Below are 144179 nucleotides of genomic sequence, written 5' to 3' on the forward strand. Positions count from 1 at the left end.
TAAGTGTAATGCTGGGTTTTCTTTCTTACCTCAGAGTCCTCACGCATGCCATTTCCTTTGTTTGGAGTCACTTTCCTACTTCTTCTGCACATATCATCATTCCTATGCACCCTTCAGGCCTTTGCTTAGATGCTATTTACTTAGCTATGACTTTGCTGATCTTCTATCTCACAATATGGTAAAACCTATTGAACTTTCTTTTTCATGACACTCAGCTCGCCAGTAGTTTCTTGTTCTATGTATGACTTGCTCACAAGACAAACATGTTCTCTGCACTCACAGTGCCTTCTTAACTGCTATAACTCCAGGCCTAGCATAGCACCTGGCACATTAAATATTTATTGCTGAATGAAATAATTAAATGCTTGTAAATGTCTTCTTTTTCTTCATGTAATTTAATTTTTTAATTCTAATAGCTATTTCAGTCTTTTCCAGGATTATGTTAAAAAAGGAGGACACTAACATTTTATTCTTATAATTTCTTATAATTCTGTTCTTAAATTTTAAATAAATGTCCTGTACATAGGAGATTCTCCACAAGAGAATAAAAATCTTATGCTATGGAAAGTTCCTTAGAGATCCTATATTTCAATTTCCTCAGGAAGAAAACCTAAGTACTGTACTATTTTTATGACTGAATTATTATTGCATTCTTATTATCTCTTTACTCAGATGGGGGTATCTTATGGCTAGAAACCACTAGTGGGGAGACAGTCTAAAAATTCAGAGTTCTTTCTGAGTGAAAATTGTGAGGGAGGATGATCATCTGTTAGTTTACATAACTACATCTTATAAATAGCTTAGTTTTCCTGAGCAAACCTAAGTTCATTCAGTATTCATTGATAGACACGAGGGACCTAACATTACATGAACTGTTCATGTGTGTAACAGTCATACATGCATGTGCCATTTAAATACATAAATATGTATACACACATACATGGATAATTTGAAGAGGCATAAGAGTTAATAAAACTAAGAAAGGAGAGAGAGAGACCTCCTTACAAAGGGTTTTACTGCCAGCCTTGATTTAAGTCTTTTTCTAATAATTTTTTTAATTGATTTTTAGAGAGAGAGGAGGGGAACCCACAACCTATCAAAAGGATGCACCAGATGACACCCAACCAACTGAGCCACACTGGCCAGAGCATTGGTATAACTCTTTTTAACTCAATATAGCATCTGTCACCAGGTCAAAATACATGATCAGCTGAAGTACAGTTAGAGGCTTCACAGACCAGCCTCTTCATGGAGTCCTATCCAAATAAAACTAGACTGACAACCTAGACTAGCTGAAAAGGCAATTCAGGTCTCTACCCATGTTCCCCGAAGCATGACACAGCAAACTTCCTAAAAACTCTTTCTTCCAGCTCAAATCTCCACATCCATCAGTCCCGCAAACAGGAGTAACCGCTGCTCTCTTCTTTCATTTCTGTATAATTTAGCTTATGTAGCTGTTTATTTTTCTTCCTCACCCTGGAGCTGACCGGCAAGCAAGAACTCTTCTGGGAAGGGGTGTTTGCGGGACGTTGCGCCTGGGGAGATGCCCAGGGGGAGTCTGCCAGGCTGAAGTGTCCAGTTTCAAGGCAGTCTCTTCCCCAAGGAGCTAATGAGCTGGAGATGAAAGGAACGAGTGATCAATAAGTGCAGTGGAAACAGTAACATCCCAGAGGATACATAATTACCTGTTGGGCGGTATGTTCTATGGTATTTCCCTTTACAGTCATGACTCCCTTTACCTGGTAACATAGGAAAGGATCATATGTCCAGCGGGCAGATCAAAAACACAACTTCCCTAAGAGGTGTTCTGGGTTAATGACGTGGTCTCTGGGGTCCCTGAAGACTTGTCCTGAGTCCCAGGTGGCCGCTACGCCTCCAGTTTAACAGTCCAGAGGGGCAGTTATGTCCAATACGAAGCGCAGAGCGGCTGGGCACCTGTTCCTAGGACCGCCGCCAGGACAGCCTGCAGGTGAGCCAGCGGGTTTCCCGCCCGCCCGCTCCAGGCGGCGCCCTGGCCCCGCCCACTGCCCTTCTCGGCCCCGCCCCCGCCCCGCCCTCCCGCGCGCCACCATTTCCGACTACGCTTCGGCTTATTTCGGCTCGTCTCGGCTTCCGTCCCAGATGATCCCTCCCCGAAGGTGCCACCGCCTCCTCCACCTCCCGTCGCTGGGTCCACCTCCGCCGCCTGTGGCGTAGCCGGACTGTGCGTCGGGGCCAGCCAGAGAGGGGCGGAGGTCCGGAGCCCGGTCTAAGCCCGAGCGGGGGGCCATGGAGAAAGCGGCCCGAGGCGCTCTCCACACCGATTAAGCGGGCCCGTTGCGGCTGCAGGCGCCATGGACCGAGCCCCAGCAGAGCAGGTACGCGGGCTGGGGCTGGGGCTGGGGCTGGGCCAGCCGGGCCGGGGGGCTGGGGTGGCCGCCTCCTCCCGGCGGGCCCCGGGCTCGGAGCCTGGGCCCTGACGGCCGGGGTCCCCGGGTTCCCGGATCCCCTGGCGCAGGAGCCCCGCGGCGCCCCGCTTCGCTGCATTGTTCCCGATGCTGCCTCGGGCAGGGGCACTTCTTGAGCCTTGTTTACCGCCCGCCGCCCGGGCTGGGGCTTCGCTTGTGCCCCTCCTCCCCGGCTGGGGAAAGGGCCAGAGGACTCCAAGACGCTCGTGCTCCCCGGGTGGAGGGCTTGTAACTTCCACCGCAACTGCCCCCCGCTCCCCTCCCGTCAGCTCTGGAATGTGTTTTCAAGGTGGAAAGGCTTGGGAGGGCTCCTCACCCAGAGGCTGTCAAGAGCGAGTGATGGCTGCGGAGGGGGGGCAGGTAGGGGTTTTTTTAGATCTGCGTTCCATCGAGCGGAGCAGTGTTTCTACAGTGGCTTAAGGGAGGGGTTCCCTTTAAGATATGAACTACGACGGCTTCCCCTTGCCCTTCTGCCTCATTATTTTGCAAAAGTTAGTGTTTTGGTTTTTTGTTTTGTTTTTTTAAATCAAGCTTACATCTTAAGGGTATAGGACCCGAAGCATGCATTCATGGAATCGATCCACAAAGAAGTCTCATAGTGTCTGTCTTGTTTTTAATTGCACCAAGTTCTGGATTATCCTTGCAAAGTAGGTGCTAGGAGGCAGGGATTTTTACGTTGTCATCACAACTAAATATATATATATATTAATGTTTTATCCCCCCCCCCCAAAAAAAAAGTTTCAGTATTTTCCAGTCTTGAGACCTCTATGAAATGACGGAAATTTGATGAAGTCAAAGTTTATTCCCCCTCCGTTCCCCTCCTCAGTCGCAGGCCTTGCCCAGTGATGAACTAGTCTAACAGATGAAGCAAAAGGAGAGATTAGTGATTTGCCTAATTATTTTACAAGTGGATGATTAACACCTTAATAAATGAGACAGGATTTCCCAAACTCCTCTGTATAATTGATTGTATGTTGCTAGCCAAAGCCAGTTTTGATTTAGAAATTGGGCTCTTTCAGCAGGCAGAGCAGTTTCCTAGTTGTGTATATTTGTTTCTAGAAAAGCTTTAGTTATTTAAAAAAAAAAAGCTTTCTGTGACTATGACTCTGAAGACACAAATGTGTTTATGAAACAATACGTGGGTTTACCAAAGCAAAATTGATTGGAGCGTCTTGGCAAATACATATGGGCTTTCCCTTCACCCAGAGTATTCTATAGAAGGCCTATATCCAGTTTAGTGAAAAACAAGATTTTAAGGTATCTATTAAAAATGCCTGAGATTTCAAAGCCTGACAAATTAATAGGAAATTTTCTTGAATGATTTTCTTGTATGCGTGTCACTAATGAAAGGGTTAAACATTGTGGTCCTCTACCATGATGCCAGAACTATTACCAGAATGCTACCGCATGTATACTTAGGGTTCCTTTCATCCTAGAGGAGATGTAATTAACTATTTAGATGATCACTTGTGTGTGATTACCTTAACAGCAAGTGCTGTGAGCAAATTATTTCAACTAGAGAGCCTCTTCCTCTTTCATCCTACATTTTTTTCAAAGTCCACAACCTATTTAAAATTTCATAGAAATTTAAGAAATAGAAGAAAACATGTTTTCCCATTCTTTTTCCTCCAGTGCCTCCTGCCTCTTCCCCAGCCTGATCCAAAGTAAGAGAAAAATTTCAACCACTCCCTTGTAATTACCCCCACACATGGAAACCAAGATCCAAAAAAGTGGCCCTGTTTTCCCCAGTTCATGCTGTAGGCGGTTGGTTCAGGGGTCCCTGGATGGCAGGTGCTTCATTTTATATTAGCATATTTCTGGGGTAAGATTCCATTATTTTCATGATATTTTCAAAGGGATCCATCATTGAAAAAAAGCTGCCATTAACTTAATGGTAAATTGGGTCTAGAACAGATTTCTCAACTTTGTGGAGTTCTTGATTGTTTCTACTATACCAGAGTAATGCAAAGGCTTTTCTAGATTATTAGGAATATACTTTTATATTTTTACTAACGAAGTGAATTTAGATAGGTAAAAATTATGAAAAATATATGTGATAATGTGCTGAATTTCCATTTTTCCTCATAAAATGATTTTGTGGTTTTTGTTTGTTTTTTTTTCATTTTAAACCAGTGTTGGTTTATATTCTGGGAATGTTTACAGCATTTATAACTTATTATAATATTGGAGTGGTTAGCAATTAATAGAAGGTAAATTTTCTTTTAAAGTACTTAATATAAACTTCCTTCATTTCATCTTAACCTAATTGAAATCCCTGGAGTATTACCCAGTGTAACTTTTAAAAATATATCTTTGATTAAAAAGATAAATTGTATATATTTGGTCAAGATTATAAAAATTTGATCAAGATTATAAAAAGTTATTAGGAATATGTGCTAGATAATAGTCTTAATTGCAATAATGACTATATGAAAGAATCTTATAACCAGAAGAGAATTTCAGGAATATTATCTTTTAGCAAGACTATTTTAAATCAAAGCAAGTAGCTTAATTTTAACTGCCAGATTTAGATGTTCTAAGAACAGATATGGCTTGATATAATGCATTTTTTTATCCTTAAAAAAACAAAAAGAAAAGCTGGTGTAAAGGGATGTGAAGAATAAATCATGAAGTTTATTTTATTTATAAAGGCTTTAGTGTTTCTATTTTTAGAAAATTTAGAACAGTGTTTTGAGATTTAAAAAAATAAACAATGGCCTTAGAAGTGACAGAACACTTGAGGTTTACAGTCTCCTTTGAATTGTTAAATAATTTAAATATTAGCTTAGATTTTTAGTATATTAACATTAGATAGGGGATTTTTGTTTGTTTTTTAAGAATTGACAATGTTCTTGATCACTATTGTCTTTAATTCTTAGACGAGCAAATGTGTAACAAATAGACATGACTTCATACAAAGTGCTGTTCACCAGTAAACATACAAAATTATCTGGCTTATAATTCTTTCCTTTAAATAATGTATAAACTTCAAATAATATCAACACTGCAATTAAACATATTTTAAGTAAATTACTATAAAATGTAATACATAATATTTATAGTTTGCCTTTATGAATATAAGCTAGTAATCTGTTTTAACAATTTTTTAAAATAAAAAAATAAAAGTAAATAATGCTCATTTAGTGAAAATGCCATTTGGAAATTTTAAAAGGCAGCCTATTTAATAAAAGGCTAATATGCAAATTGACTGAATGCCTACTGACCAGTTGTTATGATGCACACTGACCACCAGGGGGCAGACACTCAACGGAGGAGCTTCCCCCTGATGGTCAGTACGATCCCATAAGGGTAGCGCCGCTCAGCCAGAAGCCGGGCTCACAGCTGGCGAGTGCAGCGGCAGTGGCGGGAGCCTCTCCTGCCTCCACGGCAGCACTAAGGATGTCTGACTGCCAGCTTAGGCATGCTCCTCATGAGTTAGACATCCCCCAAGGGCTCTCAGACTGTGAGAGGGCACAGGCCAGGCTGAGGGGCACCCTCCCTTCCCCCTGTGCACAAATTTTGTGCACCAAGCCTCTAATTTCCCATAAGCCCTTAAATCGAAGAGGAAGCAAAATAGAATTTTATGTTACTGAAAAAGTAACATGCTGTAGTGAAAACCTATGAATGTGTCTGAGGCAAATATGTAGTATAAATACTTTCATTGTTAAACATTTTAAAAGGAAAATAAAAATTAAGCATCCAAGGCAAGGAGTTAGGGGAGAAAACCCACAAAAGCAAGGGAGAAAATGTAAAAACGTGAATAAAATAGATAATCCAAAAACTAGTATTAAATTTAGAAAACTGGTTTTTAGAAAAGCACTATCAGATTTTAACAGGATTAGATGCAGTCTGTTTTAAGAAAATGGGGAAATATCTGGATAGCAAAGCAAATGGGCAGTGTAAGTTAAATACTTTGATTTTTTTTTTTTATGTATAACTACTGCAGTTTATTTTGGCAAGTGGTTTACTTTCATTGTAAGCCATTCCAATCAGAAAACAATACAGCTAGCAGGTATCTCTTAAGCATTAAAATGTTTTTCATTTAGAAGACATTTATTTTATCTTTTGCCATAACATATAAAATATCTTAATATTTGATATATCAGATTTCTACCTTAACACAGTAAGAATGTGGAGGCTTTCCATGATCATATTTTTTTCTGTAGGTGTGTGGTACATACTGAAATTTCACTGTGGGAGAGTGCCTTACTGTGTTCCAGTTCAGTCTTGATATTAAGGGGGTGACATTTTTCTGTTGCTTAATCTGGGAAAATTATTCGCACTCTTCTGGAAGTTCTATTTTGGAGGGGTTTAATATACATTTCCTGCTGATGTGTGCTTAGTAATGTTTGCCCATTTTCCCTAAACCTGTCTATACTGTGCTCTTTCCTGAATATGTGCTCAATGCATATTTATTGAATTATGAAGACTTTTAGTGATATGAATGCATTTGTTTAATAAAAACCTCATTTTAAAGAGCGCTTAATGAGGTTTTTCTAGTTTGATGTTTTGAGAAATTCTTGGGTTTTCTAGATTACTCACATTAATGAGGTTTTATTATTGACATTTGTTTTAATATATGCAGATTTTAAAATGTGGAACTGTTTTTTCCCAATACATGTTTTTGGGATTATTATGATTTTTCATTAGTTTGGAAAATTCTGAAATAATTTCTAAAAGAGAAAGGTAATTTTATTATGTAGTGTTGTATTTTTAAGCATATAATACAGGAATTTGTTCTTTGTAGTTAGACTTATACCATACTTATATTTACTTTAAGGAGACAACTCCTTACTATAAAATTTCTGACTTCTAAAAAATAGATTTTGGCAAAGGTAGAGAGAGTAAAACCAAAATTCAAACTGAAGAATATTGCATGAAGTAACTATTCTAATTTTCTCAAAATGTTTTTGTTCTCCACTGTGGTAAGACATTTTTCTTTAATTTCTATACTAGTATAATTGAAATATTGCCAGAATCTGTTGCTTACTTAATATATTATCTATACAGGGTTTATTATATGGAATTTTAAGAATAGTTCACTGTCTTAACATTGCATTTCAGGTCTGAAAACAACAGATGCTGCATTTTGATGTATTATAATGAAGGCCCCAAAGTCACAATAAACAACTTCTAAAAACATACAGAATTGTAACTACAGGGAAAAGTTAGCCAGTCTGTTCCTACTAGTGACATCTTCTGTTTGTACAGCTGTTGACTACAGCAGATTCTCTTTTTTGCTGAACACAAAGGATCATTTTAGTGTTTGTGAATTGTATTGTTGAACTCTGATATCTAGAATTGCACTTAGAAACCAGTACAAACTTTAATGTTTAAGGGTATATGGGGAGGGGGGGGGCAAAAGTAGGTTTACTGTTGTGAGTACTCGAAACAGAGCTTATTTTTCTATTGTTTATATTATTAATTATTGTATTATTTATTATTAACCTATTTTTGCCCACTCCTGTGTACTGTGTATGTGAAGACATTAGTTATAATTTATGCATGACACCTTTTAAACAGCGACTTCACTAAATTCATGAGACCCTTAAATAAAAGTATAGATGAAACTAGTATAAAAAACTTGCAACTTTTTACTTGAGCAAGAATTTAAATTTGTTGTTACAAAAGTAATTTATGACATTATTTTTTTAGGGGGGGGGGTGTCCAGAAAAATGTTCTTAAATTTTTTTTGTTTCTTTATAATTATATTAATAGCACTCCTTTTTTCATGTTAGACTGAGAATTTGATGTAATCATATTCCTTGTTTTAAAACAAATCCTAATGTCTTCTCGTCCAGATTTATAAAACTTTTCAGAAAATTCATATAAGTTCAGAAGGACTTTTTGATTTTTAAAAATACTAAAAGTTATTTTTTAGTATAGTTTAAATGTGATTTATTTGCCTTCTTATGCATATGTATAAACTATATAAAGCAAGCTTCCATTATCTGTGTATTATTGTTGAAACTCAGCTTTTTTCCATAATTAGGGAAACATTTATTAGGTTGATTATTTTATGCCTTATATAAATAAGTTTGAAGTTCTAGTGACTGTTACAGGGAATAGAACTGGCTTATTTTATTAGCATTTGAAGGGGTTTTTACCTCCTGTGTTAAAATTCAAGAAACTGAGTTTAGTTCTCAGATATTTGTAAGTTCAATGACCTATCTACTTCAGATTTGGTTAGTGGTATAAACGTAGACTTCAAAGTTAAATCAGATTTGAGGAAGGATATTGAATTAATACTGCTATATAGTTCAGATTATCTTCTTTCTCCTTTTTAAAAAGTACTTCTGAATTTCCAGTGGAATCTTTTTAGAGAAATTTTTTTCTGAATAAGGCTATATATTGAGCATATCAAGTCTTATCTTTAGTGTTTCTTGGATTTGTTACTGATTACTTTTCTGAGAAACAGGCCTGAAATTTATTCTGAGAACTCTGCCTTGGTGAGAGCTTCTAATAAATGCTATCCTAGTGTGTTTGTTGGGGAAAAATTCTGGTTAAGATTGTTGATTTGAGGTGATTGATTTAAGTGGTTGAAATATTGGACTGCATTTCACTTACTGGTTTATATTTATGTGTTTTTTTTACATTCTGCTTTTGCAGAATGTGCCTATAGGTTTTTTCTTTTATAATTAAATTTTTAAAATTTGTTGTTAAATATGACAGATGCAAAAAGAAAACTGCCTAACACCAATGTACAGCTAAATGAATTATATAAGGTGAATACCTCCTAAGTATCACCCAAATTAGGACACAGAACGTTGCCAGGCACCCCAGAATTTCTTCCCAATCACAGCTCCTTCTTTCTAACAGTAATTCCTATTCTGACTTTTATGGATCGTACTTACTTTTCTTTATAGTAAATAAATGTCACCCATAGGTGCATTCTTAAATACTTTAGTTTTTAAAGTGTCTTTTGAATCTCTAGATTTATTATAAGAAAAGATATAAAATAAACTAAAATGTAGTATATATTCTGAATTACTTTAGTTTTTTCAGCTTACCTTCTGGGAAACTGAAGTACTTATTTTTTCCCCAGTTTAAGTGTGAACCAGAAGTTTTCTCCCCCTTATATATGTATATTTTAAATTCATCTTAGACATTTTCCTTCCATGCTAGTCTAATTTCCTGAAAAGGACAGAAATAGACTATTTAAACAAATATAATTATCCTTCAGAATGCTGCTTAATGATCTCCCCACCCTCCCCCCCCAAACAAAATTAGTTAAAAACACATTGTTATGGAAAAGAAAACCCAAACAAAACAAAACACATTGTTAGTCTGCAGAGCTAGATTTCTTACTACCAGCCTTATTTGGGGACTCGGAGGTTTGACTGACTTCCTTCTACTCTTGATTGTTAAGACATGATTTCATAGGATGTAGTAACCTTTGATAAGTTTTCCCCATTTTCATTTAATGACTTTTTCTGTATAACTTAATCATATTTAATTATTTTAATTTGTCATTGTGTTCCTTTGGATGTTTTGTGAATAATGAAAAGAGACCTAATTACTGTTTGTAAAAACTGACTTGTTAAATTGTGAATTAATATTACTTAAATTTTTTTTTGTTCATTTGTTAATAATGTGTTTCACTTTCTCTTTGAAGAATGTCAAGCTGTCAGCTGAGGTAGAGCCATTTATTCCCCAGAAGAAGAATCCTGATACATTTATGATCCCTATGGCACTCCCAAATGAGAATGGAAATGTTTCTGGTATAGAACCAACTCCAATTCCCAGCTACTTGATTACTTGTTATCCATTTGTGCAGGAAAACCAATCCAATAGGTAATTTGTTTATTATTTTCTTTTTTAGTTGGGGTGGGGAAGAGAGGGGTAGAAAACAGAAGTTGACAAAGCACACCACTTAATTTTTTCCTTTTATAACTTGTAAACATGAATCATTTTTCTATTCATTAAGAGGAGTAAAATAAAGCCAAGTGATGTAGAAATTTGAAAACTGTTAACATGGATTATTTTCTCATTCTTTCTAAAAGGTTATGGAGTTCTTTGGATATATTTTCTATAATAAGTAAAATTTGTCTGAAGTAAATTGACTTAAAGGGAGGAATGAATTACTCAGAAAGAGATAAGCAGAAACCCTTTTTTGAGATTAGGTATCTAATAATAATTGCCAAGATAATCTGGCATAAGAAGAAAACATCAAGGGATTGTCCTTAACTTTGAAGCTTTTATGGTTAGTTAGCACATAACTCTAGATCTAGACTCTGATTCTAGTTCCAAAATTTAGCTTCAGTGCTATAGCCTACAGCAATGGTTCTCAACCTTCTTAATGCCACGACTCTTTAATATATAGTTCCTTGTGTTGTGGTGACCCCCAATTTCATTGTTACAAATTGAACATAATTAAAGCATAGTGATTAATCACAAAAACAATATGTAATTATATATGTGTTTTCCGATGGTCTTAGGGGACTCCTGTGAAAGGGTCATTCTACCCCCAAAGGGGTCGCGACCCACAGGTTGAGAACCACTGGTCTACAGGATGATTTAACAAATTGCTTGCAATTCAGATAATGTGTAACCTAGTTACCACTAGGTTTCTAACTCTGCTTATGTTTTCTGGATGATTAGCACTTCATTGGTGTAGTTTATTTTATTGCTGTGTAAAAGTAACTTTAGATTTTTTCAAGTTATATCACACACAGAAAATTGTTACTTCTCTAGCATTGTGGGATAAATGGATGAGGTAGCTAGGCTCTAGACCAGCCGTGAGCAAACTACGGCCCGCGGGCCGGATCCGGCTCGTTTGAAATGAATAAAACTAAAAAAAAAAGACCGTACCCTTTTCTGTAATGATGTTTACTTTGAATTTATATTAGTTCACACAAACACTCCATCCATGCTTTTGTTCCGGCCCTCCGGTCCAGTTTAAGAACCCATTGTGGCCCTCGAGTCAAAAAGTTTGCCCACCCCTGCTCTAGACTCTGCCCAGCCACCCCTGAAGGCTAAGGCAGTCAATATTTCTACACATCTATAATCCATTGTGATACACTAATGTACCAAGGCACATTCTTTGAGAAATTACGGATATATGAGATATGAGATCACTAAACAACTTTCTCAAGTTAAATATTCAAGTTAATAATCTGAAACTCTTAATAGTTTAGGAGATTGGACAAATAGTAGAAACTAAGGGATCCTTCTCAAGTAAGTTAGCATTATACTTAAAAAATCTTTGACCTATATGGACTATGTCCATAGTGATTTGTAAACTAAAATTAATAATAGTATTTTTTGTATTTAACAAAATGATCAAGTGTATAGTATGGTAAATTTAATTTTTCTTACCTTACCAAATAATTTTTTGTTGTTCTTTTTAAATTTATTTTTGTTAATCCTCATCTGAGGATATTTTTCCATTGATTTTAGGGAGAGTGTAAGGGAGAAGGAGAGACACAGGGAGAGAAACATCAATGTGTCTGTATACATCGTTTGGTTGCTTCCATTACAGCCTGACCAGGGCCGGCAGGGGTCAAGCCTGCAACTGAGGAACGTGCCCTTGACCAAAATCAAACCCAGGACCCTTCAGTCCACAGGCCAATTCTTTATCCACTGAGCCAAACTGGCTAGAGCACCAAATAATCTTTTGAGAATTCATGAGTAAGCCAGTTAGCAGATTATGTAAAAATATTTTCAGAATTATGGCAGTGAACATTTTTGCATTTTGCTTTGTCATAGGAGTAGTGAGGAAAAGCTATATGATCCAGCTCTCCTTGACCCCTCATTCGTCAGCAACAACCTTCTGTGAGAAGGACTGCTGAGACAAGAAAAATCTTGCTGGTGCTTTATAGGAACTGCACTAGAAAAAGCTCTAAAACTAGGAATAGTAGATGGCAGTGGACAGGCTTGCCCTTTCTTCTCTTCTTTTCCTTGGATCTGAAGCCTGCTTCCATTGCCAAGAAGGGAAGCCAGGAAAAGAGCTGGACTTGGCCAAGTATTTAAGGGAGTATGGGAGAGGAGTAGGAGGCCCTTGGGTCTGAGCTAAAGAATGAGATGTGGAGGAATCAAATCACCTATTATAGTGATCATTTTACACAATGATCACCTTACGCTGGTCTTTGCAGAAGGCTATCACAGTTATTAGCATTGGGTGGGAACGTAGGACTGCTGGCAGATCCAGCAGCTAGGTGTTTAACTTTTAGGCAGAAATATGAGGATGTTAAGGAGAGAGTTACAAATAAGAATATGTATTTTTAGCCGAAACCGGTTTGGCTCAGTGGATAGAGCGTCGGCCTGCGGACTGAAGGGTCCCAGGTTCGATTCCGGTCAAGGGCATGTACCTGGGTTGCGGGCATATCCCCAGTGGGAGATGTGCAGGAGGCAGCTGATCAATGTTTCTCTCTCATCGATGTTTCTAACTCTCTATCTCTTTCCCTTTCTCTCTGTAAAAAATCAATAAAATATATTAAAAAAAAAAGAATATGTATTTTTAAAATATTGGAAAGCAATAAAACTAAAACTATCAGTTTTAATCCTTTATACTGTCATTTAAATTGTTATATATATATAGCCGTAACCGGTTTGGCTCAGTGGATAGAACATCGGCCTGCGGACTGAAAGGTCCCAGGTTCGATTCCGGTCAAGGGCATGTACCTTGGTTGCAGGCACATCTCCAATAGGGAGTGTGCAGGAGGCAGCTGATCGATGTTTCTCTCTCATCGATGTTTCTAACTACCTCTCTCCCTTCCTCTCTGTAAAAAATCAATAAAATATATTTTAAAAAAAATAAAATAAATTGTTATATATACACTAGAGGCCTGTTGCACAAAAAGATTCGTGCAATAGGCCTTCCCTTCCCCTGGCTGCCAGCACCGGTTTTCCTCCGGCGCCCCGGACCCAGGCTTTCGCTCCGGCCGGAGGCGCCTCCAAGCCTCTCGTGGCTCCGGTGGCCGGAGCCACCTTCAGTCTTCGCTCCACCACTTCGCACCTACATATGCAAATTAACCGCCATCTTTGTTTAGTGGTTAATTTGCATATCTCACTGATTAGCCAATGGGAGGCGTAGTTAAGGTACAGTCAATTTCAATCTTTGTCTATTATTAGATAGAATGATTTCTATAGCAAGGAAACATATAAGATAATTTTACCTCATTTTTCAGAATTATGGTGAAGCCACTATTCTGTTCTGTGTTTTCTTTTATTAAAGTGAGTTGAGATTTTACTTTAACATTACTTTTATAATTGTCAATAGCTTTGTTCTGTTTTTGTTTTTACAGACAGTTTCCATTATATAACAATGATATACGATGGCAACAGCCCAGTCCAAACCCTGCTGGACCATACCTTGCCTACCCCATTATACCTGCTCAGCCACCTGTTTCTACAGAGTATACATATTATCAGCTGATGCCAGCACCATGTGCCCAAGTTATGGGTTTTTATCATCCTTTTCCTACACCTTACTCCAACACCTTTCAGACTGCAAATACTGTAAATACTATAACCACAGAATGCACTGAACGTCCAAATCAACTTGGACAAGTCTTCCCGTTGTCCAGTCATAGAAGCAGAAACAGTAACAGAGGACCAATGGTACCAAAAGTAAGTGACTGATTTTGATTGGCTTTTATGTTTGATATTTCTATTGTTAATAATAGAGTAAGTAATCTGCCACTTGTATTGATTAGCTTTAAATGCTGAATTTACTACAAAACATTTTGTTCACTATCTATATATATAAAAGCCTAAGTGATCGGCCAACTATTCGACTGTCTGGCCGTCTGACCGGTAGCTATGACGTGCACTCACCACCAGGGGCAGATGCTCAACACAGGAGCTGCTGAGCTGTGGTGACTTGGCAGCTGTGGTTCTCGGGTGACGCACACAGAACCAGAGAGGACGGAGTCTTATTCTAGGGTGTGTCACCCGAGAACTGCTCTCTCGCAATCTGGGACCCTTTGAGGGATGTCGGCGAGCCAGTTTCGGCCTGATGGCTAGGCTGAGGGATCCCACTGGTGCATGAATCCATGCACCAGGCCTCTAGTCATAAAATAAAGGGTTATAGTATTTATAAAATAATTCTGTTTTTTATTGTTTTTCATTTTTAATTGGTGATTATTTATATTTGTCTTCAAGTTCCTTCAAAGAGTTTTACATAAACAAAATGCACAAATATTTCCAAAGTAGTTTAATTTGGTGATAAAAATCGCATAGTGACACAGTATTTATAAGTGGTTAGTTTGGATCCCATTCTAGGGTGTTGAATGGCTCATGCACTTCAGGATATTTCAGTCTTCAAAAATCAGCAGGAAATATGGAAAACAACAGTTGTGGTTCATTAAATCCCTTCAACTTCATTGTTTCTGTCTTGTGAATTTTTAGGAGGAATGCCACTTTGTTATTCAGAAGGTTACTTTTCTATTGAAGCCTTAGTATCAAAACAAATAAAAAAAATTTTTCTTCTCAGCACTTTTGAACTAATGGGAGGCAGAGTGACTTATTTCTTAGATGTATCTTATATCTGTATCAAGGAGTTGGTGCTTTGCTAGATCCCATTAGCCAACCTTCATTGAAAAGTCTTTTCTGTCTTTGGCATACCTTTTACAAATTAAAATACAAACCAGCAGCAGAAGTTGTTTTATTAATTATTGATTGAGAAAATTAAGAATGCAAGTAACAATTAAAATGAATTTATTTTTTTATTTATAGTAGTGTTAATGGTTATTTGAAAAATAGTGTTTAAATGTGTCTACAATGCCTATTTAGCCTATTATGATTGGCTGCAGATAATATCATGAAATCCTAACAAAGAAGTCCTATTTCCCCGTGAGTTGGGAGCCACTGATGTGGAGCATACATTTAGGTATATTGTATAGTGGATGTGTATTCTATAATGTTTAGTACATTAACTAGAATCTTAATTTTTTTTTTACTTAAATCATCAACAGCTTTTACAACAGCACATAAAAAGCAAAAGGCCACAGGTGAAAAATGTAGCTACTCAGAAAGAGACAAATGCAGCAGGTCCTGATAATCGATCAAAAATCGTGCTTCTGGTAGATGCTTCACAGCAAACCGGTAAGGCAAGGGTTCTTCTGTACAGTATATGTTACTAATTTTTATCTGTTGTCATGCATTGGCTTAATAATTGTGGATTATACCACTTTTTATGATTCTAGACTTTCACCCATTCATTTATCCTGTCACTTTGTGAAATTCTCTAGAAAGGATGAAACAGTCCATGTCCTTAATGTTCTTTCAACTTGTTTGCTGGCTTATATACAATTTTGAACAGGGTTTGAGGTTTCCTCATAAAGCAGTGGAGCAGTTCAGAAATCAGAGATGGAATTTTTAAAAAGCTGTAGAAATATGAGGGAGTCGTTTTGATAGAAATCATAATTCTACATGTTTTTATAACTAGATTAAAACCTGTTATAAAACATCCCTAATATTCTGTAATATTTTTCTAGAAAGAATTAGCAAGTTTTTAATTCACATTTTAACATAGATCTAAATCAGACCTATGAGTACAAATAAGTAAAAATTTTGGATTAGTAGAATATAATTTTGTCATAAGTTTTTTAGAAGATGGTATAAACATTAAATAAAAAAGCTTTCTCCACGTAATAGATAAGAATTAATAGTCTTATAATATTCTAGCTATTTTCCTAGCTATTTTCCTATTTTCATCATACAGTTCCACCTACTAGATACAGAGTAGATAGATGTCTATCACCTCTCACCCATTCTTATTAACACTAGTAAAAAAAATCTTTGTTAATTATCCAAGGCCAAAAATTAGATCTGTTCAAAGGCACATTTGCTTTTTACCCCTCTATAGTCTCCACTCAAATGTAGTCTGGTTTAAAATAAATTAGGTGGCACTACTTTCTTCCATTGGAATTTCATTTTTCTTTTGAACTCTATTCAATTATCCTTTTACAATTGCTTAGATCCATTAGGAGCAAGAAAGGATCTGAGGATCAGTTAAAAAACAATCTTGCTGACAGTACTTGCTGTGTGGTTTGTAGGGCATAAAACAGTGATATTAACAGATTCTGACAAATGGTTGGGGTGGCTATGGAAAAGAATCACATGCAATATGTTACAGAGTTTTCTATGTTTGGTTGTTCCTAATCATAGTGAACTATTTATACGTGATTTCAACCCTGGGACTCCTTGAAAAAATTATCTGTACTTTAGTTTTATCATTGTGACCACAAAATCAGCCATCTGAAGTATCTATCCTATCTAATAAAAGACAAAAAGGGTAATTAACCGTACCACCGCTACGCTTCCCATTGCTAATCAGGGTGATATGCAAATTAACTGCCAACAAAGATGGTGGCCGGCAGCCACGCAGCTGAAGCGAACATGAGGCTTGCTTGCTCCAGTGATGGAGGAAGCCAAGGTTCCCTGCCTGCCGCAGCCCGGCTCTAAGCCCAAAAGCAACAATGTTTCAATTATAGAAGCTAAACAAACCCCAGATACCTGCTTTCAGCTGGCCGCAGCCTCAGAGCTGGGAGCGCCAGTGACGGCAACAATGTTTCAATTATAGAAGGTAAATTAATCCCAGAATAAAAAGAAAAAAAGGAGAGGCTGGGAGCTTCAGTTGCCCGCCAGCCTGAAAATGGCCCTCAACCCCTCACCCAGACTGGCCAGGCACCCCAGTGGCGACCCCCACCCTAAAGGGGATGTGGCCAGCCTGAAAACGCCATCAGCCCCTCATCCAGGCTGGCCAGGCACCCCGGCGGGGATCCCCACCCTGAAGGGGGTGTGACTAGCTGCAAACAGACATCAGCCCCTCACCCAGGCTGGCCAAGCACCCAAGTGGGACTCCCAGCCTGATCTGGGACACCCTTCAAGGCAAACCAGCAGGCCCCCACCCGTGCACCAGGCCTCTATCCTATATAGTAAAAGGGTAATATGCAAACTGACCCTAATAGCAGAAAGACTGGGAATGACTGGTCACTGTGACACACACTGACCACCAGGGGGCAGACGCTCAATGTAGGAACTGCCCTCTGGTGGTCAGTGCACTCCCACATGGGGGAGCTCTGCTCAGCCACAAGCCAGGCTGATGGCTGCCAGTACAGTGGTGGTGGTGGGAGCCTTTCCTGCCTCCTCAGCAGTGCTAAGGATGTCTGACTGCAGCTTAGGTCTGCTCCCTGCTGACATCCCCCGAGGGCTGCCGGGCTGCCAGACGGATGTCTGATTGACATCCTAGGCCCAATCCCCTGGGGAGCAGGCCTAAGCCAGCTAGTGGTCCTCTCCAGAGGGGTCCCAGACTGCGAGAGGGCACAGGCCAGGCTGAGGGATCCCCCACCCGAGTGCACAAATTTTTGTGCACCAGGCCTCTAGTATATATATAAAAGGCTAATAAGCTAAGTGTCTGACCATCCGACTGGCCACTATGACGTGCACTGACCACCAGGGGGCAGACACTCAGTGCAGGAGCTGCTGAGCTGCAGTGACTTAGCAGTGGTGGTTCTCGGGTGATGCACCCTGAAACGAGAGAGGAGGGAGACCGATTCCTTGTGGGGCCGCATGATTCCACCTTTGACCGTGGGTTATGTTGTTGTTGGGGCACTGTCGGCCCCAAATCTGGTTTACTGCACACTTGTGTTTGCATTCCACACCCTGTATGATAGCAACTTTGCAGAGTGCCCTCTTGTACTCCGGGACCCCCTGGGGGATGTTGGAGAGCTGGTTTCAGCCCGATCCCTGCAGGTCACACTGAGGGATCCCACCTGTCGGAGAGATCCCACTCACTCTGCAGATGCCAGGGAGGGACCACAGGAGGTTGGCTCCAGGGCGTGTCTGGCCCATCTCGTCTAGTCCCACCCCACTGGCCACCTTCTAATTAATTTCCTTTCAATGTGCATGAATCCATGCTCTGGGTCACTAGTAAGAATTAGAAAATGAAAAGGTGAAGGTATAATTTTAGTAGATTATATCTTCTACCAGTATTTTTATTCTTTAGTATGTTTTCAAATTCTGAGGATTGTGCATTCTGTGTTTTTATTCTTTAGTTTGTTTTTAATTTCTTAGGATTAATTGCTATCAATCAGAGGTGGAATGAAATACTATAGTTTAAAAGAATTTGTCGCCAAACCGGTTTGGCTCAGTGGATAGAGCGTCGGCCTGCGGACTCAAGGGTCCCGGGTTCGATTCCGGTCAAGGGCATGTACCTTGGTTGTAGGCACGTCCCCACTGGGGGGGCATGCAGGAGGCAGCTGATCGATCTCTCTCATCAATGTTTCTGACTTTCTATCCCTCTCCCTTCTTCTCTGTAAAAAATCAATAAAATATATTTAAAAAAAAATAATTTGTAACAGATTTTTACTCTTGAGTACAAACTTTTATTATTTAACTAGAGGCCCAGTGCATGAAATTTGTGCAGGGGGGGGCGGGGTCCCTCAGCCCGGCCTGCACCCTCTCCAGTCTGGGACCACTGGTTCCTAACCGCTAGCCTGCCTGCCAACATGATTGCCCCTAACTGCCTCTGCCTGCTGGCCTGATCACCCCCTAACTACTTCCTGATGGCCTGATTGCCCCCTAACTGCTCCCCTGCTGGCCTGATTGCCCCCTAACTGCTCCCCTCTGCCGGCCTGATCACCCTCCCTTCAGTCTACAGGCCGACACTCTATCTGCTGAGCCAAACTGGTCAGGGCCTGATCACCCTCTAACTTCTCTCCCCTGCCAGCCTGATCACCCCTAATCACCTCTGCCTCGGCCCCTGCCACCGTGGCTTTGTCCAGAAGGACAGCCAGAAGATGTCTGGTCTAATTAGCATATTATCCTTTTATTAGTATAGGTAAGAGTTTAGTAAGTTGGGTACATCTACACTAATAAAAGAGAAAAATGGTAATTGGCGTACGACGATACCCTTTTCATTGGCTAATCAGGGCTATATGCAAATTAACTGCCAACTAAGATTGGCAGTTAACTGCCAACAAGATGGTGATTAATTTGCATATTTAGGCACAATGCAGGGAGGTGAAAGGGAAAGCAGGAAGAAGCCCCCTGCCACTGACAGTGATTGGAAACCCAGGGGGTAGCTAAGAGCTGGGGGGCAGGGCAAAGGTGGCCCTGGGCCCGCCTTTGCCCTGCCCCCCAGCCATGATCGGAGAATCAGGTGCCTTTTCCGCCCTGGCCAGTGATAGCAGGAAGTAGGGGTGGAGCCAGCGATGGGAGCTGGGCACGGTCGAAGCTGGCAGTCCCAGGAGCTAGGGGTCCCTTGCCTGGGCCTAAAGCGAAGCCCATGATCGCGGGGCTGCTGCAGCTGTGGGTCCCCGCTGCCCGGGCCGGACACCTAGGCCAGAGGCATCAGGCCTGGGCAAGGGGCCGATCCTGTGATTGGAGGGTGATGGGGGTCAACGCCTGAGGGCTCCCAGTATGTGAGAGGGGGCAGGCTGGGCTGAGGGACACTCCCCTCCCCCACAACACACCCAGTGCACGAATTTCGTGCACCGGGCCCCTAGTATAAGATAATGTATAAAAGTGAATTGCATTTAAGTGTGCCACCAACAAACAAAATTTAAGAAAAGATGCTATTTATAATATCAATAAAAATATTATTTCTTGCAATGAACCTTATATAACATGTATCAGACATTTATGCAGGAAACTATAACGTTATTATAGGACATTGTATTAAAAAATCTAAATATTAGGTTCATTCAGGATGATTTGATATTGCAAATGTTATTTGACCCTAAGTTAGCCTGTAGATTCAATGCAGTTCCAATCAAAATTTCAAAAGAAATTTTTGGGGAACTTTCAAACTAATCTATCCTATCTAATCAAGAGGGAATATGCTAATTGACTCTCACGCCGTTGCAAAGATGGCAGCGCCCACAGCCAATAAGGAGGGAATATGCTAATTGACTGCCCCGCCCTCAAAGATAGTGGCGCCCACAGCCACAAAATGGTGGTGCCCAGTCCCCTCAGCCCTGCTGGGATGGCAGGTGCACGGCAAGACAGGGCCCTCCCCACTTGACAGCCTTTGGAGTCCCCAAGTCCCCTCAGCCCCCCAGCTGCTCAGGGCTGGCCCGAGGCACAGGCAAGCCTCAGATGGTGGCTGCCCAGATGCCCAGCCGCCCAGGGCCACTCAAGACTTGGATAACCTGGATAGGCCGAGGCTTGCGCTGCCGGCAGTGGCAGCAGCAGCGGTGTCATGGGGGGTTGCCTTACCCTGATCACTGGGTGATCTCCTGCCCCTGAGGGCTCCCAGGCTGTGAGAGGGGGTAGGCCAGGCTTAGGGAACCCCCCCTCCAGTGCATGAATTTATATGCACTGGGCCTCTAGTCTACACTAATAAAAGACAAAGATGCTAATTGACCGTACCTTGGCTAAGCCCAAGCCAAACCCACTAGCCAATTAGAGTGACTATATGCAAATTAACCCAACCAAGATAGCGGCCAGCAGCCACGGAGCTGGAGCAAGCAGGAGGCTTGGTTGCCTGGGCGATGGAGGAAGCCAAGCTTCCCGCTCTGGCTATGGCCTCCACTGATGGCAACAAGTTTCAATTATAGAAGACAAATAAATGCCAGATACCTGCTTCTAGCCAGCCTCCACTGGGAGCTAGGGTGGCTGGGGGCCGTGGCCAGCCTGCAAACAGCCATCAGCCCCTCACCCAAGCTGGACACCATCATGGGGTGAGGGTCCCTACTAGGGGGCTTAGCCAGCCTGAAAACGGCCCTCAGCCCCACACCCAGACTGTCCAGGCACCCCAGCAGGACCCCCTACCCTGAAGGGGCTGTGGCCAGCCTGCAAATGGCCCTCAGCCCCTCACCCAGGATGGCCAGGCACTCCTATATAATAAAAGGGTAATATGCAAATTGACCCTAACAGCAGAACGACTGGGAATGACTGGTCACTATGGCACACACTGACCACCAGGGGGCAGATGCTCAGTGCTGGAGCTGTTCCCTGGTGGTCAGTGCACTTCCACAGGGGGAACTCTGCTCAGCCACAAGCCAGGCTGACGGCTGCCAGTACAGCGGTGGGGATGGGAGCCTCTCCCGCCTGCTCAGCAGCGCTAAGGATGTCCAACTGCAGCTTATGCCTGCTCCCTGCTGGGAAGTGGACATTCCCTGAGGGCTCCAGGGCTGCCAGAGGGATGTCTGACTGCCAGCTCAGGCCCAATCCCCCAGGGAGCGGGCCTAAGCCAGCAGGTGGTCATCTCCCAAGGGGTCCCAGACTGCGAGAGGGCACAGGCCGGGCTGAGGGACCCCTCGAGTGCACAAATTTTTGTGCATCGGGCCTCTAGTCCTATCTAATAAAAGAGAAACATGGTAATTAGCGTACGATCGCTACCCTTCCCATTGGCTAATCAGGGCGATATGCAAATTAACTGCCAGACAATATGGCGGCTGGCAGCCAGGCAGCTTAAACTGAACATGAGGATTGCTTGCTTCAGTGATGGAGGAAACCGACGTTCCCCGCCTGCCTTGCCGGCCTCTGAGCTTGCAGTTTGAAACATTGTAACAAATATAGAAGCTAAACAAAACCCAGAAACCAGCTTTCTGCCGGCTGGGATCTCAGAGCTGGAGTTGATACAGTGTTTCGATTATAGAACCTAAACAAACCAGATACCTGCTTTCAGGAGCTGAGGCCTCAGAGCTGGAGCCAGAGCTAAAGCTGGCCCAGAATAAAAAGAAAAAAGAAAAAAAGGAACAGTTGGGAGCTTCAGTCCCAGCCTGAAAACAGCCCTCAGCCCCTCACCCAGACTGGCCAGGCACCCCAGTGGGGACCCCCACCCTGAAGGGTGTGTGACCAGCTGCAAACAGCCATCATCCCCTCACCCAGGCTGGCCAGGCACCCCAGTGGGGACCCCCACCCTGATCCAGGACACCCTTCAGGGCAAACCAGCTGGCACCCACCCATGCCCCAGGCCTCTATCCTATATAGTAAAAGGATAATATGCCTCCCAGCACCGGGATCAGCGTGACAGGGGGCAGCGCCCAAACCCCTTGATCGCCCTGCGGCTCTGTGTGTGACAGGGGAAGGCGCCCCAACCCCCTGATCAGCCCTGCTCTGTGCCTGATAGGGGGGAACTCCCCAACCCCCTGATTGCCCTGCGGCTCTGTGTGTGACAGGGTGCGGCGCCCCAACCCCCCGCCCCCCACTGGCCCTGCTCTGTGTGTGATGGGGTAGAGCCATAACCTCCCCATCGGCCCTGCCCTGAGTGTGTGAGTGGCAGCGCCCCAACCCCCTGCTTGGCCCTGCTGTGTGCGTGACAGGGTACAGAGCCCCAACCCCCCTGATGGGCCCTGCTCTGTGAGTGACAGGGTACAGAGCCCCAACCCCCCTGATGGGCCCTGCTCTGTGCATGACAGGGGGCGGCGCCCCAACTCCCCAATTGGCCCTGCTTTGAGCCCGACCAGGGGCTGCACCTAGGGATTGGGCCTGCCCTCTGCCACCCGGGAGCAGGCCTAAGCCAGCAGGTCGTTATCTCCCGAGCAGTCCCAGACTGCAAGAGGGCACAGGCAGGGCTGAGGGACCCCCCCACCTGAGTGCACAAATTTTTGTGCACCGGGCCTCTAGTCTATACTAATAAAAGAGAAAAATGGTAATTGGCATACGAGCTACCCTTTTCATTGGCTAATCAGGGCTATATGCAAATTAACTGCCAACTAAGATTGGCAGTTAACTGCCAACAAGATGGCGGTTAATTTGCATATGTAGGCACAATGCAGGGAGGTGAAAGGGAAAGCAGGAAGAAGCCCCCTGCCACTGACAGTGATCGGAAACCCAGGGGGGAGCTAAGAGCCGGGGGACAGGACAAAGGCGGTGCTGGGGCCGCCTTTGCCCTGCCCCCCAGCCATGATCAGAGAATTAGGTGCCTTTTCCGCCCTGGCCAGTGATAGCAGGAAGTAGGGGTGGAGCCAGCGATGGGAGCTGGGCACGGTCGAAGCTGGCAGTCCCAGGAGCTAGGGGTCCCTTGCCTGGGCCTAAAGTGGAGCCCAGGATCCCACGTGGGGCCGCTGCAGCTGCGGGTCCCCGCTGCCCGGGTCGGACGCCTAGGCCAGAGGCGTCAGGCCTGGGCAAGGGGCCGATCCTGCGATTGGAGGGTGATGGGGGTCAACGCCTGAGGGCTCCCAGTATGTGAGAGGGGGCAGGCTGGGCTGAGGGACACTCCCCCCCACACACACCCAGTGCACGAATTTCGTGCACCGGGCCCCTAGTATATATATAAAAGCTTAAGCGACTGGTCACTATGACATGCACTGACCACCAGGGGGCAGACTCTCAATGCAGGAGCTTCCGCCTGGTGGTCAGTGCGCTCCCACAGCCAACCTCCTATGGCCAGCCAACCTCCCACGGTTCCTACCCCCAGCAGGCCAACCTCCCACGGTCCCCTTCCCCCTCCAACCAACCTTTTGTGGTCCCTCCCCCTGCTGGCCAGCCTCCCATGGTACGTCCCCTATCGGGACTGGGTGAGATGGCCCGGATCGTTGGCCAGGCAAAGGACCTCGCCAGTGCACGAATTTGTGCACCAGATCTCTAGTTATAAAATAAAGGAGTACTGGTCTGCACACGCCACATCGGGGATCAAGCCTGCAACCCCGGCATGTGCTCTTACCAGGAATCAAACCATGACCTAGTTTGTAGATCACCGCTCAACCACTGAATCGGGCGAGGAACTTTCATATGTACACATGCATTCATTTGTCTGTCTAAGAATGTTGATAGCAGTATTAATCATAGCAAGCCCCCAAACAACCCAAGTGTCCCATCAGTGGTACAGACGATAAGTACATTATAGTATAGTCTTACACAGTGACATTAATGAATTACAGTCACATCCATCAGAATCTCAAAACCAATGTTGAGGGTATGGTGGGGTGGGTAGCAAGTCCGAGAAACATGGGCAGTATGATTTTATTTTTATGAAGTTAAAATTGCAAAATTACATGGTTTATGTTTTAGGAATACAGAAATTTGTGGTACGTATTTTTAAAAGGGAGGAAATAATAAACACAGAATTTAGAATAAAGGGCAGCCTCTTAGGGAGGAAGAGGATGCAGTGGTGGAGGGGGCATGCAGTTGACCTCAAAGGATTGGGTGATGTTCTCTTTGTTAAATGGGTAATGGGGGGATGGTTTTATTCTCTTCATAATAAACATGTTATAAACCAACTTGTCAGGAATATCTTACGTTTTTATAATCTTTCAAAAAAGGTTTTACCATTTACGAAATTAGATGTCTTAATTTTCTTACAACCTTAGTGATAATTTAACAATTTGTTAACTTGGTCCTCACAACAAGTTGTTACACTTTTCTTGCCTTGTAGATTTCCCGTCAGATATCGCTAACAAGTCTCTCTCAGAGAGCTCTGCCCCGATGCTCTGGAAGTCCAAAGGCAGGAGGAGAAGAGCATCCCACCCTACTGCCGAATCTTCTAGTGAGCAGGGAGCTAGTGAAGCTGACATTGACAGTGATAGTGGCTACTGCAGTCCCAAACACAGCAACAACCAGCCCACTGCAGGGGCTTTACGAAATCCTGATTCTAGCACCATGAATGTATGTGACATTGCTTTGATTTCTTTATCAGTCATCTATGTCAGTATTACTCTTATGTCCTCTGCTAAAGCTTAAGTACCTACTTTCATTAACAATCCTATAGTAATAAGATGGTCATGAACATCTTGTATATTTTGTTATTAATATGAAAAATATTCTTTTATGGATGAGTATTTTTTCTGAGATTGTAATAAGCATCCTTCACACTAGACTAGATTCGGAATCATTTTGTAAGGAATGTGGTATTGATTTTGAGCAGAAAATAATTGTCTCCTTTTTGTTTCTATTTTTAGCATGTGGAATCATCTATATGTACAGGTACTTATTTTTCTGCATTGTGTTTTTACTATAATTTCTTCTTTGTCTATGTCAAAGTTTTGCTTTTAAGCATTAACCTTGCTGATGTTGCAAAAATTAGAAATCTTTCAAAGTGATTCACATTAAATACAAAGTACAGTCTTGCTGATAAAATTGAGAATATGCCAGCCAGAAGTATTCTGCAGATGACACTTATATTACTGGGAACTGGAATACCACTTAAAATTTATGGAAAATTTTCCACTATTACATTTACAGTGACCGAATTTCAGTACATAAAGTTAAGGAGCAATTTAGCTTTTGACATCTGTAAATAAGTCATATTTTAAATCTTATTTGTTACAGGTAGTGTAAATTGGTCCAGTGTAACTTGCCAGGCAACTCAGAAAAAACCTTGGATGGAAAAAAATCAGACATTTTCTAGAGGTGGAAGGCAGATTGAACAAAGAAATTCACAGGTAATTTGAATTAGGTCAGACAAATTTGATTAGTGTCAGATGAATTATTTTAAATGGTATAGTGATTTTGAAGGTCAATGTCCTTAATTTTTAAAGATGTATATTAAATTACTTAAAAGTAAAATATATCTCTAAGCTTAAAATGGTTTAGCCAGTAAAATGATTCAAGTAATGAAACAAAATGGCAAAATGTTGAAAGTAGGTGGTGTGTATGCATGAGCATATATTGTACCATTCTCTACTTTTCTGTGTTTAAGAAATATTTTTTGCTATTTCATACTTTTAAAATAGAATACTATTTAATCCTGCTTCACCTGCTGACTTGGCCATATAAATATTTTAAAGAATTTTAATGCCTTAAATATTGATCCTTTGAACTTCAGGCAGAACTGCAGCCTTGTCCATGTGACTTTGCTTGACTATGGACACCATATGCCACACTCTGCTTGTGCGCTGCCATAGTGATGAATGCCTCTTCCTAATGCAGCCATGTTGGGCAGCTTCCTGATCTTGGGGAGCGGGATCTAGCTGCAGTAGGGTGGAGCAAGTTATATACTGCCACAAACATCCAATACTGTCTTCCTGCATTGGTTGTCTATGAAATCAGGGACTGTATATTGGTCAGTATTTTTCCTTTTTAATTTTTAGGTAGACATTTTGTTTTCCTTAAATCTAGTCAAGGAATTAAGGTTATGTGAATAGATCTGTGGATGAACTGAAATAAGAGTAAGTTACTACCAGATCAAGTGGACCAAATACTGGCCTGTTTTTGTCTCCCTAAAATGAAGTACTTCAGATGTTCCTAACTTTAATTAGGGTGTTAGGAAAACAAGCAGAATAATTCCCTCTTCCTTATGGTTGTTACAAAAATGAGTTGTTATTGTTTGTGGCAGGCTTGTGAAGCAGTCTAGCTTTATTTGATTAAAAACAAAAGCTTGCGGGGGTTCTTGTCCCAGCATCAAGAAGGGTTCAGGAATCTGGAGAAGTAATGCATAGATGACATAGGAATCCAGAGACTAATAAAGAGTCCGGAGACAAAATATAATTTTTGAAAGGCACTGGGGGTCAGAGGAGCTTAGCTAAAGGAGCTAAGTTCTAAAGTCTTAAGTCTAAGGCCTTAGGTTCTCTCCCACCCCAGGACCCCATGGTTTTTATTAACACAACTTGTCCTGAGGCGAGGCAGAGATATGCACTTCAAAGGGTCAGGGTTTGGTACAGAGTCCATTGTCAGAATGGGGGAATTAGCCTACGGCTGTTCAGGTGTTTGGCCAGTTGGAGGTGATAACATGTAGATTGAGATGCCTTTTAGCTGTCTGGCAGCCACAATTAATTTAATGTATCCTATTCAGGTTTGGGGAAATGCCTTCAGCCATTCCCAACAGGTGACTACATGTGTGACTCAACTCTGTTGTGTCCCCAAGTCTCATCAACCTTTTGATGAAACTCTTGAAATTATGACATGCTGGAATTGGTCCCGGCAAAGCTAAAACAAGAATTATTTAAATAGATTAGATAAACAAAATCTATACAATGTTTAGTCAAGTACTGAAACTTTATATTTAAAGTGTATCTGCTAGACCTGCCAATCTTGCAGCCTCAGTACTTACTCAGTACAGTTTGGTATCAGTAGTCCACTGGAGAGGAAATCCTATACTAATAAAAAACAAACATGCAAATTGACCGTGCTTTTGCTACACCTTAAGCCATGCCCACCAGCCAATCAGAGCAACTATATGCAAATTAACCCAACCAAGATGGCGGCCGGCAGCCATGGAGCTGGAGCGAGCAGGAGGCTTGCTTGCTCCCGTAATGGAGGAAGCCAAGCTTTCTGCAGGCCTCTGCTAAAGGCAAAAAAGTTTCAATTATAGAAGGTAAATAAATCCCAGAATAAAACAAGAAAAAGAGAGGCTGGGAGCTTACGTCACCAGGGTGCTTGGCCAGCCTGGAAACGGCCCTCAGTCCCTCACCCAGACTGGCCAGGCACCCCAGTGGGGACCCCCCACCCTAAAGGGGGTGTGGCCAGCCTGAAAACAGTCATCAGCCCCTCACCCAGGCTGGCCAAACCTCCATGGGGTGAGGGTCCCCACTGGGGTGGACATCCTCTGAGGAGTCCCACACTGCAAAAGGGCATAGGCTGGGCTGAGGGGACCCCCCCCCCCCCCCGTGCACAAATTTTTGTGCACCGGGCCTCTAGTAATACTGATATGGAAAAATATTTCCTCTCTACCTCAAAACTGTGAGAAATGGAAAAAGAACAACAAAAAAGAAAATTATGAAAATACATATGGTTTAAGTTTTATTTTGTATCTCTTCATTCCAAAAGAACTAGAGATAGATGTTGAACAAAGTGTTTTCTTTTCTACTTCTGATGCTTTGTCATACTTTTCTTAAGCATGTTACTTGTTTGATTTTCGACATGCAAATTCTTTTTTTTTTCCTTTTAAGTCAAAATATTTTCCCCTTTTGCAATCTCTGATTATTTTTAGGCTTAAAATGTCTTTCAGAAATCAAATATTCACTTGTATTTTCTGCTACTTTTCAGTAGACTAATGTTTCAAGACTTTTAAAAATCCGAGATTAAGTTTGGTGAATGGTACCATGTATTGATGTAGATTTTCAAAGTATTTAACCAATTGTCCTAACATTGTAATCCATCCTATTCTCTGATTTGCACTGTCCTTTTAATCATTTGCTAATATCTTATGGTTTTTTTTCTTTTTTTTAATTTATTTTTTATCTTCATTAGTGAAAGTATTACATATGTCCACTTTTTTCTCCATTGTCCCCTTCAAGCCCGCACCGCCCCCTACCTCAGACCTTCACCACACTATTGTTTGTGTCCATGGGTTATGCATATACACATACAAGTTCTTTGGTTAATCTCTTTCCACCCATCCACACATTCTCCTCTGCCTTCCCTCTGTCTGTTCTATGCTTCTGTGTCTCTGAATAATTTCTTATGTCTTAAGTGCTATCTCTGGGCTTTTTGTTTCATGTATCAGAAATCTGCACATGTATCATGGCATGGTATTTTAACTGTTGTATCATTCGATGATTTTTAATATTTTTTTTTTAGATTTTTATTCTTTATTTAAATACTAGAGGCCTGGTGCATGAAATTCATGCATGGGTAGGGTCCCTAGACCTGGCCAGCCATCAGGGCTGGTTGGGGCCTCCCCCGGCTGCTGGCTGGTGCCTTCCTTCATTCTGTGCCGCCCTCTGGTGGTCAGCACACATCATAGCAAGCAATCAGACTCCTGGTTTCCCTGTCAAACTCCCACGGGAACACTTTGCATGTTAGTCTTTTATATATATATAAACCAGAGGCCCAATGCACAAAAATTCATGTAAGAGTAGGCCTTCCTTTCCCCGGCTGCCAGCCCCAGCTTCCCTCCTCCTGCCACTGGCAGGCACCCGGGACCCGGGCGGCTTCCCTCTGGCCCCGGCTTTGTCTGGTCTAATTAACATATTACCCTTTTATTATTATAGGTAGATGTTTTTATTGATTTTTTTAGAGAGAGAGTGTAAGGGAGAGGGATAGAGCGATAGAAACATTGATGAGAGAAACATCGATTGGCTGTCTCCCACACGCCCTCTACTGGGGATGGAGCCTGCAACCCAGGCGTATGCCCTGACCAGGAATCAAACTGGGAACCTCTTGGTTCATGGATCTATGCTCAACCACTGAGCCACACTGGCTGAATGATTTTTAATATTTTTACTAGTGTTTTAACATTTGAAAAGGCAGGTTCTTTCTATACTCTGTTAAAGCTTTAATTTTAAATGATGGACAGAATCTATAAACTTAATTTTTCAAAACTGGTTTTATGTTGTGAATAGGTTGAAAAATAAGAGAGATGAAAAAGGTTATACAAAATCTCATTTTTACCAATCTCCCCATCTTCTGCTCTTCCCTATATCTGTCCCCTATATCAAAAGATGAAAAAGGGTATACAATGAAATCTCACTTTCACTCTTGTCTCCCCTTAGCTTTTCCACTTCACTGGATCGGTCCCCTATGTCTGTTCCACTTTGATTAGGATCTTGTATATTTCCCTAGAGTTTCTTCTTGTAATTACAAGTAAATACAAGGATGTATCTTATGTTTTACCCAATCTGTTCTGTGTTTTGCTTTCATCACTTAGCAATATATAATGGAAACATTTCCATATTATATTTAGGGCTTCTACACTTTAATCTTTTAACAATTCCTAGTATTGTATTGATATATCTTTATTGATATCTGTAGTTCTGTCGATGGACATTTGAGTTGTTTGAAAACTGTTGCTGTTTAGACATGCTACAGTGTCATTTAGAAGTATGTGTGTATAGTAGTACAATAAATTCCTAGATAAGGGACTGCTGGGTGAAAAGGTAAAGTCATCTCTGTTATTTGGTAAATATCACCATATTGTACCACTTTATAATTTCAACAATAATGTGGAGTGCATATCTCTATACTAGGGGCCCGGTGCACGAAATTCGTGCAGTGGGTGTATGGGGGGGGAGTGTCCCTCAGCCCAGCCTGCCCCCTTTCACATACTGGGAGCCCTCAGGTGTTGACCCCCATCACCTTCCAATCGCAGGATCAGCCCCTTGCCCAGCCTGACGCCTGGGCCAGAGGCGTCAGGCCTGGGCAGGGGACCCTCATTTCCCCCCATCACTGGTTCTGCCCCCTGCCCAGGCCTGATGCCTCTGGCCCAGGCGTCAGGCCTGGGCAGGGGACCCCCAGACCCCTCCGATTGCTGGTTCTGCCCCTTGCCCAGGCCTGACGCCTCCCTCAGAGGTGTCAGGCTTGGACAGGAGACCCCCATCTCCCCCCAATCACTGGCTCTGGCCCCCACCCAGGCCTGATGCCTCGGCCAGAGGAGTTGACCCTCATCACCCTCCGATCACCAATCACCGGATCGGCCCCTTGACCAGGCCTGAGGCCTCCGGCAGAGGTGTCAGGCCTGGGCAGGGGACCCCCAGCTCCCCGCGGTTGCAGGCTCCACCCCTGCCCAGGCCTAACGTCTCTGGCCTAGGCGTCCGGCCCGGGCAGCGGGGACCCACAGCTGCAGCGGCCCCGCGATCGTGGGCTTCGCTTTAGGCCCAGGCAAGGGACCCCTAGCTTCTGGGACTGCCAGCTTCGACCGTGCCCAGCTCCCATCGCTGGCTCCATCCCTACTTCCTGCTATCACTGGCCAGGGCGGAAAAGGCACCTGATTCTCCAATCATGGCTGGGGGACAGGGCAAAGGCAGCCCCAGGGCCGCCTTTGCCCTGCCCCCCAGCTCTTAGCTCCCCCCTGGGTTTCCAATCACTGTCAGTGGCTGGGGGCTTCTTCCTGCTTTCCCTTTCGCCTCCCTGCATTGTGCCTACATATGCAAATTAACCGCCATCTTGTTGGCAGTTAACTGCCAATCTTAGTTGGCAGTTAATTTGCATATAGCCCTGATTAGCCAATGAAAAGGGTATCGCCGTACGCCAATTACCATTTTTCTCTTTTATTAGTGTAGATAGCCTAAGGAATTACATGCTTTCAGGGTTTTGGATTTGTGCCACTTACGTTAAAATGTGTATTAAAGTAGTTCAGCATCTTTCCATATGTTTAAGGGGCATTTGTATTTTTCCATAAATTTGGTCATATTCTTTGCCTGTTTTGTATCTTGATCTCTTTTTTGTACATTTTAAAATCATTTTGATCAAGTTCTTATCAAATATTTACATTTCTAGGAGCCTTTAGTCTGTAATACCAGTTGCAGATATTTTGCTAGGTTTTAATTTTTGACTTTGCTCATTATTATTGTCATACATAAATTTTGTGTTTTAAATAGTATTAAGAAGTTTATTTTTATAAGGATATTTATTATATCCTTGACTTTGTTGTAGTTTTTAAAATAGCTTCTGGGTTTTTAAAATCATAGTTTAAAAACCCTTGTCCCTACTCCAGGGTTTTAAAGGAATTTGCCTATTTTCCTCCAGTGTGTTTATGCTCTTGTGTGCTTTTCTTTACATTTAAACCTTTATTCCATTTGAAGTTTGTCTTGTTGGATGGTGTGAGATATATATACTACTTTGTATTTTTCAAATGGCTACCCAAATCTGCCAGTACCATTTATTGAAAAATGCATCCCTTTCCCTGACAAGTGTGGCTCAGTTGGTTGGGCGTGGTAGTGCACACCGAAAGGTTGCCAGTTAGATTTCCAGTGAGGCCGCATGCCTGGTTTGCAGGCTCGATCCCTGTTGGAGCTGGGACGGTGCAGGAGGTAGCTGATCGATGTTTTGCTCTCACATACATGTTTCTCTCCTTCTCCCTTCCTCTCTCTAAAAATCAATTAAAAATATTTTTTAAAAAATATTTTTGCTTTATTGTTTTTATTGATTTTTGGAGAGCAAGAGAGGGGGGAGGGAGGGAGGGAGAGGAGAGAGAGAGAGAGAGAGAAACATAAACATTTACGTGAGAGCAAAACATCAATAGGCTGCCTCCTTCACGCCCCTCTACTCCCCTCCCCAGGATTAAGCTTCTAACCAGGGCATGTGCCCTGACTGGTAATCGACCTGGCATCCTTTTGCTGCATGGGATGATGCCCAACCAACTGAGCCACACTGGCCAGGACGATAAATATTTAAAAAGAAAAGAAAAGTACATCCCTTTACTAATTTGAGCTAACCACCTTTATCACCTATTAAATTAATTCCTTTGTATATTGAAATCTATTTCTGGACCTTCTGTTGTTTTGTTCCATTGGTCATTAATCTATCAACTTATAGAGAATGGATTACCTTTATGTCATAGCATTTTTCTATGCAAAAAGCAGTATGTCTTCCTATTTTTGAGTCATTTTTTGTGTTCTTCAGAATCGTATAGTTTTATGAAAATGTATTTGTACATATTCCTCATTACGTCAGTTTCTAGTATTTTTTCTTCTTCTTTTTGGTTACATATGTGGAGTATGAAAACTTAAATCTTTTTATATTATTTTTGTGTTAGTCATTTAAGAATCTCAGTATATATTTGAGGCTGTGATCTTTGTTTTGTTCTGTTCTGTATGCCTACTTCCCTATCAATAAAACTCTTCTTCTTAGAAGAACTGGAAAAGAAATGAGGTTATTTATTCCAGGAGGTAATTGTTTGAGTCTCATAAACTTTGTTGGGACCATTAGTTTGGTGGTTTTAATTTAATCCTGGAGCTTTATGTATCCAAGTATAAAATCAAGTTGCATTTGTTTTTGAGAGAGAGAGAGAGAGAGAGAGAGAGAGAGAGAGAGAGAGAGAGAGACTGTACCAAAAAAATGAAGAGTTGTACTCAAGAATTATTCTCTTTTTCTTTATCCCTAACTTGGGGCTTAATTATTAGTACTAATTTCAGTGTTGATTTATGTGAATTAAATTTTTTTTAGTACCTAGACATTATAAATTGCATTTGTTTTACCACCCTGTATGAGCCTCTTTTCATGAATCAATTTTTACAATATTTTTTATGAAAATTTCTAAATGGCAAAGTTTGAATAATTTTACAGATAACATTCATATAGATACCAGCTATATGTTATCTAACATTTTACTAATATTTGCTTCATCACATATGTATTCCTCTCTCCATGTTCATGAGCCTGTTTTAAAATGAGGTTAATATTTAAAACCAAGAAATTCTTGGGTATCTGGGAAATTATCTAATTTCTTAACAGGTACTTACAGGTTATAGAAAGTAGCCCAGTAATCATCATGCATATTCTAAGGAAGAATTAAGTTTGCTATGTGACTATTTTCCTGGCCTATAGTTCTGCATATAGCCTACTTCCCAAAAGAATGTAAAAATTCTATTTCTTAATAGCAAGTCTTTTTTGACCAGTTGTTTAAGCATGGGAGTTGCCAGTGGTTCCAGGTCTTTGTGTGCATATTTTATAGTCTATATTAGAGGCCCAGTACATGAAATTCATGTACTCGGGGTTAGCGGGTTGGGGGGGGGGGGGCCCATCAGCCTGGCCTGCACCCTCTGACAGTCCAGGAGCTCTGGGGGGATGTCCAACTGATGGCTTAGGCCCGCTCCCCAGTTGGACATGATTAGTGCTGCAGAGGTGGGAGAAGCTCCCGCCACCACCACTGCACTCGCCAACCGTGAGCCCGGCTTCTGGCTAAGCGACACTCCCCCTATGGCAGCGGTTCTCAACCTGTGGGTCGCGACCCCTTTTGGGGTCGAATGACCCTTTCACGGGGGTCGCCTAAGACCATAGAAAAACACATATATAATTACATATTGTTTTTGTGATTAATCACTATGCTTTAATTATGTTTAATTTATAACAATGAAATTGGGGGTCACCACAACATGAGGAACTGTATTAAAGGGTCGCGGCATTAGGAAGATTGAGAACCACTGCCTATGGCAGTGATGGCGAACCTTTTGAGCTCGGCGTGTCAGCATTTTGAAAAACCCTAACTTAACTCTGGTGCCATGTCACATATAGAAATATTTTGATTTTTGCAACCATAGTAAAACAAAGATTTATATTTTTGATATTTATTTTATATATTTAAATGCCATTTAACAAAGAAAAATCAACCAAAAAAATGAGTTCGCGTGTCATAGGTTTGCCATCACTGGCCTATGGGAACACAGTGACCACCAGGGGGCAGACTCTCAATGCAGGAGCTGCACGTCATAGTGACCACTGATATTCGGTCTATTTGCATATTAACCTTTTATTATATAGGACTAGAGGCCCAGTGCACAAAAATTTGTGCACTCGGGAAGGGGGGGTGTCCCTCAGCCCGGCCTGTGCCCTCTCACAGTCTGGGACCCCTCAGGGGATGACCAATTGCTTGCTTAGGCCTGCTCCCTGTGGGATTGGGCCTAAGATGGCAATCAGACATCCCTCTGGCAGCCCAGCAGCCCTCGGGGGATGTCCACTTGCCAGCGGGGAGCAGGCCTAAACTGCAGTCGGACATCCTTAGCACTGCTGAGGAGGCAGGAGAGGTTCCCACCATCACCACTGTACTGGCAGCCATCAGCCTGGCTTGTGGCTGAGCAGAGCTCCTCCCATGTGAGAGCACCCTGACCACCAGAGGGCAGCTCCTGCATTGAGCATCTGCCCTGTGGTGGTCAGTGTGTGTCATAGTGACCAGTCATTCCCAGTCTTTCTGCTGTTAGGATCAGTTTGCATATTACCCTTTTACTGTATAGGATAGAGCCCTGGTGCATGGGTGGGGGCTGGCTGGTTTGCCCTGAAGGGTGTCCCGGATCAGGGTGGGGGTCCCGCTTGGGTGCCTGGCCAGCCTCGATGAGGGGCTGATGGCTGTTTGCAGCTGGTCATACCCCCTTCAGGGTGGGGGTCCCCACTGGGATGCCTGGCCAGTCTGGGTGAGGGGCTGAGGGCCAATTTCAGGCTGGAGCGCAACTGAAGCTCCCAACCTCTCCTTTTTTTCTTTTTTTCCTTTTATTTTGGGATTTATTTACCTTGTATGGCTGTCACTGGAGCTGAGAGCCAGCTTTAGCTCTGAGGCCGGCTCCAGCTTGAGGCCTCGGCTGCTGAAAGCAGGTATCTGGGTTTGTTTGGCTTCTATAATTGAAACACTGTTGCAGGTCCAGCTCCGAGGCCTGCTGCCTGAAAGCAGGTATCTGGGGTTTGTTTAGCTTCTATAATTGCAACATGGTTTCTTAGAGTGCAGCTCAGAGCCCGGCCGCAGCAGGCAGGGAATCTTGGCTTCCTCTATCACTGGAGCAAGCAAGCCTCCTGTTCGCTTCAGCTGCCTGGCTGCCGGCCGCCATCTTGGTTGGCAGTTTAATTTGCATATCGCCCTGATTAGCCGATGGGAAGTGTGTCGGAGGTATGGTTAATTACCATCTTTGTCTTTTATTAGATTAGTTACCAGCACTTTCCATCCAGATCTCCTTCAAGTTCTTTAAATCAGCAGTCGTCAACCTTTCGGACCTCACGGACTACCACTGGTTCATGGACCATTGGTTGGCGACTGCTGGCTGCTCCAAAGGTTTCCTTAAATCAGTAGTCGCCAACCTTTCTAACCTCATGGACCACCAGTGCTTCATGGACCACTGGTTGGCGACCGCTGCTTTAAATCATTAGAATTTTGGGGTAATTGATAATGAAGATCATACTTTCATGTCTTGTAAGTATCCTGGTTAAGAGTGGCATTTCATATTAGTTGCATTGGGTCCTTAAGAGAGGGAATTTGAAATATGTCTTAAGATTCCTCAAATGCTTAATGCTTTTTAAAAATGCTTTTTAAGCCTGGCTGATGTTGCTCAGTGGTTGAGCATTAACCCATGAGTCAAGAGTTCACCAGTTCCAGGGCACATGCCTAGATTGCAGGCTTGATCCCCAGTGGGGAGCATGTAGGATGCAGCTGATTGATAGATATTTTTTCTCTTAATAGTGTTTCTATCTCTCTAAAATAAAAAATAAACAATATTTTTTAAAAAACAGTGAAAATGTAGCATGAATAAAAAATACTTTAAAAATGCATTTTGAAAAATGTTTTTTTTCTTGCCCCTGTGACAATTGAACATTTTGTAAATTTCTTTTTTTAAAAATATATTTTTATTGATTTCAGAGAGGACGAGAGGGAGAGAGAGATAGAAACATCAATGATGAGAGAGGATCATTCATCGGCTGCCTCCTGCATGCCCTACACTGGGGATCGAGCCTGCAACTCGGGCATGTGCTTGACCAGAATCGAACCTGGAACCCTTCAGTCCGCAGGCTGACACACTATCCACTGAGCCAAACTGTTTAGGGCTATAAATTCCTTAATAGGATAATAATAATTTGTGACTGAATAAAAATTTTATTCTCTTAAATTTATTTTCTTGGAAACAAGATATTTAAGTTTTAATATTTCTTAGGAATTCTTTTTTTAAAAAGATATTGGAAGACTTAGAGTAGTTTAATAAAAAGGTAATATTCAGTTTCTCCCAATATTGACATCTTGCAAAATTGTAGTACAATATCACAACCCAGATATTGACATTGATACAGTCAAGATGCAGAACAGATCCATCATGGCAAGAATACCTCTTGTTGCCCTTTTATAACCATGTTTCTTTCCTGTCTCCAACCCCACCAGCCTCTCCTTAACCCCTAGAACCACTAGTATGTTTCCCCTTGCTATAATTTTTTTCATTTTAAGAATGTTGTATAAGTGAACTCATATAGTCCTTTTGGATCAGCTTTCTTTCACTTACATGATTCCCTAGAGATTTATCCAGATTGTTGGATATATCAATAGTCACTCCTTTTAGTGGCTGACTACTGTTTCAAAGTATGGATATACCACAGTGCGATTCACTATTTTCTTTTTTTTTCTTCTTTTAATATATTTCATTGATTTTTTACAGAGAGGAAGGGAGAGGGATTGAGAGTTAGAAATATCGATGAGAGAGAAACATCGATCAGCTGCCTCCTGCACACTCCCCACTGGGGATGAGCCCGCAACCAAGGTACATGCCCCTGACCAGAATCGAACCGGGGACCCTTGAGTCCGCAGGCCGATGCTCCATCCACCGAGCCAAACAGGCCAGGGCAACGATTCACTATTTTCCCACTGAAGGTCACCTAGATTGTTTCCAATTCTGGGCTGTTGTTAATAAAACTGATGTAAGCGTTCATTTATAGGGGAGAAAAAGTAACATAACGCATTTTCCTATTTTTCTTATAATGACCTTATTCCTCAAAGTTTTAACCTTTCATAACAAATTATGCACTTTCATGAAAGTTCATTGAGTTGTGCACATTTGTATACTTTGCTGTAAGTATATTATATGTAAAAAAAATTTACTTAAAAATAATAAGACTTGGGTTTTTTTTTCCCCCTTTGGGGTTCACTTAGGTTGGATTCAAATGCCGAGGACATAGTACTTCCTCAGAAAGAAGACAGAGTTTGCAGAAGAGACAAGATAATAAGCAGTTAAACCCCAATCAGTCTCATAGAAGTGACCCAAATTCTGAGTCTTTATATTTTGAGGTATTTTTTTACACTTTTTTTTGTAAACTATTATGGCAGATGTTCCCATTAAGAAAGTAATTTTCTTCTCTTATGGTAATACTTTTATGTATTAACATGTGACTCTACTACTATTAGACTAAAATTACTTAGTATTGACTCGTTTTTGTCTTGATTATATACGGGGTGGTGCAAAAGTAGGTTTACAGTTGTAAGTACCAAAACAGTTAATTCTTGTATTATTTTTATTAATTATTGTATTATTTGCCATATGATACAAATAATATGTCTCACCCTGTATAGTTAGTCTAATATTAACTAATTTTTTATAGACTGTTGAAGAGTATTCATCATTTTGAAGTAACATGTAGAGGTAGAGCATGATTTTATGTGGATTTCACCTAGTATAAAACTTTCTCTGCAGTTTTTGTTATTGTTCAGTCTATTTGTCAAGTTTCTCAGATTTGAATAGTTCAGTCTAATTTGTGCTTCTAGTCAGGAGAGTCTTGATTCAAGAGACTCTTGAAGAAGGAAGAAGAAAGGTTATTTTACTTTCTCTAACAGGCAGAAAGTTTATATTCCAATTGCAGTATTTCTATTATTGATTCATCTAGTTGGAGGCCTATTCATATGTGTAAAAGTAAGGTATTCTGAATGATACATTGAGGTGAATAAACATACTGCTGTACTTACGGAGGTTGCTTTGTAGTAGAGCAGGGGTGAGGAACCTTTTTCTGCCAAGGGCCATTTGGATATTTATAACATCATTCTGAGGCCATATAAAATTAACAGTCTAAAAATTAGCCTGCTATATGGTCAAACATTTAATTAAGTCGCCCCTAATGCTGTGGCAGGGCCGGACCAAATGACTTCTCAGCCCTTATACAGCCCCACGGGCCAGATGTGCCCCACCCCTGAGAGGAACGGAGACATGTACACTCCTAAATACTTGTTTGAGTGTAGTTGGAGTTGAAAGGAGAGACAAGTCTCTTCAGGGCAGGGTAGGAATAACATTTGGTATAGATTTAAAAGAATTAGTAAGATTTGGTTGTGCTGATGGTGAACATATCAGGTAAAACATTTGAGTAACTCATTTTTGTTGAGTCATAGTTTCTGTAAAATAGGTTAATAGATGGAGATTAAGCTGGAAAAAGTGCTTGAGCCCAGAGGCTAGAGATGAATATTATATTAGATAAGCTTAGTAATTGACCTAAAAGACTTGAGAGTACATCTCAATTATTCTTTCAAGAACAGTATTGTGGCAGTTTTATTATTTGCATTTAACCCTATGATTGTTTCCAAACTTACATTTAGCTAAAGATATGATACAATTTTCTTTTAAAAAGTATATTTTTATTGATTTCAGAGAGGAAGGGAGAGGGAGAGAGATAGAAACATCAATGATGAGAGAGAATCATTGACGAGCTGCCTCCTGACCAGGAGGAGCCCTGACCAGGAATTGAACTGTGATTTCCTGATTTATAGGTTGACACTCAACCACTGAGCCACATCAGCTGGGCTAGATATAATTTTCCATGTAAAGCATGATACTGGTTAAGAAATTACTTTGGGAAATTTAATTTATTTTTTTTTAGTTTTTAACTTTTAACTGTGCTAAGTATGTGTTAATGCAGACAGGCAATATATTAATGAACTTCATATTAAGCCTTGTGATTAAATTTTTTCCAAATTATCTGAAATGTGATAAATTCCTTTTAAAATTTATTTTCTGTTACCCTATATCAGGATAGAATTATTAATAAAAACTGAATAGTAGAAATACAAAGAATGGACGTGTGAATATGCCCCATCCTTGAATAATTAAATTAGGTATGTTTAAGAGAAATGAGATTTCCTTTTCTTTTAAATCCTCACATAAGGATATGTTTGCTTGTTCTTATTGATTTTTAGAGAGGAAGGAAGGGAGAGAAACATTGATCGATTGTCTCCCATACCTGCCTTGATGGGTAATTAAATCCCCAAGCTTTTGGTGTATGGCAGTGGTTCTCAACCTTCTGGCCCTTTAAATACAGTTCCTCATGTTGTGACCCAACCATAAAATTATTTTCGTTGCTACTTCATAACTGTAATGTTGCTACTATTATGAATCGTAATGTAAGTATCTGATATGCAGGATGGTCTTAGGTGACCCCTGTGAAAGGGTCGTTCGACCACCAAAGGGGTCGCGACCCACAGGTTGAGAACCACTGGTGTGTGGGCTGATGCTTCAACCAACCGAGTCACTGGCCGGGGCAAGATTTCCTTTTTAAGACTGACTTTAAATAGTTTAATATTAGTACTAAAAAAGTTAACTTCCCAGTTTTTAATTACTCTTAAGCATTATAAAATGTTTTTCTTAAAAGTTTATCACTTTGAACTGATTTTATTTGAAATATGAAACTATTTCAGGATGAAGATGGATTTCGAGAACTAAATGAGAATGGAAATGCTAAAGATGAAAATATTCAACAGAAACTTTCTTCAAAAGTAGTAAGTGACTCTTTTAAAAAAAAATATAAGCAAAGCCCTGGTTGGTGTGGCTCAGTTATTTAAGCATTGTCCTGTGCACCAAAAGGTCGCCAGTTGAATTCCTGGTCATGGCGTATGCCCAAGTTTTGGGTTCAGTCCCCAGTCAGAGTGCATACAGAGGGAGGCAGCCACCGATCGATCTTTCTTTCTCACATCAATGTTTCTGTCTCTCATTCTCTCTCCCCTTTTTCCTTCCTCTCTCTCTAAAAAAAAATCAATAAAAACATTTTAAAAATATAAGCAAAATATTTGAACATCTTTTGAACTATGGCTATTTTGAAAAGAAATATTACAGGTCAACATAGCTAGCTAGAACAAAGACACTGTCCTAAGTCATAGTTAGTTTCACTGCGAATAAGAAAATTAAATGGCCCAAACCGGTTTGGCTCAGTGGATAGAGCGTCGGCCTGCGGACTCAAGGGTCCCGGGTTCGATTTCGGTCAAGGGCATGTACCTTGGTTGCAGGCACATCCCCAGCGGGGAGTGTGCAGGAGGCAGCTGATCGATGTTTCTCTCTGATCGATGTTTCTAACGCTCTATCCCTCTCCCTTCCTCTCTGTAAAAAATAAATAAAAAAAATTAAAAAATAAAAAAAAAAAGGAAAATTAAATGACATCATACAACATACATTCCATACTGAAACTTCCTGATTGTTGCAGAACCTTACTTTGGAGTTACTTTGTTTTCAGTCTTGGGTGCAGACAAGCATCACCTGTTGCATCAAGCTGTTTTGTCTCTATTATTTCCCAGTCTAGAATGGTTCCACCACCTCACACTGTTCTTTATGACACTGAATCCTTTGAAGAGTCTAGTCCAGTTATACTGCAGAACATCCCACATTCTTTTTTTTTTTAATGTTTTTATTGATTTTAGAGAGAGAGGAAAGGATAGGGAGAGAGAGAAAAAGTAAGAGAAACATCCACGTGAGAGAGAACCATCAATCAGTTGCCTCCCTTACACACCCCGACTGAGGATCGAACCCACAATCCAGGTATATGCCCTGACTGGCAACCTTGATGCTCAACCAACTGAGCCACACTAGCCAGGGCTATGTTCCACATTCTTGACTGTTTTTCCTTATGATTAGACATTTATGGAATCACCGACAGTTGTTTTTCTCTGGTTATTATAGTTGGATGACTTACCTGAAAACTCACCAATCAATATAGTTCAGACTCCAATTCCCATTACAACTTCAGTTCCTAAACGTGCAAAAAGTCAGAAGAAGAAAGCTTTAGCAGCAGCCCTTGCCACAGCTCAAGAATATTCAGAAATAAGTATGGAGCAAAAAAAATTACAGGTATATATACATATATATATTCATTTTTATGAACAAATGTAATAGTTTATTTGGAAGGTTTACGAGGATGGACAGAAGTAATGACAAATAAAATCATCTTAAATTGCCACACTTTTGAATTGAAAAAGTAAATGTTTTTTTGTTTGCCTTGCAGGAAGCTTTATCAAAGGCAGCTGGAAAAAAGAGTAAAACACCTGTGCAGCTAGATTTGGGGGACATGTTAGCAGCTCTGGAGAAACAACAGCAAGCTATGAAAGCACGGCAAATTACTAATACCAGACCTCTGTCGTACACAGGTGATGCTGTTAGTCTGAGTAATTTGCTCTTTGGCTTTGGTAATTTATTTTGCATAGTGTTAATTTAAATTATATGAATCTAAAAAAATCCGGAGTCTAGTCACTAGCTTTTTTCCTGCTCCCTAGTAGCCCCCGTCATTATACTACACTAAGTAGCCTCCCACCTAATAACCTACCTTTCCTGCCCATGAACCATAGTCTGTTTTACAAGGAGTGATCTTTTTAAATATAAGCTGGATTACATCACTCCGCTGCTGGGAACCCCTCAGTAGCTCATCATCTCACTTGGAGTAAAGCCAGAGGCTTAGGCCATGTCTTAGGTTATTCTGTTATTTTTCTACCCTTAATCACTCTTCTCTCCTGTACACTGTTCTAGTCATGTTAGCTCCCTGGCAGTTTCACAGGCACACCCAGCATGCCCCTAGCACAGCATCTTTGTGCTTGCTGTTTCGTTTTCCCAGAACTTTCTCTCCTCAGATATCAGTATAGCTTATTCCTTCAGGTTCTTCAAGTCTGTGTTCAGATATCAGGTGGTGTACATTTTGAACCAACCCAATGTTTTTCTTCTTTAAAGGTTAAAAGAAGAATCAATAGTAATTTGGCTCTCTGTTAAATTATCCAATTTAAAACCAAATGGGAAACTGAAGTTTTTATTAAATTGTGTGTGTGTGTGTGTGCGTGTGTGTGTGTGGGAGAGAGAGGGAGAGAGAGAGAGAGAGAGAGAGAGAGAGAGAGAGAGAGAGAGAGAATATGAATGACCTGGCTTTCTACTAAAAGGGTAACTTATATTTCAGCAAACCTTGTCAAATTTAGAACTCAGCAGCTCTGTGCTTCCTCATTATTATTATTATTATTTCTCCTCCCCCTCTCTCTACTCCTCCCCCTCCCCCTCCTCCCCGTTTTCCCCTTTGACCTATTCCCAGACGTTCCTCATTTCTTTTCATAGTCTTTGTTTTAGAAGATGAATAAGATAAAGGGAAGGTAAAGGAACCAATCAGAAGCACTGATGTTGAGTGGCAGAATTGAATTTTCTGTTTCTTCTGTTTCTTTGTGAAGGATCTCATGTTTTTAAATGAAAAAATAAGTACCGGTATATAACTTTAATTCTGTTTGCTAAATATTTAAATTGATCATTAGTAACCCATCCAGTTTGGAACTTAACTATCCTATATAATAAAAGGCTAATATGCAAATAGACCAAACGGCAGAATGACCGGTCACTATGATGAGCACTGACCACCAGGGGGCAGATGCTCAATGCAGGAGCTGCCCCCTGGTGGTCAGTGCACTCCCACAGGGGGAGCACCGCTCAGCCAAAAGCCAGACTCACAGCTGGCAAGTGCAGTGGCGGTGGCCAGCCAGCTTAGGCCTGCTCCCCTTAGGTGGGAAGTGGGCCTAAGCCGTCAGCTGGACATCCCCTGAGGGCTCCCAGACTGTGAGAGGGTGCAGGCCAGGCTGAGGGACTGCCCCCCAAGTGCACTATTTTCGTATACCAGGCCTCTAGTTAGTAAAAATAATATTGAATGCATACTAAGCTTTAGAGTGGCATGTTGTTGAGATGGGGAGAGTGTCAATAACATCTCACTAAGAGTAAAGGACTATAGGGAATGGAACTGAACTTTTAGCAGTGCTCTGGATATAGCTATGGAAAGATACATCAGTGGAAAGACGTTTATATTCTAATCAAGGAGAAAGACATACACAAGTAACTAATGAAAATAGCTTCTTAGGGAAGATACCAGCAAAGTTTTATGAACTTTTAAAAAAGAAATTTATGTCCACAGGGAGGTATGGGGAGGATATTACATTACATGACTTCATATATAATAGCATTTGGACTGGGCTTTGAAGGGGGAGTAGGAGTCTTCACCGGTAGATAGAGGTTAACCTCTAATCTGTTCCCAGTGTTTACATTGGGAAGTGTTGATTACAAAGAAATCAATTTTCTAGAAAAATCCAAAAAAAGGTAGATGATGATAGAGCTTTGAAAGGCTTGTACGGAATTGATAGGTTAGTTTGTTTTTTACTAATGAAATACAGAAGCATGTCAAAATGACTGCAAACTCTCTGGCCTCAAGGATTTTGGTGATAAGGGCTTTAATGAAACCTAACAAAATAAGGATCATGAAAGAAGAATTTTGTGGGGAAGAACAGACTCTGGGCTTGTTGTATTTGAAGTGCTAGTTGAGGAGATCCTGGTGATTCCCACTTAACTTACAGTTATGTATGCATGTTAGAAGTCAGGGAGTTTTAAATAGAAATGTAGTGATGGAAATACATAAGATTGTCAGGGAAAGAAAAGTTAGAAAAAAAGATCTTCAGGGATAAAGCTATTGGAATGCTCAGATTTAAAGGACAAAAGGAAAAAGTACCAGAGAATAGGTTTAAGAAAGAATAAGAAAATAGGAAAGTGTTAAGTTACAGAAGGCAGAGTTAGAATTTTGGGGGGAAAGGATGTGGTCTTTGGTACCAAAAGCTGAAAGGAACAAAAAAAGAATGAAGACTCAAGAGAATTAGATTTGGTAGTGGCAAGATTATATGTGATCTTGACAATAGCAGTTTCAAGAAAGTGTCGGATAGAGTGAGAGGATTGAGATTAAAGTTTAAGACTGGTAAAGGATTTGGGGATAGCCACAGGAGAATGAAGGTATCAGTCAGGCAGAAAAGAATTGCTGAATAGTACTGAGAATGCAGCTAGAGGGAGATCATTCTTTACTGACGGACTGAAATGAGGGCTAGACTACATGTAAGTGTGACTCGCAAATATGACACAGATTTAGTGAGAATAAGGGGAGGTGCAGAGTTCTGAAATGTCAGAGATAGAATGATTCTGTTTGGAGACCAGTTGCAGAAATTGACATGCTTGAAGGTTGCTGAAGTAGAGTAGAACTAATAACTTAAATATCCCTACTTTAGATTTGCCTAATTAGTTGTCTGCACCTGCTTTGTCTTTATCTTATAGAGGTTGAAAAAATGGATAAAAGCTGTATCTGAGCGATGCTACATGGCTATGTGCTGCTCTGACAATTTGATGTCTGTTTTTCCACAAGAAGAGGATGTTCTTGTTTTTGTAGATTTACCATTAGAAAATTTCAAACTATGTGGAGTTGGCTGTAGTAGTAAAACTAATGTTCTTGTTTGTTTTTAGTGGTCACTGCAGCTTCTTTTCACACTAAAGATTCTACTAACAGAAAACCTTTAACCAAAAGTCAGCCCTGTTTGACATCCTTTAATTCTTTGGACATTACTTCCTCTAAAGCAAAAAAAGGAAAAGAGAAGGAAATTGTAAAACTAAAACGGCCCACAGCACTTAAAAAGGTAAACCAAAATCTGAGATGTTTATTTTAGAGGATAAATAAGAATTTACATCTGTTTTGCAATCAGTAGTGTGGCATTTTAGCCAACAGATTATTATGAAATGTTGATAGGCATCATCATAAAGGTGATGACTAGTTAATTCGAGGTTGGGAATATATCATCAGCATAGCATCATGGCTATCTGTCTGTATTGAACAGGGCCCTGAAGAGTGAATTCTTTCTCCAAGATTTTTTTTTAAAGTTAAACATTTAGCATCCTAAAACATTGGACCCGAGGAATTAGAAGTTCTGGATTCTAATACTTAAGTGGTATCATGTAGTTTTAGGCAAACCTTCCCTCATCTTCTTTATACGTGTTAAATAATAGCACTGCTCTATTTAACTCAGTGTTGATACTAGGAGGAGATAATCCAGATCCAAATAATTGAAAACTGCAAAATGTAAATCTGTTGTAACTTTATGACCTGGTTTCCAAACTTTTAATTTTATCCATTTTCAGGGTAATGCTAGGTGCTGCCACCCAGGGTTTAAAGACTGAAGTAGGTGTGGTTAGATAGTTGAAGTATAGATATATAGTACCGAGCACAGTTTCCTCCCCTTTTTTTGGATCTAGACCCTCCTTCAGCTATGGTACCTGAAACTACATTTTCCTTTTTGTCAGTCAGTTTCTATGTAGCCAACTAAACCAAAAATCCTCATGTCCATGTTTAAGTAAACTACTGTACCTTTGTAATAGTGAAGATTTTATATTGAGTACATTCTTAAAGAGTGATCAATAATGAAAGACTGGTAATGACTTTTAGGTTATTTTGAAAGAAAGAGAGGAAAAGAAGGGCCGTTTAACTGTGGACCACAATCTTTTGGGATCTGAGGAACCAATAGAAATGCACTTAGATTTTATTGATGATTTGCCACAGGAGAGTGTTTCCCAGGAAGGTAAGATCACCCCTTTCCCCTGTCTTTTCATGGATTGATTTAGAGCATTTTAGTTGATAGGTAAGCCATCACTAATTACCATATTATTTTCCTTTATATTTTATCTAAATTTCTTTATTTTTGAGAGTGGTTTCTTTTGAAGATGCTTCTATAGGGAGATAGTTAAAAGGAGGGGAGTAGTAGTATATGGCAGGTCTTTGGCATTTTTGAGACATAAATCCTGAGTTTATTGTAAACCCTTCATAATTATGATCTCGCCATTGTGTCCTCTATAACTGTCATAGTTCTTTTCATTTTTAAAAATATATATTTTATTGATTTTTTATAGAGAGGAAGGGAGAGAGATAGAGAGTTAGAAACATCGATGAGAGAGAAACATCGATCAGCTGCCTCCAGCACATCTCCTACTGGGGATGTGCCCGCAACCCAGGTACATGCCCTTGACCGGAATCGAACTTGGGACCCTTCAGTCCGCAGGCTGATGCTCTATCCACTGAGCCAAACCGGTTTTGGCAGTTCTTTTCATTTTGTCTTCTTTTATATCTGGAACACTGTTGGCTCTCTTTCTTCATAGGACTATTTTTAAGTGAATTGTTTTTTTTAATTCTCTTTCTTGCTGTCATGAATTAATGCATATGCCACAATGAGTAGAGAATGCACAGCCTGTCATAATACACAGTCCAGTTGGTCACTAAGATTTAGTCCATACAGTAGCCAGTGCATATGATTCCAGTTGGGACCTTGGCAAATCTATAGATTCCTTCTAAAATTATACTACTGTGGAAGAAAGATTTTAAGAGAGACCTGGCAAGGTCCCTCTTTCTGCTGGTATATATTTATTCCTCAATATTTTTCACCAAATTTAAATCTAATTTATTTATAGATTAAGTAGCAGTGTTCCATTGTGTTTAGAAAAATGAATTTACTTCTAAGGATTATTTAGTTAGGACATATTTGGTTATGATTTCCCTTTACTCTCAAGTATCATTGCCTTTGTATTTAGGTACATTTATCCCATATTAAATACCTATCATGTATACTTTAGTAACTAGGGTGAGGATGAGAAGGTCAGGAAATGTAATAAAGATATATAGTGGACTGGTCTTGCTTATTGTATATGGAGATAAGAAGCTATATGTATAATTGCTAATTAATGGATGAATATACAAATACTAACTCATTTCCTGAGTTTAGGTGTTTAGGAAAGAAGCAGTAACCGAAGGAGGCATTTGAGTTAGATGGCATCTAAAAATGCGGCTGCCTGTTCTGGACAGTTGATTGAATGTCATCCCGTGCACCAAAAGGTTGTCGGTTCAATTCCTGGTCAGGGCACATGCCCAGGTTGTGGGCTCAGTCCCAGTTAGGGGGATGCAAGAGGCAGCTGGTAGATGTTTCTATTTCATATGGATGTTTCTCTCTCTCCCTTTCTCTCTAAAAATCAATAAAAAAATATTTTAAAAAATAAATAAAAATGTGGCTGCCTGAACACAGACACAAAGACCAAATGAGAGAGAGAGAATCTAGGGTGGTGCCTGAGAATCAGGAGTGGTGTGGAGAGAATGAATGAAGTAGAATCGTCATTGGCAGCAGTGATGGGAATTTGTATACAGTTTTTAAAATGATTTCCAAGAAATGGGAAGGAAAATAGAGATGAAGGACATGAGTAATGTGATCTTCTGGTATAGAAGTTAATACCTTTACATGTTTTAGGTCATTTGGTCTTCTCTCATCTCTTCTGAGGAGACCTGTGGGCGGGCCATGCTTGAATTTTTTTTTTTTTTTTTTTTTTTTTTTTTTTTTTTTGCGGGGAGGGGGTGTTAGTATATTTTGAGAGATAGTAGGAAGACTTCATTTTTGTATGTATGAGAAATGTTTATTTGTGATATGAACAGTGTCCAACTTGTTAGCTTCTGGAATTTGGAAGTGATGCAAAAGACAACTGCCATTCTAAATTGTATTGATTGTATTAATTTTAATATAGAGCTGAATTTTCAGCATTTGAAGTTTCTAAATTCTTTATTCTCACCCCACATCTCTGCAGATACTGGACTGAGCATGCCCAGTGATACTTCACTCTCTCCAGCAAGTCAGAACTCTCCGTACTGTATGACACCTGTGTCACAAGGCTCTCCAGCTAGTTCTGGGATAGGCAGCCCAATGGCGTCTTCAACAATAACCAAAATCCACAGCAAAAGATTTAGAGAGTAAGTTTTAGTCTCAGTAAATTACTGAGTTTGAATAGTTTATGTACCTTGATTGTAGTTCTGAATATGGTATTGTCATTATTACTTGGTGGGTTGAGCAGATAAAACATTAAAGATCTTTAAGTTGTTTCAGATTTAAAAGCTGGTTTTGTTATATTTAAAGCATTTGCCTTCCATTAGCTATCAGGGTTCATGAAAGTGAATTGGCTGTAAATATATTCTTTTTATATCAGATAGTGTTTATATCCTGGAAATTTGGTCTGTTACATCATATATATATATATATAATGCTGTGTACTATGAGGTTTCCCACTCCGAGTGCTTTTGCTTTTTAATTTATATTATTGACCCTTCAAAAAAACCCTCTCTAACCAATTAATCCCAAGATTCTAAGACCCTATTACATTATGTGAACCTATTACATAAAGCTGTTTAATTTTGAACAAATATTTCTAAGTTTTAAATTGGCCATTTGTGAATAACCTTGAACTAGCAGTTACTGCTATGAAGGATTTTAGAATTTTAACATTCTAAAATGGGGCATGCAGGAGGCAGCCGGTAGATGAATTAATTTTTTGCATTTGTGCAGATGAATTAATTTTGCCTTTAAAAATGACAATGAACAAGGCCCAGGGTGAAAGTAAAATCTGTGTGAATCCAAACCACATTGGTTTGTTTGTTCCTTTTCTTTATACTATTCTTTTGAGCGAGTACTTCTTGCCTAGATTTGGGGAGTTAATTTAATGTTCAATAACAAATATGAAGCAAAGGAAACTCTCGGAACATAAAATGCTGTATAAATACAAAATAAACAGCTTAAAGAAAAACAGAATGAAGAAAATTGCATTTTTGATGTTCTGTTCTTTAATTTTGCATACTTTAAGATAGTTGATCTTTCCTCAGTCTATCCAGTTTTATCTTCCCTTCTGAAGAATGCCATACTTGTACTTATTTAAACATTTTTTAAATAAACATAAAAAAAATTCCCAAAGCAGAACAACTTTTTTTTTTTTTTTTTTTTTACTGAAAAAGGGCAGGCGTAGATTTTTCCACTCTATAATGTAATTAAAAGTAGAACTTTGCTTATGAAAAAGATTAGGGATTAGAACTTGAAAAGTAGAGTATATTAAGAGGAAATAATTCCTAAAATTAAGTACTATAGTGGCCTCACACTTATTTCCATCATCATTATCATTGTTATTATTACTACTACTACTACTACTACTACTAAAGGCCCGGTGCATGAAATTCATGCATTCGGGGGGTCCCTCAGCCAGCCTGTGCCCTCTCGCAGTCCGGGAGCCCTTGGGGGATGTCCAACTGACACCTTAGGCCTGCTCCCTGTGGGCCTAAGCTGGCAGTCGGACATACTTATTGCTGCTGCAGAGGTGGGAGAGGCTCCTGCCACCATTGCTCTGTGAGCCTGGCTTCTGGCTGAGCGGCACTCCCCCTGTGGGAGCATGCTGACCACCAGGGGACAGCTCCTGTGTTGAGCATCTGCCTCCTGGTGGTCAGTGTGTGTCATAATGACTGTCATTCCACTGTTTGGTCAATTTGCATATTAGCCTTTTATTATATAGGATTATTATTATTATCTTGTATTGTTACCATATATACTACAAAGAACCTCATTCAGTTGCTTTGCCTGATATGTTTTGGTTTGAATTTAATTACTGAGTTATCCTCCATAGCCATAGTTTTTGGAGTTAGAAGGACCATTTAAGTCATCTTAGTTAACTCTGTAATTTTATGGTTAAGGGAAAACAATGCCTAGATATTAGGACTTATCCAAGAGTAGAGGATGAATTATTGGTATTAGGGCATTCATTAAGCATCTGCAGTTACATTTCTTTCCTAATTACTAGAAGCATCTTTAATATTCATTGGAATGAAATAACCTTCTATCTCCTTACCAAAAACATTATATTTCTTTTTTATCTAATTAGCAGGCTAACATTTTATTTATATCCTTAGGAATTTAATAATTGGGAATTTGGGTAGTACCTCCTTGAGGTTGATCTATCCTTTACGTAAAAGCCAATCTCTTGTAATTCAGGAAAACTCTTCTGTTTTTCTAATTGACTGAGGGATAAGGTATTTTAAAAATTTTACTTTTTTAATGAAAACTTCTTGCTTGATCTATTTCTTTCCTAAAGTAATTTTATAGTTACAGAAAAATAAATGAGGACAAACTTACTTACTTTTGGTTTCCTTTATAGGTATTGTAATCAGGTTCTTTGTAAAGAGATTGATGAATGTGTGACTCTTCTTCTTCAAGAGCTTGTCAGTTTCCAGGAACGCATCTATCAAAAAGATCCTGTAAGAGCAAAAGCGAGGAGACGGCTGGTTATGGGTCTGAGGGAGGTTACCAAACATATGAAGTTAAACAAGATCAAGTGTGTTATAATTTCTCCAAACTGTGAAAAAATCCAGTCAAAAGGTATGAACATTTTACTTTTGAAGTATTTTGATATTTATTTAATATAATTGTAGGATGTACAGTGAATTTTAAAGTGGAAGTCATATGACTTAGCAGAGGTTAGTTATAAAGCATATATTGAATGTGAGGAAAGAAAATATCTTTCAGTACCTAAAATTAAGTAATAAAATTGAGATTGGATTGTAAAGGAAATCCCCATCTAGGGAGTAGTAGTGAAGGCTTTACTTTGGGCGAACTAAGTGTGCCCTCTGTTATAATCAGAATGGGGACTAGTAAGAGTACATTTCTTTTTTTTTTTTTTAAATATATTTTATTGATTTTTGACAGAGAGGAAGGGAGAGAGATAGAGAGTCAGAAACATCGATGAGAGAGAAACATCGACCAGCCGCCTCCTGCACATCCCCCACCGGGGACGTGCCCGCAACCCAGGTACATGCCCTTGACCGGAATTGAACCTGGGACCTTTCAGTCCACAGGCCGACGCTCTATCCACTGAGCCAAACCAGTTTCGGCAAGAGTACATTTCTTTACCACTGCAAATATACTCTACTTTTTTACCTTTTTACCTTACCTTTCATTGATGGCCCTTTTGTCTTGCTTATGATGGAGATTTGCCCCTTAGAAACCAGCAGTTAATACAGAGGTTCTTGGGTGAGCCGGCAGACAAGTATTCTGTACTATGTCATGTACCCTTATTTGTACTTTTTTCATGAAGTAGCCACTTTGGGTGATTGGAGTAAACAGATGCATCAAGTAGCAGTATCAGGGATATTCTGCATAGGGGACAAATTCCAATAAAAACAGTAACACATAATATTATATGTGATAGGTTGCTATTTGAGCTAAGGGATTAAATAAAAGAATCAACCACTATTAACAATTTTAGTTAATTTCTTTTAAACAAATGTTTATTGTATTGAAATTTGACTCCTGATATGCTGATTCCTGTGGGTACTAGGGAATTTGGAATTTAATTGGGGAGAAAGAAAATATGTACATATATCCATAAATAGTACAAATTCAAATAGGGAGAATGTGTGGAATAGCATAAGTGCGACAGGCTTCATAGAGTTCTTTGCTGTTGTGTTTTATGCTTTAATGTTGGGTGCGAGAATAGCTATTTCTAAAATAATTAATTAATCTAAAACCTCTGGATGTGTTGACTTTCTCAGGTGGCCTGGATGAGGCTCTCTATAATGTCATAGCCATGGCACGGGAACAGGAAATTCCTTTTGTGTTTGCCCTTGGAAGAAAAGCTCTGGGACGCTGTGTGAACAAGCTAGTTCCTGTTAGTGTAGTGGGAATCTTCAACTACTTTGGTGCTGAGGTAAGACTCTGGAAGACACACCCTCTTTCACTCGGCCTGCCCAGTTGACACATGCCAATGTTATGTTTAAGCATTTGGAGAAGTGAGATGATAACTCTCCAAGAAAGAGTGGAACATTCTTGAGTATTACATTTCCTTTTTTAGTGTTGAAACCCTTACATAAGTTAATCCTACAGCATTTTTTGAAAAGATTTTTAGCTATTTCTGCCGCAGTGTTTTTTTCTTCTGGGTTCAACTATGTAATACTTGATCATTTATTTAACTGCTGGGTAAAGATTATCCAATATTATACTATGTAAAATAATTTTCTTCAATATATATGTTGGGTGTATTTTGTGCTGCTACTCAGAGTAGAGAGAAAAGAATCCTTTAATTGGAGAGGATGTTACTTTAGAAAAAGAAATTTCTAAACCGGTTGTCAGAATAATTCTTATCTCTGATACCTTCATATCTTCCTCTCAAAGTCAGCTAATACAAAGCTTAACCCATCAGAGCTGATAACATAAAGTCTATTTAGAGTAATGCTTATTAATATACAATGTTTTAAGAATGATTCTAAAGTATTTTGCGACAGCACCGATGGACCGTTTTCCCTCTTCCTGACTATCTATATATTTAAATGTCTATCCTTTCCTATCCAGTCACCATGTTTGCATACCTCCATTCACCCATTCATTCTGTTTCCCTCCTGTCACCTGTCTACCCACCTGCTCTCTGATTATATAATTAGTATTGATGCTCCCACAGTAGCCCTTGCTTTTCTCAGTTACAGATATCACACTGCCTTGCTCTAGTTGATGTGTTTCCCCCCTTAACTGTGAATTCCTTGAGGGCAGGCTTCTTATCTAGGTATCCCTGGCACCTTTCACATTACCTGAGCATGAGTAGGCAATAAATGCTTGTTTAAAAATTGTGTGGTAAAGTATATCTGCCTGCTATGTTAAGTGATATGTGGACATTTAGGTAATAAATGGAAAAGAAGGGTCATATATAAAGCCACCTGATAAAAACATACTGGGATCAAGGTCAGGAAAACTTTACATGTTTATTTCTAATTATATTGGTGTATTACTGAATTACATATATTAGGTTATTTGTATGGTTTTATATTACAAAATGCTTGCCAGTTTTGTTTGTACATTGGTTCATTTGCTATCAGCTGTTTTGAGGTAGGTGACTTATTGTTTAAACCAAGACAACTTTAATATGGAGATAAAGGAAATATTGATATATTATCCGGTGTATCCATTCATAGTAATGTAGCACACTGAAGTTATTCTTACCATCTGATAAAACTAACCTTTGAATTAAGCTTCATGTCCTTACACTGACATTCAAGGCCTTTATTCCCTGATAGCTTTTCTCTTTAATTTTATTTTCTTTTATTCCCAACAGTGTTTATGTTTTATTTATATTTAAAACCAGTGTTAATCTCAAAATCACATATCCATGTGCCTATTTTCTTTTTGGTGGCTTCACTTAAATGCATGATTTGTTAAACATTGCAAACAAATATTTATGAAGTCTGTTACATGTAACACATGTAGGGGCTGTTTTTAGTAATACATCCTCCCTCCTTTTATAGAATAAATAAACCCTGAATATATTTTTCATATTATTAGTAATTAGCACCCACCCTCTTAAAAAATCAATATAGCCCTCTCCGGTTTTGCTTAGTGGATAGAGCATTAGCCTGTAGACTGAAGGGTCCTGGGTTCAATTCTGGTCATGGGCGCATGCCCAGGTTACAGGCTCGATCCCCAGTAGGGGACATGCAGGAGGCAGCCGATCAATGATTCTCTCTCATCATTGATGTTTCTATCTCTCCCTCTCCCTTCTTCTCTGAAATCAATAAAAATTTTGTTTAAAAAAATTTCTTTAAAAACCCCAAACAAAAAACAAAACAAGTAAGTACAAAAAACACTTCCCATGATCTGGTCTGTTCTTGTCTTAAAAAAAAAAAAAATCAACACAGCAACAGCATTTATTGTACCTGCTACTTTAAACAGTTTAAACATCAGCTGGGTGAAGCATGCTACTTATGTTTATCTTTCACACGTTTAATTTTCAAAGATATATTATTTCATAACAATATGATGCTTTTGCTATGCTTTCTTTCATTTTGTTATGGTTTATACTTAAACTAGGGGCCCGGTGCACGAAATTCGTGCACTGGGTGTGTGTGTGGGGGGGAGTGTCCCTCAGCCCAGCCTGCCCCCTCTCACATACTGAGAGCCCTCAGGCGTTGACCCCCATCACCCTCCAATCGCAGGATCGGCCCCTTGCCCAGGCCTGACGCCTCTGACAGAGGCGTCAGGCCTGGGCAGGGGACCCTCATTTCCCCCCATCACTGGTTCTGCCCCCAGCCCAGGCCTGATGCCTCGGCCAGAGGCGTAGACCCCCATCACCCTCCGATCGCCTGATCGGCCCCTTGCCCAGGCCTGACGCCTCCGCCAGAGGTGTCAGGCTTGGACAGGGGACCCCCATCTCCCCCCGACCACTGGCTCTAGCCCCCGTCCAGGCCTGAGGCCTCTGGCCCAGGAATCATGCCTGGGCAGGGGACCCCCATCTCCCTCTGATCGCTTGCTCCACCCCCCGCCCAAGCCTGACGCCTCTGACCCAGGCTTCAGGCCTGGGCAAGGGGACCATCATATCCCCCCAATCCCCGGCTCCGCCCCCCACCCAGGCCTGATGCCTCGGCCAGAGGAGTTGACCCTCATCACCCTCCGATCACCAATCACCGGATCGGCCCCTTGACCAGGCCTGAGGCCTCTGGCAGAGGTGTCAGGCCTGGGCAGGGGACCCCCAGCTCCCCGCGGTTGCAGGCTCCACCCCTGCTCAGGCCTAACATCTCTGGCCTAGGCATCCCGCCTGGGCAGCGGGGACCCGCAGCTGTAGTGGCCCCGCGATCGTGGGCTTCGCTTTAGGCCCAGGCAAGGGACCCCTAGTTCCCGGGACTGCCAGCTTCGACCGTGCCCAGCTCCCATCGCTGGCTCCACCCCTACTTCCTGCTATCACTGGCCAGGGCGGCAAAGGCACCTGATTCTCCGATCATGGCTGGGGGGCAGGGCAAAGGCGGCCCCAGGGCCGCCTTTGCCCTGCCCCCCAGCTCTTAGCTCCTCCCTGGGTTTCTGATCACTGTCAGTGGCAGGGGGCTTCTTCCTGCTTTCCCTTTCGCCTCCCTGCATTGTGCCTACATATGCAAATTAACCGCCATCTTGTTGGCAGTTAACTGCCAATCTTAGTTGGCAGTTAATTTGCATATAGCCCTGATTAGCCAATGAAAAGGGTATCGTCATACGCCAATTACCATTTTTCTCTTTTATTAGATAGGATGATAATAACTTAGGAAAAAATTTTGCTGTGTGGGGGGGTGTCTTGTGATACTAAATCAAGACATTAAACAGAGTAGAAACTTATTGAATTATGATGTAAGAACTACTAAAAGTAATTGTCTTTCTGGTAGCTGTGGAAACTTCATTTTTCTTTTGGACATTATTGGACTTCATGATTATTGAAGTACAACTTTAATGCTTATGTTAGTTCTGCCATTTTTTTTAAACAGGAGCATGCTCTGTCACCTACTGTTTCACTCTAATTATTAATTCCATTCATGTTCTTTCCTGTTTCACTGACAGGAGAACTTCTGGTTATTTAGCTCCACATTCTACTTTCAGGATATATATATATATCTTAGAGTAAGAGAGAAACATTGATCAGTTGCTTCCTATACATACCCTAACTCACAACCTGGGTATGTGCCCTGACCAAGAATTGAACACACCACCTTTTGGTATACAGGACAACACTCCAACCAACTGAGCTGCTCTGGCAAGGGCTATTCCTTGCACTTTTCTTTTTCTTTTTTTTTTTTTTAAATGGTTTCTTTCTTTTTTTTTTTTAAATATGCATATGCCTTGATGGGAATCGAACAGTGACCTTCTGGTTCACAGGTTGACGCTCAACCACTGAGCCGGCTGGGCCATTTCTTGTACTTTTCTATGTATCTTTATTCATTACTAGAGGCCCGGTGCACAAAAATTTGTGCACTCGGTGGGGGGTGGGGGGGTTCCTCAGCCTGGCCTGTGCCCTCTCACAGTCTGGGACCCCTTGGGGGATGACCACCTGCTGGCTTAGGCCCACTCCCCAGTGGACCGGGCCTAAGCTGGCAGTCAGACATCCCTCTGGCAGCCTGGGAGCCCTCGGGGGATGTCCACTTGTCAGCGGAGAGCAGGCCTAAGCTGCAGTCGGACATCCTTAGCGCTGCTGAGGAGGCGGGAGAGACTCCCACCGCCACCGCTGTACTGGCAGCCGTCAGCTGGGCTTGTGACTGAGCAGAGCTCCCCCTGTGGGAGTGCACTGACCACCAGGGGGCAGCTCTTGCATTGAGCGTCTGCCCCCTGGTGGTCAGTGTGTGTCATAGTGACCAGTCATTCCCAGTCATTCTGCTGTTAGGGTCAATTTGCATATATAATACCCTTTTACTATATAGGATAGAGGCCTGGTGCCTGGGTGGGGGCCAGCTGGTTTGCCCTGAAGGGTGTCCCAGATCAGGGTGGGGGTCCCCACTGGGGTGCCTGGCCAGCCTGGATGAGGGGCTGAGGGCCGTTTGCAGGCTGGCCACACCCCTTCAGGGTAGGGGGTCCTGCTGGGGTGCCTTGCCAGTCTGGGTGAGGGGCTGAGGGCTGTTTGCAGGCTGGCCACGGCCCCCAGCCACCCAAGCTCCCAGTGGAGGCTGGCTGTAAGCAGTATCTGGGATTTATTTGTCTTCTATAATTGAAACTTTGTTGCCTTGAGCGGAGGCCACAGCCAGCCAGGGCAGGCGGGAAGCTTGGCTTCCTCCATCGCCGGGGCAACCAAGCCTCCTGCTTGCTCCAGCTCCATGGCTGCTGGCCGCCATCTTGGTTGGGCTAATTTGCATATAGTCGCTCTGATTGGCTGGTGGGCATGGCTTGGGGCATAGTGGAGGTGCAGTCAATTTGCATGTTTCTTTTTTATTAGATTAGATTTTACCTGCATGAGTAAGAACGCACTCTCTCCATCTCTCAAAATTTTACCTAGGCATATTTTTCAAGGCTTATATCACACATCATTACTTCGTGAATTTTTCACTGATGCCCAACAGTTAGATTTGATATTTTCTCCAAAGGCCAGAACACTTCGTACATGTTAAGGCAGTTATAATATTTTGCCTTGAATCATAGCTGTCTTCTGTTTTCTCCTTCTAGCCACATGGAAGGTTTCTTGAGAGCAGAGTAGTGTTCCAGTGGTCTTTGTACCCACTATAATGCCAGGTGCTAAAGCGTGCAGCTGTTGATTGATAAACTCTACAAGAACTTTTAATATATCACATGTAGTGACTAGTATTGAATCAGGAAATTTCCTCAGTCTTGTGACAATTAAATAAACAATATATGTAAGTTACAAAGTGTTTTTTAAGGTCCTCTGGTTGGCATACTGATTGAAAGTGGATCTGACTTTGAAACAGTGGAGATTTATTGTTAGTAATAGGAATAGAAAGTATAACAAAAAAAATGGACTAGTCAAAATCTCTTTCTTTTTAGAGCCTATTTAATAAGTTAGTAGAACTCACTGAGGAAGCCAGGAAAGCCTATAAGGATATGGTTGCAGCAATGGAGCAAGAGCAGGCGGAGGAAGCCTTAAAGAACGTGAAGAAGGTGCCACACCACATGGGGCATTCCCGGAATCCCTCAGCAGCAAGCGCCATTTCCTTCTGCAGTGTTATTTCTGAGCCCATCTCTGAAGTAAATGAAAAGGAATATGGTAAGTTGTTGCATATCATTAAAAATGACTTAAAATTTTTTTAAATTTATCCTTTGTTGTTGAAAGTATTGCAGATGTCTCCTCACCCCCCCCCCCCCCCAATTGACCTCCTCTACCCCACACCCCCTCCACCCACCTTCCCTCTGAGATTCCTCAGTCCATGCTTCTGTGTCTCTGGATCTATTTTGTTCATCACTTTATTTTGTTCATTCCACATATGAGTGAGATCATGTGATACTTATCTTTCTCTGACTAGCTTAACATGACTTAAATTTTGAAATTATTTTTTGATTAAGATAATTGGAAAATGATTTTCCATGCTGTCTTTGTTTTTATCTTCATGATTATTCAAATTTTGCTTAAAATTTTGGCTTAAAAAGATCACAGTAAACACAGCCATTAAAAACTAGGAGACTGCCCTGCTGGTGTGGTGGAGTGTCATACTATGAACCAGGAGGTCACAGTTCAAATCCCAGTCAGGGCACCTGCCCGAGTTGTGGGCTCAGTCCCCATTAGGAGGCATGCAGGCGGCAGCTAATCAATGATTCTTTCTGATTATTGATGTTTCTATCTCTCTCCCTCTTCTTTCCTCTCTGAAATCAATAAAAATAAATTTAAAAATTTGGAGACAATTTGGGGCTGATGCTTTCCGTGAGACCCTGAAATTTAGTCATTTTCCATAGTCTTAAAAAAGAAAATTACTAAAAGGATTTTAAAAGCAAAATGCACCTTACTTGTGACCTGTAACTTAGTAAATTCTGGGATGTGTTATTCTATTACTTTATGCTCATTTATTAAAATGTTATATTTACTAAGTAAACAAGAGACCGGAATACTAACTATTCAGTCTAATGTTATAAAACCTAGCCAAATGGCATTTGTTTTGAGTTAAATCTTATTGCAGTCAAAAAGATATAGAGACTAAAAAACATTTATGTGTGATGTTTAAAGTCATATTATTTACTGTACTCTACATCTTAGTAGTTTCCTTGCCTTTGGACTGTAATACTCAGTTCTATCACATTTTGAACACTTAAATTTTCTACTTTCTTGATCTAGTTTCTGACTTTTTTCACCTATCCTTTTTTTTAAAATAGTATAGCCATCTCCTTCAACTTGTCTTTTTGTCACTTCTCTTTTCTCTTTCTAATCTGTTTATCTGAAAATTTACCAAATAGGCGGTTGCCACCTAAAATTTAACAAGTAGGAAACTGAGTGGTTTTCTTCTTTTCTTCTCGCACTTTTTCCTGGTCTCTCTGTTATTATAGTTAAATGTTTGGAATACTTTTGACAGCATTGCAGACCGAAGACAATATATCAAGATTGTGGGCCTTTAGGAAACTTTTGGTCAAGGATGGTTGGTACTGGTATAGAGGTAGATATATTTCTTTGGCTGGAGTGATATTAATCCTCCTATCTAATAAAAGAGAAACATGGTAATTAGCGTATGACCGCTACCCTTCCCATTGGCTAATCAGGGCAATATGCAAATTAACTGCCAGCCAAGATGGTGGCCGGCAGCCAGGCAGCTGGAAGCGAACATGAGGCTTCTTGCTTCAGTGACAGAGGACTCCAACGTTTCCCGCCTGCTGCTGCCGGCCTCTGAGCTGCAACTATGTTACAAATATAGAAGCTAAACAAAACCCTAGAAACCTGCTTTAGTCCCGGGCTTCAGCCAGCAGGATCACAACATTGTTTCAAATACAGAAGGTAAACAAAGGCCAGAAACCTGCTTTCAGTAGCGGAGGCCTAAGAGCTGGAGCCAAGCCTGAGAGCTAAAGCTGGCTTAGAATAAAAAAAAAAAAAGAAAGAAAAAAAGGAGCGGTTGGGAGCTTCAGTCACCTGCCAGCCTGAAAACAGCGCTCAGCCCCTCACCCAGACTGGCCAGGCACCCCAGTGGGGACCCCCACCCTGATCCAGGACACCCTTCAGGGCAAACCAGCCAGCCCCCACCCGTGCACCAGGCCTCTAACCTATATAGTAAAAGGGTAATATGCCTCCCAGCACCAGGATCAGAGGAGCCGCGAGGCCTCCTGGCACCAGGATCAGCGTGACGGGGCAGCCCCCAAACCCCCTGATCACCCTGTGGCTCTGTGTGTGAATGGGGGCAGGGCCACAACCTCCCTATCCGCCCTGCTCTGTGTGTGACAGGCTGCGGCGCCCCAACCCCCCCCCCCCACACACACACATGCCCTGTTCCGTGTGTGACGGGGTAGAGCCATAACCTCCCCATCGGCCCTGCCCTGAGTGTGACAGTGGCGGCTCCCCAACCCCCTGATCCACCCTGCTCTGTGTGTGACAGGGGGCGGTGCCCCAACTCCCCTATCGGCCCTACTCTGTGAGTGACGGGGAGGGCGGGGGAGCTCCCCAACCCCCTGATCGACCCTGCTCTGTGCGTGACAGGGTACGGAGTCCCAACCCCCTGATTGGCCCTGCTTTGTGCGTGACAGGGGATGGCGCCGCAACCTCCCCATCGACCCTGCCTTGAGTGTGACAGGGGGCGGTGCTCCAACCCCCCAATTGGCCCTACCCTGAGCGTGACTGAGGGTGGCATCACAACCTCCCAATCCGCCCTGCTCTGTGCATGACAGGGGGTGGTGCCCCAACTCCCCAATCAGCCCTGCTCTGAGCGTGACCAGGGGCTGCACCTAGGGATTGGGCCTGCCCTCTGCCACCCGGGAGCAGGCCTAAGCCAGCAGGTCGTTATCTCCCGAGGGGTCCCAGACTGCGAGAGGGCACAGGCTGGGCTGAGGGACCCCCCCTCCCCCCCAAGTGCACAAATTTTTGTGCACCAGGCCTCTAGTTAAAAATAAAGAAGATAAATGCCAACAGTTAAAATGAGGTCACTATATAGTCATACGCCAGATCTCAAAGGCAAACTGCAAGATAAATTTATAAAGCTGTTAGTCTGGGCAAACAACAGTAATCTTCATTTGGGTGCATAATTTAAGGTGGAAACTTTGGCTTTTTTACTCTCTGCCTGGGGGATTTAGGCACAATTGATTGATTTCTAGGCCTTAGAGATTTATTTTCAGTAAAATGAGGAGGGTTTTATCTGATCATCTATAAAATTCCATTCCAAGTGAAATTCTGTGAACTAATGGTTGAATCCCAAGAATAGATTTAGAGCCTTACCCCTTTGTACGCCATAGACATCTATAGTGCTTTAAAATCATTTTTTGTGAGAATTTTCAACTGAAAATATTCAAGAACACCCAAATTGTGAGTAATATATTTATTTTTATAATATTCACTGCAAATTGATTTTTTAAATTAAATTCAAAATATTGTGGCATGTGGGGATGGTTTCTGTTTTGGACACATAGCAGTTAACTGGTTAAAGTTAAGTGAAAGTAATCATAACAACTTTGAGAGCAAAGCATAAAGTATTCTCTGTTTCGGAAGCATCAGCAACAAACACAAAACCCACTAATGTGGCCAAAGAAGTTAGGATATTTGATTATTTCACAGTGTCATCACTGTCCTAGCTCTTCCCCTCCTTCTGCTCTTTCATTCTCAGTCTGTGGCTTCCTCTTATGCTTATCATCTCTTGTTTAAAAATAGCTGCTGTGGCTCTAGGCGTCATAGCTGTCTGTAGTCAAAAGCAGGAGGTTCAGTCAGTGTGCTCCTTTTATCAGGGAAGAAAGATTTTCAGAAGACTTCCCCTTTTGTTTTATTTGGCTAGAGCTGATCATGTGATTACTTTTAGCTGCATGAAAGGGAGACTTGGGCAAGAGAATATTTGGCAAAGGGGAATGGGATAACTGATGGTATAAAAACTATTTTAATTCATCCCCTGGGAATGGGTTCAAGTACATCTCAAATTTAGTTCTGTTAACCAGAATGGCTAATGACTGTTGGGTAGAAAACAGAATCTTCCATGTTATCCTGGTGCAATATTTCTAAAACGTTTTCTTTTGATTTCCATGGTTTAAAGTAAAAACAAATATGGGAAAGGATACTAATCACTGGGTAGAATAGAAAGGCTTCTGTGATAGTCCAGTCTTAGTGTCCTTTGTGCACACCTTATTTTCCTTGCTTATGTTTTTCTTCCACCTGAGCTGAGTGTCAATTCTATCATGCTTGCATGAAACAAATAGTTTCAGACATAAATCCCAACTAAGATGTAAGTTTTTTGAGAATGGGGACTTAGTACATAATGGGCAGTTGATATATAACTCACTTACTGAATTCTCACTATATGCTAGGCATTTTGTCAGCACTTTCCATTCATTAAGGTATTTTTTTTTATTATTGCTTAAAGTATTACAAGCATTAAGGTATTTAATCCTCTGAACAACCCTGTGAGATAAGAAATACTGTCCTAGAATTTTTTATTTTTATTTTATTTTTAAGAGAAAGGAAGGGAAAGTATATATATAGAGAAACAGAAATATCAAGGTGAAAGAAACATCAATCCGCTGCCTCCTGCATACACTCTGACCAGGGATCGAACCCAAAACCTGGGTATGTGCCCTGACTAGGTATTGGACCTGCCACCTTTTGGTGTAGAACAATGCTCCAACCAACGGAGCCACACTGGCTAGGGCTGCATTGCATTTTATAGATGAGGAAGCTAAGACAAAGAGAGGTAAATAACTTGTTAAAGTAAGTCTTGCTCTGGAACCTGTACTATTAGCCACTGTGATGTATGTGTCCTGCCTGTTGAATGAATTCTCAGTAGGACCAAACAGTAAGTGTTCAGCAAGCAGTTATGAGAGAGGACAACCTCAATGTCTAGTCCATCCCTCCTGAGTTTCTTGCTCATCCTCTGCCACCACCTCTTCCTCTGTAGGCTCTTGAATTCATTTGTTTGTTCCTCTACTATAAAAATCTGTATCAGACAGCTTCCTTGTGTGTGCTGACTAAAGGGATAAATACACACACTTTATCCTCTGACAAACCCACTAGTGACTTGAAAGTATTTAAAAAGATAATTTCACAAAGAACCAGTAAACAGAAACAGAAAAGCATAGAAGGGGTTAAAAGGCAAAGAAGAGCTTTATTGAATAAGTTCTGCTAAAATAAACAGTTTTTAAGCAGGGTAAAGTTGGGTCAGTACTATTTCCAGGTTTGTTGGGATCTTTGATCCTTCCTTTAACTTGCTTCTTCAAAAGGGCATGCCTGCCTCTTCTGTTCTGGCTTTAGATTGCCTGCATTCAGCACTCCTTCGCTCCCCCACCACCGTCCTCCAATCAGATCTCTTCTGGCAGCACTTTTACACCTGCTGTGTTCCCCCTGTTGTGTTCATGTGTTTGTATGCTCATCAGTTATTGATCAACCTTCACCTATTACTTTAAAGTGGGAGAGAGCCGAGGGAGGCCCTGTGGATATGTGATCTCAATATCTCTTTGATCATTGTGACAAGACACTTGATGGCTAATTGCAGAGTTCCTTGTCTCTGCTTCCAGATCTATCTCCCTTTGCTTTTCAAAGGTGGCTTTCAGCTCACCTACTTAGTAGGTGAATGCCCAAGACTAAGTCTTCAGAGAGGTCAGCTCTGCTCCATCTCCTGACCTCTTTCCTTTCTCCTATTCCTTGACTCATTGTCATGGGGGAGATAGGACTTTTCCAAGACCCCAAGTGAATTCTTGTAGTACTTTTGAAGGAGAAAAAAATTGTTGGAAGGAAATGTAAATATGCAATTGAAGTTTTAAAAAATGTTATGCCTTGCCCTGGCCGGTTTGGCTCACTGGATAGAGCATCGCCTGGGGACTGAAGAGTCCGGTCAAGGCCAGACGGCTTCACAGGGGAGTTTTACCAAACATTCAAGGAAGAACTAAAACCTATCCTCCTCAGACTACTACAAAAAATTCAAGAGGAAGGAACACTTCCAAGCTCATTCTATGAAGCCAGCATCACCCTAATACCAAAACCAGGTAAAGACAACACAATGAAAGAGAATTACAGGCCAATATCCCTCATGAACATAGATGCCAAAATCCTCAACAAAATCTTAGCAAATCGGATCCAGCAGTACATCAGAAAGATCATACACCATGACCAAGTAGGATTTATCCCAGGGATGCAAGGATGGTACAATATCCGCAAATCAATAAACGTGATACATCACATAAACAAATTGAAAGAAAAAAACCACATGGTCATATCAATTGATGCAGAAAAAGCATTTGACAAAATTCAACACCCATTTTTGATAAAAACTCTCAGCAAGGTGGGAGTAGAAGGATCATACCTCAACATAATAAAAGCCATATATGACAGGCCCACAGCCAACATCATACTCAACGGACAAAAACTAACACCATTTCCCCTAAGAACAGGAACAAGACAGGGATGCCCCCTCTCACCACTCCTGTTCAACATAGTACTGGAAGTGTTAGCCATTGCAATTCGGCAAGAAGAAGAAATAAAAGGCATCCAAATTGGAAAAGAGGAAGTAAAACTGTCCTTATTTGCAGACGACATGATATTATACATACAAAACCCTAGAGATTCCATCAAAAAGCTACTAGACTTAATACATGAATTTGGCAATGTAGCAGGATACAAAATTAACCCCAAGAAATCTGAGGCATTTCTATACACCAATAGTGAACTTTCAGAAAGAGAGATTATAAAAACAATCCCGTTTACCATTGCACCAAAAAAACTAAGCTACCTAGGAATAAACTTAACTAAAGAGGTAAAAGACCTCTACTCAGAAAACTACAGGACGTTGAAAAAAAGACATAGAGGAAGACATAAACAGATGGAAGAACATACCGTGTTCATGGATTGGTAGAATCAACATCATTAAAATGTCCATACTACCCAAAGCAATCTATAAATTCAACGCACTTCCCATTAAAGTACCAACAGCATACTTCAGAGATCTAGAACGAACTTTCCAAAAATTCATCTGGAATAAAAAAAGACCCCGAATAGCTGCAGCAATCCTGAAAAAGAACAAAGTAGGTGGGATCTCAATACCAGATATCAAGTTGTATTACAAAGCCACTGTTCTCAAAACTGCCTGGTACTGGCACAAGAATAGGCATATAGATCAATGGAATAGAATAGAGACCCCAGAAATCGGCCCGAACCAATATGCTCAATTAATATTTGACAAAGGAGGCAAGAACATACAATGGAGCCAAGATAGTCTCTTCAATAAATGGTGTTGGGAAAATTGGACAGATATATGCAAGAAAATGAAACTAGACCACCAACTTACACCATACACAAAAATAAACTCAAAATGGATAAAGGACTTAAATGTACGACAGGAAACCATAAAAATTCTAGAAGAATCCAAAGGCAACAAAATCTCAGACATATGCCGAAGCAATTTCTTCACTGATACAGCTCCTAGGGCACTTGAAACTAAAGAAAAAATCAACAAATGGGACTACATCAAAATAAAAAGCTTCTGCACAGCAAAAGAAACCATCAACAAAACAACGAGAAAACCCACTGTGTGGGAAAACATATTTGCCAATGACATATCTGATAAGGGCCTAATCTCCAAAATTTATAGGGAACTCATACAACTTAACAAAAGGAAGATAAACAATCCAATCAAAAAATGGGCAAAGGACCTAAATAGACACCTTTCAAAAGAGGACATTCAGAAAGCCAAGAGACATATGAAAACATGCTCAAAGTCACTAATCATCCGAGAGATGCAAATCAAAACAGCAATGAGGTACCATCTCACACCTGTCAGACTGGCTATCATCAACAAATCAACAAACGACAAGTGCTGGAGAGGATGTGGAGAAAAAGGAACACTTGTGCACTGCTGGTGGGAATGCAGACTGGTGCAGCCACTATGGAAGACAGTATGGAGTTTCCTTAAAAAACTGAAAATGGAACTCCCATTTGACCCTGTGATCCCACTTCTAGGAATATATCCCAAGAAACCAGAAACACCAATCAGAAAGGATATATGCACCCCTATGTTCATAGCAGCACAATTCACCATAGCTAAGATCTGGAAACAGCCTAAGTGCCCATCAGTAGATGAATGGATTAGAAAACTGTGGTACATCTACACGATGGAATACTATGCTGCTGTAAAAAGGAAGGAACTCTTACCATTTGCAACATCATGGATGGAACTGGAGAGCATTATGCTAAGTGAAATAAGCCAGTCAATAAAGGAAAAATACCACATGATCTCATTCATTCATGGACAATAGAGACCATTCTAAACTTTTGAACAATAATAGATACAGAGGCAGAGCTGCCTCAAACAGATTGTCAAACTGCAGCGGGAAGGCCGGGGAGGGTTGGGGGGCAGGAGGAAGGGGGGTAAGAGATCAACTAAAGGACTTGTATGCATGCATATAAGCATAACCAATGGACATAAGACACTGGGTGATAGGGGAGGCTAGGGGACTGTCTAGGGCGGGGGGATAAAATGGATACATATGTAATACCCTTTGTAATACTTTAAGCAATAAAAAAAAAAAGAAAAGAAAAAAAAAGAAAAAAAAAAAAAAGAGTCCGGTCAAGGGCATGTACCTTGGTTTCAGGCACATCCCCAGTGGGGGGTGTGCAGGAGGCAGCTGATCGATGCTTCTCTGTCATCGATGTTTCTGACTCTCTATCCCTCTCCCTTCCTCTCTGTGAAAAATCAATGAAATGTATTTTTTTAAAAAATGTTATGCCTTTTTAAAGTTTGTTTTTGCATAATGTATACATGAAAATTTTTATTTAATAGGGTTAGCCCCCTCAGCACTTACTATATGCCAACCATAGGGACACACAGAGATGAGCAAGAGTGGGAATAAGAAGGGAGGGAGAGGTAAACAGAAAGCACAAAACAAGTGCTTTGAACTATATATGCAAAAAGTATTGTTGGAATTCAGGTTATAACTGACTGTCTTTCTTAGGAGAGTCAGGAAAGGCTTCACAGAGGATCTGACATTTTAGATGGTTATCAAGGAGGAGGGAGGAGGAATCTGAAAGGTAAAGGAAGAAACACATCTCATACAGAAAGAATAGCTTATGCAAATAGAGTATGACTTCTGGGAGCAGTGAAAAATCAGTGTGATCCTGAGGGTGGAATGCATGGCTGGGGGTTAGAATGAATGGGACCAGAAAGATAGATAAGGGTCACACAGGAAGGGCTTGGCTACAGCAAGCTAAGGAGTTTGGATTACCAGGATAATAGAAGGCCCATTAAACATTGATGTGACCAATTCACAAAACCAATTGGGAAGATATTACAGATATACAGCTAGGTAAAGAAGGTGTAAGCTGAGGCAGTAGTGACCAAGTTAAGTAGTTTTTGAGTTAGAAGTGACATGGTACAGTTATGAATTCAGTGGAATAAAGGCATGTCATAAGGGAGAAAGATAGGATGAAGGATTACTGTTAAGATTTCTTCTGCTTTGAGACCACGAAAAAGATAATGTTACTAACTGAGAATGAGACTGTAACAAGAGAAGGAGGAGTTGTTTTTTATGAGGTAAGAGTGAGAGTGGAAAGGACCTGTTTTATACTTTGAAGGAGCTACAGAAAAGGATGTTCCAAACCATGTACCCTGATTTCAAGTACTGAAAATATGGTCTATATTATACAGTTGATAGGTGACAATCAAGTTGAATATATTAATACTAGAGGCCCGGTGCACGAATTCATGCCCTTGTGGGGTTCCTCAGCCTTGCCTGCAGGGATCAGGCTGAAACCAACTCTCCAACATACCCTGAGGGATCTTGGATTGCAAGAGGACACAGGCCAGGCCGAGGGACCCCACTGGTGCACAATTGGGGCCGGGGAGGGACCACAGGAGGGCTCCCGGGCGTGTCCGGCCCTTCTCGCCCAGTCCCGATCAGTCGAATCCTAGCAGCAAGATAACCTACCAGTTGGAGCATCTGCCCCCTGGTGGTCAGTGCATGTCATAGCAAATGGTCGAACAGTCAAACCGTCAGACACTCAGCATATTAGGCTTTTATTCTATAGGATAAACAGTCTTGCTTTATCATTGTAGCTTGATTGTTATACCTTTAAAATGTATAGCAGCTATAATGCAGATAGAAGGGGATTTTTATTTTTAAGAAACCCACAAAAATAAGTGGAACTACATCAAACTAAAAATCTGCAGACAGAACAAAGGAAACCAACCACCTACTGAATGGGAGAAAATACTTGCAAATCATATGTCTAATAAGGGATTAATATTTTTAAAATATCAAGAACTCATACAACTCAATAGTAAAAAAAAAAAAAAAAACTACCACAATCCAATGAAAAAATGGGTAGAGGAGCTGAATAGATATTTTTCTAAAGAAGCTATACAGGTGGTCAGCAAGCGCATGAAAAGGTGCTCAACATCTCTAATCATCAGGAAAATGCAAATCAAAACCACAGTGAGAGATCACTTCACACTTGTTAGAATGGCTGTTTTCAAAAAGACCAAAAAAAAAAAAATTATGTCAGTGAGGATGTAGAGCAAAGGGAATCCTTGTGTACTCTTTGTGGAAATGTAAATTGGTAAAGCCACTATGGAAAACAGTATGGAGGTTCTTCAAAATATTAAAGATAGAACTGTCATATACAGCAATTTCACTTCTGGGGTAATTATCCAAAGAAAATGAAAACATTAACTCAAAAAGATATATGCAACCCCATGTTCATTGCAGCGTTATTTACATAGCCAAGATAAGGAAACAACCTAAGCACCCATCGTTGGATGAATGGCTAAAGGAGAGGTGGTATATTTATACAATGGAATATTCAGCCATATGTAAGAATGAAAGCTTGCTATTGGCAACAACATGGATGGGCCTTGAGGGCATAATACTAAGTGAAATAAGTCAGACGGAAAAAGATAAATACTGTATGCTCTCACTTATATGTGGAATCTAAAAAAATAAATACAAACACCAAGCTCATAGATACAGAGAACAGATTGGAGATTGCCAGAGAAGTGGATTGAGGGTTGGCAAAATGTATAAAGGCGGTCCACAGACACAGACTTCCAGGTATAAAATAAGTCATGGGGATGTAATTTATAGCATGGTGACTATAGTTAATAATACTGTATTGCATATTTGAAAGTTGCTAAGAGATTTTATAAGCCCTAATCACAAAAGAAACAATTTTTTAAGTATTTACGGTGATGGATGTTAACTAGACTTATTGTGGTGATCATTTTACAGTCTATAGAAACATCAAATTGTAATGTTGTACACCTGAAACTAATATGTTATATGTCAGTTATACTCCAATAATAAAAAGATAAAATGAAAAAATACAAACTGGGAAATAAAAGAAAATTAAGAGGTAGGAGAGCTGTCCTTTTATCTTCTGATTCCTAGTATATTTTTAGCTCCAAACTGACATCATTAAAAATAATCTAGATTTATCACCACCGTATTAGACATAATAATGCTTTTTTTTTTGGTTCTCAAAGTCACTTGGTAAGCCAAGCCATGTATATTATAAAACAGATTTTCACACATGTTAGAAATACATGGGTGGCTTCTTTGCTTATAAATGGAAACACTAGTCCCATTATAGGCCAAAAGACAGCTCTTAGGTAACTTGCTAAGGGAGCATGGTAAAACCAGTCAAAGCAGAACTATTTCTGCTGGACATCTTGGCTCCACCATCTATGGCTTGTGGATTCTTGAGCCTAGTACACTTCAAGGCCAAAAAAAAAGTTGGGCAATTTATTGATTTTCATGAATACATGAACATTATATATGAGCATCAGTGAGATCCTGTTGGTATAAGATCTTTTGCATTCTCAAGCATTAATATACTTATTTTTACCTCCTTGTTTTTTATCTTAAATGCACATTTTTGAGAATTGTTTTCTCTTTATAACATTTAAACTAGTACTAGAACAATCTAAGTTTTTCATTTTTCCAATCAGGTAGTGAGCCAGTAAATTTCTATAGTTTGTTCTTCCCTCTTTTATGGGTTGCATAATTCTGAAACATTCTTCTGGTTTTTAAAAAATCTGTTTGATATTTGCAGAAACAAATTGGAGAAACATGGTGGAAACTTCAGATGGACTGGAAACATCAGAAAATGAGAGAGAGGTTTCCTGTAGACACAGCACATCTGAAAAATCCAGTAAACTTCCATTTGACACAGCCCCTGTTGGTAAGCAGCCATCTTTAGTGGCCACAGGCAGTACTACCTCAGCTGCAAACCCTGGGAAATCAGCAGTGAGTGAGAAAGAGGAAGTGAAGCCCGACGACCTGGAACGGGCCTCACAGCAGAGTACCGAGACCGGCTCTCTGGATGGTAGTTGCCGGGATATTTTGAATTCCTCCATCACCAGCACCACCAGCACTCTTGTACCTGGCATGCTTGAAGAAGAGGAGGATGAAGAAGAGGAGGAGGAGGAGGATTATACCCATGAACCCATATCTGTAGAAGTACAGCTCAATAGTAGAATTGAGTCTTGGGTCTCTGAGACCCAGAGAACAATGGAAACTCTTCAGCTTGGGAAAACCCTTAATGGTTCTGAGGAAGACAATGCAGAGCAAAGTGGGGAAGAGGAAGCAGAGGTGCCTGAGGTGCTGGAGCCAGGGATGGACAGTGAGGCCTGGACTACTGACCACCAAGCAAGCTCGGAGCAGCAGAAGCCCAGCAACTGCAGCTCTCTGAACAACGAGCACTCCGATTCTAATTACACACCCCCAGACATCTGACTCAGGCAATGTCCGCTTCTCTCTCCAACCGTGTAAGGGTTACAGCCATTATCTTTTATGCTTCATCTCAACATTTTGCACTGTCCAATATTTAATATATGTATTTAATTCCTGACAGAAATATTTTTGTAGCTGTCTTTTACTTGTTTTGTTACGATCTATAGCTTAGCTTTTAATTAGCATCTAAGTGTCTTTCTAAGAACTGTGGGAAATTCAGAATTGTTTCAGCTTATTTTGTTATAGAAAATAATGATTTAAAAAAGAACAAGAACAAGTTTTGAAGAAAATAAATTTAAAATATTTATTGAGAGTCATTTGGAAAGTTAAAGATCAAGATTTTAAGGATAGGAGCAGTTATCAATGTTTGCTTCAAGACTACCCTTCTTTCACTCTAACCTGTGTGGCCAAAATATTTGGGCTTCTTCAAAAAAGACAGGAGAATTAGAAAACTTAAAAAAAACAGAAGCTGAGCATAAGTTAGTTCCCAAAGTGTTTTGTGTTGAGAATTGATGCAACTGTTTTTGGTCCAGAAATGCTCGTTTCAGAAGTCACTGACCATAATAACCGATGGAAGCTGGGATGGGCTAACGCAGCCTCCGGGATGTGGGCTGGCACGATAGAGTTGGCCTCATATAGGAAGATGATAGATGTTGTATTTAATTGTGAAAAGTTACCCATGGTAGGACCTTCCAGGTTCTGTCTCAGATTTGCTGCTTACCTCAGGAATGCCTTTGTACATACTCATATTTACATAAAGTTAGGCAAATTTTGATATGGAATAACTGATTGTATGACTGCAGCTTTTAATTGGTAATGATTCAGAAACAATGTCTTATACTGGTGTATTCTTTTGCATGCTTCTGATTCAGGACTCTAACTTTGAGATAGGGATTTGATGGGGTATCCAAATTTGTCCTGAGTAAGAAACCATTTCATCTTTTTTTGAAATATATGTATTTTGCCTCTAGCCTCAAGCACTTGCCATGTAACACTAACCATAGTTACTGATAAGAGGTCAGGGAAAGAAACTTTACATTACTTAGTACGTATATCCTGATAATCAAGGCTTGGAAGAGGAAGTTTTGAAGAGCAAGTTGTTCTAATTGTGCTGAAATTATCAGATGATTTAGAGTATGCAGCTATACACAGGTATTAATACTTGATCATTATTATTTATCCCTGCCCTTCTCTAGGAATGTGTATACCTGCTGGGAGAAATACTGAGCTAAATGTTTTATTTGCTAGTCAGTCACCACCTGGTAATGGTGACCTTGACAAGTTTATGTGATGGTGGGAGAATTACAAATTACCTATTTTCTGTCTTCTCTCCAACCCACCCCCAACTGACCAACAGGCGCACAGACACCCCATCTTTACGCTTACAAGCTCCCAAGAGCAGGCACAAAACTGAGGAGGGAGGGGTATTTTCCCTGCCCTGGTTTTATAGGGTGGGCTTTGCCTCACAGAGGCAGGAGGAGAGAATTGGGCGATTCTTTACTGAACTCATTGGGACTACTGTGCTAGTTTTGATGTTTTGTAACGCTGGCATTTCATTACTGGAGAGATCAGATTCTTGATTGATGATTTAGTATTTATGAATTGTGAAAGTTGAAGAGCGTTGCTATGTAGAAAATGTCGGTCAGTCAACTTTATTAGTGCTAAAAGGGGATGTTATTCTATTGTCATGTCTAAACTTCTCCAGAATAGACTCCTTAAGCACAAAGTATCCAGTACTTAAAGGAACACAACATGTAAGGAATGAAGCCTCTGAAATAAAATCATGGATTTGTATGTGGCAGATCTTACTGTCCCTACACATTTGGAAGTGTTAGGTGGTTTAAAGAAATGATAGAGTTTTTGAACTACTGACAGTCTTAAAAACGAACTTAAAAGCTTTTCATACTTTTTAATGGTGTAAATTTCCTTTGTTCGGTGTCAGTGATTCAGTAACTCTTGATCATGGTAAGGGCTTTTCAAAGGTTTCTTAATATTTTATATCTCTTCTGAATGAGAATTCTCATTTTAGATTTTTGACATTTGTATCAAAAGAGAGGTTGAGGAAATCTTTGGAACACTCATAACTTTTCATTTTGCTGTAGACGTTAGACGTGTTTAATTCCTTGTCTGATAGACGCTCCTGCACGTGCAGCATCTTCTGCCAGCAAACCCCAGGGACCACAGCCTTTTTTATATGACACAGGCCACCTCTAGCGGACAGCCCACATTTATTAAAGGAAATGTTGTTATGTTGAACTTATGCTAAATAAATATTAATAATGTCTTTATAATTTGTTTCCTTTAGATAAATTCTGGGATGTGTACATTATATACAGGAGGAGGTGTGAAAATTAAGGAAGTGGGTTTTTTATGGATCTGGGGTGAGTGCCTCTTTGGAGACCTTGAGTAAGGGTTTATCATCACAAGAAATAAAAAAGTGATTTTTTTTTCCTTAGTGTACAGAGGTGGTTTTACTGGCAACAATTAACATTAGATTTCTACTTCAATATATAAGTATCTGAATTACAATATGAATTGCACTCCCAAAACTAGATTTCTGCTTCAGTAGGTTTGTTTACTGTGAAGATTACTTCTCAAAAGACAAATATTCATATTAGCTTAAGTTTTGGTTTAAATATATTTGTAAATGATGTAATATATTTCTTTTGACTAAACATGGGAAAAATAATCTGTTATACATTGAAAAGTTTTTAAAGGCTTTGACTGGAGGTCATTTTTGCAGAGATGGTATTTTATATGCTTCCAGTATTTGGAAAAGAATTAGTCAAAAGGAATTTACATAGTTTAAATATTGAGAAATTAATATCCAAATAATGTACTTGTCTGATTTCTTAATAAACGGGGGGAGGTGGGGAGGGTGGTAATTGTAATGTGCAAATGAGTAGTGAGCTCTACATTCATTTTTCTTCTCTTTAACATAAAACTTAAATCTCAACACATCGTTACTTTAATACATGTATAAATAAGTGTTACTGCTTGTAAAGCTGCTGTTTGCTTAAAAAACCTGTCATTTAAGTATTTTCTGTGTGTTGTGCCAACAGGTTAGAACATTAACTTATCCATTTAAAAACTTTATCTTTTTTTAACTTAAAATTTTTTTCTGGGAAATTATTTATTTATAGGCATCTTCTCCCTCCCTCTTCCAACCTTTATACACATCACAGAATCAACCAAACTGTTTGCCTGATCTGAAATCTGAATCCTCATCATAAATTTTAAACTTGGTTGGCACATCACACTTTAAAAGTATTTGTATTGTTTTGTAATTTAATTTCTAAAGATATCACATGAATTTATAATTTAATGTCTTAATTGTAATGCTCTAATTAAAAACTAGCAAAATTAGTATGAATCATAACAAAAGGGTTGTTAGTTCTTTTGCTATATGAAGGATAATTGTGATAGCACATTTTAGGGGTAATAACAGCTTTTTTGCACTATGTAAATACTAGTGAAGATTCTTCTGTAACTAATAAAATTATTATTGAAATGCAGTCTATCATTTCAGAATAGATACTTAAGAAATTCATGACTTCCTGATGGGTTTGCCAAAGAAAGTTGTAAAACCTGCAGAAAGGTGTCATTTGTAAAAACCTTCCCTTGGGATGGCAGAGCATAGGCGTCCAGCCAGTGACCATCGTGGTGTTAGAAGACCCCTCCTAAGCCTTTCCCAATATTCACTCATTAATCCTCACAACAGCCCTTAGTGGAAATACTGTTTCTCATTTTTTAGATGAAACAGTCATGGAGGCGTTAAGTATCTTACCTAAGATCCCACAGGTAAATAGTAGAACTGGAATTCAAACGCAGTCCATGGCAAAGCCCATGCTGTTACTGACTGCTTTGTTGTGTCTCAGAATGTGCACACCAAACAGTGCTTTCCCCACTTCATCGAGTATCTCCGGGGGTGTGAAATGTGCCAGGCTGAACTGAGTGCCTCACTCTCTGAGCCTCACCTAATCACTCTCTACAGTAGCCCCAGACCTTGTCACTGTGTCACAGTGAAACGTAGGGAATCAGAAAAGAACAGACTCATCTATCAGAAAATAGTAGGGTCACTAATGTTCATCATGAGAAGAAATTAACTTTTGGTGATCACAAAAAGAAAGGCAGGACGCCTCAGTTGTATCAGAATATTTCCCCCTTTTTTGACAGTTTCTACCACTTAAAAGTTCCTTTTCTGACAGTGATCAGTTTTTCTTCTAACTGACCAGAAGAGGGTGTGCATGGCACCTGAAAATGGTCAAAGGCAGTTCCTATGTAATATTTATTCATCATTTGTTTTAATGGGGAGAATGGGAAGAGAAGTAATCCTGAACTACGGGCTTTGCTGTAACTGGTGCGTAGCTCTGAAGTCTAAGCTGAGGACTCAGGAACCATACCCATAAGTATGCCATTTTAGAAAGATCACACCGTCAGAAGACATTTAGATCATGTGTTAAGTAGTTCAGTTCAATTTGAAATTTATAAATTATTTTAGTAATATCTTAGCTTGAGTTGGTTTCTGATGTCCTTGGATTCTTCTGACATGTATGAAATATGACACCTGGCTTATTACAGAATAGGTATTAACGGCAGCCTGTGGCTGGCAGGGCCCAAAGCATGCTCTGCTGGAGCTCCCACAGTGCGGGGCTTGGAAAGGGGGAATGTTTCCATTCTGGACTAGTCTCAATCCCTGTGTTTCTCTCCACTCCGCTCCCCCCATCTTTTTGACGCTGAGTTAATTATTTGGCAATCCTGTGGCAAGTAAAGAGACATTTACTCTTGCAGAAATGGGTTGAGTAACTGCATGACTGTAACCTGGCTACCGGTACCCAAGGTTCTAGTGTGGAAGCAGAGGGTTGGAGCAAGTAAGATACTGAGTTGCATGTAATTTGGAGCTACCAGCCGAGGTTGATGGTCTATATCCAGTGAATCGGTGAGTCGTGGTTTGGAGCCTCAACTGGTATAGTTTTCTTTGGAGGGAATGAGTGTTTCATCTCAGAAACCCCCGGCTTAGCCATGGCCTTGAGTTACCCAGAAGGATAGGTAAGAACCCTCGCCTTCCTTTGGTGGAATTCTGATTTGAGGCAGTGTGTGTGCACTCTTACCTGCTAGGGGAAGAGGGACGTGAGGTGTGCACAGATTCCCCAGGTTGTCTTCGCTTTTCACTTTTCTCTGTTTACCTGAGTTAGAGCACTTTCCATTGCTTTGCAAACCTTCAGCATGAGAGTGGAATAATGAATTAAAATTAAAGCAGTTGCCCGGCCAGTGTGACTCACAGTTGAACGTCAGCCTATGAACCAGGAGATCATGGTTTTTTAAAGTTTATAGTTTATTAATCCTCTCATGAAAAATCTGCACAACCATCACAGATAAAGTCGCCGAAGCATCTTTACTCCTTCTGTAGTTCAATCTCCAGCTCTCTTTTGCCAGCACCAACATTGGCCTTTGCAGTCCCCCTGACTGTCTTCATTCTGTTCTTGCGTTCCTTTCTCTGTTTTTTTGAGGTCTTCTTCTTCTCAGATAGGCCATGTCTTGCAAGTCTGTGTTTGGGTTCATTTTTCTTTGCGTAATCCAAGGAATCATAAATCATGCCAAAGCCAGTGGTCTTGCCACCACCAAAGTGGGTTCTGATTCCAAACACAAAGATGACATCAGGTGTGGCCTTACACATTTTGGCTAGTTTTTCACGGATTTCTGTCTTGGGTACTGTTGCCTGCCCAGGGTGAAGGACATCAATGACCATTTGCTTCCCCTGAAGTAGTTTGTTGGTCATGAACTTCCTGATCCAGATAGTTCCGTGTCATTCATGATGAAGGTTGGTCTTCACGCAACCAGGGAGGACAGGAGATCACGGTTTGATTCCTGGTCAGGGCACATGCCCGGGTTGCCAGCTTGATCCCTGGTAGAAGGCATGCAGGAGGCAGTCAATCAATGATTCTGTCTCATTGATGTTTCTCTCTCTCTCTTTCTCTCTGAAATCAATAAAAATATATTTTAAAAAATAAGATTAGGCCCTGACTGGTTTGGCTCAGTGGAAGAGCGTCGGCCTGCGGACTGAAGGGTCCCAGGTTCGATTCCGGTCAGGCGCATGTACCTTGGTTGCGGGCACATCCCCAGTGGGGGGTGTGCAAGCGGCAGCTGATCGATGTTTCTCTCTCATCGATGTTTCTAACTCTCTATCCCTCTCCCTTCCTCTCTGTAAAAAAATCAATAAAATATATTTTTAAAAAAATAAAATTGGGTGTATACATTTAAAAAATTAAAGTAGTTAATTTTGTTAGCTCTGGTTAAGGAGCAGTGATGGAAGTTGTAAAATTATCGGTTTCTCAGTCTGGGAGAAATGTTAAGAGATCATCATCCCTGTCATTGTTCTTTTTTCTTGCTTTTCCTTTCCTAAAACCAATGCTGTAAGGCAGGTGTTGAGTTTCTAGCAAGCATTGTAACATTTGCAATTAAGAAGGTAAGAAAGGGATGTGAGGGCGATCTGGCTGCGACATCTGTCACCCCATTGATCGCCAGGGTTGATTCGGCTGATCTGGCTGGCTAGGCGGGTGTCCCCCTCCTCCCTCACCGATCCATGTGCGTCCCTCCCGAAGCTGCGCGCTCGGTCGAAGAGGACGACCTTCCCCCCCGAGGAGAGGACCGGTCTTCGGTCAAGGGTATACGAGTAGCTGCGCTCCCCTGCTAGAACCTCCAAACAAGCTCTCAAGAAGGTAAGAAAGATCTATGTTGCTACTTTACAAATATTCAAACAGTGATGGCCAAGAAAAAGGTGCAACTATTTCTTTAAGTTTCATTCTTTCCCTAATACTTGAGATACACCATTTAAACTGTCCCATGATCTTTTCGATAAAGGGATCAGCAAACTACAGCCTGTGTGCCAAATGGGCCAGAAGCCTGTTTTTGTAAATAAAGTTTTGTTGGAACACAGTCAGACCCATTCCTTTCCATATTATTTGTGGCTGCTTTTCTGCGACAGTGACAATTGAGTAATTGTGGCAGCAAAGCCTAAAATATTTGCTAAGATGGGCCCTCTACAGGGCCAATCTCTGAAATTGAGACGGTGTCTAATAGCACTGCGTTCTTGTGTGATTTTCTCCCGGTTCTTCCTTTTATTTCTAGGGATGATACATCTGTTATGGATTTACATACTACCATCCCCCCCACTCATGTCTTCACCCCCCTGGTGTCTGTGTCCATTGGTTAGGCTTATATGCATGCATACAAGTCCGCAGGCCGGCGCTCTTCCACTGAGCCAAACCAAGTAAGCCTGGTTGATCTCTCCCCCTTACCCCCACCCTCCCCTACCTTCCCTCTGAGGTTTGACGGTCTGATTGATGCTTCTGTCTCTAGATCAGTTTTTGTTCATCAGTTTATGTTGTTCATTATATTCCATAAATGAGTGAGGTCATGTGATATTTATCTTTCTCTGACTGGCTTATTTGCTTAGCAAAATGGTTTCTAGTTTCATCCATGCTATTGCAAATGGTAAGAATGCCTTCTTTTTTACCGCTTGCTGCAGTATTTTAGGAATTAGTTTACATGTGCCATGAGATGAAAAAGGTTGAAAATCGCTGTTCTATTCCATCACTGACTTCCCAAACTTTACACTAAGTCTGACTTCAGTTCATTGACCAAAAAAGTTAGTGGTAGAACCCTGGCCAGTTTTCTTAGTGGCTCTAGCCCAGGGGTGGGCAAACTTTTTGACTCGAGGACCACAATGGGTTCTTAAACTGGACCGGGAGGGCCGGAACAAAAGCATGGATGGAGTGTTTGTGTGAACTAATATAAATTCGAAGTAAACATCATTACATAAAAGGGTACGGTCTTTTTTTTTTTTTTTAGTTTTATTCATTTCAAACGGGCCGGATCCGGCCCGCGGGCCATAGTTTGCCCACGGCTGCTCTAGCCGCATCCACAAAGGGTCATGGATCTGATTACCGGTCAAGAGATTGTTTGGGCGGCAACCAATCTATTTGTTTCTCTCATCCATGGTCCTCTCTTTCTCTTCCACCCACCCACTCCCATCCCTCCACTCTCTAAAAAACAATCAATGGGAAAAATACCTTCGGATGAGGATTAAAAAAAAAAAAATAGTGGTAGAAATGAAACTATAGCCCTAGCCAGTTTGGCTCAGTGGGTAAGAGTGTCGGCCTGCGGACTGAAGGGTCCCAGGTTCGATTCCGGCCAAGGGCACATGCCTAGGTTTCGGGCTCGATCCCCAGTTGGGGGCATGCAGGAGGCAGCCGATCAATGATTCTCATCATTGATGTTTCTATCTCTCTATCCCTCTGCCTTCCTCTCTAAAATCAATAAAAAAAATACTTTTAAAAAAAGAAACTATAAATCAATCTTAGACCCCCTTGTCTTGACTGATTTAGCAAATAGTTATGATTTAATAAATAGCCAGTAGCCACAGATTTTATCTTTTCCCTATGAACCGGAAATCATGCCACTTCATCCTTCACTTGGCCTAACTCTCCCCCAGTAATGAGAAATGTGGCTTACACCTATGACTTCCCCATCTGCTCTCTAGCCAGAGCAAGGTGCTTTAATCTTCGTAGAAAGTTTGAAGATTGTGTTGGCAACCCACTTATCTGGTTTCCTTAGCAACCAGAGCACAGTACAGTGACGGCATCCCTTGCTCAGAATAGAAATTAGGTAAGCCTGATGGTGGTGCCCCAGATTGGCTCAGGGATGCTTTAACTCTTCAGAGACCTTCCTCACCTGGCTCTCTGTGATAGCCAACCGTAAAGGGATAACTTCCTGGAACATAATCACAGCAAAAGCTCTGGACCTGGGTCCACAGCCTGGACCCGTGTTCACAGCCAGCTCACCCTCGCCAGTTAGAGTTGCCCTGGACATGTTGAACAAACTCTTAATCCAGGAATTTAAGAAAAATTGTCCATGTTCTTGTAAGTATTGCAGCAATGAGGGTATGCTGCCACCAGTTTTCATGAACTCTGAGCAAGAAGCAAGATGACGAAGCTGCCAAGGCATTTAGGAAAAACAAAGAAAAAAATAAAACAACTTTTAAAAGAAATCACTGGTAAAGAACTGACTAGGCATCTGTTGTTTTGTCTGTTTACTATGTCCCTTCTTTGGGGAATGGGCCCATGCCTGCCCAGCCCCATCCCCACCAGGGGTATAATTTCATAATTGCAGCAGAAACAGTTTATGGATCCTGAAACCATTGATTGGTCTGGAATCATGAAACAGTTCATCCAAGCTGGGCCAATGGGTCTTCTTGAGATTTCTGGATTTGAACTGAGAGATTGATTGGCTGCGTTGGTTTTTGGTGCTTGGATTTTAAGACAGGAATCTCCAACAGCACGGGTGGCCATGAAAAAGCAAAGTCTGGGTCAACGTGTCGAGCAGGTTTCCTGACCATCAGAAGTTTCAGAGCCTCCAACATCCTAATGCCTTTGACTCTCCACCAGGGGAAAGGTTTATTGTACGTCAGGCAGGTTTTTCCTAATGTGTTAGACCAGGGAACACAACGTTCTACAGATTTACTTGACCACAGAGCACTTTCTCTATGCAAAAGCTATGAACATCCTAGGAACTAGTTTTCATGTATTATGTATCATAAGTTGCTTAAGGTCTTGGCTGGGATTCTCAGTTGGTTAGAGTGTTGTCCTGATACACCAAGGTTGCAGGTTCAATCCCCGGTCTGGGTACGTACAAGAAGCAGCCAGTGAATGTATAAATAAGTGGGATAACAAATCAATGTTTCTCTCTCCCCCCAGCACTCCCTCTCAAATCAGTTAATAAATAAAATAAAGGAAAGGAAAACATGTTGCTTAAACTATGAAGGTCCTGGAGGATGGGGTGGGTACACAGGGTTGGCTGGACTGCTCTAACTCAGGTTCTCAGCCAGGGTGATTTTCTCTCCAGAGGAACACTTGGCAAGTCTGGCAATATTTTGATTCTCACAACTGGAGAGGGTGCTACTAGCATCTACTGGGTTGACACCAGAGAAGCTGCTAAGCATTGTGCAATGCACAGGATTGTGCCTCCTCCCTCCCCGCCACAAAGAATTATTCGACCCAAAATGTCAATAGTGCAGAGGTTGGAAAACTGAACTAATTTAGACCCGAGATGCTGGCTTCGTCCTGGGTTCAGGACCCCACGTAGTTGGCATGTGCTCACACGGTGCAGTCAAACACTCGTGACCTCTGCTTCTGGCACATGTTTAGAGATTCTCTAATGTTCCAGAGTGGACTTAGCCAGACACGTTCAGATCTTCTGGATAGAGCAGACCTCCCCCGCCCCACTTCCTGGGGAAGAGGATGCAGAGAGTTCACCCCCAGCTTCTGATCACATGCCAGTGCCTCCTCCCACATCTCCCAGTTATTTTCTCCCATCACATGTGGAGGCGTGTGCGGAGCAAAAGGGCATGGAGGCACCTCTGGCAAAGGCTGTGGGTGAATGCTCCAAGGAAAGCATGAGTCGAGCGCCAGCAGAAGCCGGGAGAATGCGCTGGTCTGGCCCCGACCACACAATTGAATCTATCAAGAGTGGTGGGGCCCTGACCAGTTTGGCTCAGTGGATAGAGCATCGGCCTGCGGACTGAAGGGTCCCAGGTTCGATTCCGGTCAAGGGCGTGTACCTTGGTTGCGGGCACATCCCCAGTGGGGGGTATGCAAGAGGCAGCTGATCGATGTTTGTTACTCATCGATGTTTCTAACTCTCTATCCCTCTCCCTTCCTCTCTGTAAAAAATCAATAAAATATATTTAAAAAAAAAAAAGAGTGGTGGGGACTGCGTTGTGTGGGACGCCCTGAAGTGGAACCCAGCCACCTGCTCTGGTGAGCAACCTCCCGGGCCAATGCATTAAAGCCTCCTGTGTTACTCCAACCACGTCAGGAACCACGCCCCCCAGGAAGACCCCTGGCCAGGCCCTTGGAAATGCCCGAGCAGCCTCTATATTCCTGGAGAGGAGAATGGAGCACAAAGCCCACGCTGTGCTACAAAGGATTCACTTTCTTGAAGTCATCACATCCTGGCTTGCCCCAGAGTCGGGGGCTCCTCAAATGTGGGCCTTCACTAGAAAGCAAGATAGTCCTGGTTATTTGTGAAGAGCTGTCACCCTACTGTTCAAACACTTACTGAGTCATGAAATGAGGGCCCTTTATTACATCTTCATTGAATTATTTGATTGTTGCTGATGATATGCCCATGACTGAGTGAGGTACCCTGGCGGCCAAGGGAAGTCCAGGCAGTCCTGACTCACACATGGTTGTGTGCTGAGCATGCGGAACCCTTTCTTGGGACTCGGAGCATTTTCCCAGACAAACCATTCATTCTAAAGAGCTGATGAGACTTCCAAGCTAAACCCCAGAAGCCCTAAGTACAACTCATATTGGAGTTGAAATGACAGAACACCCCCCTCACTACCGGAAACAATGCTTTTGCAAATGTAGTATTTCAGCTACGGAGGTTGAAACTGGGGTTGTGATTTCCCTTTGTGTGGACAGCCTCTGGCAAGCACTTGTCGTTTTTAAATATCCTCGGCTGAACTTAGGGCACAGGCAGAGCCACGCCCTGGGGGCAGTCCTAGTCAAGAGGCTAGGATGCCTCTCAGTCTGACTCCCCCCTCCCCGCCACTCCGGGTGCTAAGGGGGTGGATCCTATTATGTCTCCAGGAACTCAAGGCCCACCCAGATGTGATGTAACTTCCTGTTACTTCAAATATATATTAAACTTACTTCCAGTGCTGTCTGTGTGTCTGTCCCTCCATCAGAGGGCAGACACCACACCCAGGCCCAGGTTTTTTTTTCTATTTTTGTGTCCTGTCTCTTTTATTTCTTCCTCAAATCCCAAGCACCTCTACTAAGAACCAGCTCATGTCTCTCTCTCTCCATGCTGGACCCAAAGAAGGGAGACGCCCGTCATACCTTTGTTTCTAAGAGAAAGTGAATATAATGGGATAATAGGTGCACAGTCACAGTTTCCTGGCCCCTCCTACTAACACATGCAAATGGACACATACATGTGCACACACATACATGTGCACGCACACACATGTACGTGGTCTGTTTCTTACCCAAACTCCCACCCCAATGAGATAGTGAGAATCACGGTTCCCTGGTGTGATGTCAGGCCAGTGGCATTTTCCCTGCTGGGTGCTCGAATCTCAGGACAGACACCGTCCTACCTGTGGCCTCCAGACACTGACGGCAGGGCTGCGGGAGCACAGCAGACCCCCGAGTGTGTGGACCAGAGGCCGAGGGCTGGCAGCACGTGGGTCAGGGCAGCGAGAGCTGAACCCCAGGCGGAGCCTCCAGGATAGGGGATCTTTGGTTCGGAGAGGGCCAAGAGGTGATTCAGTTCAGTCCCCTCTTTTACAGATGAGGAAACAGGCCCAGGGGAGCGAAGGGACCTGGCCAAGGTCACGTAGGCTTTGGGAGGCATGTTAGGGGACCCCCAGGCTCTGGCTACTCCACCTGTGCCTCAGAAACTGGAAAATCCTCGGGGGTTCTCCCTCACCCCCATTCTACTTTTGAAAGTAGGTTCTCTAAGGAAAGCTTTGTTTTCTGGCCAGAAAAGCTATGCTTGCTAAATTGGGAGCTAGGCCTCCCGAGGCAGAGCTGCCAGGCTTTGCTACCCCGTGACACCACAGACGTCACACCCTCTCGCTCCTGCAATCTTCCTCTAACCAACAGCAACGGGGCAGCCCCACCAGCCAGCAGCCACTTCTACCATCGGCACCACGTTTACCTCCACCAGTTGGAGTGAGGCTGCCTGGCTCCTGGCCACCTTCTTACGTCTGCAAATGTTCTTAAACTCCAAGATGCCCTGGCTGGGCAGCTCAGTTGGTGAGAGCACCAACCCGATGTACCACTGCTGTGGGTTGCAACCCCAGTTAGGACATCAACCAATGAATGCACAAATAAGTGGAATAAATCTATCTCTCTTTCTCTCTCCCTCTTCAGGCATTGAGTCTAGGTGACTTACCCAAGTGATTCTCTTTTGCATTCTCCCCATTACTGCTTCGACTCTCTGTCCCTTCTTTCTCACCTTCTTAGCTCAAATCTTTCACCTTCAAGTTAACTTGACTAATTTTGCTGCCCTCTGTTATCCCATTTCTCATCAGCTCTTCTCTGGCCCACTAGATATTGTAAGACAACAGGTCTCTTTCATTCTCTGATTCTCTTACACTTGCCAATGAGTTACTCAATGTGGGTGGAGCCAAGTGAACAGGTGTAGAAACATCTGGTTTAGTCTCAGCTCTGCCATCTTCTGGCAGTGGGCCTTGATGAAGCCACGGGATTGCTGGAGAGTAAATGAATTAGTGTGCGTGAAAGGGATGCGCCAGTTGTCAAGTGCTAATCACAGGAGTGGTGCTATTGCAGATGTTCTTGGTGAAGGTGTTGTTTAGTGAGCTGCCTGGGGGAGCGCCCTCACTGAGCTTCACATTGCCATAGGCCACCATCTGGGAGCGGGATGAAAAGCAGCCCTATGAATTCACTCTGCTCGTAAAGAGCATCGCTGACGTTCACAAAAGTGCAATGTTTATTTTCACACAAACAAAGTCTAAAGAAGTAGCTTGTGATCCTGAAGAACAGGTTTGTTTTCATCAGTGAACACCACGATTACAAAAATGATCATGCTTCCTTTGTTGTCTTGGCTGCTTGGAGCGCAGAATTAAATTGACAGTCTACCTAGCAAGTTTATTGGCCCTTCTGTCAAACACTTTATATGCGATCACAGCTGTCACCTGAATTTCCTTCTTGTTTGTTATCTTCACTTGGGTCTTCAAGGTACAGGGGTGGGCAAAAGTAGCTTTACAATGGTCCATATGGGGATAATACAATAAATAAGTAAATAATAATACAAGGATACACTGTGTTTCGTGTACTCACAACAGTAAGCCTACTTTTGCCCACCTCTGTATTTAGTTCACAAGTTAATGGAGGAATACATTCTTGTTGTAAAGATGAAAAGACCTCAGAACTATACAGAACAAAACTTGAAAGTATTCACGTATTATTTATGATGTAGTATTCTATTTGTGCAAGTAGGCTCATATCCATTTGGAATGATATTAAGAATAATCACGTTTTTTAAAACAAACAAACAAAAACTTTATTTGAAAGCTTACTACTATGCTAGATACAATCACATCTCTATTAATTCTAACAGCCCGTTTTACAGGTAAGGCAAGTGAGTGAGGTTGTTTGTTGTTCAAAGTCAGAGAGAGCAAATGGCAACGCTGGGCATGAAGCTCAGGCGTGGGGTTCAAAGTTTGCATGTTAGCTCCTTTATTTGCTTGTTTTTAGCTGTTCCACCCCTCGCAGCAAAAAGGAGGATTACACAGCGTATGTACAGCTGGGCTGTGTGGATGTGGTGGGAGAGCCCTGTGACTGCTCTGCGTTCCAGCTACTCCTCCCTCTGCCCCAAGCCACTAGGATTACTTAGGTATCTCAGCCCTGAGCATCTTTCTCTTGAAGTGCCAGCAGATGTCTGGTCTCGTGCTAACTCCAGAAGACTCAGCAAAGGTCAGGAGTGAGAAAGGTAGCTTTTAACCTCCCACCATTGACCTCCCCTGCTGATCTCTGGGCTGCAGCTATCCGGCCAGAATACAGCGTGTCCTCTCTCTTTTCGGAAGAGGCAGTAGCAGCACCTGTACTGCTCAGAGCTGGTCAGGGTTCTGGTGGAAAGAAACCGATGGCCTCCCAGTCCTGTCCCACCTGCGCCCCCCTCCCCGCAACAATGGCAAATTCTTACTGCTGCGGAGCAAGTTTGCCTGGGCTCCTTCCTGGCCACCCCTTCCAGGAATTGGTACTGGCTTGCCCCTCCTCCTTGGCCCTGGCCAGAGGACACAGCTATGGGTACACACGCTGCCCGCTGTCCCGGCAAGCCGGCAAGCACAGTTCTATTTTCATCCGAGTTCCCAGCATCTTGGAGAAAGAACTTGGCCATTCCTGTTGACCAGACCCCTGACGAGGGAGGAGAGCCTGCGGGCTCTTCTGTAACCTTCCTTTGACTTGGACTCCGAAGACAAAGGTGAACTTGAGTGCTGCAGGGACACAGCTTCCCTTTATGCTCCCCCAGGCCCCCGGGCTGTCTCCGCTCAGCACTGAGGCCCTTTTGTCCCGGCGGGGCACCCCCAGCCTGACTGCCCGCACTGTTACAGCGCGGTCCCCGCGCCCTTGCCCCTCCCGCGTGAGCCGCTGCGCCCGGAGAAGGGCTTTTGAGTTTCGCGAACGCACACTGGCCCTTTTCTTCTCGGGGCGCCTGCAGCTTTGATGCTGCGCGCCTGGCAGCCTGGCAGCCTGGCACTCCGCTGGTCCTCTTCTGGGAGGCCGTGCGAAAGCGGGAACTGGGCGCCTTTGCGGCCGCCGGGCTCCCCGGGAGAGGCGCAGCCCCGGGGCCGCAGCTCTGCCGCGCTCGCTCGGGACTCGCCGGGGAGGCCTGGGAGGAGCCGCCGGTGCGAGTCCGCCCGGACGCGGGTCAGCCCCCTGTGTTGCAGACCTTGGCCGCAGGCATCACTTCCACCGGCCATGCTACTTCTAGGAACTCATCCAGCATACCAGCATATGGATATTTTTCACTCTAATCTCTTAAAAACATTTCTAAACTTGCAGAAAGATGGAAAGACTTTTCAGTGGTAGAGTGGATATTCATATACTCATTATCTAGAATGTGCAGTTCACATTTTATAGGGATGGAGTTAGTTACAAGGGCTATCCTAGTCCTACTGTGTGTGTGTGTGTGTGAATCTAAATGCCTCCCCACCCCCTTTCTTGAATTATGGCACATTTGTCCAATGGTACTACATAGCAATTAAAATAGTATCGTACATTTAGTGACATGGAAAAAATGTGGTGTTTTTATGTTAAATGAAGGGAAAATAAGTAGAAACTATGCACAATATTAAGTTATCTTTTGTTTTAAAAAAAGGGTTTATGCATAGGAAATAAAACACCCTGAGATTATCTATTAAAATGTTAACAGGATTGTCGCTAAATTAGGATATGGTTGAATTTAATTTTCATCTGGCTTATTTTATTTCTTTCAATGAAATACTTTAAGTGAAAAGGGAGATTTAAAACGTGTGACCAGCTCAAGACACCAACAGGGTATCCTGTTGTTTAGCACCATTTACGTTGATGAAAATCCCGGACCATCCCAATTCCCATGTAAACATTCCTGCATCCCCTGCATCCTGCTGGTGTGTGTGGGGAGTTGGAGCACTTTACGCCCCACACAGTTTCCCAAACACGAGCACCAGGTCCCCCTTTTCTCTGCTGTCCCCCTCTCCTGTGGCTAACTGAGTCCACTCTCTCATCACTCCTTAAACCAGGGCCGTTCCTCAGCCACTGAAGAGCGAGAGTCCTGTCATCTATATTCACTTTCCGCACTGAAAGTAAAGTTCTTCTGGGGTGAAAGTCCTCTCCTTAAAGAGAGGGCCAAGGATTAACCCAGAGGCGCCGTGCCCCCCCCCCCCCGCCCCCTTTCTCTGTGAGAGGCCTGACCCCAGTAGACTCCAGGGGAGTGCTTTAGCAGGGCTCCTGGGGGACCTGTAGGGCCAGCTGGATAACGTTTTCGTTACCAGTCACGCAGTGGCACGTTTAGAGACTGCAGTAATAACAGCTCCCTCTGTGCACATACTTTTAGTTCACAAAGTAAACTGACAAACTCTCACAGTGGTTCCCAGAGCAAAATCAAAAAGCATTCAGAGATAAACAATGGAGTTACCAACTTTTATTTTGCCACATAAAACTATTAAACTACTGTTTATGATTACTGTTACTTTATAGCAAAATAGACATTTTATCACACACACAAAATAGGAAAGACAATTTCAAAATATAAGACAGGTGTTTTTGAATTGAGGTAACATTGGTTAATAATGTTTATAAATTCCAGGTATGTGAGATTATAATTCTATATCTGTATACTCTATTATTGCATGCTCACCACCAAAAGTCTAGTTTCCATCCTTCACCATATATTTCATCCCCTTTACCCATTTCACTCTCCCCCCACTCCCTACCCTTTGATAACCACCAATCTGTTGCCTGTATCTATGAATTTATTTTTGAAAATACAGTATTTAAATGTTACTGTATAAAAAACTCTTACTATGAGGTCCACTTCTCCCCCTTTGAACTTTTAAAATCATTACTATTTCTGTATAAACTGGCAAAAACTTTTTCAAAAACAAGTACTGGTTTGGGAACCAACATTTGGAAATCATTTCTCTATTGTTTTTGATCCTTGTGACCACCCACTTGCACGTGCGGAAACAGATTCAGAGACCATCAGCTGATCAGTGGTCGAATTGGGCTTCAAGTGCAAGCCTGTCTTCTCCAGAACCAGCGGTGTCCCTAGTCCAGGTTGTGTCTGTGTAGCCAGGCTGCCTTTGTGGTTCTGCTAGGAAATCGCTGACCGGAAAGCAGGCCTGGCTTGCTTTTCAACGTCTTGTTTAAGCTTGGGGCACCAGAGTAAACCCAGTGGAACAAATCTTGTCTTTGAACTAAAAGTCACTGAGCTCATAAGAGGGTATTAGCCTTTCAGAGAAGGTCCTCCCTAATTTCAGTTTATTTTACCAGCAAAGCTGTTGTGACAGGTGACTTTAAAGGGAGGAGCATGTATTAGAATTTTAAACTACCCTCATACATCTACTAATGGATTCCTGAAATTCCTTCAGTTTAATCTTATCCAAAGATGTGTTTGAAAAAAAATCATTAAAATTTTGGAAATAAGGTAAGAAGATAGACAATATGTCCTTTCAATTTTATACTGAAGCATTGTTTAACAAGCTCAGTCAAGAATTAATTAGCCAGGGAATGTAGCATGTTTGACTTTACTTTTTACTGTTAATTAAGTTACATGTTAACTGTAGACCTTGTCTGGAATAGAGGCAAATCATTTCCTTCCAGTGGAGATGACAACCCAAAGGTTATGGTTTTATTTGTACAACATTAACCAGTTTCTTCTCTAACTTGACAAAATTATTTTGTAACTAGAGGCCTGTGCACAAAATTTGTACACTCTGGAGGGTCCCTCAGCCCGGCCTGCTCCCTCTTATAGTCCTGGAGCCCTCACAGCCATGAGCTGTGACTGAGGGGGAACGCCCTGACCACCAGGGGGCAGCTCCTGCGTTGAGCATCTGCCCCCTGGTGGTCAGTGCACATCATAGCAACCGGTTGTTCCGCCCTTTGGTCGATTTGCATATTACCCTTTTATTATATAGGATGCCTTTCCTGGTAGACTGTATAAATCCCATTTGAACCAGCCTTATATATCGTTGGTTTGTTCCCTCTTTGATAAGCTAAATAAAATCTATTTAAAGGTGGTCACCACCAATGCTACTTAAGATGTTATCAATCATTTGTCTCAGCGTGCATGAAGAATCTGAGAACAGGTTTTGAGAAGTTGAAAAATGCAATATTTGGGATCTGAGGAAGATGAAGGAGAGGATACATGAGATGAAGGGATCAACCAAAATTCTCAAGACAGTGACACAAGAATACCTTCATTTTTTCATATGGTTCCTTTGTCCTTAACATGACTTGCTAGAAATAGGATGTACAAGGAATAATGTTGGAGAAGAGGTTGGAAAGCTAGCCGGGGTTAGCTTTTTTTTTTGGTTCTGCATGGTAAAGGATTGGAATTTGATCCTCTGGGAGTCATTAAAAGTTTAAACCCAGGAACTGATATTTTTGAATAATAAAGAAAGAGAATTCAGACAAGAGTGTATTAGAGAGTCTCAGTGAGAGATGACCAGGGTTTGACTCATATGTAAATGTATGTGAATGGAAAATTAAGTATAAAGTTAAAAGGTGATTCAAAGATAAAATGAACAGACTTGGTGATGAGATGTGGGACATGAAGACAGGAAGGAGTCTGAGATGACAGCTGGGTGGATGGGATGATGGTGCTGATGAACTAGGTAGAAAGCTGTAATTTTGACCTGTTGAGTTTGAAGATTGTCTCAAAGAAGTTTGAATCTGGAGTTCTGAGATTGGGCTAGCAAGAAAACTTGAGATTTAGCAGTGCATTGGTTTTTAACAGAAGTTATGGACATGTGTATGATTATTGAAGAAAAACGCACACTGGACAACCTCTCCAGTACTTGACTGTCTAGAGAACAACAGTAGGGCTCACAGTATGCTACTGCCACGAACAGCCCAAGAAGCAGAGAACAGTCCACTGCCCAACACTTTGGCAAAGAATATGCATTCCTCACACCCATTTCACTTTGTAGAAATGGAGGTTCAGGAAGACAAAGCAAATTTCTTACTGTATGTTCCAGGGGTGGCAGCTTAGACTGGAAACACCTCCTAGAGTTAACCCTGCAGTCCCGTCATGTCTTTACCTCTCCTGACAAGCCCCACAGGAGCCGAGAGAGTATGGGATCGTTTGTCTACCCTATTTTGTGCCCTTCCCCAGCCCCACTTCCTGCAGTGACTTCTCTGCTTCATCTGTAGCAGCAACATTATACCAGACTCTGCAGAAGTAGAGAGTAGGGTATAATGAATTCCCCTGTATCCATCATCCAGCTTCAGCCTTTATCAACATGTAGTCAATCTTGGCTCATTTGTGCCTCATCCCCCTCCTTTTCCCCCTGCCAGATTATTTTATTATTTTTTAAATACATCTTTATTGTTCAGATTATTACAGTTGTTCCTCTTTTTTCTCCCCATAGCTCTCCTCCACCCGGTTCCCACCCCACCCCATGCCCTTACCAGCCTCCCCCGCCCCATTGTCCTCATCCATAGGTGTTCGATTTTTGTCCAGTTTCTTCCCGCATCCCCCACACCTCCTTCCCCCCAAAGAATTGTCATTCCACTCCCTTTCTATGGCCCTGATTCTATTCTATTCACCAGTTTATTCTGTTCATCAGATTTTTTATTCACTTGATTTTTAGATTCACTTGTTGATAGATGTGTATTTGTTGTTCATAATTTTTATATTTACCTTTTTCTTCTTCTTCTTCTTCCTCTTCTTAAAGAATACCCTTCAGCATTTCATATAATACTGGTTTGGTGGTGATAAACTCCTTTAGGTTGTTCTTATCTGTGAAGCTCTTTATCTGACATTCACTTCTGAATGATAGCTTTGCTGGGTAGAGTAATCTTGGTTGTAGGTTCTTGGCATTCATCACTTTGAATATTTCTTGCCACTCCCTTCTGGCCTGCAAAGTTTCTGTTGAGAAATCAGCTGACAGTCGTATGGGTACTCCCTTGTAGGTAACTGTTTTTCTCTTGCTGCTTTTAAGATTCTCTCTTTGTCTTTTGCTCTTGGCATTTTAATTATGATGTGTCTTGGTGTGGTCCTCTTTGGATTCCTTTTGCTTTGGGTTCTATGCGCTTTCTGGACCTGTAAGTCCATTTCTTTCACCAGGTAGGGGAAGTTTTCTGTTATTATTTCTTCAAATAGGTTTTTAATATCTTGCTCTCTCTCTTCTTCTGGCACCCCCATAATTCCGATGTTGGTATGCTTGAAGTTGTCCCAGAGGCTCCTTATACTATCTTCATATTTTTGGATTCTTTTTCCTTTTTTCTTTTCCAGTTGGGTGTTTTTTGCTTCTTTGTATTTCACATCTTTGACTTGATTCTTGGGATCCTCTAGTCTGCTGTTGGATCTCTGTGTATTATTCTTTATTTCAGTCAGTGTATGCTTAATTTCTGATTGGTCCTTTTTCATATCCTTGAGGGTCTCACTAAATTTATCAGTGGTTTCTAGAAAATTCTTGAAAAACCTTATAACCGTGGTTTTGAACTCTATATCCAGTAGTTTGCTTTCCTCCATTTCTGTCATTTGTGACCTGTTTCTTTGTCTCCTCATTTTGGCTGCTTCCCTGTATTGATAGAGTGGCTTTGTGTGCTAAGTGTCCTGTAGGGCCCAGTGGCTCAGCCTTCCCAGTCACCTGAGGTGGATGCTCTTGGTGTACCCCTTTGTTGGCTGAGTGCACAGTCTTGTTGTAGTTAAGCCTTGATTGCTGTTGGTATCACTGGGAGGGATTGACCTCCAGGCCAATTGTCTGTGAGGACCAGTTGTGTCTACACTGGGAGAACTTCTGTGCTGGAGACACCCTTATGGGGCAGGACTTGCTTCAGTGGGGCTTTGGCACTCACTGAGTCGGCTCCCTGAGTGTGTCTCTTATGGATGTGAAGAGTTGTAATCTGGATGGTCTCACTCTGACCACTGGGTCTCCAAGGAGGTGCAAAGTCAGCCACTGCCTGAGGCCACCCAGCAGGAGCTACAGAGGGATCTGCAGATTCCTCCTCTTTGTTTGGGGTTTGGAGGTGCCCAGATGAGGCACAGCTGTGAAGCAATGAAGGCTGCTGAAGAGCCTTAGGCCTTCTTTTGGAAGCTCTGGGGTTCTTTGACCCAGCTGCAGTTGGTTAGGTTTTAGATTGCAAAAGGCCAGGCCATTCATATGCAAAAGCCTCTGCACACAGCTTGGGTAGGGTTGTAAATTGGGTGGGGCGGGGTCTCAGGGAATCATGGGTTGGTGCAAACAGCAATGGTTGCACATCGGCCCTGTCCCGGATAGGTCCCTGGGTCTTTGTGTCCCTTGGCCTCATGCAGGAACAATGAACTCTGCAAGCACCTCAAGCCACCCTTGTGTTCCGGCCCAATGCTAGACAGTCCAGTTTCTCCCCATATGGGTCTGGGTCCCCAGAGTCTCTCCCGGAACTGGAGTTCAGAGCAATCGGGAGTTTATATCTCCCTCCCAATTGAAAAAGACCACAGCATACCCAGTTGCCAGCCTGTTTTGCATGCCTCCGTACCTCCACTCTTCTGCACCTCTGCACCTCCTCCCAGTCTAGATGTGCTTTTCTCATTCCCTCTAGTTGTCAGACTTCCACCCAGCCAGCCTTCTTGTGGTTCTGGATGATATCTGTTTTGTCTTTTAGTTGTAGTTTGGATGTGGTTGTGCGAGGCAGCAAGTTCAGGTGTTTGTTTATGCCACCATCTTGGTTCCTCCCCTGCTAGATTATTTTAAAGTAAATCTCAATAATCACATCATTGCTTCACTCAGTACTGCCATATGTATCTCTAAAAGATAAGGGTTCTTTTAAAAATGCAATTTAGGGAAGTTTTTAAGTTGTTCTAGATTACAATGTAAGAACACAATATCCATTCAACCTTGCTATTTTTTGGTTCTGCTCCTTCTTTGGGTCTTGCTCCACCCATTTAGTCCTTACAGTAATGCCATAAATAAGGTAGCATTGTTATCTTTCTTTTTAAATATATTTTTATTGATTTCAGAGAGGAAGGGAGAGGGAGAGAAAGAGAGATAGGAACATCAATGATGAGAGAAAATCCCCTATTGGCTGCCTCCACAATGCCCTCTACTGGTGATCGAGCCTGCTACCTGGGCATAAGCCCTGACTGGGAATGGAACCAGTGACCTCCACGGATAGTGTGAAAGGAAGACTCAGAGGCAGCATTTTGAACAGGAAAATTGCTTATTGTCTAAGGAGGTTCTGTAGGGAACCAAACCTTTAGAAAGATTTGCCTGCAACATGGAAAATACAATGGTGATTTAAAGGAAAACACACAGAGAATCACCAAGGCTACTGAGTTCTCTGCTAGCCTATTCAGGGAGGAAGAACAGCAGTGATTATCACATCTGCAGGGCCCCCATCATACCTCTCCACTCCCAGCACCTCCCAGGCTGTTCAGTGGGGAGTCCAGTCCTTACGTTACAAGAAAGGCTCCAGCTATCATTTATTTGGGGACTAGAATTAGATGGGGCAAACCTTTACCCCCGTTTAATTATTTACTTTGGTTGTTGATGCTTATTTATCTCAGGATGCAAAGATTCTTTTTCCTCAGCTCACAGTACAAAGTGTCTGTATTAGTTTCTAGTGTTGCCAAAAACAAACAAGTGAACAAACAAAAATAAAACCACGAACTCAGCAGCTTAAACAACACAAATTTAATATTTTAACTTCCTATAGGTAAGTTCACCCTCAGGCCACCAAAGTTCACATCTGTCCCACGTGCAAAATACATTCACCTCATCCCAAGGTCCCCAGTGATGTTATAGCATCAACTCAGAGTCCCAAATCGCATCAGCTCAAAAGTCCCAAATCCATCATCTGTGTCAGGCATGGACCAAGTTCTGGGAAGGACCCATTCTGGGGGTATAGTGTCTTTCCATCTGTGGGCCTGTGAATGAAAGGAACAAAATATAATGGTAGGACAAGCATAGGATAACAATTATAGGTATTCAAGAGCAAACAGGAAGAAAATTGAAAGCAAAAAAAGAGGCATTGGTCTCAAGTGGTTTCTAAATATAGCTGAGCAAATTCCGCTGGGTTTCATGGTCTTGGAATAATCCCTTTTGACCTGTGCCTCTGTCCCCTGGGCAGTGTTCTGCTGGCATGGCATTCTCAAGAACCTTGTGTGTCTCTCATTTGTGTCATGGGGATTTACTTCATTAGACAAGAGTCTCATTCACAAACCTTCCCGAGATAATCCCATCCCTATTTTTGGCTTTTGTTGACATGGCTGAGAGAACAGACCTTAAGCTCTCTGGTGTGATTGAGGGCATTTGTGAGGCACGTGCTTCATCTAAGAGCCTTTTCCATTGACTTTATTCTCCGACCTTTTGATCTTTCAGGTGGCACACCTTCAGCTCTTTTTGTAGCTCACACATTCCTGACAGCGGATCTTTTCATTTTAGCATCTTTTGAAATCCAGATGGTCTGAGAGTCTTCAAAACTATCAAATCCTGGTTCTTCTTTTTTTGTTTGTTTCTTTAACGGTTCTTTCCTCAGTTTACCTCTTTCCTCTCACATTTTACTCCCCCCCTGCAGTTGCAAGGAAGCCTGAGAAATTAAGTATTTAGCTTTTCCTGGTAGAGGTGGGCAAAGGAATAGAGGATTGGAAATGAAGTTTGGGTTAGCCAACTCATAGTGCTCGGGTTTAAACTTGTCCAGGGCCCTGCCTTTGTCTTTTGCTCTTGCCAGTCCACAGTTAGAATTGGAGTCCAGCTCCTGAGTCAGACACCTCCTGATGACTGTGCTCTGACCCCCTGTCCGATACCCACTCACGCCTTCTTGTATGCCATCCCTGAGCCCCTGAACCACTTGCAGGGCCATCTTCAGCACTGGCTGCCTGGGGCTGACCCTGGGAGTGTCTGACCCCTTTCAGAGGCCTACAGACTCCACCCGTCCCATTGCTATGCAGGGGAAAGCTGCGGTTCTGACAGCACCTGTTTTCACATGGGTCATTTGTCAGCTTCGTGTGTGTGTGTGTGTGTGTGTGTGTGTGTGTGTGTGTGTGAAAAAGAGGAAAATGGACCACACTGATCAAGGCCATGTTTATCCTATGCTAGCTTTACTACACTTAATCTTAGCCAAAAGGCTGAGAAGCGATATCTTATGCTAGCTTTGGAGTCTATCTAGGTAGAAGCTCTTCTGAAAATATTACTATGGCAGAGATGTTGTTGTCTACCACAATATCCATTGTCCGCTCCTTCCCCAGAAGCAGACTATGATTTTGTGTGCAGCAGCCACGCACTCAGACAAAAGACTTCATTCTCAGGTGAAGCATTCATTTTCTCTTACAGCCAGGTGCAGCCCTGTGACTAAGTTCTGGCTAATGCGATGTACTGGAAACATTCTATTGCGCTTCCAGGATGTCTCATTAAAGAGAGCAGGCATGTCCTTGTTTGTCCTTTCATCCACTTTGTTGCCTGGAATGCAGATTGAGTGGCTGGAGTTCCATCCGCCACTATGGACTGTGAGGAGAAGAGATATACGTTCAGGATGGCCCAGAGTTGATGCTATGCCTGGACTTTCCACTTCCAGGGAAGTAAATATTTTGTTTAAGTCACTGTTCTTTTGATTTTTATATTATTTGCAACTGAAGGTCACCCTAAGTAACTCATCTATTCTTTTTTATTTTTTTAATATACTTTTATTGATTTCAGAGAGGACAGGAGAGGGGGAGAGAGAGAAAGAGAAACATTAGTTATGAGAGAGAATCATTGATTGGCTGCTTCCTTCATGCCCCACACTGGGGACCAAGCCCACAACCCAGGCATATGCCCTAACCAGGAATCCTGGTTCATAGGTCAACGCTCAACCACTAAGCCATGCTGGCCAGGCTATTATTTATCTTCATGATGTCTAACTCTTTACACAGTGCTTCCAGGGACATTGTCTCATTTTCAACAGCTAGGAAAATATTGGGTTTCCTATGCTGTTTCTAGCTGGTCCTGGTTCCAGGAGAGCCTGTCAGGGCCAATAGCAACCATCATAGAGCTGTTTACCTACCAAGGTTGAAGAGTGGTAAAACTGTAAATGTTTTGATTAGGAGGCAAAAGGAAGATGTTGCTTTAATGGCAAATCTGGGGTGAATGGACCTGCTCCATTTTTGTGATACTAGGCCCTAACTCTCAGACTCAACTCTTCCACACCTCTCACATCCCCACCCTTCAAATGGTATTTTGATCTCTGGTACGAGCTTTATGTAAATACTAGAGGCCCGGTGCACGAAATTCGTGCACTGGAGGGGGGGGGGGTCCCCCTCAGCCTGGCCTGCGCCCTCTCACAGTTCAGGAGCCCTTGGGGGATGTCCAACTAACGGCTTAGGCCCACTCCTAAGCTGGCAGTTGGACATCCTTAGTGCTGCAGGGGAGACAGGAGAGGTTCCTGCCACCTCCACTGTGCTCACCAGCCATGAGCCTGGTTTCTGGCTGAGCAGCACTCCTCCTGTGGGAGTGCACTGACCACCAGGGGGCAACTCCTGCATTGAGTGTCTGCCCCCTGCTGGTCAGTGAGCATCATAGTGACTGGTTGTTCTGCCGTCGGGCTGAAACTGGCTCTCTGACATCCCCTAAGGCAGCGGTTCTCAACCTGTGAGTCGCGAACAATGAAAATACATCCTGCATATCAGATATTTACATTATGATTCTTAACAGTAGCAAAATTACAGTTATGAAGTAGCAACGAAAATAATTTTATGGTTGGGGGTCACCATAACATGAGGAACTGTATTAAAGGGTCGCAGCATTAGGAAGGTTGAGAACCACTGCAGGGGTCCTGGATTGCAAGAGAGCGCAGGCCAGGCCAAGAGATCCCACCGGTGCACAACAGGGGCCGGGGAGGGACCACGGGAGGGCTCCAGGGCGTGACCGACCTGTCTTGCTCAGTTCCGATCGCCTGGACCCCAGCAGCAAGCTAACCTCACAGTCAGAGCGTCTGCCTCCTGGTGGTCAGTGCATGTCATAGCGAGCAGTTGAGTGGCCTTAGCATATCATTAGCATATTACACTTTGATTGGTTGAACGGCCAACCGGATGACTGGACACTTAGTATATTAGGTTTTATTATATAAGATTGTATTGTGGATTCCCCCCTGAAATAGAGCTTCCGGTGTTTTCATTTCTCACTGATGGGCTGTTGGACTCATCCTCAGTGAAATTCTTTAGGAGTAGGTCTTGCCCAGTTACAGTTCTTCAGGAGTGGTCTGCTCTGTGATAGAGATGGAGTAGGAGTCCTTGTGCTTTAACACTCTGGTCCTATCTGCTCCACTTGGTTCCAAAGAAGCAATTGGCCTATATTCCCTCAGAGTTATTTCTGTCTTGTTCTGTTTCCACCTCCTTACACTCCCTAGCACACCCTTTCCTTCACCCCAAATCCCACCTTGGGCAACCTTCCAAAGCTGGGCAGGCAATTCTGCCCAGGTCCTCTTCCCCCTCACTCCTCTGAGAAATCCTGGCGGGACCTGGCTAATTCTATGGTGGCCCAGCCTGACCCAACTCTTCCATGAACCTGCCTGTGCCACCCAAGAAGCTCAGCCATGGCAGGCTGTCCCTTAAGACGCTGGCATTTTGACTCATAGCAGGTGCCCTTGGCATGGGGATGTCTCAAAGCAAAGGAGGCATACCGCAGTGGTCTGAGCAGAACCCTGTGTTCTGGGGCAGAGATGTGGGTTTATGGTACTCTGATGGTTTATTGACACTAATGGCTTTTCTTCTTTATTATTCATGTTTTTACTCTGGGCAATCCCGGGAAGTATTTAGGGTGAATGTTATAGATATAATCTCCAAGGATTCGGAGAGGGAGCAAGCACTAACATTTAGTGGGTGCTGAGTGGGAGGTAGGTTCTTGCCTGGCTGGCTGGTATCACAATGAGCAGGGACATGCTGTTGGAGCGAATCAGCACTTAGTTCTACCCTAGATCCACCTCTAACTGGCTGTGGGGCTTAGATGAGCCAGTAAACCAGGGTGGCTCACTGTACACTTGGAGCCTAGGGTTCTGCAACGTGGAGGTGACAGGCCTGGGATGTAGGCTTGGGCTCCCTGGTGTCCATGAGGCAGCCGAGTGCAGTGGCTCCAGCACAGGCCTCGCAGCCAAGCAGAGCTGCTGGAGGGCCCCTGCATCATCGTTCAACCAGCAGGGACCTTGGTCCAGGCACTGAACTTGCTCTGAGACTCTTTTCCACATGTGTAAGATGGCGATGAAAGTAGTCCCAGCCCCCAAAAGTTATTATAATGATTAAATGAGAACGCAGGTGTTAAAGGGAAAAAAACCACAGGCCCCAAATGGCGTCACTTGAGTTAAAAGCCCATGATACCAAACCTAGATTTAAGACCTGATCTAATTGCAGTTTCAACCTCTCCCAGAAACAATCTTAATCAACCAGTAGGGAATTTTCTGGTCAAGGACCAGTAAGGTAATATGTCACATAGGCCCTCTCCATCCCCCATAGAAAGAAGAGGTTCCCTATATAATACAGCCCTTCCCCTTCTCTTTCCTCCAAGGAAAAGGTGCCCCTCCCCCAAAGTAATCCTTCCTTTTCTTTCTGGCTAATAGCTCTCTTGCCTCCGACCCAGCTTCCTATAAAGACCCTCCATTTTTTACAACCCCTTGGAGCACCCTTCCAATTGCTAGTTGGGATGCTTCCTGAATTGTTTAATAAAATCAACTAGGTATCCAGATTTACTTGGTTAAATTTTGCGGTTTTCTTTAAATATGTTTTTATAAATTGACTAGAGGCCCAGTGCACAAAAGTTTGTGCACTCAGGGGGGAGGGGGGGTCCCTCAGCCAGGCCTGTGCCCTCTCGCAGTCTGGGACCCCTCAGGAGATAACGACCTGCTGGCTTAGGCCTGCTCCCGGGTGGCAGAGGGCAGGCCCAATCCCTAGGTGCAGCCCCTGGTCGGGCTCAGAGCAGGGCCGATTGGGGAGTTGGGGCACCGCCCCCTGTCACACTCAAGGCAGGGTTGATGGGGAGGTTGCGGCGCCACCCCCTGTCACGCACAGAGCAGGGCCCATCAGGGGGTTGGGGCACCGCCCCCTATCACCCACAGAGCAGGGCCGATCAGGGGGTTGGGGCACCGCCACTCTCACACTCAGGGCAGGGCCGATGGGGAGGTTATGGCTCTACCCCATCACACAAAGAGCAGGGCCCGTGGGGCGGGGGTGGGGGGTGGGGAGCTCCCCCCTATCAGGCACAGAGCAGGGCTGCTCAGGGGGTTGGGGCCCCGCCCCCTGTCACACACAGAGCCGCAGGGCGATCAGGGGGTTTGGGCGCTGCCCCCTGTCACGCTGATCCCGGTGCCGGGAGGCTTGTTACCCTTTTACTATATAGGGTAGAGGCCTGGTGCATGGGTGGGGCCGGCTGGTTTGCCCTGATGGATGTCCTGGATCAGGGTGGGGGTCCCCACTGGGGTGCCTGGCCAGTCTGGGTGAGGGGCTGAGGGCTGTTTTCAGGCTGGGAGTGACTGAAGTTCCCAACCGCTCCTTTCTTTCTTTTTTTTTTTTATTCTGGGCCAGCTTTACCTTGAGGCTTGGCTCCAGCTCTTAGGCCTCCGCTGCTGAAAGTAGGTTTCTGGCCTTTGCATACAATGCTGCGAATCTACTGGCTGAAGTCCAGTGGTATTTGTTACAATGTTTCTTAAACTGCCCGCTCAGAGGCCTGCAGTGGCAGGCAGGGAACGTTGGAATCCTCTGTCACTGAGGCAAGCAAGCCTCATGTTAGTTTCAAGCTGCCTGGCTGCCGGCCGCCATCTTGGCTGACAGTTAATTTGCATATCTCGCTGATTAGCCAATGAAAAGGGTAGCGGTCGTACGCCAATTACGATGTTTCTCTTTTATTAGTGTAGATATTTAGAGAGAGAGGAAGGGAGAGGGATAGAGAAATAGAAATACTGGAGATCTAGCCCGCAACCTCGGTATGTGCCATGACGGGGAATTGAACTGGTGACCTCTTGGTTCCTGGGTCTACACTGAACTGCTGAGCCACACCAGCTAGGCAAGTGCTGTGTGTTTTGTTTGTTTGTTGTTGTTTTAACACCGGTAAACTGCCTTGTGTTCCACAAATAGTAGCTCTTCTTAATATTAGTTTCATCATTATTGTTTGAAAAGGATATTCTAATGTCCTGGGAAAAAGGGAACAGTCCGCTTTGCCTATGCACCTACCTGGAATGGAAATCCACTCAACTAATGAGCCTTTTCTTGGGCTGTTGGGGCAGCTTGTCAGCCCTGCCTTTGTGCTGAGAGGTTCCCCCACCCCCAGTTGCCGGTCTGGTTTCTTTCACCCTCACAAAAGGCCTGGCAGGGCTGCCTAGCGGAGTCAGTATCTCCAGGGTCCCGTGGGACAGAAGCAGCCCACGGTGGCCATGGCTGCTTGTCCAGTCCCACCTGATGCCCCTCCCCCCCAACTCTCTCCTAGGACTCACTCCTCCTGAGCCATGTGGCCGGTCTGAGGCCCTGGAGTCTGACTGGTGAGGTGCGCACCTGGGCGCCTGGCTCCCCTCCAGTCTGAAAGACCTCAGCACGGGCCCACACAGCCAGGCGGGCTGCACTGTCCCGGCCCACACCATTGTGAGGAAGCTGTTTCTTTGGACAGCGTTGGCTTGGCTTTCTTGGCTTCCAATGTGTGCTAGTTTTTCTTCCCGTTGCCCAGAAGGGAGTAGAGCGTAGGGGGAAGAGTACCAGCTTCAGGGGCAGGTGGCCTGGCAGGTACTCCTGGGCCAGGCACTGTATGAAGCATGGTGCCAAGTGCTTTGCAGAAATTAGAATTATCTCAGGAGCCCTCATAACATTGCCATTAGAGGCTCCTCCTAACACAGGAGGGCACGCAGGCGCAGAGTGGTAAAGTAACTTTCTCAAGCAGCATAGCAAAAGGGGGCTGGGATCGCAAGGAGGGAGTCCGAGGGAGGGGAGGAGGGAAGGGGAAAAGGAAAGAGGGAGATTGCTTCACAATCTTGCCCAGAGCCTGACTTACAACGGATTTAGCCACACCCTTCCCAGGGAGGAGGTCAGCAAGGACTGAATGGAAGGTTTAGGAAGATACAAGGGGGCCTTCCCAAGGAAAAACACATCCTAACAGGAGATGTGAAGAGGCGTTATTTCCGTGGGGGAGCAGGAAGCCAGTGAGCAGGCCTTTTTGGGTGGTCACAGCAACCATTTAACTCAGAGCCTGTGTTTGGACCCTAAAGGACCCCAGGCCACTGAAGTCATGCACACCTGAGCCGAACGCAGCCTTATGAGCAGTAAGACCATGAAGGCGGCGTCCCTGATTCCTATGGTTGCCAGTGAGATTTAATTTTTAATTTTTGAATGAGTGAATGAACAGTTTCACACGCAAGAGCCTTGGCCCACCAGCAAATGTCACCTTCAGCAGAGGTTTTCTTGTTTCTTCTGGCCTGTGATTTCCACATCCTCCCAGTGTTTCAGCAGCTTCCTCTTCCCCATTCCTGAAAGAACCAGCGTTTCCCTCCCCGGGCTTCCTTCCTGGCTTCCTGTGTTGCTAAGCGTCTTGCAGTTGCCATCACGTCTTCAGCAAGCAGTTGATAGGTACAGGAAGTTGCACCAGACGGGAGATGAAACCAGCAATCAATAAAAAAGGACTATGTTTCTAAGAAAAATGCATCACTGGCTTCCCGCAGGAGTTGTGAACCATATGTCCTAATATCCGTGGAACAATGCATCTCGTTTTTAGCTCTTCTGCTTGGCTTTCCTGAACATCTCAGCAAGAAGGAAACCGGACCTTTTAACCTGCGGCTGCCCCGCTTACGGGTGACTGATAGTGAACGATGGCCTCTCCTTTTAACCCTTTCATCAGCGATGGCAACAGAGACTCTCTCCCTCCAGCCTGCTTTCTCCTGGCTACTAGCTTTAGTATATTTATGGTGCATGAGTCACCAAGCTGCCGCCCGATTGGATAAAAACCAAGCACCCCTGAGACCATCAGTCAATTACAGCTATTCTCAGCCCCATTCACAGATTTATTAGCTTGCACACACAGAGAAATTCATTCAGCAAAGTTCATTCATAAAAATTTCAACACTCTGCGTACCATCCCGCACATCTCAGCCTGCCGCCGCCGCCGCCGCCGCCGCGCTCCCGAAAGAAGCTCTGAGAGGGACGGATGCTCTGGGCCAGGGCGGGCCGGCGGGAGGGGAGGCGAGGAACTCGGAGGGACCACAAGTCCCTGAAATAACGCCGAGCAGCTCCGGCCACTAGTTCTCCTGGCCTGTGGCCCAGACGGAATGCAAGACAAGATCTTCCAAGAGAGGGCAGCCATTAGAATCAAGAAACTCAGGCAGAAAGCCCTTTGGCTCCGATAGACCTTTTCTTTTTCTTTTTTAAATGGACAATCACTGGAACAAAGGGTTAATAGGCCAGTCATTGCCCCGCCCTGTGGGAGCCGGAGGGAGCAGGTTTGAAAGTTCCTGTGTGCCGCGGGGCGGCTGGGGGTGGGGGTGGGGGTGGGGGCGCTGAATATTTCTGCAACCTCCAGCACCGCAGGCGAGGCTGCGGGACCCGCGGGCCGGTGCGGGGCCGGGGTCTGCTCCCAAGAGTTGGCCTTGAGTGGTCCCCGCCGCCGCGAGCCGGGACCCAACCGAGGCTGACCCGGCGAGGAATCCAGGCGAGGACACCGGGTGCTGCCGCCCGGACCGGGGGAGGGCTGGGAGCTGGGGAGCCGTCTTCCCTCTCGGCTGTCACCCCCAAGGGCTCGGCCGCCGAGCCGAAGAGGTGGCCGCCGCGAGCCGCACGGGGCGTGGAGACATTTGCTTTCCGCACCGGTTATCTAGCAGACGAGCGGCGATTGATGCCACAGTGTCCAGTCTCAGCGCTGCCAAGGCTATGCGAGAACGCAGCCCGGACGGCTGGGCAGGACTCGCGCTGCATGTAGGACTCTTCGGGCACCCCGGGATGCTGCACAGGGCCAAGTACAGCCGCTTTCGGAACGAGTCCGTCACGTCCTTGGACGAAGGCAGCCCCGGAGGCTCCGTCGGGAACAAGGGCTCCCCGCAGCCTCCCTACCCCGCCCTGGCCCCTCACTTGCCGGCTGAAGATGCCCCCTCGCCGTCCCAGGAGAGCCCCACCCCACTGTGCACCTTGATCCCGCGGATGGCCAGCGTGAAGCTGGCCAACCCAGCCACCTTGCTGAGTCTGAAAAACTTTTGCTTGGGGACCAAAGAGGTGCCCCGGCTGAAGCTCCAGGAAAGCCAGGATCCGGCTCCCAGCAGCCCGGCTTCACCCGAAAACAGTCTAAATAGGTCCGGGTCTGCACCTCCGCAGCAGCAGGACGTGGTGGGGCGCAGGGCAAGCGCCCTAACTCCCGATGCCTGCCCCCTCCCGGGCCCTGGGGACCCGACCCCCGGGAGCCGGCAGGACAGGCACTTCCTGCAGCACCTGTTGGGGATGGGCATGACCTACTGTGTGAAGGTGAGTCCGTTTCCGTCTCCCTCTCTGCACGCCCAAGGGCTCCTGGGCACAGACAGGGGCCTCTTCTCTGCTTTCTGCGGGGGGCCGCACACCACCGGGCTGTGGGCTAGGTTTGGACAGGACATTGTGCAACCGGACCCAGGGCAGGAGGGGAACCGGGCTTACGGGCTCTGCAAATACCTGCCTTGTACTGGAGTCGCACCACTTTGGTTCAAGGGCATGAACTAGTGCTAACTTAGGGTAGTTGCCAGGTGTGGGGCAACTTCTTATCGGGACAGCGGACATAACGCCTTCTTGTCCCCACTGGACCTAGCATTCTGGCCAAGAAGAGTCCAGAATTTCAAATCTGATTAGTGATTGAGACCCTGTAGGTTACACCGGCCATTGTACTTCGGGAGAGATTTCTGTGCTAGAGGAATACATGCTGTGTAAGGAACTTGAATTATACTTTAAATTTCAATTTAGCATTTAACAAGCACGTCTCAAAACATGGCCAAGTCTCTAGTCTTGTATGAGGACCCAGTCTTAGGTCTTTGGTGCGCATTTTTGCATTTATTGCCTGCGCTGAGGCAAGTGCGACTTGTCCAGGAGCTGTGTGCAAAGCCGAGGTCCTTGCTGGCTTTGCATCTGCTCTTGCCCAGTCCAGGTCTGGGTGAAAGAAGTAGATTTGGTCCTTGCCCTTCTGGAGCTCACCTTTCAATTGAGGAGATCGACGAGTGCATGTGAAATAAAAAAGAGAGAGATACCTAGTAATAGATATCTAGTGTGAGAAGGCTGAGGGAATTCAGAAAGATGGAAGCTTGTGATCTGGGATTTATTCACGAGGCCCCTTCAGGGAAAGGTGCATCTTGGAAGAGAGAACACATCTGGATTGGCAGACGGGAGGAGATTCCTAGCAGGGCAAGAATATGAGCACAGCCTAAAGGCAGGTGTGACTGTGGTGGCTGCAGGCCAGCATCACAGAGGCTGGGCTTTCCTGAGAGAAGGGGCATGCTGTAATGAGGGGTGGTACATAGCTGGGGCTCAAACAAATACGAGTCAGAAAGAGGCCAGTATAGATCATGGATAGCTTGGGAAGAAGGGAGCAGTTGACCAAAGAAAGCTCTTAGATGTCGAATGAGGAGTTTTTAAACAATGACTAGATCCCTTGTAGGTTTGTAGGTAAACTGTGACTTCACCAAAATGGTTTCAAAAAGATCAACCTGTGGATTTATTTGTGATGAATTGAAGCCAGGAGAAATTGGAGATTGGAAGGTCAATAAGAAAGAAAGTTCAGGAAAGAAGAATGAAAACATGGGTGAAGGTAGCGATGAGAGAAAGGAGATGAGTGTGAGAGAAACCGTGAGAAGCCTCAGCAGCTTTGGGCGATGGGTCAGATCATTTCAGGTCATAATACAAATCATGGAATGGTCAACATTTATTGAGCAGTGGGCAGATTGGCGAGTTTGTGCTTGTTGTTTATGGAAGTTGGGGGAAAGGCTGATGAAGGGGGTTGTGAGGAGTGAAAAATACCTTCAGACTTAAGTCTCAGAATAAGAGTAGTGAAGCCAGTGATAGAAGCCGAATGAATTGGGGAGACTCATGCTACGTTTGCCCTTGACATGTTACATTTAAAGTGATGTTATCCAAGTGGCACTTATTTGTAAGTAGGCTGTCACTTAAGACTAGCACTCAGGTGAGGAGTTTCATGTGAAGGTGTAAATTTCAGAGTTAGCCCGATAACTGTATTATAAACAGGCAATTAAAATCTCTAGGAAGACCAATAATGAACATTGAGAGGGTTACAAAGAGAGCAGGCTTGGGGCAGCCTTGGAAGATGGATAATTAAAACCTCTAAGGAAGATGAACTTATGGGACACTCAGCTCTTGCACTCCTCCACAATGACATGACTCATACTGGAAATAGCTTCATGTATCTACTAAAAGTTCATGGGCACAGTCTCATTTGCCAAGCGTAAGTGTCTGCTCGGTCCTAACAGGAAAATGACTGCCTCTCCAAACCCATGGTCTTGGCACCTGCCTTCCCATCACCGAGACATCCCCTACCTTCTGCTGTGCCTTTCCTCCCCTCTGGTACCGCCTCCCACCTGCCCACACCCAGGCACCACCTGTACCATTTTAAATGGCAAGAGTTGCTGTGTGCTCTCCATCGTCCCTGGGGAGCGCCTCCACTGGCATTTTGCATTTTTAATGAGAACCCCATCTGTCTTTCCCTGGGATGACAACCGACCCCAGGAAGAGTGTGACCCATGACCCATCCTATTTTGCCATTAGACCGCGATGTGAGATACCAGTTGACACCTCTCTTAGGAAGTTGAAACACACAGAAGAGCTTACTTTAATAATTTTTATAGAATCCTAACTTTGAAAGATGGCAAGGGCTCAGAACTGATCAAGTTCAATGCCTCTACAGAGAAACTGAAGCCCAGATAAGTGATTTTTTAAAGGTCACACAGAAGTTAAAAGGACAGATCTAGAACCCCAGTCCCTTGCGTGCCATTCTGGGCTCTTTTCACCACAGGTTTCCCTCGTGGTTGAGATTCTGTTCCTCAGGATTCTTTGAGATGTGAACCAATTAAAAAAAAAAAATGAAATGGAAACCTATTAATTTACAGTGAAAAATACTGAACCAAAATTGGGATCCCTATATAGGAACAGGTACATAGGAAGACTTAAACCAAAGGTTACTCGGTGATGGTGGAAGCAAGGCATAGAAGTGACAGGGATATTCTTAATGGCGAGTCGCATAGGGACAGATTTTATAGGCAAGAGGCGGCCACATATTTCACTTCCTCATCCGCATGATATGACTGCCTCCCTCCCCCCCAAAACTTACTTGTTTATTCATTCACTCATGTATTCAACGAATATGTATTGTGAACCAATTTATGTGACAGGCCCTGGGGATACATATGTGAATAAAAGAGACCAGGTCTGGGCCTTGGTGGAACTTACATTCTAGGAAGAAGAGATGGGCTCTGGTTGAATATTGAATAGACAGGTCAGTAGAATATGTCATGTGTAGTAGGTGTTAGGAGAGCAATACAGCAGGGGAAGTAAGAAAGGCAGTGGCCTGGGTGGGGATGGCAGGTATATTGTGTGGGGGCTAAAAATGGCATAGTTCATTATGTTTCCTTGCCCATTTTATCTTTCCAATAGGAACTGTATTTGCCCTCTAAGTTACAGTTGACTTTGGGTTAAATATCCTTTTTAAAACGACTTCTTTTGGTCTCTTGCCGTAGACTCAGTTAGACAGCTGAAAATACGTTGGAAATCCTGAGCACCTAATTTTGAGTCACTTCCATTTAAGCTCAGGCCTTGCACACCCTGGAGGTCACTCAAGGGAGATGGCCAGCAAGTCACCCTTTGAGAGGTGCTGGGCCAGAAACAGCCAGCCAGGTCTGAGCAAAGTAGTGAGGTGAGTGAAGTCTGCCGCACGATGCCAAATGGTTTATTTTCGCCATAAGATTAAGTCTCATTTTTTCCTGAGGTCTCCCCACGCGTCACTTCACCCATCAGCAGACATCCACCTGGAGGCCTCCCAGGTGCCCCCCATGTCTGTGGTGAGTGTGGAAAACATACAACGTGACGGGTGTGCTCATCTCTAAAATGAGCGGCTTGGTCTTCATGGCCTTCACGGTGCCCCCCAGCACCGGCGTTGAATGACTCTAGGCTCCTTTCTCCAGTGGGAAGTGTTTAAACTTTCCCGTCCCCAACCCCCCAAATTGCCTGTAATTTAGTTCAAAGACTACATAAAGCAAAGACAGGGAAACCCTGCTGCGACAGGTGAACATGTTAGTTCTCACACTGACCCTCAGAGGGAGGCTGACTTCTCCAAGTGAGGGCACTGAGACCCCAGAAGTTGGTTATCTGCCCTTTACAACCCAAGTAGCAGACAGGATTCAAACCCAGGCTTGTCTCCCTCCATTGCTCGGCTCCTTCCAGGCGTCCTGGAAGTGTGTGAGTGGAGTAGTGTGTGTGGAGGACCACACTATGCAGGGGAGCTTTATTACAGGAACGACCCTGAGAGCTTGCTGGGTCGCATTCATTTGCATGATTTCAGTCTCCTCACTTCAGCCCAGCCCAGCCCAACCAATTCCTTAGACCGTGTTAGTGTCCTAGGGCGGCGGTGACAAATATCACAAACTGGGTGGCTTACAACAACAGATAGTTATTCTCTTGCAATTCCGGAGACTAGAACTCTGAAATCAGCAGTCCTTGGCATTCCTTGACTTGTGGATACATGACTCTAATCTCTGCCTCCTCTTCACGTGGCTTTCTCTCCTGTGTGTTCATGTTCAAATTTCCCTCTTCTTATAAGGACACCAGACCCTGGGGTAGGGCCCATATGAATTCAGCAAGACTGTATCTTAACCTGATTACATCTGCAAAGACTCTACCTCCAAATAAGGTCTCATTCACAGGTTCTTGGGGTTGACTTCAACCTACCTTTTTGGGCGATGTAATTCAATCATAACAGTCCCCCAGAACATTAACTGCAATGTGTTTGCCCACATAGACATCCTTGGGTATTGGGCTCATCAGCTTTGTATGCAAATACAAATTTGTATTGAGGTATTTTCTTTACTTCCTTTGTAAATATCACAGCACACTCTTATTGTCTATCCTCCTGTGTCTAATGTTGTGTCTTAACACTGAGCTAATAGGTTAGTGCTGTCTGTTGTCTAGATTAGATGTAGTCCACAGAGCTACAATGTTCTGTCTGCCCAAGTATCCTTTTCACAGGAGTGCACAGGTCTAGGTGTGACAAGATCTGGGTTAGAGTAATGGCCCTCACATTAAATAGCTGTGTGACCTTGGGTGAGTCACCTTACCTCTCTGCTTTTCTCAGATTTAAAACAAGAAGTTTGAACAAAATGCTGCCTGAGATCCGGAGACGCCAGGTCTCCTTTCCCACTGGTCTTAAGTATCCTTCTCTTAGGATCTCTTTTGGTTAGAAAACAGATTCAGGGCAGTTTCCTGAAGGAAATAACTTTTTACGTTTCTTTGTTAATAGAGAGGAGAAGGAATGCCCTTGGCACCCTCTTACTAACACTGAGCTGGCTTCACCAGTCAAGCAGAAAGGGGTATGTTATACTGGCATGGGCGCAGGTGGTCAATTTCAGAGAAATAGTGAGAGAGGAGTCAGGTTGTAGAATAGCATCTGCGTGTAGGATTATGGGGGGTGTGGGTGGGGGGCAGAGGGCAGGCTGGTCCAGGGCAGGCCAGGGTGAATGATGGTGGCTGGGATCCTGAGAACTTGGCATCACTCACGTGGTCTAATCAGCCAGGCCAGGTTGGGGCTCGGTGTTCAACCTGAGGACTGTAGAAGCAGCCGGAGTGAGTTAACCTTTCTCTATTTTCTATAGACAAAGTGCTAAGAGAAAAAGGCCCTGCTACACACACAGGCAGTCTGGTAACTCTAACCTTGAAAGACGGAGATTTGTAACTCCAGGAAATCCCTGAAGAGACAGTCCCACGGTCCATGCAAAATAAAGGCAGACCTGAGAGGTGTGGGTCAGGCACTCACAGCCCACTGCTAATTTCCCCCTGTTCTAAGTCATTGGTGGTTAAAAAGGAGGTAGAAGGGGAGGGAGGAAATAATTCCAGCTAAAACTGACAATTTGGCCTTGAGAATATTGTGTTGTTTTTCCTCTTTCTTTCTTGGAGTAGATGTAGGACTTGATTTTGCTAGAGCTTAGGAAAACCCTGGCAGATTTGACCTGTTGTTCCTGCTATTCTCTCTCTTTAAAAAAAACCAAAAAAATTTTTTTTTATTTCAGAGAGGAAGGGAGAGGGAGAGAGAGATAGAAACATCAATGATGAGAGAGAATCATTGATCAGCTGCCTCCTGCAGGCCCCACAGTGGGGATTGAGCCTGCATCCCGGGCATGTGCCCTGACTGGGAATCGAACTGTGACCTCCTGTGTCATAGGTTGATACTGAGCCATGCCGACCAGGCCTGTTATTCTCTTTAAACCCTCACACATGGTTTGATCTGTCCAGTCCTTGAGAACCCCTGGCCACTAGAATGTTAACTAGAAGAAAAGAGTCTTAGAGATGACCAAGTTCAAAACCTTATTTTTAGTTGAGGAAACAGAGGATCAGAGACGTAAAGTGACTTGCCCCATGCACACAGCAACTTAGTGGTGGAGCCCAGACATGAACTGTGTACGATGCTCTATTTTCTACCCTTATCTTGCTTCACCTTCCCCCACTCCCTGAACATGCAATGCAGATGTGTCTGCTTGATTAAAATGCTGTGCGTGTGCTTTTTAAAAGACCAGAATGAAAACATTTTTTTCTAATAGGAAAACTGTATTTAAAAATCAGTGAGAAGGGAAAAGAGAGCAAGGACGGAGTGGCAAGGAGCCCAAAGTGCATTGCTTTTACCAAGTCCACCTTTTTGTTTATGGGTGGTAACATGTCCTTGTTGGACCAGTACTTGTACAACGTTTCATTCATTTTCCACAACCCTTTGGGCTTGTCTTCTCAGTATGGCTTGTCGTCTCATTTCCCTTTTCATACTACTTTAAAGCCAATATCATGTCACTATGATTATATTGAATCAACCCTGTTCCCAATACAGTTCCCAATGTGACAGCCCCCTCTCGAGGACAGTGATAAAATGTTGCACACAGCTCATGAAGCAAGGTGACTCCTCGCCCCTTCCCACCAGCTGCAGGCATGTGAGGTAGCTGGGGTTTCCTCCCCTCTCCTAAAAGATACAAGCTTTGGAGCTCAGGGATCTGGTCATATTTGCATTGACATATTAAGATCATGGAGACCAAAAGATACAGGCCTTGCTGCTGCCCACATATAGCTGGTACATGCAATGGGAGGGTTTTGCAAGGAGGTATTTGGAAAAGTCGACAGGTCTCAAAGAGCTGGAATGTTGATTGAGAACATTGGTTGAGGTCAGAATAACAGGAATTTATAGATATAGCAATGATGATAAGTATGTATAAATTTGCAGCCATAAACTTAGGTGTACAAGATGACATTAAAAATATATATATTTTTGTGTTAATCCTCACCTGAGCATATTTTTCCATTGATTTTTTTTAGAGAGAGTGGAAGGGAGGGAGAAAGACAGAGAGAGAAACATCTCTCACATCTCTCCCACTTACACCCCAGCAAGGACTAGTGATCAAGCCTCCAACCAAGGTATGTCCCCTTGACCGGACTCAAACTCAGGACCCTTTGGTTCATGGGCTGGTGCTCTATCCACCGAGCCAAACCAGCTAGGGCCATTAAAAATATTATGAAATCTAACACCAAGTCATTTCCTGCTTTAATTTTGGTCATTATTCACCTCCAAACCTCTAACCAGTATCACATAGTGAACAGGGGGCTCATTTTATGTCCCCAAATGGGAAAATGGCCTCTGGCCTTCAGTTCATTGTTTAGAATGTTGATAGTTAGATGGGAGGCACCCCTGGATCGAGGCTCCATTTTCACACTAGAATCTCTCCCAATTCTGGGAGCCCTTTGCTGAGAATTTAGCCTGGCTAGCTGCCTCTCCAGCCACTCCCCTTAGGAGGCCTGGCCACTTGCCTGGGACCTGGCCCCAGGGTGCAGGTTGAGGGTTCATCATGGTCAGACACCACCAGTATCAGCCAGCCATCTTCTTCCCACTTCCTGCCCCTGAAGGTAGGGAGGACAGATGGCTTAAGCAAGTTAATGGGAAATCCAGAAGCAGCTGGCAAACAAAAGAGGTGACAATGGTAGGAGGACACAACAGGAAGACACAAAGGAAAGGACAGCCCACTCATGGAGACAGAACACAGAACTCTCAGGCCCAAAGTGGCAGTAGTACTACTGAGGCCGAGAAACCCCGAGTCCGCGGGACGAAGTGCATAAGCCTGGGATGTGCATTAGGAGGAAACAATGAATAGAAGAATAGACAATTGATTAGTCTGAGAAATCAACCTAAACTCCTTCTAATTTTCTCAAATTTTCTTCTTTAAACCCACAGATTCTCTAAATATTATAGTTCACTCTCTTACCCTGACCCAAACAATACTCCTCAGGCTTCCACATGGGGATCTCAAGTGATGGGAATGACCATGGGGCTAATGCCATGTGCTACTAGTGCTTACTTGTAGATCAGGTACTGGCAGCAGTTTCGACCTCAGGTGCTCTCTGGGCTAAAGGTCGTTTCCAGGCTAACTTGGTATCCTAACCATGGCATCCTACCATTGTCCAGACCTTCATTTCATAGGAAATGCATTAAGATTTTTAACAACTAACGTATAAGTAACTTTTTAGAAGGGTTTGTTTGGGGATTGGAAACGCCCTCTAGTTAGAAGGGAAGAAGTGATGGAAGGCAAGCAACCTGAGGAAAAAGCCCAAGGGCAATCAGGACAACCTCAGAAATTGGATTTTCCCCTCAGTGTTGTCAGATCATAATTTCTATGAATCATTCATTAGGAAATGGCGAGATGTATAATTCAAACTTGATTTTTTTTTTACCTCTGCCAACTCTAGGGCCTTGAAAAACATTGCCTCCTCCTTCCCCTCTCCTCAACATGGTTCCTTTAACCCTGGACTCGGGACACAGACTGATATATTAGACTGCAAAGTTCTGTTTCATGGCAAGCTAAGCTATCCAAGGTCACAGGGCTCATCAGCGGCAGAGCAAGGACTCAGACTCAGGTCTCCTGACTCCCAGGCCAGGCTCTTTTAGTACCTTTTCTGAATAAGACATAATTCTTGCACGAGGAGGTTCTAATATGAAAGGTGAGAGGAGAACAAAGATGTCCACACACATGTCTATGATATTGGTCAGTGGATAATAAATGACGCCAAAATGATGCAAGTAAAGCATGTGGGAGTTGAGGGAGGAAAGTGAACTCCTTCCATTTGAGGTGGTTAGAGAAGGTTTCATGAAGGAGGCGGCATCTTCACTGAGTCTTAACTAAATCATTTGTGTTTTCACAGGCAGAGATGGAGGAAGAGCATTCTGGGCAAAGGCACTGACAGGAGGGGAGGCACGGAGGTGGGAAGTGGAGGATGTGTGTGGGAAAGAGTGAGCAATTTGACTTGGTGGGAGAGGGCATGGGGTATCTGTAGGAGGTCTGAGAAAAAATAAGATGAACGGATGCTATTACAAAGTTGTATAGCTGAAACCGGTTTGGCTCAGTGGATAGAGCGTCGGCTTGTGTACTGAAAGGTCCCAGGTTCGATTCCGGCCAAGGGCATGTACCTTGGTTGCGGGCACATCCCCAGTAGGAGATGTGCAGGAGGCAGCTGATCGATGTTCCTCTCTCATCGATGTTTCTAACTCTCTCTCTCTCTCCCTTCCTCTCTGTAAAAAATCAATAACATATATTAAAAAAAAAGTTGTATAATGTCTGAAAAGTTGGGTTTTCCAACAGAAAACTATGGATTTTTTTTTAAAATAGGGGAATGACAAACCAGAGGTATGTTTTAGAAAGATTATATGGGCTGCAGTGCTCAGAGAGGACCCAAAAGGAGAGTGACTGGGAAAAGGGAGCTCAGGGGCAAAGCCGTTTGGGAACAAAGGCAGTGGCAATAGCAATGGGGAAAGATGTGCGACCCATCAGAGGAGGGAGTGGGGAGCAGGAAGCACTTGGGGGTGAGTTCCGTTTTGCATGTGTTGCATTCAAGGTGACTTCAAAGCATCCAGGTGGGAATCTCCTGGAGGACGTCGAATAGCTAGGGCTGAAGAGAAATCATTTTTTGCTGCTGTAATCATCAAGACACCGGGAATGAACAAGGCTACCCAAATGAGGGTGTGGAGCAAGAAGAGGAGAGGCTTAGAGCGTGCCACCTTTAGGTATTTCATGGAGGCAGAGGAGCAAAAAGCATCAGGGACAGAACTAGCAGTGTGAGGAGAAGGATGGAGAGAAGATGGGGAAGGAGGGGAGAGTTTCGAGGAGAAAGAGGTTGGACAAAACTGTCAGAACTCGGGGATTATTCAAGGAAGATGAGAACCAAGAAAGCCATGGGTTTGGCCTTTTATCTTCTTACTGCCACTCTCCACTAAGATATTAAATTTAACTGTTGCAAGCCAGACATCATTAGATACTGGTACCTCCGCTCCCTCCTTTTGAGTTCTCAGTGAATGGCAGTTCCCAGCTGTTCAGGTCAGAAATCCGAATGTCATTCTAGACCAGCGGTCGCCCACCGGTGGTCAGCAGACCACTGGTGGTCTGTGAAGTCTGAAAGGTTGGCGACCGCTTTTCTAGACCACTCATTCTGTCTTACCCTCACAGCCTCCAGTTTTCAAGTCCTGCTAATTCCACCTTTAGACATTTATCATACACTTATTCTGTCTTACCCTCACAGCCTCCAGTTTTCAAGTCCTGCTAATTCCACCTTTAGACATTTATCATACACATTCATTTTTCTTCATCCTCACTGAAATTCCTAAGGTGGGGACTAGAGCAGGCAGCATTTTCAAATTTATTGTTCAGCTTCTGTCTGGAACTACTGTTTTGTCAAACACACTTTGTGAGACTCTCAGTTGAAACTGGGAGATGAGTAATCATAACACATGGTAGAAAATGATGTATACCTACAGCAAATAGTCAAATCCATCAGTGTAATAAACTCCAAGAGGTAGAGACAGCTTCTAGCTGGGCAATGAGAAAAGGCTTTCAGAGCAGATTATGGCATTTGAGATGGTCCCTGAAAATGGGCAGCAGTTACACCAAAGGAAATATCTGTATATATAAAAGCCTAAGTGACCAGAATGACTGGAACGACTGGTCACTATGGTACGCACTGACCACCAGGGGGCAGACGCTCAACGCAGGAGCTGCCCCCTCGTGGTCAGTGGGTTCCCACAGCCAACCTCCCCTGGCTGGCCGACCTTCTGCGGTCCCTCCCCCCAGCCAAGAGCCCAGGGGTCCAAGGGCTGGCTGCCTCCTTGGGGCCAGCAGCCAACCTCCTGTGCCCCATCCTTCCCCGTGGCTGGCAGGCCCTGATCGGCCCACCACCTGCCTGTCACAGTGGCGGCATGGCAGCGAGGGAAGGAGGAAGGGGTGAGGCAGGGAATCTCATGGTAGTGGGTGTGCTGATGATGGTGGCATTAGTGTCTGTTCCTTCCGCGCCCGGCCCAGCCCTGATCGGCCTGGCCCTGATTGGCCCTGATCTCCAGTCAGGCCTAGGGACCCCATCCATGCACGAATTTTGTGCAATGGGCCTCTAGTATATTTATAAAAGGGCATTCCACATGGAGGAAATATGGTTAACATACAAGGGAGAGCACTGATTTTAGTTTGGTTAGGGTAGAAGCTGCTTGGGAAAAAATGGTAGATAATAAACTAAGATCTGAGCCAGATTATAGCAAGAAGTTTATTAGATATTTGAGAAGAGGCATCAGGATTCATTTGTGTAGAGAAGGGAGTGAGTAACTGGAGGTGGGGAATCTGCTCAAAGGCTGTTACAGCCATAGTCAAGGTGACAATGTCTATATCAGGGTCTTCATAGAGGAAGTGAAGTTAAGAAACATTGGTAGAGATATTAAGGAAGAAAAATTTGATGAAGAGGGCAAAGAGGAAGGGCAGATTCCAATCCAACCTGCCTGAGCTTTTGAGGAAAAGGCCTGGGTTGGGGTGGGAAAACATGCCAGTTAGAAGACCTGGAGGACACAGGAGGAGAGCAATGGTGAGAAGATGAGATGTTTGATTTCTGATACATTGAACTTGATGTCGCAGAGAGTCACTGAAGAGAGGATGGTGTCCAGCAGGCCAGCAGAGTTAGGAGAGCCTTAGGCCTGTGTGCACTTTGTGCGCCAAGCCAGGCGATTGGGCATCTTTCCTAACCTGACAACTGTCCCAGGAAGGCAGGTAGATGTTAGGTGATTTTTGAGGGTAGAAGAATGGAGCGTTACTTAGTACAATATAGTAGAGGCCTCTTCTCTGATGAAGTTGGTCCATATGTTCTTTTGACACTTAAATTAAACGTATATAAATGTGCTTTTGTTTTGTAAAGTCGAGGCCTTTCTCTCAGTTTTGTAAATACAATGATTAATATCCCCTTTCATTGCTCTTGCACAAATTCTACCCATAGTTTCTTATCAACATTCCTCCTTTTAGTTTTTTTAAGGTGAGATCTTGGAGACATCCTCAAAGCAACCTGAGTGCAGAATCAGTTTTATTTTAAAAATCATTTTAGAGTCGTCTTATCCACACCTAACATTATTTTTTAAAGCAACTTGCCTTCATAAAGTCTTTCCAAAGTTTTTGACTTAATTTTTATGGAAATGACTACCTTTAAGAAATCCACACTCAGCCGAAACCGGTTTGGCTCAGTGGATAGAGCGTCAGCCTGCGGACTGAAAGGTCCCAGGTTCAATTCCGGTCAAGGGCATGTACCTGGGTTGCGGGCACATCCCCAGTGGGAGATGTGCAGGAGGCAGCTGATCGATGTTTCTCTCTCATCGATGTTTCTAACTCTCTATCTCTCTCCCTTCCTCTCTGTAAAAAATCAATAAAATATATTTTTTTAAAAAAAGAAAAGAAATCCACACTCATATTTTATCAGTTTGTTTAATATCTACCTAAATCATGTCATTTCATTGGCCATTACAATTGCCATATACTGGTACTGGTGTGGCACCAATACAGTGGGGTTCCTGGTACGTCCACAATTCAAATGGTGGCAGCAGAAGGTGTGGACATTCTAGCCGCCTGGTGGCCGAAGCAAATTGCTTAAATGGAAACCCAATCACAGCTTTTGCAGTATTGGGTGCTAACAGTTCAGCAACTTGGTTCTGTTGACATGTCTCACAATACATTTCTGATTTTTGGCATCGCGTACAAAAGCTTTGCTGCATAGTTGTAATCAATGAGTGTGTTTTACATTCTACATGTTTCCCCCCACTAACCATGACAACAGCATCTAGCCCTTGAAGAGCAGACGGTGTTTAATGAATACTCTTGTTCTTAGTCTCCGTTTCTGTTTGGAGAAAGTGCTATATAGAGTGTCCCCAGGCAAACTGGAAAATACAAAACACAGTTAAGGATACAGCAGGTATCCGACTGCCCTGCAGAATCCTGTCCCAGACCCTGTTTTCAGAAGATGAAACTGAATCAGCAACTAGAGAGGTTTAAATTTAGAAACTCATCTATGACCCTAAGCCTTTCCCTTTGCAAAGAAAACCCACAGCCAACATAGCTCTACCAGCTTCAGACTAAGTGAAGACCCTCTGTTTTTTGTTTCTTTTAACAACAGTCTGCGTTTTATAGGGTGCCATTTGTATCTTCACAACATTTTGTAAACATTAAACGAATAGAACAAGTTTGTTACAAGAGTAGATGTAGTGTGTTAGCAGCAGCTTTTATTTGTCATTTGGAAAAAAATGCATATCTTTCTCAGATGGGATAACATTAACAATTGGAAATATGCTCTAGCCAAAGCCGATTCTTACATATCGTCTGCCAGAAACCAAGGTACTTTACTCAAAAAAATGCATCCTCTCTCCCGCCCACTGACCTGCATGGCTTTGCCGGAGAGAACACAGGCGGGTGCTTTGGCCAAGATGGGGCCTGTGGGTGGGATGGAGGAGAATGCTGACCAGAAGCGCGTCTATTCTCATTCTGGTTTTCTTTTGGTTTCTGAAATGATGTTAAAGATACTAATTCTGGCTAGATGAAGAGATGCTTGGAAAGAGTGTTTGTTTTGAAAAGAAAATATTTTAAGCGTACTGAACGTTTGAAATAAATACCTAAAACTTTTCAGAGTAGCTTTAACTGCACCCCACCCCCACTCCCCAACATACACATCCTGGGTAGACAGCCCACGGGAGCTAATACCTGTCTGCATGATGCTGGACTCTCAGGACCTAAGTTATCTCACGGATCTCTTCGAAATCCCTTCAAATACAGAGATACGTTTTAAAAAATATGTTAACCTATCAGGAGTAGCTGTGAGCTGTTCACTTAGAAACAAAGAAACCCTTATTCAGCACCAGATCTTCAATTCTTTATCTCGTATGACAAGCAGTAATAAGTTACAAAGTTCTGTGAAAAGAAAGACGAAGACTGCAAGCACCGTACCGCTGCACCGAGTTCAGTGACAGGGCTTTGAGGAGGGAATGTTCAGAAAGTATTGCCCAGAGAGCAAAGATGATCATTGAGGAGGGAGAGCGCCAGGCAGCAAACCCCAACGGGAAACCAAGGAGAGATTCTGGGGAGGGAAGGAGGAGAGGGGGTGGGGGAAGGAAGAGGAAGGCTGGGTAGGATGTCGGCATTGCTGCGGGAGGCCCCTGGGTCTTGGCAAGGAGTGAGTATTGATCCTGGAGGCCTCCAGGAAGCGTAATGTGCACACTCACGGATAATATATTTATTTATGATTTATAGCCTGCTGACTTCCAGAAAGGTTTGATGTGGCTCACCGGCTAGTGAGTTAATGTTTCCTGTACACACTGAGCAACTCTGAAAAAAGTGAAAGGGCAGAAGCTCTGTGAGTCATCACCCAACTGTTTAAGTGAGCTGAGAGGGCTGTTTCTCCTGAGTGATGTGCCCACAGATGCTGTCAATACCCACTGGTAGGAATCCTGATGCAGTCAAGCTCATGGAGCTGACATCGCCAGGACATCATGGGGTTTCTCAGGTAACGGAAGCTTCCCCCTTTAGAAGTCAATCTTCTACAACTTAAATTTTTTACTGACAGGGAAACCTCTGTGTAATGAAGATTATAGGCTTCTTTCTCTTCAAAGATGTTTGATAACTGATTGCAAGGGAAATGCCAATTTTTCTCTCTAGATCAGCGGTTCTCAACCTGTGGGTCGAGACCCCTTTGGTGGTCGAACAACCCTTTCACAGGGGTCGCCTAAGACCATCCTGCAATCAGATATTTACATTATGATTCATAACAGTAACAACATTACAGTTATGAAGTAGCAACGAAAATAATTTTATGGTTGGGTCACAACATGAGGAACTGTATTTAAAGGGCCAGAAGGTTGGGAACCACTGTAAATCTAGATCTATGTTTTATTTTTGTAACAATTTTATTGAGATATAATTCATACACCATAAAATTCACCCTTACTGCTCCAACCTGTTTGGTTCAGTGGATAGAGCATCGGCCTGCAGACTCAAGGGTCCCAGGTTCGATTCCAATCAAAGGCATGTACCTTGGTTGCGGGCACATACCCAGTAGGGAGTGTGCAGGAGGCAGCTGATCGATGTTTCTCTCTCATCGATGTTTCTGACTCTCTATCCCTATCCCTTCCTCTCTGTAAAAAATCAATAAAATATCTTTAAAAAATAAATTAAAAAAATTTACCCTTACGGTGTATCATTTAGTGGTTTTAAGTATATTCTCAGAGTAGGGCAACCATAACCCCTATCTAATTTTGGAACATCCTCAGCACTCCAAAAAGTAGCCAAGTACCCAATAGCAGTCACTCTCTAAGACCCCCTTCCACCCCTGGAAGCTACTAATCAACTTTCTGTCTCTGTGGATTCAATTATTTGGGACATTTTATATAAACGTAGTCATATAATATGTTGTCCTTTGGGCCTGGCTTCTTTTACTTAGCATAAATATTTTCAAGAATAATCCATGTGGTAGCATGTGTTATACCTCATTTCTTTTTTTTAAAAAATATACTTTATTGATTTCAGAGAGGAAGGGAATAGGAGAGAGAGATGATGAGAGAGAATCATTGATCGGCTGCCTCCTGCATGCCCCTTACTGGGGATCGAGCCCAAAACCCATGCATGTGTCCTGATAGGGAATTGAATCATGACCTCCTGGCCCATAGGTTGATGCTCAACCGCTGGGACCTTCATTTCTTTTTATGGCCGAATAATGGTCCATTGGGTGGATATCCCACATTTTGTTGATCCATTCACCAGTTGATAAGACATTTGGGTTGTTTCTACTTTGGGGTTTTTATAAATAATGCTGCTCTGAACATTCACGTATAAGATTTTGTGTGGATGCACGCTTTCAACTTTCTTGGGTCTAGGCACTGCCTTTGAGTGAATACAGATTGAATGAGCTTTCACTCTTCAACAGTCATGGCGCTGTGCTGGGAGCAGGGCAGGCTTTCGGGAGCTAATGAGTACGATGGGCTAGTTGCCCCTGAACTCTGGGTCCCCAAATAGGAGAGCTTGAAAAATGTATATGTCTGTATTTGTGTAATTTTTTGGATTCCTTCTGCTCAGTCAGCTATCACTCCTTGCTTTTGACAGCGAGCCTCTCCCAAGGAGAACCCAACACTTCAATTTGGGCTTCTGAGTCCTGAGAAGACGACCTGTTAAAACCGTATCTAAGTCTAGAGTGCATGGGCTCTGAATGAAGGACCAAAGTGCTCTCCTAGGGAAAAACACACGCATTCGCTTTAGTTAGAAAATCTGTTTGGGCAGTTACTTCTGAATTCTCAGTCATGGTTAGGACACTTGAAGTTGTCAAGTAGGAGACCTCCAGTTAAGGTGTTATGATATAAAATCTCTCTTTCAGATAAAAGAGATGACTACTTTTAAGATGTTACTTTTGCTGGTATATAGGAAAATCAATGGAAGAACTGCTGAACTGATTCTAGTCTTAAACCTTTTCACAAAACTCATTTGGTAGGAAGGGAGCCACAGAGGAGCCCTGACTCCCAGACCATCATCTGCAAAACACAGGTCAAAAGGCCTCTGTATCCCTTCGGAATAAGTTTTTACAAAGACTCAAATAACTGGAGTTTAAACAAGACAGAGGTTTACTTTTTGGCTCACGTAAAAGAAGTCCACAGGTAGGTAGGCCAGAGCTACGTAGTGGTCCCACAGTTATCAATAACCCAGGCTCCTCCCGTCTTTTTTTTTGGCCATCCTTAACCCATAGCTCCCATCCTCAAGCTCACTCAAGATTGCAACGCGGCCCCTGGAGCATCATCCCCCATCATGCCCGTTTTCCAGGCAGCAGGGAATGAGCAAGGACAAAAATGGTGCACTTCAGGGCTGAGTTAGCCCTGTTAAGTGGCTTTCCTGGAATCCAATGACATTCTTTACATCCCATTGGTCTCCTGGCTTCACGGGAAGCTAGGAAATGGTAGTTTTTAAGCTGGGTACATTAGAGATTCTATTAGTAAGGAACAAAAGAGGAAAGGAAATACAGGGAAAGGATAGAGGTAGGCAACCCAGAGTCTCTGCCCCGACCTCCTAGGAGCTCATGGTTTAAGATGGATGAGGCAAAGGCAGGTCATCACACAGTGTTACATCCCAGAGCTGTGCAGAGCCTTACAACAGCCCACCCCTGGACCACTAAAGCCCGCCGGCTTAGATTGTGGAAAGGATGGTTTTTGGTGATGGTTGAATTGTCTATCTCATTTCTTCAGTGGGAGGATCAGAGGAGTTTCTGGAGGACATGGAGTTTCAGAAGGATGTTAAAGGAAATGATGCTATGAACAGAAACCATTAAATATGGTGGGAATGGCTGGTTCAGAGCCAGCTGTATGGTGTCCCCTACTCTTGGTTTCCATTTGTGTATTCAATGAATGCCATCGGTCAGGGGTATTCAGGGCAATGGTTGGAGGTATGGAGTATAGTCAGTGGCTGGAAAAGGAAAGAAGCTTATTAATTTCCATGAGAATCTCAAACCTGAGCTAGACTCCCATTGACCTCTTCCTACCTTTGGCATCGTTCTTCACATGCCTGTCTTTCTGGTTGCTTACATTAAACTACACATCCTTGTAGAAAGTCATTATTTAATGTAATAACCAAGAGTACTAATAACTTACCTCATGCAAATGGACTTTAAAGGAAATAGAGATCCTCCTTGTACTCTATTCCTTGCATTCAGTTAAAAATGCTGAGATTTTGAAAAAAGAGTACAAGCTACAAAACTAGCAAATTAAACCTAAGATTCTATTTAAGTTGTTTTCTGACGGTGTCACTTTAAGTAATGTACAGGCATCATTTGAGTTTGACTCACAAATCTAGGTTAGAATTCATTGACAACTTGAGGTCTGTGATAACGGGAACAGGTTAGCAATTTTCTACACTTGTTTAGAGCTTTGTGACGTTGCATGAACTTGTGAAAATATCATAAATGCTTCAAAAATAAGGGGGTTAGGGCAGGTAGACCTTTCCAATGCAAAGGTTTTATGAGCAGGGTTTTGTATTTAAATATTGACTAGCAGGTTATTTCTTTCTAGCTCTGATCATTATGCCTCTTCGATTCAATTCTAAAGCAGCCCTGTGGTTGCTGAAGCCATAGGACTTTGCTGCTATTCACCATAACGTTTCCATTTGCACAGGTGATGATAAGAATATTTAAGAATCCCTAAATAGTATCCAGACATAGGAAAAGGGCAAATGTTCCTTCCAACGTTGAAAGCTGTTTGATTTGGGCACTTGGGAGAATCTGATTCATGATTAAAAGCATTTATTTGAATCAGGCCTTACACATTTCATGAACATTGTCCACTTCTGCCTCCCCAGGGGCTGCAATCTCTCCATTCTCTCCCTCTCCTGCCATTGTCAACCTTTTTATCCTAGGAGCACGTGTAAATCGGTTCCATCCTTAAAGTAACCTCCTCCCCTTAGCTTATCTTTCCTCTTTTGTTAAAATGTAAGTTCCTCAGGAGAAAAAGTAAAACAAAGCACTATGCTCACTGGTTTACTTCCTTGCCTGTACCGTACACTCTAAACCACCGCTCTCTGGTTCTGCTCCCCTACTCTACTGCTATTGCTCCACGAACTCCCAGAGTCAAACTCAGCAGTTGCCAAATGCCAGTGGTCGTTGTCTAGCCCTTCAGCACATTGATTCTCTCTGCTGCCCTCAAGTTAACAATCTGTTCTCTTTGAAGCTCTGTGTGCCCTTGTCTTCCACTTCATCATACTCTCTGGTTCCCTTGTACATTTTTTTTTCTTAAAAATACGTTTTTATTGATTTCAGAAAGAGGAAGGGAGGGGAAGAGAGATAGAAACATCAATGATGAGAGAGAATCATTCATGGGCTGCCTCCTGGACACTCCATACTGGGGATTGAGCCCGCCACCCAGGCATGTGCCCTAACCGAGAATTGAACTGTGACCCCTTGGTTCATGGGTTGATGCTCAACCACTGAGCCACACTGGCCAGCCTCTCCTTGTACGTTTCTGACTTCTGTTTCGTGTATTTAGTAGCTCTTCTCTGTGTGCCCTTTAAGTGCCAAATGGCATCAGACAAGCCACTTGATTTTTTAATCCATGAAAAGTAGACGGGTTGGAATGGATAATCTCCAGGGCCCTTCCAAGTCATAATAGGAGTCAGAATGCACTGACTTGAGCTACAGTAAACTCTTGTGTTTCATGTAAAAAGAAGTGTAATGAGAGATGAGTAACATTTGGACTGCAATTTTGCAAAGGCATATTGTTGGCCGCTTCTTTCAGAGATGTCATAGATGCTGAAAAGCAGTACGACATCATTCAGCAGTTTATCCCCAGTGGGAGACTGACTAATGTGAGTTGTGGTTTTAGTGTAACACGGAACAACGGACCATTCACGTAAAGCTCCAGTGCTGTGACTTGGAGGGGGGAGCGGTGTGAAAGAGGTTCTTTGGCCACCATGACCTCCAGATATGACCACACACTGGGCACAGTTACTGCCTTAGAGAGCAAAAGTTTAGAGGTGAAGTGATTGGCCCAGAGAGCTGGGAAGATTGAAACCACCATCATACAGATGTTCTCACTGGGACCTAGTGTTTGACTAAACATGGCAATGGCTGACAAAATGGCCTTTTCCAATTGGTCTTCTTCAGTGACAATGAAATGGTACCCAGTTTGTAATAGTAATTTAGTTCTATATACTGCTATCCAAGATTTCAGATTATTCCCAGAGAGAGGGATTTAACTTGACAGGCAGGGGCAGGAGCAAAAGTTTAAGGGTATTTGAATTTCTAAAGTGGGATGGGTGCAGACACTGCTGGTGGGGAAGGGAAGAGAAGAGACAGGTTGATGGAGCTGCTCAGTGTGCAGTAGCACTTGCACACGCCCTCCTGTGTGATGCATGCTGGTCCTCCAATAAGTGTTTGATTCAACCAAAACCTTTAGGTTGTGGAACAACCCAAAATTCTGGGTACTCAAGGCTGAGTCAGATTTGTGTTATTTTGTGATGAAGGGTGTAATTTTATTTAATATTTTTGAGGATCTCAAATCTGAGAAGTAAGGTCATAAAACCCCAAAGATGTAGGATTTTAATTGCATTATGGGTTGGCAGGAGAGACTGACACACACCATCACTATTAGATTAGATTAAGTTTCCAACTTAATTAGACAAGGATACAAAATATAATTGGTAGGTCATCTGCGAAGCCATTCTGCAAAGGTGTTGCCTTGGCTACAGCAGTAACCAAATTAAGGTCATAGTCAACACGGTGGTGGATACAGTAGGCAGGGCTCTTTGCCATGCTCTTGAGCACACACCCAGGGCACCCCTGTTAGCCTCTGTGGGGATGCACAGGGCTGCTGCCCCTGGCCCCTCTGGATACCAGGTGGGCACCAATGGCAAGCCTGGGAATTGCATTAGCTTTACCTGCGTAGCAATCGTGCTGGCGTTTTGCCTTACCTTTCAGAGCAAAGGACATCCGGCAATACTCTCCTGGGAAGCCGATTAACTTCTGTGAGTCACTGCTTTTCCATCTCATTTATGATTCATGACCTGGGCTATATTTTTAGCTTATATTTATTTGGATCTGAGAAGTGGGCTGGGTGGAAGTGTTGTTTGGAAACTTATGGAAAAACGAGGAGAAATTTGCATCATGCTTAAGCTTACGTGGTCCGAAATGTGGTTATAGTCCTCTGACAGTCTGTGATCATTTACTGAGAGCCTACTGTGTGCCACATACTGTGCCAGACGCTAAGGATGCAAGGTAAATGGCCCCCTGAGAGCTCAATGAATTGTGTGGACAGACAGTTAACTAGATAACGAATGTACTGTAGCTCCTGCCTGTAACCCCAGTTGTATCTCTGGACTCCAGTCATATTGAAGTTTTGGAGCGCCCCTTATTCTTGCCTCACCCCTTGCACATGCCGTTCTCCTTGCCCAGTCTTTCCGTAGTTGCCCTTCATGACTCAAAGCAGGATCCCTCCTTCTGAAACATCTTCACTGATTCCCAAAGGCTGGGTGGAGACCCTCCTATCTCCTCCCATAGTACCTTGCGTCCCTGCGTTTGTCACACTCCTGTCAAGAGTGCTCTTGATTGAGCTCCCTCCACGGTAGAGGCCCATCCATCAGCTCCCCAAACTAGCAGCCAGGTGAAACTGATCTGGATAAAAGCATTGTCATCCCAGGGTAGTCGCTGCCATTTGCTGAGCCTCTTCCACGTGCCAGGCACTGTGCTCAGCACCACACCACGCATTACCTCCTCTGAACCTCGTAATAACCCTATGAAGCAGGAAATGGAGGCCTTAGAGGTGAAGTGATTTGCCCAGGGTTCTTTCCCAGCTGGTGCATGCAGAGCTGAGATTCACACCCAGGCTCGCCTCTCCGAGCTCATGCTCCTACACTATGGCACGGCCCTGCTTCCCTGTCATGTTACTGCACCAGTCAGGGTAGACTGGGTCCTGCTGTGTTGATAAGCAACCCCAGCATCCCAGTGGCTTAGACAAAAATGGTTATTTCTTGCTTACGCCATGCTCCACAGCAAGTTGGCTGGCAGGTGGGGTGGGCGAGGGGCGGGAGGAGGGGCTCTAATCTGTGTTATTCTCCCTCAGGACTGGGCTGAGGGAGGCTCAGGCTCTGTGCTTCCCAATGACAAGAGACAGGAAATGTGAACCATCACTCCCAATGGGATAGGCCACTTGAGTATCACTGACTAAATCACGAGCCATGCCCAACCTCAAAGGAGCACTGGAAGTGCCCCTGCTATGTGCTGGGAAGGGGAAATATTGGAAATATTTGTAGAGCAGCACTAAAAATGCCCACATTGGATTATATAAAGAAAGGATTGGGGTAAGTGTACAGATGAAAATAAGAGAAAAATAGGGAGAACCAAGATGGCGGCATAGGTTAACGCCGGAGTTTGCTGCTTTGAACAACTACTTCAAAAGTGAAACCAAAAAACGGAAGGGACACCACCCAGAACCACAGGAATGCTGGCTGAGTGGAAGTCCTACAACTAGGAGGAAAGAGAAATGCATACGGACACTCAGAGGAGGCTCAGTGCTGAAGTCAAATTCTGAGGTGCGGAGTGCGCGGAGCGGGCTGGCAGCGGAGGGCGCGGTTGTTGTTTTCAATCGGGAGGGAGTCGAAGACTCTGAGCACCAGATCCGGGCGAGTCTTTAGGGACCCAGACTCAAACGGGAGAAGCGGGACTGTCTGGCTTCGGTCAGAGCGAGTGCAGCTTTCTCTCTGAGCTTTGCAGAGGGTGCTGGGACCCAGAGAGGCAGAGCCCCTTGGGACAGGACTGAGAGCCACCATAACTGCTCTCTCCGGCACACCCTGTTGATCCTGTGCGAGCCGCCCCGCCCAAGCCCTGCACAGAGGCATTTGCCGGATAGCCTCAGGCAAAGGCTAGATTAGCACCTCCCTAGAGGACAGAAGTTCTCTCACTGCTGACACAGCTGATTCTCATAGCCACTTGGCCTGGAGGTCAAACCCTCCCTGGAATTAGCTACAACAATCAAGATTTATCTATAAGACTGCGAACAAAGACCACTAGGGGGTGCACCAAGGAAGCATAACAAAATGCGGAGACAAAGAAACAGGACAAAATTGTCAATGGAAGAAATAGAGTTCAGAACCACACTTTTAAGGTCTCTCAAGAACTGTTTAGAAGCTGCCGATAAACTTAATGAGATCTACACAAAAACTAATAAGACCCTCGATCTTATATTGGGGAACCAACTAGAAATTAAGCACACACGGACTGAAATAACGAATATTATACAGACGCCCGACAGCAGACCAGAGGAGCGCAAGAATCAAGTCAATGATTTGAAATGCGAGGAAGCAAAAAACATCCAACCGGAAAAGCAAAATGAAAAAAGAATCCAAAAATGCGAGGATAGTGTAAGGAGCCTCTGGGACAGCTTCAAGCGTACCAACATCAGAATTATAGGGGTGCCAGAAGATGAGAGAGAGCAAGATATTGAAAACCTATTTGAAGAAATAATGACAGAAAACTTCCCCCACCTGGTGAAAGAAATGGACTTACAGGTCCAAGAAGCACGGAGAACCCCAAACAAAAGGAATCCAAAGAGGACCACACCAAGACACATCATAATTAAAATGCCAAGAGCAAAAGATAAAGAGAGAATCTTAAAAACAGCAAGAGAAAGAAACTCAGTTACCTACAAGGGAATACCCATACGACTGTCAGCTGATTTCTCAACAGAAACTTTGCAGGCCAGAAGGGAGTGGCAAGAAATATTCAAAGTGATGAATACCAAGAACCTACAACCAAGATTACTTTATCCAGCAAAGCTATCATTCAGAATTGAAGGTCAGATAAAGAGCTTCACAGATAAGGAAAAGCTAAAGGAGTTCATCACCACCAAACCAGGATTATATGAAATGCTGAAAGGTATCCTTTAAGAAGAGGAAGAGGAAGAAAAAGGTAAAGATACAAATTATGAACAACAAATATGCATCTATCAACAAGTGAATCTAAGAATCAAGTGAATAAATAATCTGATGAACAGAATGAACTGTTGATTATAATAGAATCAGGGACATAGAAAGGGAATGGACTGACTATTCTTGGGGGGGAAAGGGGTGTGGGAGATGTGGGAAGAGACTGGACAAAAATCGTGTACCTATGGATGAGGACAGTGGGTGGGGAGTGAGGGCGGAGGGTGGGGCGGGAACTGGGAGGAGGGGAGTTATGGGGGGGGGGGAAAAAGGAACAAAGGTAATAATCTGAACAATAAAGATTTAATTAAAAAAAAATAAATAAAGTGAACAGATGGAGCAATGAGCACCTTTCAGGGAATAAGAGAAAGCTCTTGCCTTTTTACCCCTAGGTCTCTAGTTAAACGGCTGTTGGGATCAATTATTCAGTGGTTCTTCCTGTAAGCAGCACCGTTAAGGCTTCTCCTCTGGATGCATTAACGCTTTGACACAACCTGGGGTTTCGCTGGGTCCATCAGGAGAGAGGAGTCCATTGCTATTACAAAAGCAACTTAGTCTGAGCAGGGCCAGCCTCCCACGTCTCACTTTCACCATGGGGAGCAAGTCCCACCAGGTTAGAGACTTTCTCCAAGAAACACAGAAGACAGCTCTCTTGGTCTCCTAGGACTGTGCCTGCACAGGGATAAAAATCCCTTCTGAGTAGGCTGGGACACAGTGTCAATGCTTGTTACTCCCCAAAAAGGACTTTGCTTAAAGCTGTTGGTTGTGGCTTTTGAAACTCAACATTAAAATTGAATGTAAGATACAAGGTCCCTAAGGAATTTCTGCAAAAAGTGCACTTGGTCAAGGAGAATTCACCCTTGTACCATACAATCCTGGTCTCAGAAAACAAAGGGTGACCGATGGAGTGCAGAACAGAATGCGGCACTAACTGCCTCAGGTGGTGGCTGCAGCAGCTGTACCTAAGTTCCTCTTAGTTTTATAGAACCCAACAGGCTACCTAGAGTGGATGCCTAGAGCGGATGCCTGCCTTTACCACTCTTCTTTTTCAATTCTTCATGGGAAAAATACACACACACACACACACACAAAAGAGAAAGATGCAAATTGACTGTACCTTCATGACACCCACCAGCCAATCAGGAGTGAGTATGCAAATTAACCCAACAAAGATGGAAGGTTAATTTGCATATGCAGGTGCAGAGCAGCCAGGGGCGGGATGCTTGCGTCATTGCCATGGTGACGATGCAGGCATTCTGCACCGCCCCAGCTGCTCCGGGCCTCTGGGCAGTGTGGGAAGGCGGAAAGGCAGCTCCGGCCAGAGCGAAGGCAGTGTGGCAGCCAGGGAAAGGAAGGCCCATTCTTGCACAAATCTTCATGCATCGGGCCTCTAGTGTATATATATATATATATATATAGAGAGAGAGAGAGAGAGAGAGAGAGAGAGAGAGAGAGAGAAAGAAAGAGAGAGATGGAGAGATGGTTTGGGTGGGTAGAGGAGAGATACAAAGCATTATCTTTAATCCAGAAATTTTTAGTTTCTTGAATTCATTTTCATTTTAAATATCTCCACCAACTCTACCATGATGGAACATGGGGCACTGCAGGGGGTAAGCATCAGGGGAAACTCCTCCTGCCTCACCCAGGTACCGTGAGGGAGTTGCTGTCAGCACATCGCGTCCATAGGATGAAACACACTTGTGTCTGTTAAGCCAGAGTTCAACATCACTGCCTGCTAGTTTGTATATTTCATAGAAGCAGGGCTTGGTGTCTCCCCTAGGTGGTAAACTTCTCCAAGACAGGTACATGACATGGAATAGCACAGCCGTAAGCATTGAAACATCTGGGTTCTTCTCCATTAACCAGGCCTGTGGCCTTTGAGCAGTCCACTGTATCTCTGGGAGTTGGTTTTCCCATCTGTAAAAAGGGTATTATACACCTGTTCAGGTTCTGTCACAGTTTCACTGTGATAACACTCGTGAGAACAGTATAAATCTCTGTTTGGGCAAAAGCTCATGACCACAGAGACTGACTTTTCTGCTGTGCCCAGCAACAGAAAGAGCCACCCGTGTCTCCCAGCACAAGGGTGTAGAGTTGTTCCTCAGAGAAGTCACAGCTTTCCAAATGCTGTCAGGGTGGTTTTGCCACTGGAATGACCTCCATCTGAGTGACTATGTCTGTCCAGTGGTTCTCAACCTTCCTAATGCCGCAACCCTTTAGTACAGTTCCTCATGTTGTGGTGACCCCCAACCATAAAATTATTATTATTTTTAAAATATATTTTATTGATTTTTTACAGAGAGGAAGGGAGAGGGATAGAGAGTTAGAAACATCGATGAGAGAGAAATATGGACCAACTGCCTCCTGCACACCCCCCACTGGGGATGTGCCCACAACCAAGGTACATGCCCTTGACTGGAATCGAACCCGGGACCCTTCAGTCTGCAGGCAGACGCTCTAGCCACTGAGCCAAACCGGTCAGGGCCATAGAATTATTTTTGTTGCTACTTCATAACTGTAATTTTGCTACTGTTATGAATCGTAATGTAAATATCTGATATGCAGGATGTATTTTCTGGGGTCGCGACCCACAGGTTGAGAACCGCTGTGTAGGCAGAAATGAAACCTCTCTCGGTTCAAACAATCCCCCGTGTGTGAGGGCTTTTCAATGGGAGTAGGACTGTTGGTATGAGACACCACATAGCCGCCTCACGGGATGCAGATGGTTGTCATACTTTTCTCGCCCACAGACAGCCAGTATGTTTTCTTCAGATTAATTAGGTGGGTTGTTTGGACACTCGTAGACAGCCTGTACCCTAGTATATTCGAGTGTCTCCAAGGTGTCAACCAGACCAAGATCTTTACTGTTTAGCTGGGCTTCTGATACTCAATACTCACCATGTGTGGGATCCTGGGGTGCCCACCATCAAAGAGAAACTTTTCTTCTGAATCAACTTAAAACTTCCCTCATTTAATTCTACAGTTCCCCAGGAGATATGCTGACATGTTACCAGTTCTGCTGGCCTTCGAGGGACTAGGAATGGGCTGTGGCCCAAGGGGTCCGCTTAGCAGGGACAGTGCATCCAGGTGAGGGCTTGGGCCAGCGGGGCAGGCGAGCTCCCTTCCCAGCCCTGCCTGGGCTTACTCAGGCACCTGGGGGGTCGGGGGGAGGAGAGCTGCCTGTGGAAGAACCAGCGGAGCACACAACTTACATTTAGAAGGTTCCACCTTTGTGAGCATGAAGGACTCAGAGGGTTGAAATTCCCTGGGTGCCAAGACCTCAAATGTGAGTGAATGAACAAATCCAGATTTCCAGGCTTTTGAACCTGGAGTAGAAGGAGCTTTCAGCAGAGTAGATATATGTTTGGATTTAAAAAAAACAAACATGTTCAGTCTGGCCAGTGTGGCTCAGGGGTTGAGCATCAACCTATGAACCAGGAGATTGCAGTTTGATTCCCAGTCAGGGTGCATGTCCGGGTTGCAGGCTCGATCCTCCATGTGGGGCATGCAGGAGGCAGCCAATCAATGATTCTCTCTCGTCATTGATGTTTCTCTCTCCCTCTCCCTTCCTCTCTGAAATCAATAAAAATATATTATAAATAAATAAATAAATAAAATGTTCAATTTGATCAACCAAAGCTTATTTTGAGGGGCTACTGTGTGCCACGCAGTATTCTAGGTGTTGGGGATAGTGCAGTGCAGCTGTCTGCTACTAACCTTTCTTTCAGTGCGGGAGACAACCAACACAAATGCACACACAGTCAACACCAGGCCCTCTGAAGAAACACACCAGGGGACAGAGAACAGCGAGGAGAGGGAAGTGTCAGCAGCCCTGGGCTCTTGGATGGCCCGTTTCAAAGGTGCTGTCCAGTCACTCCACGAAAAATCAGCATTTGGCAGGACACCCACCTGTGCCTCTTCCACGGAGGCCTGCCTCCTGTTAGTCTCACTGAACGCCCCCTAAACTTGCTCTCCCACAGAGCTCCCGTTCCAGAGGTGGGTCCCCGCCCCCACTGCCCGCCTGCCCAGGCTTTCATGAGGTCAGTGTGGCACTAAAGGGGAAGGACTTTCCACTCCCTCCCCGCACCGTGCACATTCTGACCCAAACCTGGCACGAGGAGGGCTTTGGCCAGCTTCACGTCAGGGTTATTTTAACTGGCAAGGTATCCCTTTAAGAAGGATCACATTACAGATGGTCCAGTTGGGATGCAGGTTATTTCGAGACTTCCTGAACATCATTTCTTGGCTACTTCATTCAGATAAATCATTGATTGCCCTGGAAGAGGTGCCGGGGGTAATGATGACTAAGACTCATGCCCTGCCCTTGAGCAGCCCACAGTCCAGCAGTGGGCAGAGGCATTTGAACAGATCAATTGCAGCACCACTGGGCGAGTGCAACTTTGGCAAGTGCAAGATGCTCTGGGAGCCCAAAGGGAGAGCAATGAACGCTGCCTCAAGGGTGCTGAAGATTTCCAGCACCTGTCATGATTCCTGATGCCTCACCCATTTATTCCTCATCCATCCATTCACACATATTTCCTGAGCAGTTTATATCAGGGCCACACCCTGCCTGCAGAGATTATTTGTGTGGCCTGTTATTGTTGTTGCTGTCATTGTCTGATAATAGTTGCCTTCCACTATTCCGAATAATGCTGCTATGAACATTGGTGTGCAAGTGTTTTGGGTGGACATATGTGTTCAGTTTTCATGGGTATATATCTAGACATGGAATTGCTGGGTCATATGACAATTACAAGCTATACTATTGAGGACCTGCTAACCTATTTTCCTACTGATGCCACCATTTTACATTCCCCTCAGCAACATAGGAGAGTTCTAGTTTATCCACATCTTTGCTAACACTTGCTATTTTCAGCTTGTGGGTTTGTTTTTTAAATTATAGTTAGCCCAGAGGGTGTGAATTAATATCTCTTTGTGGTTTTGATGTTCAATTCCCTGGTGATGGACAATATATGAGCAGTTTTTATGTGCTTATTGGCCATATGAATATATTCTTGGGAGAAATGTCTATTCAGGTCATTTGTTCATTTAAAAATTGGGTTACTGCCGAAACCGGTTTGGCTCAGTGGATAGAGCGTCGACCTGCGGACTGAAAGGCCCCAGGTTCAATTCCAGTCAAGGGCATGTACCCGGCTTGTGGGCACATCCCCAGTGGGAGATGTGCAGGAGGCAGCTGATCGATGTTTCTCTCTCATCGATGTTTCTAACTCTCTATCTCTCTCCCTTCCTCTCTGTAAAAAAATCAATAAAATATATTTTTAAAAATTGGGTTACTTTTTAACCTAAAATGCTCTAGAGGTTCAGAGGAAAGGGCAGGTGGCTAGAGGTCGGCAGCGGTGGATGCCCTGGAGTCGAGGGTGAGCCAAAGAACAGAAGCAGCAGGTCCCTGGAGTGGACGATGTGGGGCGGCTGGTGAGCTCAGGCAGTGTCGGTAGAGTCTGGAGGCAGAAACTCCTGGAGTAAGTTGATGCCTGAGTGGAAAGTAACTCACTGAACAAATAAAAAATGTTTCACGATTATGAAGAGAACATTCTCTCCCTTCTCCTCCCCCTCCCCCCATTTTTTTTTTTTTTTTTTTAATGAGAAGGACTAGAAGTTTTAAAGGTGGCAGAAAAGTCTTGCAGTGTCTTTGGGCCACACTGTCGGCCTCTATCATTCTGAACATTTATTGCATGAAGGTCAGACCCTTGTCGTATCGTCCTTGGTGATATACTGTTCTCAGTGTTCTGATGGCTTCAAAGTGCCCTTCCTCCTTGTCTTATCAAGCACAGGGCCTAGGTCTTAAACCTTCTCTTGAACAATATTCCTCCATTCTCCCAGGGCAGGGGCAGGCACTCTCTAAGGAAGGGGCTGTGCCACTGGAACATAAAGGGACTAAACCCCACCAGTAACTCATAAACTCTGGTTCCTAGAGATTAATTTAATTTTTAGGCTGTATTTAATTGTTTCACTCCAAATAATACTACCTACTTATTTTTAATAATATAAACAATACAAAAATATTAAATAAAAAATGAAAGGCTGCCTCTCTCCCAGGCCCAGAGGTAACCACTGTGAGCAGTGCCTATGTGTCCTGCAGACACCCTTTCTGAGGCTATGAGAACATATTGTTCGAAAGAGAGTCAGGATGAGAGGTTCCCATAAACTAGCTCTCATTCCTCTTCTCCGAAAACCCCAATAATTCCTTTTCTGGCATGTAGAGCCCAAGATACACACGGCCATGAATAGGCTGTTCATCTCTCCCTGGGAGCTGGGGGTGGAGGCTCAGACAGTACAACAATATTATGACTGCCCGGGGCGCGAGGAGAGTGAGCTGGGAGTTAGGAGGGCGTTTGCCAGGTGCTGAATGGGAAGGTTGTCTGAGCTGTGCTGAGACCCGCCCCTTTCTCATCACCCAGTGTGTCTCTAATAAAGGTCTTCAGTGTCCTCCCCTCATCCCCTGGTCAGGAGTTAGGGAGTGTCTTGTCTCCTGTGCCGCCTCCTGTTGTCCCCAGGGGAGCCTGGCTCATGCCTGTTCTTACCAGGTGGCCCCAGGCTCGTCCCCTCCTTATCCACCTGGGTGCCCTAACAAGGAGTGTGCGGGGCCGGCTGGAGGAGCTCTCTCATTTGGATGGTTCTGTTACACAGACTTACACACAGAGCCCAGAAGTGGACTTGGGCTCTAGAAGAAACCCTGATTTCATCTCACTGAACAAATGAAATGGAGCCAGGCACTGTCCCTTCATAGGCCTTAATTTCCTCATCTACTCAATGGAATGAACAACAATGACTAACCTCACAGAAAGAAAAGTCATCCCTTTCACAGTTGTTCTATCCTTATGGGGCTGATTTTCCTAAGAACAGAGACTATGTCCGGCGCACATCTGCCTTTAATAAATGATTGAGAAGTATTGTCATCTCTAGTTTATATCTAAATCAACAAACTGAACTTCTTCCTCAGGCATTGACATTCAGCCACCATCCACTTATGCAGCCAGCAGGTACTTAAACAAAGGGAGGAGGTTATTTTTATGTGCATTCGCTCCCTGCTTCCTCACAGACATGGCTTCTGAGTGAAATGGACTGTGTGAGCCAATGGGGAGGCCAACCCCATTCTGGTTTTTGGGGTAATTGTGGCAACAATCAGGCATTGATTTCCCCCCTTCGCTCTCCTCAGAGTGGCTTCCTCACAGTTCTTAGGGTGGAAAGGATGTACTCATTGTCTTGGTCACCACAGGCCTTCCTTCCTTCCTTCCTTCCTTCCTTCCTTCCTTCCTTCCTTCCTTCCTTCCTTCCTTCCTTCCTTCTCCTCACAAGGATATTTTTCCCATTGATTTTTTAGAGAGAGTGGAAGAGAGGAAGAGGGGAGAGAGAGAGAGAGAGAGAGAGAGAGAGAGAGAGAGAGAGACATTGATGCCAGAGAGATACATCGATTGGTTGTCTCCCACACACGCCCCACTGGCTTTGGGGATCAAACCTGAAACCCAAATATGTGCCCTAGACTGGGAATGGAACCCACGACCCTTTGGTGCACAGGCCGATGCTCTAACCACCGGCCAGGGCACCTCAGGCCTTGCTGGGAGGCCTACGGGGTACCTTCCCTTCAGCACCTCATGACTCACGTTTCTTCAGAGACTTCAGTTTATCTCAGTGAGGCTGCAGAAGGTGTCACCTGTGCTGTTGCCAACAGACAAGTGTGTGAAGCAAAACGGGTTTCAGTGGAGGGGCGAGGGGGGATCAGACCATACCATGGTCTGCCTTAGAAGGAAGGAGGTGAGGTGGTCAGCACCCTGAAATGTGACTAAGAACCAAACCCTGGAAGGTCCACTCTCTCCCGGCCCTCCACCCCCACTCTGCACTAACCGCCCCCCCCCCTTGGAATTGCACCATTTAGACACCGTCCCACACATGGGAGCTCATTATCATTGTGGGCTTCTCCCCACAACACCTGAGGGTAGAGCACTGTTCTCCCCCTATCCATGTCACTGCAAAACCCTCTCAGTTTAGGTGGATGCCAGTCCCTGAGGTGGGGGGATAACAAAACACACATAGAGGAAGGAACAAAGACATCTAGAAACCCCCCAAAGGCTATCCTCCTGGCCTACAGTTCCCGAGTCCTCAGTTCTCCTGTGCTCCTCTGCCGGGGTCCAACCCCAGCAGGTCCAGGGGTCCCCAAAGGTGTGGACGGAGTCAGCGAAGAAGGAATGACATGGAGACAGCGTTCAGTTGATCAGCAGCCTGGCCAGGATCTCTAGCCAGGATCTCCAGCCAAGTTCTGGTTAGGATCTCCAGCCAGGTTCTGCAGGTTCTCCAGCCAGGTCCAGTCACCAGGTTCTAGTCAGGTTCTCTTGCCATGTTCTACAGTCAGGTTCAGTCCAGGATCTTTTGCCATGTTCTCTCCAGCGAAGTTCTTCTGTCTCCAGGCTCCGTGTAGGTTCTGTCTTCTGAATTCTGTGTTCTAAGTTCTGAGTCTGAAGTTCTGTCTCTTTCTGTCTTGTTACATCTGTATTTATACCAGTTGATTCAATCCTATCAATCTCTATTACAAAGGTTAGGGCGTTTCTTATCTCCATTCCAGGGAGTAAAGATTATGCAGCTTAAGCATGATTGTTTGTAGTTAAAGTGATTAATTACCCGCCTGGCACTTAGTTAAGGGGTTTTATTCCCTCCCTAACTTCAGGGGAAAATCCCTACCTGGGGAAACAACCTTGTTCAGAGACCTTGGTTAAAACACATAGTGCCAAGAAGGTGAGCAAACATATTAAGAACAGTATGCCATATATGCCAGGTCCCTTGAAACAGCAAGCATGGACCAGCTCCCTGCACTCCTCGCTAATTCTGGGCCAAACCTTCACCTCCCTCCCTCTCCTCACTTGAAAGATACTGCTGGAGTTGAACAGTAAAAGCCGGATTCATTCTTTCATCAGCATCTACCTGTCCCAGGTGATGGGGACACAGTGGTGGTCGTGGTCCTTACCCTTATGGTGCTTACAGCCAAGGGAAGGGAGACAGGGAACAAGCAAATTAACAGATAAACCTGACAGTCGGTCAGTGGCATGAAGGGGACAAATAGGGGCTATGATGAAGGGCGAGGGGAGGGGCTTCTGGGGCAGTGACATCTGCACTAAAACCGGAGGGATGAGGAGGAGTCAGTCCTGCAGAGCAACAGGGGAAGAGCTGGCAGTGCGGGGCGAGGAGCTGCAATGCAGAGGCCCTGTGACTGCAAAGAGTGGGTGCATTCAAGGACTAGAGAGAAGGCCCGTGTGTGTGGCAGCAGAGAGCATGGGGGGTGGGGGTGGGGGCGGGGGAGGGAGAGTGACACAGATGGAGTGGAAGGGCAAGCAGGGCCAGAAACCCCGGGGTCTAGGTTTATAGGATTGCGGTTGTTTTCAGAATTCGTGCCAGGGATTTTAAGCAGTGCAAGGGCCTGTTCCGCTCCTCACTTTGGAAAATCACGCTGGCAGAGTGTGAAGCATGTAGGTGCTTGGTCACGGTTTCAAAAACTGTACCCTGACAGGTGGCGTCACCTCATCTCGAATAGATTCACAGGGAAGGGGAAATGACCTGTGCACTGGCCAGGGCCTGGAGGCGTAGCCCAGACCCTCTCCCAACCTGCGTGGGGAGGCCATTCTTTCCAGCGTGAGGCGCACAGGAAATAGGGAAGCGGGAGGAAAGTTCTGGAATAGAAAGAGACACCGGAAGGCAGGAACAGTGGGAGCAGCCAGTGAGGTTAGGAAAACCATCTTTTCAGTTCACCTTGGCAAGGGAGCTTAGAAACCTTGGAATCTCGTTTCACGACAATTCTGAGATGGGCTTTCTACCACACCCCCTGACCTAGCGGTCCTTCCCTGCCTCGTCTTATGGTTCATTGACCTGGAATTTCTAGACACCACTCACTTCCCTGAGGTGCTCAAGCCTTGGGAAGTTAAGTGTGATGGGGACAGAATAAGACATTCAAAAAAGATGTATGTGTCAGTTCTAGAGACCCCCAGCGAAGCGTGATGGACAGGAACCTGGCCGAGAATCGCCAGGCGATTGTCCAGGCCAGCACGCCCTCCCCAGCCCTAGGCTCTCTCTCGGCAACCCCGGGAGACCGACCAGCTCTTAGGATGCTACATCTACAGAATTTGTTCAGAAATGATACGCGAAGTGTTGGAGAGGCACCCCTGGCCCCCGCCACCTTTCCACAGGGTTTTCCAAGCAGAGGGAGGCTGGACGGTTTCCAAAGGAAAGCTAACAGGAAGCATATAATTTTCAAGGAGCCGACAGATCACTTGCAGTCAGACCACGTGGCTCTCCTAACATTTCTGAGCTCATTCTCTGAGAACCACTCTTCCTCAGCACCTAGGCTCTGCTAAGAGGACTCACTCCCCCCGCCTCACCTGGCAAAGCTACCCAGCCGGCTACGGAGTCTGCACCCCAGGCTTCATTCCTCTCCACGCTCCCCAGCCCAGCTTTCATCCGCCAGCTTGTCATTTCCTGGATGCCCCACCAGGGCCTTCCAGCCAACGGGTCCCCAACCAGCTCATCTTCCCGGCCCCGGCTTTCCTGTTTCCGTGGATGGAAGCACTGCTCCCTCTGCTTCCCCACTGGAAATGTCTGAGTCATCCTTGACTCATCCTTCTCATTCTCCAGATCAAACCAGCTCCCGAATCACGTAGTACCTATTTCCATGATGCCACTTGACTCTGTCTGCTCCTTCCGACGGCCCCCATCCCATTTCGGTGTGGGCTGTCATTGCTTCCCTCCAGGCAGGCACATCCTCCCTTGTTCCCTCACCATTTCCCACCCCCACACTGCTGCTGACATAGGCTGCTCACACTGATCGCCTCGCTCTCTCACAGCAGCCTGACGTGGCTCCCTCTGCTACCACATTAAATGTAAACCAGCTTTGAGCTTCCTAAGTCACCATTCCTTTTCTAATACTGCGTGTTCAAGTTAAATTTACTTATTCTCGGTGTAGGACATAATGTTTTGTCTTTTCTCACACCTTCTTATATGATTTTGAAAAAATAAGGTCTTCTGTTATGAAATCCTATATTATCTGTATTTATAGGCTTGCTTTATCTCCTTAGAACAGCGGTTCTCAACCTGTGGGTCGTGACCCCTTTGGCGGTCGAACGACCCTTTCACAGGGGTCGCCTAAGACCATCCTGCATATCAGATATTTACATTACGATTCATAACAGTAGCAACATTACAGTTATGAAGTAGCAACGAAAATAATTTTATGGTTGGGTCACAGCATGAGGAACTGTATTTAAAGGGCCAGAAGGTTGAGAACCACTGCCTTAGAAGATTCAGTGTTTCTGTATTACTTAGTCTCACATTTGCTTATACTTCCTCTACTATGTGAGCACATGCGTGTGCCACACACTGCTCTCAGGACACCTGTATGCAATAACGTACTCTCACAACAACTCTGATTGTGTCCCCATTTCACTGGTGACAAAACCGAGATGCAGAGATGTTGAGTAACTTGCTGAGGCCCCAGACCTAACACGTGGCAGCGCCTGGATTCTAAATCACATGGTCTGGCCCCAGAGCTCAAGCTGTTAACCAGGGAGTTCATATTTGTCTCTGTTACCTACATTCCTAATGTTATAGTTTGACTTTAGCTGATGTTTTATAGCTGAACTGAAGTTTAAGGCGTGTGTCCATTATTGGTCAGAAATATCAATGGCAGGCCAAGTGTGTAAATGTAATTTGATAGCAGGAGCTGATTTAAGGTGTCTCCCAGGAAATCACTCTAAAGTTAAGAGACATCTTTGTGCCATTTTTTTTCCTACCTGTTCTTCTTTTTTTCCCCTTTTCTTATTCCAGTACATGGGCTGTATTGAAGTGCTGCAGTCGATGAGGTCACTGGATTTTGGAATGAGAACTCAAGTTACAAGGTAAGAGAACTAGATTGGAAGAGGCTTTGAGGACCATGTTTTATTTTTCACTTTGTTATTTTTTTAATAAGAGAAAGTGTATTTAGAAAGTCACAGAGGTAGAAAAATCAGCCAGCTGGGCTACGTGGGTTCAGGAAATAAGTTACAGAGAGGCAAAAGAAGAGGACAATTTTTGTTTGTTTGTTGTTGTTTTAAAGAGAACTGTTTTTAAAGTCACAACAGCCTTTAAAGTCCCCATGGGTTGTTATTCAGATGCCTGGAAGCTGGAACACAGTCCAGTGACCGGGGATAAGTCCCCTTATCACGTCATGTGAAAGATTTCCCAGTTCTGTGGCAGAGCACCTGCATTGTGTATGAGAACTGGGAAGATGATGCAGTTGCAGAAATAGCTGGTTTCCCGGGTACCAACAGTTTTTAAAATTCTGCCTAGAAATAGGGCCTTACAGTAGAATCTGAGACCTGTGGAGGAAGTAGCTGAAAAGAAGATGAGAACTGTTTCATCTTCCCAATTTGAAACTCTGTATTCATTAAACCTAACCCCCAGTCCCCATTCCCCACCCGGCCCCAGCCCTGGCAGCCATCATTCTGTTTCATGTTTATGAATTTGACTACTCTAGGCACCTCATATACGTGGAATCATACAGTGTTGGTCTTTTTTTTTCTTTTTTTAAAAATATATTTTATTGATTTTTTTTATTATTTTTTTTTTTACAGAGAGGAAGGAAGAGAGATAGAGAGTTAGAAACATCGATGAGAGAGAAACATCGATCAGCTGCCTCCTGCACCCGCTCCCCCTCCCCCAACTGGGGATGTGCCCGCAACCAAGGTACATGTCCTTGACTGGAATTGAACCTGGGACCCTTCAGTCTGCAGGCGACGCTCTATCCACTGAGCCAAACCGGTCAGGGCAGTCTTTTTTTTTTTTTTTTTGATAGCATAACGTCCTCAATGTTTATCACTAGGCCAAAAACTATAACTATTTTGAAGGCTGCTGCTGTGTATTGCTAGATTGTTCTACAGAAGAACTGCACTAGATGGTGCTCCTCCCTCCCAGCCATGTGTCTGTCTTTTGTTAGGGCCTATTTTTTAAATCGTTGTAAACCTGTAAGTGCATATTTTCCCATTGTTTATTAACTGGTACAACACTGTATTTTTTTTCTATGCCATGACGTTTCAGTGTGTGACTAAGGTACAAACCCAAGGAAGGGGCTGCCGTGGTTTCTGGATGGTATTCCTTGCAGATGTGTCTGTACGTGATTTGGGCATGGCCGACTATGCTCTGGGCAGATTCGCAGAGGCTCGAGGGCGGTGGGTTGTTGTTAGATTTGGTGGTGGGGAAGGCCTCTCTGAGGAGAAGATATTTGAGCTAATCTCTGAATAAAGTGAGGGATCCAGCATGGGAGTGTCTGGGGGAAGAGCTCAGGCAGAGGGAAGGCGGTGTGTACACCATTGGTCCATAGCGTCAACCCTGACAAGGCCCCAAACCTGGGCAGTTGGCCTGTCCGGTAAGAGTGTGAAGAAAGGGCATCTTCTTCCAAGAGTGGATACTAGACAGTGACCAGTGGGCTCCAACTCAGGGGAGGGAGAGGCTGGATTGGAGATTCAGGGTTCAAGATGCCCTATGGTAAAGTGGTCTGCCTTGAAGTCAGGAGACTCCAGCCACGTTAGCCCACGTTGTCTGTGGTTTGGCTTAAAGGCCACGAAGCCGATTTCCATGTACCAGGGCTGGAGCATATGTTCCAGGCTGCCCTCCCCAGCTCTCGAACCCATTCTCTGGGGCTTGTAGAGTTTGAAGTGCTGTATCTTATAGCTGCCTGGGCTCAGCAGCAGCCCTGAGACTCCCTGATCCAGGTGGGAGAGGGAGAAAAGCCACCAAGGAAAGTGAGGTAGAAGACAAAGGAGAAGGGATAAAATAGGTATGTCCCACTTTAAGGAATTAACCAAAATTGAAATTTACTGAACAGAACAGTTACCATGCAGAGTGCACCCCTGGATTCCTTTACATAATGAATTCCTTGCTGGTATTTCGAAGGAAATTCAATGTAGGAAAGAAAGTGTTTTTACTTTGTTCCCCAGGAGCTCACATATTGCTGAAAGTGGGAGTGATCTTTGGAACTCTACGGTAGGTCCGATAGGACATTCTACAAGAGGATGTAAGCGTAGCCGTAGGTATTAGTGCACAGCCATAGAGCTCCCTGTATGCGACCTGGGTGGGCACATTCTATTTGGGCCCGGGGTCATTTCTTTGGTCCCCCTCGCCCCTCGCTATTAGACTGGTGCATTCTATGAAGTGTGCGCCTCAAAGCCACATGCATGTTGCTGGCACAGGGTTCTCATGTGACCAGCATAAGAAAATGGCTCACTTTCCTCCAAACCTCTAATTTCCACCCTACTTCCCAAATATTTACTCTTCTTCTGTCTCTTTTAATTTTTCCTTCTTTATCTCATTCTCCTTTCCTCTCTCAACTTCTGTGTATTTTGACATTCACCTACTACTCGAGTTGCTTTATTACCAGTTGTCCTAGATGTTATCATTAAAACATTACTCTGGAATCAGGCTCCAAATGGTTTTAAATTTAACTTTCACATATTCACAAAGTTTCACTTTGCTCATATCTTACTGAATGCTCATATCTTACTGAATGCAAGAAAATAATTTTCAGTGCACCAGTTAGAATTCCAAGAGAAAAGACCTTGGCTTCTCATGGCCGATGTCCCACCCTGATAAATGGTCTTACCATGTCTATCCTACTTCACACCTTATTCCAGATAACAGGGCGACAGCAACAAGAAATTCCTGGTAATCAAGGGGGAGCTAGGATTAAGACACAGGGATTGGGTCAGCATTTGAAACAGAGGAGGAGGGTGGGGCACAGTTCTTGTCTTTCTGAGGGACCTGCCTGCCCCTTGTTTGGGGGCTGAGTCCACAGGGTCTGGAACACAGAAAGGACTCAAATAGAGCCGCAGAGAAAAAGAAGATGACAGGAGGCACCCACTTCATAGCCCCACTGAACTCTGTCCCTCAGTCCAGACTTAGTCCCCGAGGGAGCCCTGTGGTGGCTGTTACTGTTGTTCCTCTGCGAATTCTCACCCACAGATCTTGACTGATTTAGGACCAGATCTCAATCGTTAGTAACTGAGTATTCATGCAAAAGGGCAAAGGAAGAGGTTTTCCACCACAGAAACCAGAAACACAATCATTAGGAAAACAAAGGCTCGCAGCCACAGTTGCCTTCAACTGTCTGGAAAACAATACCAAGGAAGTAAAGGAAAGAGAGGGGCTGAAATCATGCTAAGGATGATATAGTCATTTGTTCTCTCCCGTAAAAATGTTCTCATCATGAGTTTAAAAACAAAACACCTCATTTAATCTGAAACACACACACACACACACACACACACAGAATCAGGTCACTAAACCCTAAAGCCCAACTTCCATCTTGAATAAGCACCCACATCATGCACAGAAGAAATCGTCCCTCTCCCCCTAAGATGCCGCCTTCCTTGAGTTTGGGCGCCTGAGGCAGGCAGGAGGAATAAGCCCATCAAGGGCAATCACCTAAGTGGAGCTGGTGGGACAGGGCCTGGCTTCCAGGCCCAAAGAACAGAACTTCATAAGAAACTGTCATTGATCACATTTAGTTCATCACCACAGAACATAATACAGGGTGGGCAAAAGTAGGTTTACAGTTGTATGGAAAATAATACAATGACTAATAAATAATAATCCAAGAATAAACTGTATTCTGTGTACTCATAATTGTAAACCTACTTGTGCCCCACCCCATATATCCCAAGGAGCAAGGCATACTGCTGGTGGGAGGGACCTCCAGATCACTGGCTTACTATTCTGGCACCCTCCTGCTTTTTTTACCTTATATTTGTAACTCCTATTTGGTAAAAAAAAAAAAAAAAAGAAAAGAAAAGAAAAAAAAAGAAAGAGAGAGAGAGAGAGAGAGAGAGAGAGAGAGAGAGAAAGAAAGAAAGAAAGAAAGAAAGAAAGAAAGAAAGAAAGAAAGAAAGAAAGAAAGAAAGAAAGAAAGATTCAGCCAGACAAAGTGCACCTAGCACAGGACCTGCCCACGCCACGCTCCAGGGCAGCTGAGAAGCCGAGGCAGGCGCTGGGCTCGCCTCATTCTGACTGCCATTCTCAGGCGGGAAAGGGGGGGGGGTCTGTGTAGGGAAATGGGGAGCTGTTAGAGAATGAGTGGTGAACGTTCCTTTTGGGGTCCTGGTCTAAGACTCATTTTCTCTAGCGGATCCTAAGGGGCTACATGTTGTGGATTATTTATCTGCCCCATCCCATCCCATGGGGAAGAAAACCCTGGCCCGCATTTTTCTGAACTGCTGCTGCAGACAGTTGGCAAGCTGTTCGGGTGATTTGGTACCAGGTAAAGCAAGAAGGATGCAGAGATCATAATTCAGAGGACATTGTAACTGGACTAATTTCCTGTTTGGAACGTTATTGCTCCTGAGCAGTGATTAGCTTACTAGCTTGAAGGTTTGATTCTTTGGCTTCAGCAGGACATTAAAGGCAGTTCTTCAGAGACAAATGCATACTTCCCGTGTGTGTGTGTGTGTGTGTGTGTGTGTGTGTGTGTGTGTGTGTGTAAGAAATGTGGACATTAGGAGGGAAAGTATTCTATAGAGGTCAAATATTTTCATGTTGGGGAGCTAAGTTAATACATCTTTGAGTACAGGTTGGCATTTATCTAAATTTCCTGAGAATTGCAGGGATGGGATTGGTGCAGCTCTGTGTGGATAAGTGTGTGCATCTCCACCTCAGACTTGGAGTAACTGTATGGCACCAGGTGTGTGTGTTGAGCTGTGAGGAAGCCGTGGAGGTAGCAGTAGGATTGCAGCCCACATGACATGCCAAAGGAAGACCATGAGAAGAGGCCAAGTCTATCAGCTTGCCAGGCAAGGGAACACTCCCAATGAGGAAATTACTGAGAAGAGTGGAAAGGAGGTTTAAGGTTCACAGTGGTTATGCTAAGGATGGAAACACGAGCACTCTGGCTGAGGCGGATGTACGTGATTTGATAAAAAAAAAAGTTTCATTATTCATTGGTCAGGAAAGAATATTAAGATGCCAGTAAGGATCTGGTGTTCGAAGGTCAAGGTTTATGACCTTTACCAGCTAGTAAGAATAGCTACAATAAAACCTAAGAGTGAAGCCTGGCTGGTGTGGCTCAGTGGTTGAGTGTTGACCTATGAGCCAGGAGGTCATGGTTCGATTCCCAGTCAGGGCACATGCCTGGGTTGCAGGCTCGATCCCCAGTAGGGGGCGTGCAGGAGGCAGCCGATCAATGATTCTCTCTCAGCATTGATGTTTTCATCTCTCTCTCTTCCTTCCTCTCTGACATCAATAAAAATATATTTAAAAAAAAATAACAGTCAAATGCTCCTAGACACATTTGATGTAGTGGAAATACTTCCTTTCACACATGTAGATGTCAGGAAGCCCTTGCAGGAGGTTTTGATGTGTGTGTGTGTGTGTGTGTGTGTGTGTGTGTGTGTGTGTGTAACCACCACTTCTTCTAGCTTCAGGTTCTGCTGCTCCTCAGTTCCTCACAATCTATTTTGGACTGAGATCTCACTTCTCAGATATCTGAGATGAAATTGCCAATTAAATTCCTTTTAGAAGACTTCAAAGTCTAGTTAATAAAAAAAAAAAATG

General features: G+C 43.7%; 2 protein-coding genes and 1 pseudogene across 7 annotated transcripts in view; 2 read left to right on the forward strand and 1 right to left on the reverse strand.

Moving 5' to 3' along the window:
- Positions 1–2115: 2115 nt before the first annotated feature.
- On the forward strand, positions 2116–73924 carry SECISBP2L (SECIS binding protein 2 like). Of its 6 annotated transcripts, none has more exons than XM_059702042.1 (18): positions 2116–2357; positions 10063–10241; positions 13694–14018; positions 15365–15494; positions 24718–24947; positions 25241–25265; positions 25611–25723; positions 37552–37686; positions 40075–40155; positions 41327–41494; positions 41649–41829; positions 44939–45108; positions 45912–46044; positions 48086–48248; positions 50468–50688; positions 51861–52015; positions 57580–57799; positions 69734–73924. In XM_059702042.1, the coding sequence occupies exons 1-18, from the start codon at positions 2334–2336 to the stop codon at positions 70414–70416; spliced, it is 3336 nt and encodes a 1111-aa protein (XP_059558025.1). In that variant the 5' UTR covers positions 2116–2333; the 3' UTR covers positions 70417–73924. The 6 variants fall into 6 exon arrangements, with proteins under 6 accessions (XP_059558025.1, XP_059558038.1, XP_059558057.1 ...); XM_059702049.1 differs by having other exon boundaries at positions 2117–2357; positions 41649–41790; XM_059702055.1 differs by lacking the exon at positions 37552–37686.
- Positions 73925–75752: 1828 nt separating this feature from the next.
- On the reverse strand, positions 75753–76227 carry LOC132237514 (small ribosomal subunit protein eS24-like; annotated as a pseudogene).
- Positions 76228–102122: 25895 nt separating this feature from the next.
- SHC4 (SHC adaptor protein 4) overlaps positions 102123–144179 on the forward strand; it is a 118518-nt gene continuing 76461 nt past the window's right edge. Inside the window, exons 1-2 of the mRNA XM_059702104.1 lie at positions 102123–103083; positions 138429–138499. Coding sequence (XP_059558087.1) covers positions 102499–103083; positions 138429–138499 — 656 coding nt within the window. The 5' untranslated portion in view covers positions 102123–102498. The remainder of the gene's footprint in view (positions 103084–138428; positions 138500–144179) is intronic.

The sequence above is a fragment of the Myotis daubentonii genome, chromosome 1, assembly GCF_963259705.1.
Source record: "Myotis daubentonii chromosome 1, mMyoDau2.1, whole genome shotgun sequence".
In the NCBI taxonomy this organism is placed as follows: Eukaryota; Metazoa; Chordata; class Mammalia; order Chiroptera; family Vespertilionidae; genus Myotis; species Myotis daubentonii.

What these genes read in the sequence shown, in the direction of transcription:
- SECISBP2L (XM_059702042.1), top strand. Translation starts at nt 2,334, where the DNA reads ATGGACCGAGCCCCAGCAGAGCAG. An exon ending in GGCCCACAGCACTTAAAAAG is followed by an intron (nt 45,109 to 45,911) that starts GTAAACCAAAAT and finishes AATGACTTTTAG; the next exon opens with GTTATTTTGAAAGAAAGAGA. An exon ending in TCAACTACTTTGGTGCTGAG is followed by an intron (nt 52,016 to 57,579) that starts GTAAGACTCTGG and finishes CTTTCTTTTTAG; the next exon opens with AGCCTATTTAATAAGTTAGT.